Genomic DNA, 144,179 nt, shown 5'->3' on the forward strand with positions numbered 1-144,179 from the left:
GGATGCAAAACCTGCAGATATGGAGAAACAATGGTACTATATTGAATAGTAGTGGTGAGGGTGGGCACCATTGTCTTCCTCCTGATCTTACAGTAAAAGTTTTCAGATTTTCACCACTGAGTATGATGTTAGCTTTGGCTTATCATACATGACCTTTATTACGTTGAGGTACATTCTTTCTAAACCTAATTTGTTGAAAGATGTTATGATGAAAAAATATTTATGTCAAATGCTCTTTCTGCATTGAGGTGATCATAAAACTTTATCCTTCAATTCTATTCATGTGGTGTATCACATTTATTAATTTGTGTATATTGAGACACGTGTATCTTTGCACATCAGGGATAACTTTCATTTGTTCATGGTGTATAATCCTTTTAATGTATTATTGGAATCAATTTGCTAGTATTTTGTTGTGAATACGTGCATCTATGTTCATCAGGAATATTGGCCCACAATTTTCTTTCCTTGTAGTTTCCTTATCCAGCTTTGGTATCAGGATAACAGTAGTTCTGCACAATGAGTATGGAAATGTTTCTTACTTTTCAATTTTTTGGAAGAGTTTGAGAAGGATTGGTGTTAATTCTTCATTAAATGTTTGGTGGAATTCCCCAGTGGAGTCATCAGGTTTTGGTCTTTTCTTTGCTGGAAGGGGTTTTGATTACTGACACAATCTCTTTACTTGTTATATGGCTCTGTTCTGACTTTCTGTTTCTTCATGATTCAATCTTGGTAGTTTGTATATTCCCAGGAATTTATCAATTTCTTCTAGGTTATCCAATTTGTTGGCATATAATTGCTCACAGTTGTCTTATGCTCCTTTCTATTTTGCTGATATCAGTGATCATATTTATTCTTACACTTATAATTTTAAATCTTTTCTCTTTTTTCTTAGTCTCACTAAGGGCTTATCAATTTAGTTTATCTTTTCTAAACACTAACTCTTCATTTCATTGACATTTACTATTTTTCTACTCTCTATTATGCTTATCTGTGCTCTGTCATTTATCTCCTTTTTTTTCTGCTTTGTGCTTAATTTCTTTTTCTAGTCCTTGAGGTGTAGAGTCAGGTTATTTCTTTAAAAAGAATGCTATAACCTACTCTCTTAGAACTGCTTTTGCTCTATAAGGTCTGGTTATTTTGTTTCCCTCTTGTCTCAAGATATTTTTACATTTCAGTATTGAGTTCTTTTTTGACCCATTGGTTGTTCAGGAGTTATGTTGTTGAATTTCTACATACTTGCACGTTCTTCAGTTTTCCCCATTTTGGATTTCTAGTTTCATACCACTTGAGTCAAAAAAGATACTTGACATACTTTTAATATCTTCCTAAATTCATTAACACTTGCTTTGTGGCTTAACATGACCTACCCTGGAGACCGTCCTGTATGCACTTGAAAGGAATGTGTATTCTGCTACTAATGAATAGGAATGTTCTGCATATACTGTTAGGTCCAATTGGTCTATAGTGCTGTTCAAGTCTGCTATTTCCATGTTGATTTTCTGCCTGGATGATCTATCCATTAGTGAAAGGAGGGCATTAAAGTCTCCAACTATTATTGTATTGCTATTTCTTCATTAATTCTGTTACTATTTGCTTTATATATTTAGGTGTTCCAATGTTGGGTGTATATATATATTTACAATTCTAGTATCTTCCTGATGAATTGACCCCTTTACCATTATATAATAACCTTGTCTTTTGTGAAAGCTTTGGACTTAAAATCTATTTTATGTGATGTAAGTGTAGCCACTGTGCTCTCTTTTGAGTACCATTTGCATGGAATATCTTTTTCCATCCTGTCACTTTTAGTCTATGTGCATCCTTAATCTGAAGTCCCCTCTAGTCACCACATAGTTAGAGCTTGTTGTTCTTAATCCATTCAGTCACTCTTTTGATGGAAGAATTTAACGCATTTAAAGTAATTACTGATAGTTATGGATGTACTACAGCTATTTTGTTCATTGTTTTCACTGTTTTGTAGGTCCTTTTCCCTCTCTTCCTCTTTCTGTCTTCCTTTGTGATATAACAATGTCTTGTGGCAGTATACTGTGACTCCTTTCTCTTTATCTTTTGTGTATCTACTACAGGTTTTTTTTCTTTGTGGTTACCATGATGCTCATCTAAAATATCTTATAGTTACATAAGTCTATGTTAAGCTGAAAACAACTTAATTCTGATTACATACAAAAACTTTACACTTTTAAAATTTCTTCTCTCCCCATGTTTTGTTATTAATATCTTAATGTCGTTAGATAACATGTATCCATTAACACATTACTGTAGCTAGTTTAAGAAATATTTTTGTCTTTTAACTTTCATACTAGAGTTAAAAGCAATTTACATACCACCATTACAGTATTCTGAATTTGACTATGTTCTTACCTTTACATTAAGTTTAATACTTTAATATGTTTTCATGTTGTTAACTAGCATCTTTTATTTCAACTTGAAGAATTCCCATTAGAATTTTCTGTGAGACAGGTCTAGTGTGTCAAATTCCCACACCGCTTTTTTTCTGGGCAAGTTTTTGTCTCTTCTACATTTATGAAGAACAGCCTTGTTTGGTATAGGACTTTTGGTTGAGTTTCTTTGGCTAAATATATCATTCCACTCTCCTGGTTTGCAAGGTATCTGCTGATAGTTTTATGAAGGTTCTTTTGCATGTAATAAGTTACTTTTCTGTTGCTGCTTTAAAAGTTTGAGAACTTGAAACTTTTCAAGTTCAATGTTTCAGGGGAGATTTCTTTATACTTCATCTATGTGGGGTTCCTTGGGATTCCTAGATATGGATGTTCATTTCAGTCTCCAGATTTGGGAAGTTTTCTGTCTTTATGTCTTTAATAAGCTTTCTTCCTTTTTCTCTGTCTCTGCTTCTTCTAGAATTCCCATAATGCACATTTTTGTTTACTTGATGGCGTCTCAAAGGCCCATAAGGTTTCTTCACTTTTGTTTCCTCTAACAAGGCAATTTCAAAGGCTCTTTGAGCTTGTTGATTCTTTATTTTGCTTGATCAAGTATGCTCTTGAAGTTCTTTATGGAATTTGTCAGTGCAGTTACTGTCTTTTTGAGCTCTAAAGTTTAATTTTAAATATGCTTTCTCTCTAACTTCTCAATTTCTTCATGTAAATTTCCTGATTTTGGTTGGTTGTCTGTGCCCTCTTGTAGCTCATTGGGCTTGTTTTAGATAATTGTTTTGAATTCTTTCTCAGGCAGTTTTTAGATGGCCATTTCTTTATGGTCATTTACTGGTGCTTTTTGTTGTTGCTCTTTTGGTAGCATCCTGTTTCCCTGATTATTCATGATTCTTGCAGTCTGTGTTGGCATCTGCACATTAAAAAAAGTAGGCACCTCTTCCAGTCTTCATAGACTGGCTCTGGCAGAGAAAGTCCTTCACCAGTCTGCCAGTCCAGAGGTTAATGGTGGGCAATCTAGTGGGGTCCTTATGGGGGGCTGGCCTGATACCTGGGTCCTCAGGGGCCAGCCTGCCTCTGGAGTCTACTGGGGAAGACCCGGACCCTGAGCCACAGGGACTGGCCTGGAGCCTGGAACTGTGGATGCCTACCTGAAGTACATTTTAAAGTGTACATTTCAGTAGATTTTAGTATATTCAAAGTTATGAAATCATCACTACTAAGTTTAGAACACTGTTGTCACCACAAAAAGAAACCCCATATCAATTAGTACTGTGTAGCTATGTTTCTCCTTTGTAGGAAAGATGTGCGTAACTTTGCAGCAACTGTTAAGATCTAATGCTCAGTTCATCATGTTTTCCTTCCCTTGTCATGGTGACCTGTTATTCCAGAGATGGGGAACCATGGCCCCACATCCAGAAGTGGTGATGAAAATGCAGACAAGCCCTTGATGAACAAAGAGAAATACGTGGGGGAGTCCAAGAAATGAAGCTTTGTTAAGTTACTAAGATTTTGGCAGTGGTTTGCAGACACAGAATAATCTAGCCTAACATGACTAGTAAACACAGGATAAAAGTCTGTTTAATGAGACACTACTTAGGAGAAGCAAAAATTTTTTAAAAAAATGTTTAGAGTTGGTTATTTTAAAATGACTCAATACGAATCACCTTCTTGAAATGGGGGGAAAAGAGGCTGATTTTGAGTCAGATAATCATTAAAAAGAAGTTACTTCATTTGAGCTAAGAAAAAGACAGCCACTTATATTTATCAAAAAGATGTTCTAATATGAGTCTCTTCTAAATTTTGTTCTGCTGAGGAAAGCAGGATAGGTAGCACTGTTTGAAACAATTATACTTTAAAAAAAAAAAAAAATTTCTTCCTGGAATTCTGTTTGAAGTTTATTTGGTCTGTGGTATAAGATGAGGTCCTAGATTCACACCCTACACTAAACACTTTTCCTTTCGCCTATATTAAACAAAATCTTTCTTCTTAAATGAGTAATCAGAATATCCCAGGTCTCCATTTTTAATATCACATCACTGTTTAGTATGGTTGTGAAATAAAATATGTGAGATATTCTTTAATGATCTTAAGACAGACTGTATTCATTACCAATGCTACAGGCCTAGTTTAGGTTTTTATTATTCATCATCACTGCAAAGTCCTCTCAACTAATCTCCATGCCTTGTTTTCTCCTCTTCTAACCTATTCTTTACTAGTTGCCAGATTAAACTTCCAAAAACACAGTTCTGATTATGACACTTTCCTATACAAAGTTTTTGCTCTCAGAAAAGAAATAATTTAGCCAGGCATTTGTATTATTGCTAGAGCTACTGTAACAAAGTCCCACAAACTGGATGCCTGAAATAACAGAATTTTATTGTCTCACAGTTCTGGAGGCAAAAGCCTGAGATAAGGTATTGACAGGGTTGGTCTTCTGAGGAATGAGGAAAAATGTATTCAATGCCTCTCCCCTAATTTCTGGTGGTTTTCTGGCAATCTTTGCCATTTCTTGGCTTACAGAAGCATCATATTAAACTCTGCCTTTATCTTCACATGGCATTCTCCTTGAGTCTGTGTTCAAATTTCCGCCTTTTATCAGAACACCAGTAATACTGTATTAGAACCCACCCTATTGAAATATGATCTCATCTTAACTAACTACACCTGCAACAACCTCATTTCCAAATAAGATCACATTTTGAAGTCTTGGAGGTTAAGACTTCAACACAAGTTTTGGGAGGGACACATATCAATCCTTAATAGTATTAAAAGGTCTCCATAAGGCTTCCCACTTACCTTTTCAGCTTTATCCCTCATCTTGCTTCTTTACTTTATATCCGAGGAAGTGTAGACAACAAGAAGCCCTGCCCTTTTATGAACCATTAAAATACTTTTCCATTTCTGTGTATTACTTCTCCCCTAATTCTTTTGTATCCATTTACCAAATCCTAAACATTCTTCAAAGTCAAGCTTAAATGATCCTTCTTCCATAAGGATAAACACAAATTTCCTATGTAAAAACAACTTCTCTCTTTTTTGCCTCCCTAAGTACATTATCTACACCTGCCTTCTGCAATTTAGCATGCCTTAACTTGTGTTGTACATGGCTTACATAGTTTATTACTTACCAGACAGTAAGTCCTTTATAAGAATGAGGCACATATTTGACTCATCTTTTACTTCCCACAGTTCTTTTCACAGTGCTTTAGAATAAGTATTTATTGAACAATATTTATTCTATATTTATGAATATCATAGAAATTACAGTTTAAAATCTTGACACTGGTTATTTCATGTTTTTTGATTGCAGAAAAAAATTCTTAATGGACACTTTTTTTGTTGTTGTTGAGACAGGTCTTGCCTTGTCACCCAGGCTGGAGAAGAGTGGCATGAGCACGGCTCACTGCAGCCTCGACCTCCTGGGGTCAAGCAATGCTCCCACTTCAGCCTCCTGAGTAGCTGGGACCGCAGGCATGTGTCACCACACCCAGCTAATTTTTAAACATTTTTTGAAGAGATGGGGAATCCCTGTGTTGCCCAGGCTGGTCTCAAACTCCTGGGGTCAAGTGATCATCCCGCCTTGGCTTCCCAGAGTGCTGGAATTACAGGTGTGGGTCACCATGCCTGGCTGATGGTTTTATCTTTAATATATAGTATGAAAATAAACAAATGCTTCCCAACCAATACATAGTTTCAGACCCTAATCCTGACCCTATCAAACCAATTAGATAACTTGAAATTACCAATATCCTGTGAAAGCTCATTAAATAATCCTATATTTTTTCATACAATCTTGTTTTTAGAAGTTCTAATGAAACAGAAAGCAGCTTCATTTCACTCATTGTTACAGTTGATTCAATATTTATAAATTCCACTCAAGGTAGTTCAAACTTACTGTTTAAAAGGTAGAGAATTTTAGAAAATTTAAAACTGAGAAACGGTACCAAAACCATACAAAGGTTTGAGAGATTTGGGCTGGAATTTATTTCCTAAGAAGTAGGGGTGCTTTGCCTGTTCTCTTTTTAGAAGAAGAAGTGAATTCTATATATTACATGTTCCTTTGCCTTCATACATATGTATATTGATATTCAAATGTGGCACAATTTTAGATAATAACTATAAAATAAACCTTCAGAAATTAGTCATTAAGAATGTGTCAAGATACTTCTTCTATACAACCTTTTTTAATGAATATCATTAAGAATGTATACATTCTAAACAAGCACTTTAAATAAATTTTAGTATTTACTAACTTAAGTATTCAAGAACCTGGTTTGAAGAGTCCAACAGACTGAAAGTCTGCTTTTCAAGAGTACTATGATCGTCTATCAATGGAGAGATTTTCGTATTTCTATATTCTAATAGTTCACGATCCTTGCTTGATGTCAGTAATTCATTATCAACTATACCAATAGTTGCATCTTCCACCAGAATATTTGCTTGATATGCTCCAACCGGAATTTCAGGTAATCCAATGTAGTCATGATCTGCCACTACTGATCCTTGCAAGAGATAAAGACTTTCTGAAACAAGAAAAATCATACATTTGACTTTTAGAATTATAATTAAGCATATTTTTTAATTAAACAATTTTAAGTGAGGAATAAAATCCCAAGTAATAAAAATTAACTATCAAGATTAACTTCTAGGGAGTTCTACGGTCTACTAAATAAATATGAATGTCAAAGAAGAAAAAAAAAATGACCATATACATTTGACAGTTCATACATAAAAAATGCAGGAAAGGTCAAGGATTTTAAAACAGCCATTTTTCTATTCCCTCGACCTGTCTTTGGTAGATATGTATGTATGAGGAACACAGGATAGGAGTGAAAATTATGGTATAGATTAAAAATAAAATTATAAGGCTGTGCACAGTGCCTGACGCCTGTAATCTCAGCACTCCAAAGCCAAAGCCAGTGGATTGCTTAAACCCAGGAGTTCGAGATCAGCCTGGCCAACACGGCGGAAAAAAAAAAAACTCGTCTCTACAAAAAATACAAAAAAATTAGCAAGGTGTGGTTGAGGGTGTCTGTGGTCCTAGCTACTTAGGAGGCTGAGGTGGAAGGATCACTTGAGCCTGGGAGATTGAGGTTGCAGTGAGCCATGATGGTACCACTGCACTCCAGCATGGGTGACAGACTAAGACCCTATCTAAAAAAAAAAAAAAAAAAAAAAAAAAATTATAAAACTATTTTTGATAATGTTATCTTTAATATGCTTCTGTAAAGCATTTCTGGGTGAATTAATAGGGTCATAAAATTATTTTAACAAATATAATTATTAAATCCTTGCATTTACAAGTTGACATAATTTTCTAATTTTTATAAAACCCATATTGGAAAAATAATATCAAATTGTTACAGTATGAAGTTAAAAACAACATGCCAACTCAGTCTTATGTGACAATGTGTAAGAAAGTAGGTTGCAATGGAGTAGCGTAAAAAGCTTAGCTTATTTAAATCTAATTTGACACCAAAACTCTTAGGAACTTTTAAGGTCTACCTAAGCCATACTGAAGTGCTGACAGGGAGTCTTCCTTGTCAGTCTTTTATTGTACGTTGAGCAAATATATCATCACCATCAAGAAAAAAATGTTTAAAATGAATGTTAAACTGATGGCACATCTTCTATATACAGACTAATATGTATAAAAGGATTCCTCCCTATCTGATATTTCAATCCATTACTATAAGAAACTCTTTTACCAAAGCTGATTAACTTCCCGGACCCCTGCCTTCTCTTTCTAAATGTTCCCCCAAAACATCAGAATATAGATATAGATATATTTATCTTTATTTACTTATCATTCATTCATTCATTCATGGTCTTGCTCTGTCACCGAGGCTGGAGTGCAATGGCATGATCACAGCTCACTGCATCGTTGACCTTCTGGGCTCAAGTGATCCTCTCACCTCAGCCTCCCGAGTAGCTGAGACTATAGGCACATGGCGCCATGCCTGGCTAACTGTGTTGCCTAGGTTGGTCTCCTGAAGATGTTAATGGGTTAAGGAGCCCTCAAATTTTAAGATCAAAAAAGCGAAAGGAAGATTAAATGCCTGTTTAGATTAGAGACCAATGTCTCAGAACAGATGAATTTACTAGTATATTAAGTGTCTCAGAACAGATGAATTTGCCAGTATATTTTGAAAAATCAATCCAACTCTACTCATCCTCATAACATTATTACAAATAGCCCACTGAACCTATTTCAATCCCAGAGGTTCATGCATTTAACAACTTTCAATTTACAAACTTCAATAGATCACACAAAGCTATTCTCTCTACCAAAAGATGGCATAAGTGGGCTTGGGCTCGTATGGTCATTTATTCTGCCCATAATTCTGAAAGACAAAAAAAAAAAAAATCATGTGGCTGGGCAGTGGCTCATGCTTGTAATCCCAGCACTTTGGGAAGCCGATGTGGGCAGATCACTTGAGGTCAGGAGTTCGAGACCAACCTGGCTAACACGGCGAAACCCCGTCTCTACTAAAAATACAAAAACAGGCATGGTGGCATGTGCTTGTAATCCCAGTTACTTGAGAGGCTTAGGTGAATCGCTTCAACCCAGGAGGTGGAGATGGCAGTAAGGTGAGATTGCACCACTGCACTCCAGCCTAGGTGACAGAGCAAGACTCTTTCTCAACAACAACAAAACAACACATGAGATGTGTTATACCCAATAGCAGCAAGAGGGAAGAAAACATGATCAATAAAATCGAAACACTTTCAGAGTATGTTGCTAGAGGTTTAACATCAAAGTTTGCAACTACCCTACTGTTAATACTAGAAAAGGCTAAGAAGTAGTTTATAAGAGAACTTTAAAAGGTTAGGTAGGGTAAAAGTGTTGCTGATGAAATTTTCTACTAAGTCATGGAGAATTCCATAGGTTCAAGGCCTGTACACTCCTGCAAAGTTATCAGTGATGGCAGATACCATAGGCATTTAAGAAATGTCTAAAGACTCTTTCAGAGGATTAACTGGGAGGTTTTCTGTCTGTAAAAGTTTTTCCATACAGATGAAGTAGGACTATTTTAGAAAAATATGTCTAGTAAACATATGTCAATAGGGAAAAAATATGCCTAGATGTAAAGCTCTTAGAAATTATTTTAATTTGCTGAAATGGATTCAGAGACCTTGAACTTGAGTACCTCCTAGTTACACTGGTTAGAAACAAATGGACATTACCAACTTCACTTGATTTTAAGAGGAGAGCTTTTGTATGTAAGTAAAATAAGACACACACACACACACACTTTTTCTTGTAAAAAAATTAATCTTTAAAGTAACTTATTGTAATAAAACTGTAGAGAACAAGGACTACACTCAGCAAATTCTACATAAATCACTTTATACACAATAGAAAACTACTCTGAATATGTCAAAGGCCTGCTTGTTTAGAAAAAAAATTCTCATTCATTTGCAAGGTTAAATGTGTTTCAACTCCTACTATGGTCTAAATCTACTGGAGCTAAGAGAAATGCTCTTTAATTTCAATAAAGATAATCAGAAAAGAGACTCTTGGGGCCTTACATGTTGAACAAATAATATTTTGGATACTGGGTTATATAAAATATATTATTAAGGTTATTTTCACTTATTCCTGTACCTTTCAAAATGTGGCTACTAGAAAATTTTAAATTACATAGCTCTTGTATTATTATTAATCTATTGGACAGCACTAATCTAAAACAATCCTGAGTTAGGGATATAGAAAAGAATATGATTAAACTTTTTGCCCTCAAAACACAGAGGTGGGGAGTAAACAAACATATCACATTAAAGATCTTTTCCAGTCAGTTACATTACATAATACATTTCACTAAGTATTTTTTTCTCATTCTATTAATTATGATTATGACATCTGTTTGATGAAAGCATCATCACAGTTTTGACAAGACTGAGTAAATCTTTAGTTTCTTGGAAATTAACATATTTTCAAGATATTTCAGGAAGTGTTAATCAGCAGTTTTGATACTCATTTTTATTGTAAGGTTTTTTTTTTTTTTAAGAGAGGGGGCCTCAGCCAGGCGTGGTGGCTCATGCCTGTAATCCCAGCACTTTGGGAGGCCGAGGCAAGAGAATCACTTGAACCCAGGAGGCAGAGGTTGCAGTGAGCCAAGATCGCACCACTGCACTCCAGCCTGGGCAACAAGAGTTGAACTCCATCTCAAAAAAAAAAAAAAAAAGATGGAGTCTCGCTTTGTCACTCAGGCTGGAGTGCAGTGGTGGTGCAATCTTGGCTCACTGCAGCTCAATCTCCCAGGCTCAAGTGATCCTCTGCCTCAGCCCCCTAAGTAGCTAAGATTAAAGGTGCGTATCACCATGCCCAGCTAATTTTTGTATTTTTTTGTACGGACGGGGTTTTAGTATATTGCCCAGGCTGGTCTCAAACTCCTGAGCTCAGGCAATCCCACCTCGGCCTCTCAAAATGCTGGGGTTACAGGCATGAGCCACTGCGCCCAGCCTTAATGTTGTTTTAAGGAGTAAAAATAATAGATTAAAAAATCAATTTTTAAATTTCCCTAAGGAGAAAAATAAATAAAAATTACAGCTTCAAAAAAGTCTGATTTGGATTAATTTATTTCTTCAATCAGAAAAAAAAGATAAAGGTTTCAAACTACTTTTCTTATTTTAAAGAGAAGTGACTAAACTACTCCTATATATGGTCTGATAATCCTCAAACTATTAGAATGTGCTGCCATACTAGCATATCCTTTCTCAAGACAAAATAATAACTATAACTTGATACTACATCACTGTCATTATAATAACTAATACTGTCAATAGAGAACTGAATAACTGTTGGTTTAGAAATTATATAACTGGACTGGGCACAATGGCTCACACCTGTAATTCCAACACTCTGGGAGGTCTAGGTGGGAGGACTGCTTGAGCCCAGAAGTTTGAGGCCAACCTGGGCAACACAGTAAGATCCTGTCTCTATAAAAAATAAAAAAATCAGCCAGGCATGGTGATGCATACATGTATTCCAAGCTACTTGGTAGGCTGATGTGGGAAGATTGCTTAAGCCCAGGAAGTCAAGGCTGCAGTGAGCTATTATTGTGCAACTGCACTCCAGCACGGGCAACCATGTAAGAACCTGTCTCAAAAAAAAAAAAAAAAAAAAAAAGAGAGAAAGAAAGAAAAAATGATATTAACTAAGAGGCCAAAGAAAGGCTCTCTGCATAAACTATATTAATAATAACGTCAAGATCATGGACTTGATACTATAGAGACTGTGCTTTGCTTTGTTTCATGAATGCAGATCATAATTGTAGTAGGCAGTATAATAGACCCCTAAAGATGTCAACATACTACTCCTTGGATCCTGTGAATATATAACCTTACATGGCGAAGGAGAATTTAGGTAGCGATGGAATTAAGGTTGCTAATCAGATGACCTTAAAATAGGGTGATAATCCTGGACTTTTTGGGCAGGCCAAAGGTCAAGGGTCCTAAATACAGAAGAGGGAGGCAGAAGAGGAGATTGGAGTAAGGTGATGTAAGAAAAACTCAATCCACTATTGTTGGCTTTGAAGATAGAGGGACCACAAGCCAAGAAATGAAGGTAACCTCTAGAAGCTGGAAAAGACAAGAAAATGGATTCTTTTCTAGAGCGTCCAGATAGGAACACAACACTGCCAATACCTTGATTTTAGCCCAGTAAGATCTACGTTGAACTTCTAACCTTCAGAATTGTAAGATAATAAACGTGTGTTGTTTTAAAGCCATTAAATCTGTAGTAATTTGTTACGGCAACAAGAAGAAACTTATACAATAATGAAAATCATTTCACAAATGGGGCTTTCAACTGTGAAGGGAAATCAGGCTAAAATCTTGGGTGAGGCAGACCCAAATATATCACAAACAAAATAAATTCAAAACTATGCAAAATCTGTCAGATTAATTTTCCTTTCAAAGACGAGCATTATGATTACAAAAAGACACTACGGTATTTTAAGATTTCTTGTCCAAATAGTCTGACAAAGCACTTGGCAATGAACTACACAAAAAAAACAAACAGGCCTGCTTAAAATAGCAATGACAAATATTATATAACTAGTACTGAATGTGCTCACTCCACATTTAGTTCTAGATAAGAATGGATAAGAAGTTGGCAACAGAAGTATATCTACTTTAGACAGTCTTTAATACAGCTATGAAATTTCAAGCCTAGCAAAGAGCAGCAATGACAAATGTGGACAAATAAATTTATAGTTCTTTTGGCTATAGCATACCGAAACTTGTCAAATAAAAATTTCAATGATTATTCAAAATCATTTTGTTTGCTTTAATTCAGCTCAAGGACTCTTTAAAATCAATTTGTGAGGTCATTTTCAAGAAAATCATGGAAAAGATTTTCAAGAAAATATGTAATATAGAGGAAAAAGATGGCAGAAATCACACTTACTTTGAATTTCTACAAATGAGAAAAATGTAAAAAAAGAATCAAGTAGTAAGAACCAGATTCTAGGATGACCGGATCAGTACTTCCTTTGGTTAACAAAAACTAAAACAGATTCATTTATTAGTCTTAAGTTTCTTATGCATACACCAGTAGTCATATTGCAATATTACTTATCCTTATATTGCTGGAAGAAACTTGTGCAAAGAATTCAAGTATGAGGCAAATATTATACTGCCTCTGTTTAGAGACTGTTCTCAAACAGAGAAGATGAGTTCTGAAATACTGAGTTCTGAAATGTTCAGAAGAAGCACAATATTTGACTTCTTTTCTGAGAAACTCTTTTCTTAAAAACAAATTACAAAATGTTGATGGATCCTGGTTTAGCAAAATTTTAAATGTAAATTTTGTATTAAAGAAGGTTAACAAATTAGAAGTGAGCAAATCATGAATGTCAAATATTAAGGGGAAAATCATGCTAAAGACAGAACAACATGTACTTGTATAACCTTTTTTTCCCTACTTAACTTGCAGAAGAGAGAGATCATTAAAGGTAGCTCAGAACTGAGAAGAGGCACAAACAATGCAAGCTTTTATCTTCTAACAAAGAGACGAAAGCACTTGTGAGTTTTCAGGATTAGAACATAGTTTAAGATAAGTTTACTGACTAAACAACTAGGTCTGTCACAAGAAGGGAAGGTACTAAGAGGTTTTAACATGAGAGTTGTACCCCAGATTAGAAGCAGAGTTGAGCTATCATTACTAAGCAGCCCACAAGGGTTTTACATCTTAAGAAAAGGCATAGGGTAAGTGTAGGTTATTTGTTGTTGTTACTCTTTTTGTTATTAATATTTGCTAAAGCCTGTCATACAACTTGTTTATATTGTTATAAATATATTTTCCATTAAATGTTACTTATATCCAAATAACATTAATGCTTCATCTGGCCAAGTTACCCATTAACTCCCTCTCAGTTATCCACTTCAGAGAAGCTCTAGGAAGCAGATGCATTAGGACAAAATAAAAGCCTTGATAAAGCGGGGAACATAATCTAAAAGCCATGGCAAAAACATCACTTAACTAGGCTATGAAAGAAAGAGTTACAGAGAACAGGATATCTTGACTGTTCAGAACCAGTCAAATTTAGGGGCAAGTATAACTTGTTTACAGAGTGCTATCACCTCTTCTTACAGCACCTTATAGCATTCTGAGGATACCCCACTTCACACCCACACCTGGCCCCCAACCATGACCTAACTAACTACAAAGCAATATTAAAAATTAATGGCATTTTTAAAGTACCCAAATATTTATCTCACAACTGGATTCTGGACAGTATGTTTGCTTCTGGCATTAATGATCGTAGGTGCTGTTTTTCACACCAAAAAGAGGCACGAAGTGACTAACAGAATATTTGTGAGGCCAGGTGCAATGGCACATGCACACAATCCCAGCACTTTGGGAGGCCGAGGCAGGCAAATCACTTGAGGCCAGGAGTTAAAAACCAGCCTGGCCAACATAGTGAAACCTCATCTCTACCAAAAATACAAAAAATTAGCTGGGTATGGTGGCATGTGCCTATAATCCCAGCTACTCGGGAGGCTGACGCACGAGAATTGCTTGAACCCAGGAAGCAGAGGTTGCAGAGAGCTGAGATTACACGACCACACTCCAGCCTGGGGGACAGAGTGAGACTCTGTCTCAAAAAATAAAAAAAATTAAAAAAAAAAACATTGAGAAAGCAAAAATAGAGATGATGTTAAGCTGTTATCTTTCCTTCAGAAGAAAACAAGTTCAGTATCTCCCACATAAACTATGAAAAACATACTAGAAATAAAAAATAAAAATGCCTGGGCGCCCTGGTTCCTACCTGTAATCCAACCACTTCAGGAGGTCAAGGCGGGTGCATCACCTGAGATCAGGAGTTGAAGACCAGCCTGGCTAACATGGTGAAATACCGTTTCTACTAAAAATACAAAAAATTAGCCGGGCGTGGTGGCACGCATCTGTAATCCCGGCTACTCAGAGGCTGAGGCAGGAGAACTGCTTGAACCTGGGAAGCGGAGGGTGCAGTGAGCCGAGATCGCGCCACTGCACTCCTGCTTGGGCAAAAAGAGGGAAACGCCGTCTCAAAAAAAAAAAAAAAAAAAAAAAAAAAAAAAAATATCTCACAGGCCTGACAGTTCCAGAAGAGACACTGTAATAAAACAGACTACCTGGGATAGCTAACAAATTTTATGAAGAAGGGAAAAGAAAACATAACAAAAGAGGGGAGAAAGGTTTCTGTTATTTTTAACTTTTCTCCTTACCCAAAGCAATAAAAACGTAGAGAAGTGACAGATATTTACCTTGTTCACTGGATTCTCTTATGTAGGGCTTAAGGTGGGACATTTTGATAGGTCTTTTCAGTCTAACCCCAGTATTGTCTCTCAGGACAGCACATCCACTTTCTGTAATATAGTCTATGACACAAGGACCAACCCATTCAGATTGAAAACGACCATCCTTCCACCAATTTTTCCTTTGTCTTAAAACTTCATGACCCACTTTTAAATGAAATGGATTTAATTGTTTGGGTTTCTTTTTAACAATGATCTTGCTTTTATTTAGTTCATCCAAATTGTTGTTCTCCATCTACAAGTGTAAAAAGAAAAAGAAGAGATGGAAGAGCTATAATATCTTGAAGGTAAATGTAGACAATGAGAATATTACAATAAAATGGTTACTTGAGATGCTACTAAAAGGTAGGCATGAATTATATTTAATTCTTAAAACAACATTTCCAAGTCAGTATTATTAACCCCACTTTATATAGAAGGTAAACTAAGATAGGTTAAGGAATTTGCCAAAGTCAAACAACTCAAAAGCAGTTAAGACTAAAGATTTGAATCCGGCTCTACTTGATTCCAAAATCCATAGCTTTCTCATTATTGCCTCTCAGCATGTCATAGCTAGTAAACTATTTAATCAAGACAATAAAAATCTGATGGATAAAAAATTATGGCAAGTATGTATGCATGTCTGTGTACATGCACACATGTATATGCTGAAATTTAAAAAATAAATATAACTTTATAAAGTTTTAGATTACAGTTTTTCTATTGAATAGAATCACCTGGCCCAGTGAAGTTGTCTTATTCTCCATTATTTCATCAGCTTCTTTAATTGCATCTAGAATTTTGGCAAACATACTTGTATTATCACCATCCACATCATGAAGACTATCTGAAGTCTCAGGCATATAAGGATTTCGACTAAACATTTGAAAATATGGTGTATTTTTAGTAGGTTCCTATTTTAAAGAAAATAAATGTCAATTTTATAATAAAACATTTATCTGGCCAATAAATAGTCATAACTCAGAAGTACAGAATTATAAAAAGGCACGTACCAAGTGAGTTACATTGAAGGCAAATGAAACAGCTGATAGGTGATCATCCCAGTTGTTTGGGTGGTCAGCACAGTGTTTGGAGAGAAATGCTTTGATTGTGCTAGGTGTAGTTTCCATTGGACTAACAGTTCCAGAGGTGTGAGAAATTACAATCTGCTTTATGCCAAACAATCTGTACAGTTCAATATTGATCTGAAAAATATATAAAACAAAGCTGGCTTTTTAAAATTTGTGTTTTATTTTTCCACTGACTTAAAAAAAGCTTCAAAAGAATTAGAATCTTGCGTTTTATTTTTATTATTATTATTGTTATTATTTGAGATGGAGTCTCGCTCAGTTGCCCAGCCTGGAGTGCAGTGGCGCAATCTCAGCTCACTACAACCTCTGCCTCCCAGGTTCAAGCGATTCTTCTGCCTCAGCCTCCTAAGTAGCTGGGACTACAGGCACGCGCCACCACGCCCAGCTAATTTTCATTATTTTTAGTAGAGACGGGGTTTCACCATATTGGCCAGGCTAGTCTTGAACTCCTGACCTTGTGATCCACCTGCCTTGTCCTCCCAAAGTGCTGGGATTACAGGTGTGAGCCACCATGCCTGGCTGAATCTTGCTTTTTTGTTGACCATAACATTCTATATGAAAATATGTAAAATTTCATGTATAAAATAGTGGTTACCATTTATTGAGTCTTTACTACATGCTGATCATCACACTAGACACTTTACATTATTGTCATTAAACCTTACAACAAGTTTTTGAGGTATTATTAATTTCATTTTAAAGGTAAGATGCTGAAGCTTTGAGAGATTAAGTGCCTTGCCAAATACACACATACAACAAGGAAACAGGAGAACAGAACTTAACACTAACTTTGAGTTTAATTTTTTTCTTTTTTTGTGGGGGTAGGCAGTGGGAGACAGGGTCTTGCTCTGTTGCACAGGCTGGAGGGCAGCCTCCACCACCCAGACTCAAGCAATCCTCTCACCTCAGCCTGCCTAGCAGCTTGGACTACAGGCATGTGTCACCACGCCCAGCTAATTTTTAAATATTTTGTACAGATGGAGTTTCACCATGTTGCCCAGGCTGGTCTCAAACTCCTGGACTCAAGCAATCTACCCACCTCAGCCTTTCAAAGTTTTGAGGTTATAGGCATGAGCCACTGCATCCAGCCCTCAAGTAACTTTTTAATTCAGTAGACAGTGTCTCAAAAACAACCCACTAGGTCGTAAGTTAATGTTTAAAAAGCATGTAAAACAGTTATTGGCAATAATAAGCATTTTATAACTTTTAACTACTATTATTGGTGTTACCATATTATGTGTAGCGCTTAAAAGAAACCAAAATGAGTTTACAAAACTTGTAACAGTAAGCCTGTTAAATATAAAATAATATTTTTTTCCTACCTCACCCTTCAGACTTTTTTTCTTTATTATTTTTAGTTGAGTAAACCTTTGGCTCATAAATTTGTCTTTTAAAAAAAGAGTATTTCAGACCAGTAGTATCAGAATAACTAAATAAGCAAAGTTAATACAAGAGCGGAAAGCAACAAAAAGAAAACTACATGTCCCAAACCCCCTTGCAGGTAGGGGTGGTCACGTGACATAATTCTAGCCAAAAAGTTGTAAGTAAAAGTTGTTAGGCAAACTCAGCTGGTACTAGTTTTGTTTGCCCAATACTCTCTCCCTTCTTTCTGACTGAAATGTAGGCATTGTGGCATGTGCTCTGGCAGCCATATTGTGAATACAATAGGAGTGACTCTTAATCACTCCCAATTGGGTTAATAAATATAACACATATTATTATATTGGGATAGGGAAAGACAGTCTGTTACTCGGATTGAATACACTTCCTAGCTGATATACATACTAATTCAGGATGCCTATTTTTAATTCAAAAGTAATTAGAAACAAATCCCAGAGAATAGGTATCATTTGGGTCAGCTTCAATCTGAGTCTTGATCAATGGTTTTAAATGACCCTTGAAAAAGGCTTTACCTTCTTTGTTTCAAAAGGTTGCCTAGAAATGATCCAGGGAATCCATTTGTGAAATGGTATCTTGACATCCTTACCCTATCAGCCCCCCAACCATCAAACCAGATATTCCATCAGTTCTTACAATTCTAGTTTTCTGTAAGACATTTTAAAAAAATTAATTTTTCTACTGAATATGTTTATTTTCTTTCCTTCAGAGGTTTACAAAAAGTTCTTCGTGCATTTTATTGAAACAATTTAGCAAATACTCTAAGAAACATCTGTATTTTTATTTGACTATACAATAAACCTCCTACATTGTGTATTATGTTATAATCTTTAGCAGTGTTTTCTGTTTCAGTATTTGCTGACAAGAGTTCATTCTGTACTATCATCGTTATACTTTCTGTGTAATAGTGAAGCCATTTTAATCACAGCAAAAAGAACAAGTTTTCCCAATCATATGTCCCTTTTTTGTTTAAGCAATCTCATAAAATAGGCCTGCAAATATTTATTGTTACTTTTTTTTTTTTTTTTTTGAGACTGGGTCTCACTCTGTCACCTAGGCTAGAGTGCATGATCTTGGCTCACTGCAACTTCAACCTCCTGGGCTCAAGCGATCTTCCCATCTCAGCCTCCCGAGTAGCTGGACTACAAGTATGAGCCACCACTCCTGGCTAATTTTTGTATTTTTTGTAGAGATGGCATTTCCCCATATTGCTTAGGCTAGTCTCGAACTCCTAGGCTCAAGCAATCTGCCTGGTAAGATTACAACAAGCATGAGCCACCAAGCACAGCCTATTATTACTTTTTTTTTTTGTTTTTTTTTTTTTTTTTTGAGACAGGGTCTCACTGTTACCCAAACTGGAATGCAGTGGTACAATCATAGCTCACTACAGCCTTGACCTCCTGGGCTTAAGCAATCCTTACACCTTAGCCTCCTGAGTTGCTGGGACTATGGGTGTGCAACAACATGTCCAGCTAATTAATTTTTTTTTTTTTTTTTTTTGTAGAGATGGAGTCTTGCTATATTGCATGGGCTGGTCTTGAACCCATAGTCTCAAGTTATCCTCTCACTTCAGCCTCCCAAAAAGCTGAGGTATGAGCCACCACACTTGGCCCTATTGTTACCTTTAGTAAAATTTTCCAAGTCGTGGTTTGGTTACCAGATGACTTTAAACACGACTGGAAAACCTGCTAGCTAATCATAATGACTTCATATTATCATTAGCAAATACCCTGAAACATTATATGCACTTAGGGTAAGGCTCTTCATTAATAAAAGTGGAAGTGAACCAATATTTCAAAGAGTATTCTCAATAATTTTGAATTTTGATGGCTAATTTCCTATCAGATCTGATAACTGTAGTCTCCCTTTATCTTCAGAGAATATGTTCCAAGGCCCCTAGTGAATGTTTGATACTGCAGATAGTACCATACCCTATCTATACTATGTTTTCCCCTATACATATACACTTATGATGGAGATTAATTTATAAATTAGGCACAGTAAGAGATTAACAACTAAAAATAAAATAGGACGACTGACAATATGCCAACATCAATACTCCTGCACTTTGGGGCTATTCTTAAGTAAAATAAGGGTAACTTGGATACAAACACTACTAACCAGGACATTTGATCTGATAACCAAGATAGCTACAAGGTGAGTAATGATGGGGAGGGAGTAGACTATACAATGAGGATATGCTAGACAAAGGGATGATTCACATCCCATTTGGACAGAGCAGGACAGCATGAGATTTCATCACTATACGCAGAATGGTGTGCAATTAAAAAAAATATAAATAGTTTATTTCTGGAATTTTGTATTTAATATTTTTGGACTGCACTTGACTATAGGAACTGAAACCTCAGAAAGTAAAACTGCAGATAAATGAGGACTACTATAGTTAATATTTGTATTCATCTCATTGCTGTGTCTAACTAAGAGCTGGAAGTTATGTAGACGTGCCAGCATTATCATTTTCTTGTGGTTGATGGGTGTTTGCCTTTTAGTATTATCTGCTTTCACTGCAAAACTCTAAGCTCCCTGGCCATTTTGTGAGTAGTGTGGTGAATGCTAGATGATATCCATATTTTCATTCAACTGCTGAAAGCAAAAGTATGAGTGAGAAAACATGTGGATTCTCACTTTTCTTTCAGGATACCTTCATATAGTATGTGTGACATAGCTGTCTTGTTGATTGAGTCAGGATGCTATTATCAATCTGTATACATTATTAATAAAGCTTTATTTCTTATTTTTTGGATTTAAAAAATATAAGTAGAAGTTCCAATAGTCTTCCCCCAGACTGGATTGCCTTACGTACTACACTGCACAGACCACTGCTATGTCAATCAAGGCAGGCAAGACTACTTTGCCTTCATTTACAAAACGACCACATAAATCTCCTATTATTATGCAGCCAAATTTAATCTTTTTCCATTGAAGTTTATACCACTGTTCCTAGGTTTAGAATGCAACCTCCATTTCTAGAGATTAAAAGTCAAATATATTTTTTTCTGTTTCTACTTTAAAAATTAAAATTCTTTAATTTACCTGAAAATTCTTTTGGTATTAGATTCTAAAATCATATTACAGAAATAATTTTAAACAATTAGCAAATTTTTACCTGTTAATTAATTACATGTTCCTCCTCTACTAGACACATTTGTGACACTAGCTTTATCATTTAAAGCACTGTTACCAAACTTTGTGCTAAGTTACTCCTTAACATCTGTTGGACACCATGAAAACTACCAGTTTAAGGCAGTTCAGTTTCAACATTAGATCAGGTTACAATTCATTTGATGACATCACATCTTTACAGAACTGTTTTCTTCATCGAATGCTGTGATAAAAAGCAGTTACTATGTAAAAATCAGTGTGAAACAGGAAATGAGGGTGGCAGTGTACAATATGATTCCAAGGTCTGAGAAAGTAAGCAGTGGTCAACAGGTACACATTACCCATTAGCAAGTAATTACGGTTAAGAATGAAATGAAAGGGGTGGGTGTGGTGGCTCACACCAGTAATTCCAGCACTCTGGGAAGTCAAGGCAGGTGGATCGTGTGAGTTCAGGAGTTCGAAACCAGCCTGGGCAACATGGTGAAACCTGTCTCTAAAAGAAAAAAGGTACAAAAATTAGCTGGGAGGCTAAGGTGGCAGGATCACTTGAGTCTGGAAAGCGGAGGTTGCATTGAGCCAAGACAGTGCCACAGCACTCCAGGCTGGGTGACAGAATGAGACCCTGTCTCAAAAAAAAAGAATGAAACAAAAATATATTGTCTTTCAATTTATGAGTATTTTAAATTCCTACTAAGTGGTTACAACATAAATACTTATTAAGTTGTTTGGATGGACCTGTGAAGAAAAGAATTAACCTGACAGTTAACTTTAACATATTAACACAGCGGATCTGTGACTGCTATTCTTTGAAAGGCCTGCTTACAAGGTTGCACCTTGGCTAACGTCTAGGAGCTTAGGTTTTGGTTATAAGACCAAACACAATCTTTCCTTCTAAGAGTCTGAAATTTTTGTACATGCCAGGTAGAAGGTGCCTATGTGACCAGCCCCCAATAAAAACCCTAGGCACTGAGCCTCTAGTGAGCTTCCCTGTGTTGTCACAACTCTGCTAAAGGAATTAAACATGTCCTGTGTAACTCTATTGGGGAAGGAGATCTTAGAAACTTGTACCTGGTTCTCCCAATGTGTCTTTTCTCTTTGCTGAATAAATCTTAGCCATGAATATGACTATATGCTGAGTCCTCCTAGAGAATTATGAAAACTGGGAATAATCCTGGGGTGCCATGATATGTCCTATCTACTTAATAAATATAACTTTAGATATTTCTTTTGGACTGAGCCATCAAAGATGCTTTGAACCAAGTCTGGCTATCTCTGATTTTTCTTAAACATGTACCCTGTCAATTACAAAAAGTTTTAACATATGCCTTAAGTCTAGTACTTATTATATTTCTTATAAAAAGTTTTCATATATATTCTCCCCTGTTTATCCTTTCAGGTTAATTTTAACTGGGAAAAGGCCAGGACAAGGGAAAAAGTACCTTTCAATACTGAATAGTCTTATTCATGAACACAATGTATTTTTCCATTTATTTAAGTCTCCCTTTACCTGTCAATCACATTATTATTATTAATTATTATTATTATTATTTGAGACAAGGTCTTACTCTGTTGCCCAGGTTGAAGTGCAGTGACACAATCTCAGTTCATTGCAACCTCTGCCTCCCGGGCTCAAGTGATCTTCCTATCTCAGCCTCCCAAGTACCTGGGACCACAGGTGCATGCCACCACACCTGGCTAATTTTTTGTTTTTCTTTTTGAGATGGAGTCTCTCTGTCGCTCAGGCTGGAGTGCAATGGTGCGATCTCGGCTCACTGCAACCTCTACTTCCCGGGTTCAAGCGATTCTCTTGCCACAGCCTCCTGAGTAGCTGTGATTACAGGTTCCTACCACCATGCCCAGCTAATTTTTGTATTTTTTGTAGAGATAGGGTTTTGCCCTGTTGCCCAGGGTGGTCTTGAACTCCTGAGCTCAAGTGATCCACCCACCTCAGCCTCCTAAAGTGTTGGGATTATAGGTGTGAGCCACCAGGCCCAATCAATCACGGGTTTTTAATCTAGAAGTAGATAAAGATTATTTGGTCCAACCTCCTCATTTTAATTTGAGGATATCTGAAGATGGGTTTACAATAACCCACAGTAAGTATTAAAATCTTAATCTCCTAATTTCCAGTACAATTATCCTTGTAGTATTTAATATCATACCTCTATACCTATAGCAATTTATCTGAATTTATTAAGCACTCTGTAACATAATGCAGAGGGCACTGGTTCTGGACACTGAAAAGGAATAAGATATGCTCCCAGACCTAAGTAGTTTATTTGTCTTACCTGTTGAATGAATTCATCTCTTTGGTCCATTATTATTTTCTGAGGAGGTCCATATAAGAAAAATATATTGATAATAGCTTTAGAAACTTCTGATGCTGAAACATCACATAGAGGCAAAATCACAACCCATTTGGTGAACAAATCTGTCATGATTATAGCATATACATGACTTCTGTTGCTTGTATGAAAAGGTCCCATCAGATCAACAGTAACTAAACTCCATGGATTTTCCACCTTGAGAAGGTGCTGTTTCGGTGCTACAATAACTGTATTTTTTGCCACTTGGCAATGCTGACAAGCATATACCTACAAACAGGCACACAATAAAGAAAATACATACAAATGTTAACACTCTACACAATATAAAAGCAGTCTTATAAATCTGAATTTTAAAATCGTTAATAGGTACACTTCCTGTTTTGAAGAAGAAACTTCCGGACTGAGAATCACTGGATTAAACCTATTTAGAACAACAAACAAATAAAATAACAACAAACAACTGTAGTTGCCACTACAGCTGTCCCTCGAACAACATGGGTTTGGACTGAGAAGGTCAGCTTATACATGGCTTTTTTTTTTTAACTAAACACAAATAAAAAGTACAGTATTGGTAGGGAGGAATGAGAAACTCAAGGATGCAGAAAGCTGACTTCTTGTATATGCGAGTTTCACAGGATCGACTGAAAGACTTCAGTATGAGTAGATTTGGTTATATGAGTGTGGTGCTGGAACCAATCCCTTGCTTATACTAAAGGAAGACTATACGACTAAATGACCATCTTATTGGTTCTTATTCACATGAAACATAAATCTGGGTCACACTGAATACATATTTATTAAATACTTTAAAAGATCTTAAACAAGTTTCCTATAATTTAAAATCAGTGTGTAAGTTTACAATAATTTCTATATGCACAAAATGTTTCCTCCTAAAGTTATCACGTTAAGAAGTCTATTCATTAATCTATTCCAACCATATTTATTGAAATATAATTTCATTCATAAAATATGTATAGATGGAGAAATTTCTCTCAATCGTGAGAAAAGAATAAACATAAACAAAACCCATGCTGTCCTGCAGCTTTCATTTAAGTGAGGAGAGACAAGATTAACTGCTCAATTTATGGATGGGTGCCATTTCTCAATATATCTCTGGAATTCCACTCTAGAAACTACTTTCAAACTAGCTTCTGAAGAAAAATTAAAAAGCTGTTTAATCACCTTATAGTCACAGTTACTTTTGATCAGAATTTTCATTTTCCAATTTAAACTTATTTGTTGGATTTTATCACAAATAACTTCTGATTATTTCCAAAAATCATATTCATTCTGCAGTGATAACAATTCAACAAAGATTTAACTGAATGTTTGTAAAAAATGCATGGCAGGAAAAATATATAAATTATGAAGGTCTTTGGAATACCTGAACAGACCCATAAACTGATAACTCACAAATGATACTTAACTGTTGGTTTAATTCTTTATGCTTGAAATGCCAGTCTTTTTGATGCACTACTACAATTATTAAGGAGATTTCACAGATATACCAAGGAATTCCTACCATTTGGCATACAGTACACTGGAAAGAGTAGGATCAGTTGACTTCTAGTAAGAACCCCAAAATTCCTATAGGTGAATTTTCTATTAGGAGAAGTTGAAGGTCCCAATGGGTCATAAAGTTACAAAACTCAGACTTATTTCATGATTCTCAAAATTTGATTTTGGTTATATTTGGTTTTGGGTTTCTGTCATATATGACATTCTACCTCAAGATGGAACAAGCACAAAAGATGAGAGCACATACTAGGCCTGACTTACTATGAACATATTCTCCTCCTAAAAAAACCTTGTATGATTGCCATTGAAAAGGTAATGATTTAGTCAAATGAATTCCAGCTCCATTTAAATTCTGCCTACACAAAAAAATTCAATGATACAAATATGATTCTAAATAATCTCTTATCTAAATATGGCATTTGCAAGTGTTTAAATGATGCTTCTTTCCTTTTCAAATTATACTTAAGTTATTTAAAAAAACTGTGAAGGGAAATACAACTCCCTTTAAATGGTTTTTAAATAAAAATAACCATGCCAAAAATACTTAATGAGAGGTGATACCCAGAATAAACCTGGAGAAATAATAAATTGTAAATATCTATCAGAAAGACAGTATTCATAACATTCTAAATACATAAGCCATACCCACTGTTTGACATCATTGGTCACAGATGTCCAATAATAATTGGATTCTACCAGAGTGAGGGTCCTGGATATACCATGATGAGCTCCACTGTCATTTTCATGGCATTCTCTTAAGACTTTCTTCTTTTCCTCTTCTGAAACAATTACCAAACGATTTTGTTTTCTGTCTTTTCCAACATAAAACAGCTTTTTTTCTGGAATAAATGATACCAAAAAGATAGAATTATAATTTTTAGAGATGTATGTAGTTCTAAGAGAATCATAGCCTTCTGTTTAAACCATGAAGGTTTTTGTTTTGTTTTATAAAATCTTACTGCATTTAAAACAAAATATTTATTTGTAATGATGCTACCACACAAAGGTTCTTAGCTGTTACACTTACTTAGACACTTAGGAAGGGCGGTAGCTGCTATAATTTTGTACCTATCAATATAAACAGAGCCAGCTTGTTCACCAAAGCATGTAATAAGTACGGAAATACGAAATTATCTCTCTATGGGAGTACTTAAAGTAGGAAGATTTTGCAGGCACATCCTAAAAATGGAACAGATTAGCAAATAAATTACATATAGAGAAACACCTACCTGGAACAGAATTTTCTAAAATAATGTTTTATCATCACTGCGTTTTTGCAAGCAAACAGCTCTCTCCGCTTTTTCTATATCTGAGTAGAAGGTAGGGATGGTGAAGTGGGGAAGTGGAAAAAACTTTAATCCTCAAGACAATTCTGTTTCCTTAGGAGTACAACTGAGAAGAATCTTCAGCTCGGAAGTAACCAGGGGATGGAGCAAATCACCATCTACCTCTCTAGTGTGAATGGGCTAGCTATTCAAATTCCAAAATACACCATTCAGCTACTAATATGAGTAAGCAGATTGATGAGTGGAATATTCCTTACTTTTTAGAATTAGAAGATAAGCAATCTAAGAGCAGGAACCTTATCTATGTTATTCTTCAATATATCTCCAAGGCTTAGAATGTGACTGGCACATAGCAGAAACCCAGTTAACATTTGTTACATAAATTATCAAATATATGAATGAATGAATCCTCACTTCAGTTTAAGAGGTAATGGGTCTGTCTAATCTTAAGTATAAGGGAGTTATTGGTAGGGATATACACAGGGAGACGCAAGCAGGCATTTATTTATTATCTTACAGTTTTATTAACCTGCTTTGGGGTAAGCCTAAGAGACAAAATTACCATTTATAACACAAAATCCATTTAATTATCTGGTGACTACTTGTTGCTTATCTCATCCCAAATTTCTCTTCCCCTTTATATGCGGAAAAAGAGGGAAAAATTATCATGACCTTCCAAGATAAATATCCCACTGCCTTTCAAATATTTAGTCCATTCAGGAAGATCCAAGGGTCCTAAAATGAATGTGATCCTGAGAATATTTAATGGCAGTGGTGGGGTTGGGGGGACATGATCACAGAAATATAGTTAATTCCTTCCAGTTTTCATGTTAGTAAACAAACCAGTTAACTTTGTCAACATTTTCCTATTAAGCATCAAAAAAGTTCCTCATTGAAAGTGGCATCAGTGCTGGAAAGTGCACCGTTAGAGACCACGAAAGGGTAAAAGCAGAAGTCGTTAATTTAGAAAAATGTTTCGTTTTCTTTCATGGTATCATATTCTGTCTATAATTTAAACCACCCTTTTCATGCTTACTGGCCTTCAGTTAGCTGAGTGTAATTTTTATTTTGCTTTTGATTGAGTGGCATCATCAATTCAACTGGTAATTATTTAGCAACAACCAATTACTACAGAAGTTCTCAAATTTCCACAAAGAAGAATGTAGGGAACAATCAATAATCAAAATTTTGAACATGAATTTTACCTTTGAAGACAAATTTTTTTGCTGCTCTTCTTATACCACTTCGCTCACTTGGCAGTGTAGTTGGATGATATTCACCAGTTCGTTTGTAATATGCAATCTGTTTAAGATGAAGGTCACCATTTTTTCCACTACGGACCATTGTGAACCTAGGTAAAAGGTATTTAAAAAGGTAACTTAAATTTTAAGCTAACTGAATTGCTATTTAAGTTAAGACTTCTGTCATATTGCTATTTACATATGAACTGAGAATTCCCAGAATTTATTTGTGAGGGAGATAATTGCAGTACAGGAAAGGAACAGTGATGTATATGAACGAAAATACTCAAATGCTATTTTTGATATACCCCATGACAAATTATCTTGTCTCTTTCCACTTGATAAGAAATGCTGAAAATTTTCCACATACTGAGAAAAAAGGAAATGAACCAGTACACTTCAAAAAGGTTTACTTAAAATTTCATTTGCTATCAACTGAAATGTTACTTTCACGGGATGGTAACACAGGAAGATCCTGTCATGTGACATTTAAATAAATAAGTTATAAGAGAAGAAATACAGCTTTATATTATTTCTAAATATATTCATGGTTATTTCTTCTTCTTGCACCTCAGCCCTAAGGTGGTAACTATGTTTGCTGCTGCTAGTCTCCAGGTGCCATGCTGTTTACTTTGTTACTGTCTGTCTATAGAAAGAAGTTCCATTAAATTTTCTTTAAAATCCCACCAGAATGTCTTCTGTCTCCTGCTAGGATTCTGACACGTATCTTACAATTTTGAAATTACATTTAAAAAAAAGATGTTTACTGACCACTAGAGGATCTAGGGATGAGACTAAAAGAGTATTTACTGGAAAGAGAATGCTGGAACAAAGCAGAACAGACTGTGCCTATCGCCATGGCTTAAACAGCTTATCAATTCACTTCCCCTATAATACAGCTCTTTGCAAATGTAAATCCATCTTTCTGATCTATTTTTAACTTCCAGAGAGAGTCACAGCACATTTCTTAAACCTTAAGTTAACACAAAGTGTATGTCAATTTAAAAACAAAGGTTCTGAAATGTTAACACAGTCCCATCATGACCTAAAAAACAAGTTAATTATCTCTATAAAGTATTATAAGACAATTAGTTTGTTCTAAGTTTAATTCATTTCCAACTGATTATTAAATATATGATTTTTTTCATCTAATAGATGGCTGTACCCCAAACCAAACAAATGTAGCCTATCACAGTTTCTAAATCATCTCAAAGATAAATGGATGAGATTTAAGACTTTTTATACAAATAAAGTAAATAAGACAAGCCAACTGGCGTAAGGACGGACAGACACATCACTGTAATTGAACAAGGAGTCCAGAATTATATTCACACATGTAAAGTCAATACATTTACAACAAAGATACCAATACAATGAGGAAAGAGGTGGTCTTTTCAATAAATAATGCTAGACAACTAGATAACTGTACTAGGGGGAAAAATGAACCTTAACCACCTACCTCACATCTTACACAAAAATTAATTCCAGAAAAATCATAAACTTAAATGTGAAAGATAAATGACAATGATTCTGGAAGAAAACATAGGAAAAGATCTTTCAAATCTTAGGATAAGCAAAGATTTCTTAAATAAGACACAAAAAACACTATCCTTAAAAGAAAGAAAATTAACAATAGTGCTTTATCAAAATAAAAATGTGTACTCATCAAAGACACCATTAAGAAAGTGAAAACATAGGACACGCATTGGGAGAAGATACCTTTAATACATATATCTAACAAAGGAGTCAGACCCAGTGTATGTAAGGAACTTCTAAAAATCAAAAAGAAAAGGACAAAACCCAATTCAAAAAATGGGGGGAAATTTTTACACAGCACTTCATAAAAGAGAATATCCAATGGTCAATAAGCAAGTGAAAATATGCTCAGCATCGTTATTCCTCAGGGCAATGCAAATAAAACCACGATGACTAAGAACTACACACTACTGAACGGCTAAAATTAAAAACTAAAGACAACACCAAGTGTTGGTGCAGACAGGTAGCAACTGGAACTCTCATACATTGTGGGAGGAAAAAATGTTGCAGCCACTTTGGAAAACTGAGTTTCTTCTAAAGCTAAACACAAATTTACCCTAAAGGCTTGGCAATTCTAAGTTTATATTCCAGTGCAATGAGTCTATGACTATCAAAATCTGTGTACAAAAATGTTTATAAATATTTTATAGTCATAATAGCCACTACATGGAAACAGTAAAGGTATCAAGAAGTTTACCACGTATATACTCTGTTCTGGTCCTGTAGCCACTTCTATTGCTACCAAGTTTCACGTCGCTCTAGGTCAGTGCTTTTCAAACCATTTGTGGTGAAACACTAGTGGTATCCTACTGCCCTCCAATCTGCCACGTAAGACCTCTTGATACCTTTACTTTCCATGTCATCCTCACTATACTCTCTCCTCTGCCAGGATTCCATGGCAAACTTTTACTTCCTAATCAATTTTCAATTCATGAAGCGTTGTGTGATTTCAAGTTGGGAATATAGATCCCGTTTGTCTACCCATCCATTTGCCTGCCTGTCATTCTAGCTCTGCATTAATCATCCTCAACTCTCAAAAAAAAAAAAAAAAAAAGAAACCAAAATCATTTTTAGTTTGTGTCCTTTATTTTCATCTCTATACTACAGTGATACACATTCTTTCAAGTCTAAGGGACAGAAACCTGTTTAGATGAAATCAATATACAGACTATACATACTATAAAATTAATAATATACTATATATAACCTCCTGTTATAGTTTTCCCTTAATAGTTTTTGTAACTATTAATGTCCCAAATCATCTAAGCGATCTAAAAGAAAATCTAGAAATATCCCATTGCAGCCAGCTGGGAGCATGGTATCTTAGGAAGATGAGGTTTATAAAAGAAAGATAAAAATTGTGTATTTCCTCCCTTCTAGAGACCAGTAAAGATTGCAAAAACTCCTGAAGGGCCTTAAAAAGGGGAGAAGCTTTTTCAGGCCTGTAAAAGCCCACAGAAGGAAAAAAACAAACTCTCACACCTTAGAGGAAGTACAGGCCCCAAAACACAGAGGGATGTGGGTAACTGGAACTGGCAGAAAACAAACTAGCCATTGGAAAAAAAAAAAAAATGTGAGTCTGTGTAATACACAGTAGCTTCTGTATTTTGCTCTTATATTTAAAAACCTCTGGGGTTCCAAGTTCCTACCATCTCTTGTCTTCCTCCCCCTACCCATTTACCTCCTGGAGAGACCAGAAAATTTTCCTATCTAATGAAAGATGAAGTCTTCAATATATTAAGTCTATGCCATTACAACACTGTTGGTTTTTCTATTTATAACGAATATATAAAAACTCCTCAGAAAAGGTCTATTTACTGAAATTAACTTCTCTGCTTTGAAATCTTTAACTTTTGAATAACTGAAAATAGATTGAAATAGAGAAATTTGCTCTCCTCAGAGTAAACCTATAGTACACAGGGACAAGGAGAAAAGGAAACCACTACAAAAATCTTTGGAGACTGAGCTCTTTAAAGTTTTTGGTTTGTTTTTTTCTTATCAAACTAGTGGGAGAAGACTAACACATATCTATGTTAGGGAGAGGGACATAAAAATCACTGGGAGAAGACATAAAAACCATAAATTTCCTACAAATTTTCATATTTCACAAATGCTTTCACAAGTATATTATTTTCATTTTTATATGGGTGAGTTGTCTTGACTCGACAACAGAACTAAGACTTAAAGGCGTGGTTATTTGCCTGACATAGTCACCTTCAAACTTACTTAGACTATTCCTAGCATATTTTTATCTTCCAAATGATTTACTTGACAGAGTGGACACTATGAGACTGCCTCTGGGCATTATCTTCTACTTAGTGGCTAAGGTCTAGACTATTTAGCCTACCCTCTACAACCTGGCAGGACATAACACAGCTTCTTCTCTCACTAGTTTCCTTTGTATACCCATGGCCATATCCCCAACCATTCTCTATACCTTGGTTTACATCATTTCCCCCTAAATGGTATATCCTTCCACCTGATTAAGCCTTACCCATCTTTCGAAATCAAGCTCTAGCACCTCAATGAAGCAAACGTTCCATGATCTCTGAATCTAAAGTGATCTTGACCTCTCCTAATCTTCTTTGTGCCTACTGTAGAACTTCCAAGTTTTACCCTTTTTAATAGTTTTTTGCCTGTTCATCCATATAACCTTGAATTTGCTCATTCAGTTACTGAGCTCTAAAACCCTTATATATACTAGATGACACTAATGCAAAGTTAAATAAGATGAAATCCCTGTCCTCACAGAGCTTATGGTATGAGAGGAAAAGAGGAGTATATCAGCATTTATATAGTTTAGAGTGGTGTTATAACAGATGTATGCGAAGAGTACTATCAAAACAGATGTGCAGAGACACAGATCCACCTGGAGAAGGAGGAAAAGCATTGATTGTGGATGAGGTAGAACCTTGAACTTTATTCCATTGCTACTGCCTTACCTCACACTCACCTTCTATCTGACCTTGTGTCCTCTGTCTCTAATATAGTCCTTGTCCTCACTGCAGTCAGAGGTCAAACTAAAACACAAATCTTATCAAAATATTCACTTAACTCAAAATATGCCTTTTGCCATTCCTGATTGTCTTAGTCCACTTGGGAGGCTATAACAAATATACCATAAACTGGATGGCTTATCAACAGAAATTTCTTTCTCACAGTTCTGGAGGCTAGGAAGTACGAGATCAAGATGCCAGCAAATTTAGTGTCTACTAAGGGTTCACTTTCTTATGGGCAGCTGTCTTCTCACTGTAACTTCACATGAGGGAAGGGGGAAGGGGTTTCTCTCAGACTCTTTAAAAGATAGGCACTAATCCCATTAATGAGAGCTCTGACCCATGATCAAGTCACCTCTCCAAAGTTCTACCTCTTTTTTTTTTTCAGACAGAGTTGTGCTCTGTCGCCCAGACTGGAGTGCAGTGGCATGATCTCAGCTTACTGTAACCTCTGCCTCCCAGGCTCAAGCAAATTTCGTTCCACAGCCTCTCGAGTAGCTGGGACTATGGGCACATGCCACCATGTCCAGCTAATTTTTATATTTTTAGTAGAGATGGGGTTTCACTATGTTGGCCAGGCTGCTCTCGAACTCCTGACCTCAAGTGATCCACCCATCTCAGCCTCCCAAAGTGCTAGGATTACAGGTGTGAGCTACTGCGCCCAGCCCCAAAGTGCAGTCTCTTAATACCATCAACTTGGTGGTTAGGATTTCAACACATGAATTTTGGGAGAATACAACCATTAAGACCATGACACTAATGATATCTAAATACCTCTGCCATTATGCAAAGCTTTATAAGATATGGTTCTTTATCAGTCTCTCCACGTTTTTCTCTTGGCATTCTCAATTCAAAAAATAACCACAGTTCTTCAACTATCCCATGCAGTGTGTTCATATCTTTTCATTGATACTTTTGCCTGGAATGAACTTTATTGCTATTTCGCCAGCCCCTAATCATCTTTCAAAACTCTGGCTACGTGTCATTTCCTACAGAGTGTCTTCTAACCACTCCAACCTGGAATAACTTAACATTTTAAGAATGACTTGGAGTTACAAGATTAGATTTCTATTCTATAAAGTGTATTGTACACCAATATGGAATAGAGATTGGGGTAGAGACAGGAATATCTGTACCAGTCAGCTAGGAAACTACTGTACAATTAAAGCAAGAAATGAGGAAATTCTGAGCCAAAGCAGTGCCAGTATAGATGGATAGATACATTATATAATAACTGTGACCGACTAGATGTGTGGAGTAAATGCAAAGAAGAATCTGGGATCACTTCTGTCTGAAGCTCTGGCTTAGGGAGAAAGATGACAATATTAAGCAGGTTGTATTCTTCATGGATAAACTCGGCATGTAAAAAGTAGGTGAAGTTAAGGCAATGGAAGAAGGATCAGATGGAAAGTGTACAGAGTAGGAAGTGCAGTGGACATATCCTTATCCTTCAACATTAATGAGTTCACTCATCCATGAATCCTTTCTGATCACATCTCCAATCTCAGGGAGAATTGTGCACACTTTCCTTGGTACATTCACAGTAATATGTGTCAACATTTATCATAAAATCTGACACACTCTATTGAATATATTAGTTTATATGTCTCTCTCCCAAATATATTGTAAACCTTTAGGGACATGAGAATAGCCAGAGACATAGGAAAAAAGCAGGAAGAGGTTCTGGTAATAGAAGTTTGGCAAATACACTGTTCTTAGAAGTAGACAGAGAGGCTAAGTGATATAAGAACCATAATGTAGCTAGTGGTTTTGGCAACAGTACACAGTACAGTTACAGTATAGCAGGGCGGTTGGCAACCAGACTGAAATGACACAAGGAAAGAGTGGAAAGTCAGAAAGTGGATTTAGAAACTTGAGCTTAGCTATAAAGGCAAGGAGCTACAAGATAGTTGCTAGAGGCAGATGTAAGGTTCATTTGTTGATCTAAAAAACGTTACTGAGTAACTGCTATGTGCCAGTTACAACGTTGGAGACAGGATAATAAACAAGATGTAGATTCTCCTGACCTTCATTGAGTTTACATTCTAGTGGGGTTAAAATTTTTGACAGCCGTCTTATTAGCCACATCACCCACAACAGCCAAATGATGGAAGCAACTCAAGTGTCCATCAATGGCTGCGTGGATAAACAAAACATGGTGTATTTATTCACACACCTTTAAAAGGAAGGAGATTCTGACACACGTTACCATATGGATGAATCTTGAGGACGTTAAGCTAAGTGAAATGAATGAGTCACAAAAAGATAAATACTGTATGATTCCACCTATATGAGGTACTCAGAGTAGTCAAATACATACAGACAAAAAGAACAATGATGGTTGCATAGAACAGAGGGTGGGGAGGAGAGAATGGAAGAGTTATTGTTTAACTGGTCAAGAGTTTCAGTTATACAAAATGAAAAGACTTCTTGAGATGGATGGTGGTAATAGTTGTAAAACCATGTGAATGTACTTAATGCCACTGAACTGTATGTACACTTAAAAATGGTTAAGATGGTAAATTTCATGTTATGTGTGATTTACTACAATTACAACAATTTTTTTTTTAAAACAAGATTGTTTTGCTTTCAACAAAGGAATAACCCAAAAAGTTTAATGCTAGTGGACGGGCTTCTAGAAAGACCACTGAAAACAGAGGAAAAAAAATTATGGTATGACGTTCCTGAGATGGCAGCAGGGGATGATATCCAATTCACAAACAGGGATTCATCCGTGATCTCTTCCACTAAATATATTATAGTGAATATAATCGTGGAGCAAAATTATTTCTTTCTGAAATACCACTAAAAATGCCCATATAGGCTTCTGATTAGAATGCAGAAAGCTAGAGTAACTCCCCCTCTATCTCTGAGAAAAAGTGGGACAAGATGCCAATTTTCTCCAAATTGATCTATAGATTCAATGCAGTCCCAATCAGGAACCCTCAAGCTCTTTTGCAGAAACTGACAAGCTGATTCTAAAATTGATATGGAAAGCTAAAGGACTCAGAATAATTAAAACAACTTTGAGAAATGAATATAGTTGAAGAATTTCACATTATTTGGTTTCAGGACTTTCTATACTGCTATGGTAATGAAGACTGTGTTATAATGGCAAAATGACAGCCTTAAATCTATGGAACAGAATAGTGCCAGAAACAGCCGCTCAGTTATGGTAAACTGATTTTTAACAAAGGTGCCAAGGTAATTCAATGAAGAAAGGATAATCTTTTCAACAAATGCTGTAACAATTAAACATCCTTTGAAAAAAGGTGAACCTCAACTAATACCTCACATGTTATGTAAAAATTACTTCATGGTGGGTCACAGATCTAAACGTACAACTTAAAACTATACAACTTCTAGAAAACAACAACAAAAATTCTTTGTGAGCTTAGGTTGGGTAATGGCTTCCTAGATAGCAAAGAAAAAGCACCTATGCATAAAGAAAAAATTAAAATTTTTATTCTTTAAAGAACTGCCAAAAAAAGAGAAAACACTGGGATAAAATATTTGCAATACATATATATATGATAAATAACTTTTATCTAGAAGTTATAAAGAACTCTCAAAGCTTAACAAGAAAACAACCCAATTTAAAACCTAGAAATACAGACACTTCACCAGAGATATGGTTAGTAAATAAACACATGAAAAAATGCTCAACATCAATAGACAATGAAAAAATGTAAATTAAAACCACAATAAGACATGACTACACACTAACGACAACAAAAACAAAACAAAACCTAACAATACTAGGTACTACCAAGGATACTCTTGCTGGTGATAATAGAAAATGATGTAAACATGTTGGAAAACAGTTTGGCAATTTCTTATAAAATTAAACATCAATTTACCATATGGTCCAGCAATACCAATCTTAGATACTAACCCTAAGGAAAATATATACACCTAAAAACCTGTAAGTGAATGTTTCTAGAAGTTTTATTCCTAACAGCCAAAACCTGAAAACAAATGTTCATCAACTGGTGAATGGATAAACAAATTATAGTAGATCCACATACGGAATACTATTAAGCATTGATAAGGAACAAACTACAAATAGACCTAATAATATGAATAAATCTCAAAATCATTGTGCTAAGTGAAATAAGCCAGACACAAACGGCTATATATTATATATTTCTGTTTATATGACATGTGGAAAAGCCAAAAGTATAGGAAGAGAAAATAATTTTTAAAAATTAAAAATTTTAAAAACAATTGCCACCACATAAGAATGTTTTGGTCAAGGATGGACTGCCTACTGGTCTGATAAGATGATAGCGGAGCATATATAGAACCTGATATAGGGCATTTGATATTAGCACTGCAGATCAAGCAGGAGAAATCAATGATACCCAATAATGTGCAGGGACATTTTTTTTTATATGAAGAGATATATATATATATATATATATGCACACGCACACACACATCATCTAGGTTCATGTAGGTAGTCTGTATTCGTGCATTGCTGAAACTGCCTAACAAAGCATTTCTCAGAATTTATTCCCACTGCTAAGTGACTCACGACTACAGCTGCAAATAGTTATGCAGTATTTTACTATGATAATCCTCACAATACTCCATGGAGTTGGTATTAGTTTTATATCCATTTTACAGGTAAGAAAATGGGGGTCCAGAGATTGTCCAATTTACTAAAGGTAATAAAGTGAGTACACGCGCTGACATTTGTAACTTGGAGTCTCTTACTTCAAATTTTATGCTTTTCCCTGGTGCTATACCAATAAGTTAATTAACTTGTCATCCTTAGCTTTTATAATACTTGATTCAGGCCTCTGTTACACAAATTTTAAAGTGATTTTTGTAATCAATAAGTTTGATTATAAACGAGGAATGGAAATAGCTTATTAATTTTTTATGTTTACATTGTTTAACATCATGTTCAGAACACAGTGGACACTCAACTATTTGTGAATGAATAAAGAATTACTTGCATTTCCTGAAAGGAGAATTAAAAATTATAGCAAATATTCCAAAGGTAACTTATTTCACTTTTGAAAACATTATAGTTCACTTTCACGAACATGGCACTATAAGTAAACTGTGTCTAAGAAGGTATAGACTTAAGCCTTAATATCTATGTTTGGAAGAGGACATTTTTGCAATCATGAGGATGAAAATAATGGACTTAAAAGTCCTTTGTATATGGTAAAGTAATGTATAATTATTATCATATCTAAGTATTATCATCCATATCAGGCTGTTTAGAGTAACAGAGAAGCCTTTCTTTTCTCAAAATCTTCATCTACATGAAAAAATATTTTAAAATATCTTTCCTTTCATTAATTGTGTTAATGCTTTATAGCAATGTTTATAAAGCTTTAGTGCTAAGAAGAAAATCAGAAGACTCAGGAGTTGTATTCTTTTATAACGATATTACAGTCTAATGCAGTTCACAAACTGCTGGTTCTTGAGGTAGAGAGGCAGATGACAAAAGAAAAAGAAAATGCGTAAGAAAGAAAACTCAGTTCACAGAAAGCATAGCCCTTGAAGTAGTTTAAAGTTTTACTGCTAATAATTGGTATTCATACACAAAAGTAACATAAAAGAAACAGTTTCTGTTTTTGTTTTTTCAAAGCCCATACATACACTACTTGGTCCCTAGGAGCAATGTATTTGAAAAGTAGTTACTATGAGAAAATGGCTTGAAACTGTAATATTCGGGACAAATATAAATATCTTCTTATTAAGTGGTTTTAACTACATAAAGAAAGACTGTCCTGGTACTTCTTTGGATATGCTCATATTTTCAAGAATTTCTCTTAAAATCATTACTTACGTACTTAAACGTGTAGGAATAAGAAAAAATGAAAGTGGTTGATTACAACTTGTAGTTTTGCATGAGGAATGTCAGGGTCATATTTGGTTAAGCTTTACACACTTTGTCCCCTCCATAACATCAAATAAAATCAACTCATTGCTTAATTCCTTTGATAATTTTATGTTTGTGTTCAATACAGTAAGGCAGTTAGGTATTACGTCAAGATTAGGACTTAACTGTTTCACCAAGGGTTAAAAACAAAGCTACCAATTTAAGCCCCTAAAAGGTTAAAATACCCGCTAGTTCCATCTTAAAATCTACAATTTTCAATCAACACGTTAACTTGGATCGGAATTCTGACATTTGAATTATTCTATTTTAAGCTCCAAAAAATGGACACGCACAATTTCATGCAACGTCAAGGAGTTGTAAATTTAAATACACTTCTCTGTAATCTGGTTCACTTCAGAGTACAAATTCATTTAACAAAAAAAATGCCTTCATCGCCATATGCATTCACATGAAGCCACATGGGATAAACGCATTTCCACTTTAAAAAGTATCTACTTTGGTTCAGAAATGCCCATTTAAGAAAAACCTACACTGAGATAAAGTGGACATTTTTCTTTTAAAACTACGGGACAGGATTCCCTCTTGACCTCACGTTTCTCCCCGCCACTTATTTAAATTTGGGGCAAAATTTCTGATTAAATGACTGATCAAAGTAATGGGGAGAATTCTTCAATGCCGGCCAAAAGTGCTCGGAGTTTCAAACCCTGTGAGGGAGCATTTCCTAAGCTTTGGGCGACTTGTTAACGGAATCTTAAGGGCAAGGTCCAACCACACTTAGAATCAGCAGGAAAATGACCATTTGGTAAAACTCAATTACACCCAGTAGGCATCTCCCCAGGCCCGAAACGGCACTCGCCCTTTCTGCTCAGCTAGCGCGGGACATCGCAACGCCCAAGGCCCTCCCGTCTCAACGGCGCCTGCGCAAAATCTCCCCACAGAGTCAATTAAACCCTTCCTTAGGCCGGTCGAGGCTAATGGTTTTGAAATTACTGTCGGGTTACGCCTCACTTTAAAAAACAAGTAGGGATGACACAGCACACCAGAACGACCACTCACCGAGGTGGTCCTAAATTCAAACGACAGATTTAAGCTTCCTCTCGTGATTTATCTGGCGCTGCCGGAAGCGGAACTACCCAGGTCCTTTAGAGGCCAGTCCTTTTGGGAGCCTTGGAACCACGGTCAGAAAGGTTAGGACGGATCGTTTGGCTCTTGCCGGAAATCGTTCCGCCCGGTGAGGTTTCGGCGTGAGACGCGAGGAGGGCGGGGAAGAGGCGTGACGGAGATTTCTGAGGTGTAGTAGCCTGAGGTGCCCCTATGTGGCCCTATAGCTGTTACTGAAGGAAGTAGCCTACGTCCACGCCTACAACTGAAGTAACTTGACGAACACCTCACCCCTGCCTCCGGGATGAAAGTGGGTAACCTAGACCTGAATGGGCTTGACCATCTCACAACTGCTCGCGTGACGACCGCATTCGTGGCAGGTGAGGGCCCCAAAACTGGAGGAGAACCGGAGATGCGGAACCTGATCATGCCAGGGTTGAGGCGGCTGCTGGGCTTCTGCTTTGTCTCCTGTGCTCTGCAGAGCCTAAACACGCGCTCCACCGAGGGGCATGTGCTGCAGCGAATGACAGCCTGGGCGTGGAGTGACAGTAGAGCTTTGAGGGTCCTTTCGCGCCTTGATTTCTCCTCCTGCCCCTCCATGGCTTCCCTTTTTCATTTCTTGGGTTTGAGACCCCAGAAATTGAAGCTCAGCTAAAAGGGAACTGTCGAGCTTCTACCCCACGCTGTTCCTGGCTCCACCGAAGTGATTAGCTTCGAGTTATGGGACTGCTGTGGGTAGAGGTGGCTTTTTAAAAAATTTTCTTCCTTAGTCCTTATCCCTCTCTGTCAACCCCACACCCACTTTAACAGAACAAAAGCCTCGTGTGTTGCAGCCTTTCAGAGTAGGGACCGAGGCTGCAGGTCACTGCCGCACCTAATCATTTGGAGGGCGTTGCAGCCTTCCGCGCCCTGAAGGAGAAAGGGCCAGTGTGGTGATCCCGGGATCTCATTCACGAGGTTCTTGACCTCTTCCTGGGAGTTTGCGACTCCTGGAGTCCTTTGGGTAGTAGGTGTCTTGCTGGAAGGCTTAACTATGGAAGTGGGAAGCGTAGCTGACCTTAGCACATAAAATCCTCGCTCTACACTGGGACAGGATTTTGTTTTGCTATTGTGAATTATTTAATGAAATAGCTGATTTTTTTTGTCTTAGATAGATAAAATAATGATAGTTGCCATTAACTGAGTCTTATGTGTGCCGAGTGCTTTACATATTTTGTCATTCGTTCCTCTCAACAATTCCAGGAGATATGTTAGATTATCACCACCATTTTACAGAGTTAGAAATTGAGGAGCAGTCAAGCAACTTGCCCTAGTAAACAGTTGTAAGTAAACGTTTCAATCTGTGTTAAAAACCAGATCTGTCTGCCTTCAAAATCTGTATTCTATTGTCCCGTTCTGTTCTTCCTTGATTTCAATTTCTTCACTAACATTTTCAGTGTCGGAAAGTATTCATTCATTTAAAAAAAATTGGTGTACCTACTTATATGTCTGACAAAAGTTAGACATGATCTCTGTCTTTATATAGCATTGTGATGCAGAATTAAGTAGTACAGAACTCAGAATGCTGTACTTACTGCAGCACAGGTTTATTTAAAGCAAATGACTAAACTTACGTGCAGAAAATTTTAAAATTTTAAATTCATATAACTTTCAGAGTAGTTGTTGTGAGAGTATTAAACTGAACAATTGGTAGAACATTTGTTGATTACCCAAATAAGTGCTATGAACCAAGTTAAGTAGCGGGAATATATAGATTAGGTCCTCATTCTCTAGGAGCCCCCATACAACCACAATATAGACAGTGTTATGGACTATTAATTTTCTCATGTGGAAAAGGAATTGTGTTTATATAGGAAGATGTTCTTATTTTTAGGAGATGCATACAAAAGTACTTAGAGTTGGAGTGTGTTGATATCTAGTACCTTCAAATGGTACAGCAAGTGTATGTGTGTGTGTATAAATAGCAAACATGGCAAAATGTTGGCAATCGTTAAGTATAATGGTGGGCATATGGATGATTAATAAACTGTTCTTTCAACTTTTGTGAATATTTGTAATTTTTCATAATAAAAAGTTGGGGAGGAAAAAACCCAACTCTGATGGAAACAGATAAGTGAAAAGATAGATCCAAAAGCTGCGGAACATAGAAGATGGGAGAGGGTTTTTACGTATCTTTAGGGCCTATCAAAGGTGTGATAGTTCTCAGGAAAACCTTCATTGAAGACCTTCCAGTTGGTTTTTGAATGCGGCATAGGAACTTTCAAGGAGAGCAGTGAATTCCAGGCAGAAGGAAATGCAGGTTCAGCAAAAAGGTATTAAATGAACATTTGAAGAAGGAAAAAAAAAAATCAACATGAAGGTTGTGTGGAACTTGGAATGGGCTTTTTTTGTGTAATCTTATAAATGAACCAGATTGCCTTTGCCAGCCTGCAGAAGCTTATTTATTCCCTATTACATGGATGTACTATTAGTGCCCTGGAAAGGAGACACAATTTATAACAGTGTTTCCATTGGAAAATGCTTTTGGAATTTCAGGAAAACTGGTTATGTGTTTGCGTTCAGGCTGAGCTGCAGGAGCAGGAGCTCTCATTTCCTCTGATTTTGAGAGCAGAGATTTACTAGTTTATAGTTGGGCTCCTGAGGGAACCCATGGAAAGGGCTACAATGATGGCTTGGAAATATTAAGTTCAGGTAAGGGGGATCTGAATACTAGGTGGGACTGATGGATGATCCAGGGTGTTATTTTGAGGATCAGGTAGCTCTGACTGTGACCAGTAAAAGTATGAAAGAGAAGAATGATTATCCCAGGCAGTAGTGTTCATGATAGTCTCAAGCGGTGTGGTAAGACTAGAAAAGATGTAGAGGTCTCCAACAACAACAGTGGCAAAGAGGAATTTCTGTGACTCATTAGACAAGAGGTAAGTAGATACATTCTAAATTGAGTTATTTATATTTGTTCCTTGCCAATTAAATTTGTTAGAAAACTGTCATAACAACATTTAACAAGATATTAAACAACTAACATTTACTGAGTGCTTAATATGTGCTATTTGCTGTGGCATCTGTATTGTAATTTCATTGTCAAAACAATATATGAAATTTAGAATCCCATTTTACAGATGATGACTAGAGAGGTTCAATAACTTGACTAAGGACACGGAGCTGAGCAACTTTCAGAAAAAGTTTTCAAATCCAGTTTTGAGTCTAGAGCAATTGTTCTTATAGTGTGATTCCAAGATGAGCAACATCGGCATCACCTTGGAACTTTTGGAAAGGCAAAATATTGGGCCCCACCCCCAGAGTTTTGAGTTTGGTGTTTTAACAAGTCCCTACAGGTGATTCCATTGCATTCTAATGTTTGAGAACTACTGCATTGAGTGTGGACATTTTTAGTAGCATAACACTCATTTCAGATTCTTTTAGATTTATATGTTAGAGTCAGTAGGGAGTTTGGTTTATAGGAGTGTTTATGGAAACTATGGTTTATTGTTTAATATACGCCAAGCACTTATGCTATCTCACTTAGTCTTTACAGGGTTACAGATGTTACTATTCTTCCTTTTTTATAGACTAATAGCAACTAGCGTAAGTCACTAGCTACGAAGTGACAGATTAAAACAGATGTACCTGACTCCAGAACATTCCCCTTCCACTATCGAAATATTTGAGCTCTTTTTAGATGGAAAGAGTAAAAAACTTAAAAGAAACCAAGAGATATTTGCCATTTGATAGAAAACAGAACTGAGATCAACTTATCCACCAACATCAAGTTTTACAGCAACTGGAAACTTTCTGTTTTTTTTGTTTTTTTTTTTTTTCAGTAGACATTTTTTACATGTTAAATAATGCAGAGGAATAGAACAAAAGGCATTGATTTATAAAGTAAATTATTTCTACTTTTATTTTTAAATTGCAAATTATTTTAAATGTAACACTGTAATTTAAAGATGGTTAAAGTGAAGGCTAACTGGGTAAATTGATTTTAATGTCTACTGGGGAGTCACCAGTTATACTGGAATTAGATCTTTAGGAATAGAACTTTTGGAGTTATGCTTTTAATTCTACCTAGCATATTGTTTGACTTTTAAGAATATTTGATCAATTAATTTCTTTTACTACCAGTAATCAAATGAAGCATTTGTTACGTAGTTTCATCTTGGTATATAATTAATTTTAATATGACCAGGAAACAAGTACATGTAAACAACTATGGTAAGGAATATTTTGAGATGATACTGCTCTTATATGATAGTTCTTATTTATTTTATTTATTTATTTATTTATTTGAGACAGAGTCTTTCTCTGTTATTCAAGCTGGAGTATAGTGGCACAGTCATAGCTCACTGGAGCTTCAAACTGTTGGGCTCAAGCGATCCTCCCACCTCAACCTCCCAAGTAGCTAGGATTACAGGTGCAAGCTATGATAGTTCTTTAACTGATACTCATGGATGCCTGGTTATGTGGAAGAGTTTGAATGTCAGTGAATCACATAAAATTGCTTGCAGAATTTAGTGCACATGTACTTTCTTTTTTTCTGAGGAGAAGATCCATAGATTTTATTAGATTTGTTAAAGAGTTTTCGACTTCTACACGTTTAAGAGCTGCTATTTAATGAAATCTTGTTCTGATTCTAATATTTTTTTGTTCATTTATATATGAGACCAGAATATAGAATTTTTATGTTCCCTAAAATACCTGTTTACAGACAGCTTTACAAATTGACTTAATGTAATTTCAGATTAATATTTGTTAGTGGTTTTTAAAGCTGCATTCCATTTGTCTGTTCTTTTCCATTGCATTCAGATATTTCGTAACTATATGCTAACAGATTTAGCTTTAATATAATTTTGTTATAATTTGAGTAATTTTCTCTTAATTGATTTAGATATTTTGGGATGAAGAATTTAATGTGTAGTCTTTTTGTTAATTCATATGTTTGTCAAGTTGCTAAGATGTATACTACTGAGGATCAGTTTTAGTTTCTTAATTTTTCGTTTTTATTAGTTATAAGTAATTTTCTTATGGGAGAAATTGTATTTTCATTTTAACAATATACATCAAGTTATTGGTGCTGATTTTACAAGAGTCATTAAAAATTATTTTTTACAGGAATGTTTTTGGAGTGCACCTCCCAAAATTAGTTTTTTCATTGCATTTTAGGTAAGAAGATTGCTGTATCAACTCAAGAAAGCAATAGCCTCACTGTCTTTGTATTTTGAATTGCAACAACTTTGATATCAACAATGAAGCAATGATATCTAAGAACAAAAGAGTATTTGCCAACAGTCATCAAAATATCAAGTGATTGTATAAGCAGAAACAAGCTGTCGCAGACCTGTGTGTTAGCTAATATATGGAGAATGCTTTCTTCTGATGCTATTTACTTAGAGGCAGTTCTAATATAAATCATTTCAATTATATCTACATCAAATAAAATAAAAATGAGTGAAGCCCCCAGATTCTTTGTTGGACCAGAAGATACAGAAATAAATCCTGGAAATTATCGACATTTCTTCCACCATGCAGATGAAGACGATGAGGAGGAAGATGATTCTGTAAGTTGTTTGTTTTTTCTTTGGTGAGAGAAGACCGATACAGTATAGGCTTTTTACTAATCACTGTTAATGTGAATTAATCTTAAGACTCTTTTTGTTGGAAAATTTTTAAACTGAAAAAGTATATTTTGCTTCATGACTGATGTTGTTGAATCTATGATGAATCAATAAATACAGTTATGGGTCAAACCTTTATGTTGTTTAATGATGCCTATTTTAGTTTCTTTCAGTGATACGCATAGTGTAACTCAGTGTTAGGTAAAAAAAAAAAAAAAGTGGCAAAGAGAAACAGTAATCTGGGCCATAAATCCAAAAGCTTTCTTGTATGTAGAAATACATAGCAAATAATTGATGATAAGTAGAAGGAAATAATTTTAAAGGTCGTTTAAAGGAGAAGGATTACTTAACTAGATTCATTAAGCTTATGTTACCAATGTGAGTTCTGGTTGAACTGAAGATACTCATATTTATTAACTTCAGAAGTCTGAAAACTGAGTGGCTAACAGGGTAGGCTACCTAAAGTATCTATGTGTTTGTGTGTGTGTCTAAAGCTTGTTCTCTTTCTGATATAATGTTCTATCCATACTGGATCTTAGAAATGATATACATTTATTATGCTCATTTTGCTATAGTTACATTAGACCAATATTTTTCTTACTCATCATTTAATTTTTTAAGTAGAGACTACTTTACTGTGAATACTGATTTAAAATACCTACAGTACGTGTTTGTTTTTCATATATTTCTAATTGGAAAGAGAATTTAGTTTTAGGAGAAAAACCTGTTCTATTTTGCAAAAATAGTAAAACCAAAAATAGTGATTAGATGACTCTTTAAGCCCTTTTTTATAATAACGATCTTTCACAGTGGAGTTACACATATTTGAAATGCAAATTCTACTGTTAGCTCATTTCAAACCTTCAATGCAGAGCACCTTTGCTACCTCCTGCCCCTGAAAAACTAGATTTTCAGGCAGGCTTCTCTTACCAGCTCAAACTTTTTTTCATCTGAAGTTTTATCTAGAAGTCCTATAAGTAAAACATGAAAGCAGAGCATCTCTGGCTCACTTAAACTAGAAAGCACTATTGACTCAGCCTCTACTGCCTTTATCCCCTTTTTCTAGAGTTCTTCTGAATATGGTGTGAACACCACTGGCAGATCAAAGCCAGTCTTCTTACATGTGAAAGCTTTTATGTCTCATCTATATCTACATCCATACCTCTTTCTCATTCTTTCTACCTTCTATGTTTTAGTAACATCAACATTTTTATTTCCACATATTTATTGTCATACCATGCATCTTTGCTATTGTGTGTACTCTTTCACCTTTCTGAAATGACCTTATTTTGGAATACCTTGTGAATTATTTTTCATTCTTCCAAACCCTCCTCAGATTTCACATCATTCACTCTTTCCACTCTCCTTGCTTTTTTTTTCATCACAGATTGGAATACTTCTTCCTCATTACTGTGTCTTTACATTGGTGTATATACAGTTGTCCCTCAATATCCATGAGGGATTGGTTCTAGAACTCCCTGTGGATACCAAAATCTGCCGATGCTGAAGCTCTTTTTATAAAATTGTGTGATATTTACATGTAAGCCGCATCTACCCATATGTTTTAAATCATCTCTAAATTACTTTAATACAATATAAATATGTAAAAATAGTTGTTATACTGTATCGCTTAGGGAATAATGATAAGAAATATCATCTGTATATGTTCGGTACAGATGCTTTTTCCCCCACAAATATCTTCAATACATGATTAATTGAATCCATGGATGTGAAACCCATAGATATGGAGGGCCAACTGTACTTCTATTCCATGTATCACAATGTTTTTTATTATTACTGTGTTCCCTGTTAGACTCAAAGTACTTTGAGTACAGGTACGTCTGTATATCTAATCTTCAGCACATCGTATGGTGCACTATTATCACTTTACAGAAGCTTGATTTAGTTTATTTGATCTATAGCTTTATATTTATAAAATGATTTATTCCAGATCATTCTTCTGTTTTTAAGATTTCTCTCCCGTTTTTAGACTTCAAAGATGTGAATATAGTTTTTTTAGACATTCAACCTAACAAAATACCTCAGATCAGTTTAAAAAATTATCTTCATGATTTTAAGGTTTTACCTAACAGAGAACCTCTGTTATTGTGTCTTAAGAATGTAAGTTTAGTTATACATTTTAAACTTGAATGGTTCCTATTCATCTTAGCCATTGAGCAGATATTCATTAAATAGATTTGTAATACATAAGACTTAATATATTAGCATTTAAAAAAATTGTAAAGCAATGTGAAATGTTAGGTTAGAGTACATTTTTTGCTGGGGAAATCTACCTTAGGAACATTATAATGAACTGTATCAAAACTTTTGATCAGGAAAGCATTGAATAAGGTCTTATATAAAAATGGATGGTCAGAGGGATAAATACAGAAGATTCCAGGAAGGTTAGCATTTATAATCTATTTGATTTACCAGTCAACTGTAGTACAATTTTAACTCTACATTTCATGAGTTTGAGGAGACCATACAGAAATATTGTTCTAGGCATAAAAAAAGAATAATTTAGGCTGGGCGTGGTAGCTCATGCCTGTAATCTCAGCACTTTGGGAGGCCGAGGCAGGCGGATCACAAGGTCAGGAGATCGAGACCATCCTGGCTAACACGATGAAACCCCATATCTACTAAAAATATGAAAAAAAAATTAGCCAGGTGTGGTGGTGCACACGTGTAGTCCCAGCTACTCGGGAGACTGAGGCAGGCGAATTACTTGAACCTGGGAGGCGGAGGTTGCAGTGAGCTGATATCACGCCACTGTACTCCAGCCTGGGTGACAGAGCGAGACTTCGTCTCAAAAAAAAAAAAAAAGAAATTAATTAATTCTGATGTTATCCAATTTTATTTTTAGATATATTAAGAAAAAGCCCAGTAAAGCACTTTCGAGCCTAGATTATAATGTTGTGTGAAATATATAAAGTATCATGGAAGAAAGAAGAATTGAAATGAGAAACTGAAGACAGCTTTTGTATATTTGATAAAACTCTCAAGCACTTAAATGCAAAGATCACCAAATGAATCTTGAGTAATTTTATAAATCTAGGAGCTACTCATAAATTAGTTTCTATATCCTGCTTTTTAAGTTTTAGACTGACTCGTGGCCTTCGAGCTGTTACGAGGATGCCAGAGATCAGTAACCCCAATAAATAGGAGTATTGACTATGAAGACAGGAGGGGCAAAGAGACTTGACATCTCTGTTGGCAGTGTGGCTTTCTTTAAAATTTTCTTCCAGGTTGTCATTGGTGACCAACTAATATTCAAGTGCAAACTACAATAATAGTTTAATACTGTATAGCTTTGTAGTCAGGACTATGTCTTATTTTAGGCAAGAGAATTCTTTATCTTTCTACATAGAGTAGATGGGTTTTGACTGTTACTATACTTTACTGGTATGAGGAGGATAAATAAATGCTAGAGGTAGTTAAAGAGGGGGTACTTTTTTAGTTTTAAATTTCATTGAAAATAGCAACAATATTTGTTCTGAAAGTGTTTTTGTTTTTAAATTTTTTTCCAGAACTTTGTAGAAAACTGTTTTTTAAGTGTTTATTATAACAATGATATAATTTTTTAAAATTCCTTTGTTTGTTAATATGTCCCTTTTATTGATTGATCACATGCCTTATCTACTTTTGGAAAACAAATGAAGATAGCTGTACTTTGGAGTTCATGTAAAGTTAACCCGATTTTTTGTTTCATTTTTGTTTTAGCCACCAGAAAGGCAGATTGTGGTTGGAATATGTTCCATGGCAAAGAAATCCAAATCCAAACCAATGAAGGAAATTCTTGAACGGATCTCCTTATTTAAATATATCACAGTAGTAGTATTTGAAGAGGAGGTTATTTTGAATGAACCAGTGGAAAACTGGCCTTTATGTGATTGTCTTATTTCTTTCCATTCTAAAGGTATTAAGGGGAGTGGGGGAGAAACTCCTTTATCTTCTCTGAGTATAAAACTAATACATATTAATTGTAGACTATGAGATAAAACAAAAATAAACTTTAAGACACTTTCATGGACAGGTGATATTAACATTTTGATGTATTTCTTTCCAGTGTATGTCTTCTCTGTGTATTTTCTTTTAATTTAATGTCATAGTGTATGTGTAATTTTATATTTAACCTTTTTCACTGTTATATCAAGAAGTTTTTTCCCCCACCATATCATTCTTAGATAATGTGGTTTTTAATAGTAGCATAGTATATCATTGTGTGGATATACCATAACATATTTAAATTTATCTAATATCCTAATATTTGGACAGTTTCCAGTTTTCACTATTAAAAATAAGGTTGTGTGAGCTCTTGTTTGCATCTGTAAGTTTCTTAGGACAAGTTCTTGAATTATTGAATACTTTAAGTCCCTTTCTATGCTGTATAGAACAAGATCTATCATTTTTCATATACATATTCATACTTCATTTTTAAGAACTTAATAATTTGAGATTTTTAGATATTCCTTGCTATATTTTATTAATCAAACTGAAATATCAATTCAGCTTAAGTATTATGTCATTGTAAAGTCCACTAATCAAATTATTGCTGAGGGTACATCTGAAAATTCATAGCCTAAGAATCTGTGAATTAAGTGAATTTCCCACTAAGAACTATTAATTGAAAAGATGTGCTCTCGGTTGTAAATGTATTCATATTTAATCATCTCTTGTTACCAAAATATGTTGTCCTGAGCTATGTTAAAGTCTTACTTCAGGAGGAAGAAGATGGAGCATGGTTGTGCTACCATAGCCTAAATTGATGTTCATTATTTCATAGAGAAGTCAAGACACTGATCTTTAAAGACTCAGGCTGCTTATTTTAGAGAACTTTGAAATTTCTTCCTCCTTGAGAGTAAAGCATTCTTCCCTTACCCTCACATGGTTCTTCCTATTAATGCCATATTTGCCTGTAAAAACTAGGTGCTATAGCTAATGTCATATTCCACATACCATCTCTTGGTACGGAAAAAGTTTCTCTTTAACAAAAACAAAAGCAGGAAACGGTGTAGGTGTTTTCTATTTGCTAAATTCTGTAAGGAGGCTTCAAATCATAGACATCGAGACATCTTTACAAGCAATGAATTCTGAGAGTCTTTACAAAACTTGCAGGATTTGTAATTTGTGGCTAAGTGATTCTTGATATAAAGTATCTGTATTCAAATTTCAAAAACTAAGAGGAGTTTAGGAATAAATCTGGTTTAACTGGCCACAGCTTTTTGTTTTGTTTTATTTTCAGCATGTTTTAATACTTTTTCTCTTTATCCTGGTAGTGCTGTAAAATATAGTCTCTTCACAGGTATACTTAGTATTATATAGTTGAATACTAAAGTTATGTATGCTTGCTGATTTTTATCCTTTTCCATAGATATTTATTAAAATATTGCCTCTTAAGGAATAATAACAATAACATTTATTGAGCACTTACTATGTCAGGTACTGTGCTTAGTGCCTTATATCCACACTATTATTAATTCCTCAAAACTCTACTAGGTAAGACTGGTATAATACCCTTTTATGCTGGTACCAGAGGCTTAGAGACGTTAAATAAATTTGCCCAAGGTCACATAGCTAGTGAAAGATGGAACCCGGATTTGAATGCTGGTTTATGTCTTTAACTGTTACAGTATACAACTAATGATGTGTATTGATGGATAAAATTGGAGACTTTTTGTCAATTTTTTTTTCCCCCTGGAGACAGGGTCTTGCTCTGTCAACCAGGCTGGGGTACAGTGGTAAAGTCATAGCTCCCTGTAACCTCAAACTCTTCGGCTCAAGTGATCCTCCCACCTCAGCCTCCTGAATAGATAGAACTACAGGTTGCACCACTACCCTCAGCTGATTCTTTTGAATTTTTTGTAGAGATGGGATCTTGCTATGTTGCCCAGGCTGGTGTTGAATTCCTGGCCTCAAGCACTCCTCCCAACTCGGCCTCCCAAAGTACTGGGAGAGGCAAGAGCCACTGTACCTGGCATTAGTGCCAATATAGAGAATAAAATATAATCATAAGATTTTTTTAGATTTTGGGAGAGGGGAGCTGTTCTTAACTATATCTACTATTTGATTTGTTTTCATTGTAATTAGTACTTTTACCAGTCTAGAAGTTTTAGGGAGTTAATTTCTAATATTTTAATGTTGACTGAGCAATAGCATGATTCTGCTCATATATTTTGAGCATATATGTCATATATGAATTAATTTTTGCTTGTATAGCTTTTTTTTTTTTTTTTTTTTTTTTTTTGAGACAGAGCCTTGCTCTGTTGCCCAGGCTGGAGTACAAGGGCGCAATCTCCACTCACCGCAACCTCCGTCTCCTGGGTTCGAGTGATTCTCCTGCTTCAGCCTCCCAAGTATCTGGGATTACAGGTGCACGCCACCACACCTGGCTAATTTTTTGTAATTTTAGTAGAGACGGGGTTTCACCATGTTGGCCAGGCTGGTCTCAAACTCCTGACCTCAGGTGATCCACCTGCCTTGGCCTCCCAAAGTGCTGGGATTACAGGCGTGCACCACCACTCCTGGCCCACTGTTTTTAAAGGTACATAAGTTCTTTGGTTATCGGCTAATTTATGTGTGTAGGCATCAAAATATCTAAGAGAAAAGAAGAGATGTTGAATATATTTTTTAAAAATTACCAGGTGATTCTGATACACCCATGCTATTTATATATAGATTTCTCTTTGTGTATGAGGTGAATTTTACCTTATTTCAGGTGACTGACTAGTCGGACCTTGACTCACATGTCAGTGCTCCAAATTTGGTTATATAACCACTGGTTTGCTGTGCCTTAACAATCAAATTAGGAAAAAATAAGATTTAATATATAAGTTAAATCAAGGTTTATGTATATATTATTCCATACCTTTTATAGAAGGCAGTTATGTGTTAATGAAATTAATCTTTTATGGGAAGTGGCATCAATTCAAATTAATAAAGTATAGATGCTTATCTTGAGATTATACAGAATATGTTAATAATATGTATTCTTAGGATTTCCACTGGACAAAGCGGTTGCCTATGCAAAACTCAGGAATCCATTTGTAATCAATGACTTGAATATGCAGTATCTCATACAAGATAGGTGAGTGGTGAAGTTGGCTGAATTAAGGGAAGGAAAATTAACATTAATTTAGTACCTACTCTATGCTGACATGGCATCAGGTGGTTTTGCATTATTAATTCATTGTACTTTCAAAATACTCAGAAAGAGTTGTTTATTACCTAATTTTACAGATGAGGAATCTTGATAATTAGGAAGATTGATTAATCTAACCAAAGTCACAAGTAGTTCCCCAAGTAGTAGGACAGACTTCACCGAGATTGTTTAACAATTTCCAGAGCCTACTAAACCATTGAAAGTTATGAGCACTTTTTCTGTCATGGGACTGATGATGAAATTAGGACTTTACTCATTATAACTAGATTTTTTAAATGGTAAAGTATACCTATTTTGAAAAATATTATACTATATATTTTAGCATTCATTGAACAGGTAAAAAGCATGGATTTCTAATACATTATAAAATATGAGTATATTTATGTATTTCATTCAATCGATGTTTCACTCCTATAGCCATTATAATCTCACCAGCATTCTATTTTCTAGTGTTACCATTACAATATGAGATTATATATACGAAAATGCTTTGTAAATATGAGACCCTATGGTTTTTTCACTCTGCTATTTTTTTCTGTTCTTCCAGAGAGTAACAATTATTAATATCTAAAATTTAAAACATTTTCTCTAGATTTACATATTAATTCATATATATGTATTTATATATATATACAGCTATAGCTATAGAAATGTATGTTTTAAAAGGTTTGAACAGTAAAAGCATACTGAAAGCCATTTAATCTTGTCACTATATCATATTTTTTCTATAGAAAGCAATACATACACACAATCACATTTTACCAAATTAGAATCACTTTTCTCTAGTATACTGTGAACATTTCTCCATGTCATTAAATGCTATTTGAGCATAAAGTTTTTAATGCTTAGGTAATGTTCTATCATTGTGATATATCAACTTTATTCAGCCATTTTTAAAATACATTTACGTTCTCAGTTTTAATAATTAGTATCCTAATAAGCTAGAAAAGAATTGTGCATAAATTTTTGTTCTTATTGCTGAATATTTCCTCAGAATACCTTTTTTAAATATTTGAAATGACATTTGTTTATTTAAAAAATAAAAAGGGTTGACATATATACCCTTTTTATTTGTAGAACAGTAATAATGTCTTTTAAGAAAACTACAATAATATATTCATTGTAAAATGGAGCAATAAAACAATAAGGATGTTTTCCTTTTTCTTCAGGAGAGAAGTATATAGTATTCTTCAAGCTGAAGGTATTTTACTTCCTCGTTATGCAATTTTGAACCGTGACCCAAATAATCCCAAAGGTAAGAGTAAGAGATTTTAGGTTAGCTTTCTTTGCCACTTGACAAACTTTTGGGCCACATTCTTACAATAATTAACTGGAAGGAATTTAAAGAATTCATAGTGTTCTATTCCATTTTTAAAAAATAATCTAGGCCAGGCGCGGTGGTTCATGCCTGTAATCCCAGCACTTTGGGAGGCCGAGGCGGGAGGATCACGAGGTCAGTAGATCGAGGCCATCCTGGCTAACACAGTGAAACCCCGTCTCTACTGAAAATACAAAAAAATTAGCCGGGCGTGGTGGTGGGCGCCTGTGGTCCCAGCTACTTGGGAGGCTGAGGCAGGAGAATGGCGTGAACCCGGGAGGCAGAGCTTGCGGTGAGCCTAGATTGTGCCACTGCGCTCCAGCCTGAGCGGCAGAGCGAGACTCCGTCTCAAAAAAAAAAAAAAATCTAAACAGCCAAACATATTCAATTAAAAGGTGACACTGAGTTAAAAGGCTAACTAATAATTTAGGAATTATTTATCCTTCTCTTCTTTGGCCTACCTTTGACATCTCTCTAAGAACCATGGGTTAGAATTTTGAAATTACATACGAGTGAATTTTTATTGATTAAGGGTGAACAAGTGATTTATCTATGACTATTGAATTAAGTATTAGAAACTTCATGCTACAATGCCAAAAACTAATTACTGGCCAAGAATTTGGAAATACAGTTGGCCCTGGAACAGCATGGGTTTGAACTCTGCCAGTCTGCTTATTCATGGAATAAACATGAATTGAAAATACTGGATTCGTGGGTTCCCACATATACTGATAGCCGACTTTTCATTTACATGGATTCTGCAGAGCCAACTTTGGGACTTGAGTATGTGAAGATTTTGGTATATGAGGGGGTTCCTGGAACCAGTCACCGCTTATAACAAGGGACAACAGTACTTCTATTTTAAAGCACTGTTTGCTCCTTTTTTTCTGGTTATCTAAAACATAGCATGGAAGCTATACCTAACTTAGTCAGAAGGCAAGATATATGTTTGTCTTAAGAGTTAACATTCTGTTCACACTTACTATTGTGGGGAATTTTGATGAATTTATCATACCTTAAACCATCTTTTATTAAAAACTAGAGGGGGGCGCAGAACAAGATGTCCGAATATACCCTCCAGTGATTGTCCCACTCCCCACAGGAGCACCAAATTATAAACTAGCAATGCAAGAAAGCACCTTCGTAAGAACCGAAAAATTAGTCTACCATGGTGGTGCCTCTGTGAACATGTCGGCAAGAGTTGTAGCATTCCTGGGCTTAGGGCGCCGCCTAGTGCTAATATAGCTGCAGTGACCTCAGACTTCGATCGTAACACTTATGTCTTTTTTGAATATGTGGAAAGCTTTCTCAAGAAGGATGGGCACAAAGAAGCCCAAACGGTGAAGACTGAAATAAATATCTAACTTGTAAATACCGAGACATCAGTGAATGTCTACAAGCATCAAGAACATCCAGAAAAATGTGACCTCACCAAACAAACTAAATAAGGTACCAGTTACCAATCCTGGAGTGATGTAGATATGTGACCTTTCAGACAGAGAATTCAAAATAGCTGTCTTGAGGAAGCTCAAGAACTGCAAGGTAACATGGAGAGTGAATCAGAATTGTATCATGAGAAATTAACAAAGAGATTGAAATAATTCAAAACCATCAACCCAAAATTCTGGAACTGAAAAATTCAGTTGACAAACTGAAATATACATCAAAGCCTCTCAACAGCAAAGTGGATCAAGTAGAAGAATTAGTGAGCTTGAAGACCGGCTATGTGAAAATACATAGCCAGAGGAGAAAGAGAGGAAAAGAATGAAACACACCTAAGGACTAAAGAGACCTGACAGAGGAGTCTGAACAAACTTCTCAGGTAGCACTTTTCATCTTTTTGGCCCACTCCTTTCTTCATTTTTCTTTGACAACTTTGGGACCTATGTAGTTAATAAGAGGAAGGGAAAATGTTTATATGTATATATATATCTTTTTTTTTTTTTTTTTTTTTTGAGATGGAGTCTCGCTCTGTAGCCCAGGCTAGAGGGACAAATCCAATAATTAGTGCTCTTAAAGAAAACATAGAGAGATCATGGTAGAAAGTTTATTGAAAGAAACAATAACAACTTTCCAAACCTAAAGAAAGATATGAATATCCATAGGTCATAGAAGAATATGAATATTTAACTCAAATAAGACATATATTAATCAAACTCTGAAAGGTCAAGGATAAACAAAGATCCTTAAAACACCCAGAGAATAGATGTATATAACATTTAAAGAAGCTCTGATACAGCTGGCAGCTGACATCTAAGCAGAAAGCTTATAGGCTAGGAGAGAGTGTGATGGCATTCAAAGTATTGAAGGAAAAAAAAAAAACTTCGAACCTAGAATATTCTATTCAGCAAAATTATCCTTCAAACATGAAGACATAATAGATTTTACTAAACAAAAGCTGAGGGATTCATGAATTACCAATATCCTGGAATTTCTTATCCTTATAGGATAGGATAAGAAAAAGATCTTACAGGGTCTCTAAGGAAATGTTTTACAGGAAATGCTAAAAAGAGTTCATCAATCTGATAGAAAAATACATTAACAATTAGAAATCATCTGGGCCAGGCGCAGTGGCTCACGCCTGTCCCAGCACTTTGGGAGGCTGAGGCTGGTGGATCACGAGGTCAGGAGATTGAGACCATCCTGGCTAACATGGTGAGACCCTGTCTCTACTAAAAATACAAAAAAAATTAGCCGGGCTTGGTGGCGGGCGCCTGTAGTCCCAGCTACTCAGGAGGTTGAGGCAGGAGAATGGCGTGAACCCAGGAGGCGGAGCTTGCAGTGAGCCAAGATCGTGCCACTGCACTCCAGCCTGGGTGACTGAGAAAGACTCCATCTCAAAAAAAAAAAAAAAAATTCAAGAAATCATCTTAATGTGTAAAACTCATTGGTAATAGTAAGTGCACAGATAAGTACATAATATTCTAACACTGTCATTGTGGTGTACAAACCTCTTATATATTTCATAGGAAGACTAAAAGGCAAACCTGTCAGAAATAATAACTACAACAACTTCTTACAAGTATAGAAACATAAAAATAGAGACAACAAAAAGCCAAAACATGGATGGGCGAAATGGAGTTAAAATGTAGAGTTTTTAAAATTTTCTCTTTCCTTTTCTTTTCTTTGTAATCAGAGTTGTCATCAATTTAAAATAATTGCTAATAAAATGTTATTTGTAAGCCTTATGGTAATCACAAAACAAAAACCTATAACAGATACACAAAAAATAAAAAGAAATTAAAACATACTACCGGAGAGAATTACATACATATATATGTATTTGAGACAGGGTCTTGCTCTTCACCCATGTTGGAGTGAAGTGACATAATGGCATTTCACCCATGTTGGAGTGAAGTGGCGTGATCACTTTTCACTATAGCCTCAACTCCCTGGTGATTCTCCCACTTCAGCTTCCTGAGTAGCTGGGACTACAAGCACAAGCCACCATGTCCAAGTAATTATTTTTTGTAGGGACAGGGTCTCACTGTGTAGCCCACGCTGGTTTCAAAACTCCTTGGCTTATGTGGTCCTCCTGTCTCAGACTCCCGAAGTGCTGGGGGCCATCATGCCCAGGCAGAAAATCACTTTCCCATAAAGGAATACAGGAAGGAAGGAAGGGAGGACAAAAAAATAAAAACCTCAGAAAACAAATACCAAAATAGCAGAAGCAAGTCTTTACCTATCAATAATAGCATGAATGTAAATGGGCTAAATTCTTGCATCAAAAGACATAGAGTTGCAAAATAGATTAAAAAATAAGACCCAACTCTATACTGTCTACATATGATCATTTCAGTTGATGGAGAAAAAGCATTTGATAAAATTAAACATCCTTTCGTGATAAAATCTCTCAAAACACTGGGTATGGAATGAACTTACCTTTATATGATAAAAGGCCTATATGACCAACCCACAGCTAACATCATACTGAACAGGGAAAAGGTAAAAATATTTCCTCTAAGACTTGGAACAAGACAAAGATGTCTACTTTCATCTCTTTTATTCAACTTAGTACTGGAAATTATAGCCAGAGAAATTAGGGAAGAGAAGGAAATAAAGGGCATCCAAATTGAAAAGAAAGGAGTTAAATTATCCTTGTTTATAGATGATATGATGTTATAGTTAGAAAATCCTAGAGTCTCTACCATAAAACTATTAGAACAAGTTCAGTAAAGTTGCAGGATACAATATCAAGTTACAAAATTCCATAGCATTTCTATATGCGAACAGCAATAGAAAAAGAAACCAAAAAAAAAGTAATCCCATTTACAATAGCTACAAATAAAGTAAATACCTAGGAATTCACTTAAAGAAATGAAAGATCTCTTCTACAATGAAAACCATAAAATGCTGATGAAAGAAATTGAAGAGAACACACCAAAAAATGGAAAATACTCCATTTTCATAGATTGAAAGAATTGCCATACTACCCAAAGCTGTCTACAGATTCAATGCAGTCAGAATACTAAAGACATTCTTCACAGAAATAGAAAAAAAAATACTAAAATTTATATGGAACCACAAAAGACTCAGAATAGTCAAAGCCAGCCTGAGCAAAAACAACAAAACTGGAGGAATCACAATATTTGACTTTTAAGTTACACTACAAAGCTATAGTAACCAAAACAGGATGGTACTGGCATCGAAACATAGACCAAAGGAACAGAATACAGAATCCAGAAAAAAGTACACACATTTGCAATTAACTCATTTTCGACAAAGTTGACCAGAATGTCCACTGGGGAAGGGACAGTCTCTTCAGTAAGTAGTGTTGGGAAAACTTGATATCTATATGCAGGATCAAATTAGGCCCCTATCTTTCTCTATATACATAATCAAAATGGGTTAAATACTTAAATCTAAGACCTGAAAATATGCAACTACTAGAAGAAAACATTGTAGAAACACTCCAGGATATTGGTCTGGGCAAATGTTTCTTGAGTAAGACCTCAGAAACCCAGGCAACCAAAGCAAAAATGTGCTAATGGGATCACATCAACATGAAAAGCTTCTGCACAGCAAAGGAAGTAATACAGTGAAGAGACAGTCCACAGAATGGGAGAAAATATTTGTAAACTACCCATTTGACAAGGGACTAGTAACCAGAATATATAAGACGCTCAAACAGCTCTATAGGAAAAAAACAATCTAATTAAAATATGGGCAAAGATTTGAACAGATTTTTCTCGAAGGAAGACATACAAATGACCAATAGGTATATGAAAATATGCTCAACGTCACCAATCATCAGAGAAATGCACATCAAATCTATAATGAAATATCAACTCATCCCAGTTAAAATGGCTTTTATCAAGAAGACAAGCAATAAGAAATGTTTGTGAGGATGTGGAGAAAGGGAATACTGTTGGTGGGAATATAAATTAGTAAAGCCACTATTGAGAACAGAATGGAGGTTCCTCAAAAAACTAAAAATAGAGCTACCATATGATCTTGCAATCTCACTGCTGAGTATATGTCCAAAAAAAGAGGAAATCAGTATATTGAAGAGATATTTGCACTCATGTGTATTGCAGCATCACTTGGAATGGCCAGTATAGAAACAACCTAAGTGTCCATTAATGGATAAAGAAAATGTGGTACCTATAGACAATGGTATACTATTCAGCCATAAAAAGAATGAAATCCTGCCATTTGCAACAACATGGATGAAACTGGAAGTCTTATGTTAAGTAAAATAAGCCAGGCAAGAAAGAAATATTGCATGTTTTCACGTGTGGGAGCTTTAAAAAAAAAAAGATGAACTCTTAGAGCTTGAGCATAGAATAATTGTTACTGGAAGGAAGGGTTGCAAGGATGACGGGGATAAAGTGAGGATGGTTAGTGAGTATAAAAATGCAGTTATATAGAATGAATAAGATCCAGTATTTGGTAGCATAATAGGGTGACTGTTGTTCACAATAATTTATTTTATATTTTGAAATAACTAAGAGTGAAATTAGAATGTTCCTAACACAAAGAAATCAGAATTTCATATGGACCGCGTAAATATATACAACTACTATGTACCCATGATGGTTAAAAATAACATTTAAAAAAGAGATAAAGTAATCATCGTCTGAAGCAGGAAACTTTTCTTGTCTAGAGGTAAAAATTTAACTTTCTAATTGAATTGCTGGCTTACTTTGCATATGAGTTACTTTCTAACTTAAATAACTTCATGTTTTACGATATCTGTGATACAAATAATCTCACACAGTTTTCAGAAGATGGTGACATTCTTGAGTTACTTCTCAGTCTTGATATAATAATTTCACGTCTAACTTTGAATTCTGTGGTGTGGTAGTGTGAAATGGTAAGTCTGTAAAATTTTGAAGAACTATAGCTTTTAATGCCATATATATCATAAACGTTGACATATGTTATTTATATAAACATGTATGATTAAAATCAAGTGAGTACATTATCCAAATTTACTTTTCTTTTATGGTCTTTTAGTAAAAAAAGTCCTCGATAATAATGTGGTGTCCTGATAATATAATAAGAATATGTGATATTTCTTGCAATCATGTTTGTTTTATAGAATGTAATCTGATTGAAGGGGAAGATCATGTAGAAGTAAATGGGGAAGTTTTTCAAAAGCCATTTGTAGAAAAGCCAGTCAGTGCAGAAGATCACAATGTTTACATTTATTACCCAACTTCTGCTGGTGGTGGAAGTCAAAGACTCTTTAGAAAGGTAAAACCTTTGTAACTTTTGTATGAATACTCTTCTTTAGACATTGTTGTGTAAGTGTTATTAAAAGCAATCAAGCATTTAATTATGGTTAAATATTGAACTCTTGAAAATGTATCATTTAGAGGTAAATTTATAAAACTGATATACTTTGTTAGAAAGGCATGGCATCATTTTAGTTATTTAATGTTGTTAAGCAGAATTTCTGCCTGCAGAATGCCAGGAAGGATACTTGACTTTTCTTTTCCCTCCCATTTTGTATATCTGTCAAACTAGAAATTCACTTAAGCTGTAGCAGTATTTTAGAATAATGGCCCAGAAAAATAACAGCTCATAGAAAAAGTAACACTGATAACTTTACATACCTGAAAGTACACTTAATTATACTCATAATAAAATAAATGCAAATCAAATCTAGATATAATGACATTGTATTACTTTTTGGATTGACAAAGATAAAAAATATTGAACTAGTTGAGAAATAAGCACAAGGGCAAACATTGTTGGCAGAAATACAAAGTAGTGTAGCCTCTTAACAACATAATTTAGCAATGTATCAGAATGTAAAATGCATATACATGTATAAAAATTGATGAAAATTCAAATTAAGAACACAATGAGATACCATTTTAACATCCATTAAAGTAGCAGGTATTAAGAAGCCTAACAGTAACAAGTGTAAACAAGGATGTAGAACAGTGAAAACTTACACATTGCTGATGAGACCCTACATTGTTAAAATAGTTGATAAAGATTTTTCATTATCTTCACAAGTTGAATATAGGCACATTCTATCACCGAGCAGTTCCACTTTTATTATATACCTTAGGAACACTCATACAAGTTTGCTGTTGCGACACATAAGAACGTTGAAAGCAACGTTGTAATCACTAAAGCTTGGAAAACAACCTAAACATACGTTGATAGGAGAATGGATAAATTCTGGTGTATTTATACAGTGGAAAATTCTAGAGTAGTAAAATTGAACAAGCTTACATGCAGCAACCTGGATGAATCTTAGGAATATAACTCTTACTGTTCATTGTATTTCTATACTCTTTAATATGTAAGTTATGGTAACAATAGAGACTACTATAGTGCCAAGTATGTAGTAAGTTTTGTTAATTATTTGTGGATTAAAAATGTATTTGAAAATGTCTAAGATGGAAATAGGTGGTTAATAAACTGTTTGTCATTTTATCATAAAAATGAGGGAAATAATTTGCTTTTTTATATCGATGGACATCTTTTGTTTTCAGATTGGCAGTAGAAGTAGTGTTTATTCTCCAGAAAGCAATGTACGAAAAACAGGCTCATATATATATGAAGAGTTTATGCCCACAGATGGTACTGATGTTAAGGTAGGATTGATTAAAATAGATTTTAGTTTTATATTTCAAGTTTACCAATGATATCAGAAAAAGAAGTTAATCTTTCACTCTATCTAACCTTTATTCAGGATCTCTTTCTTTTTGATTAGGGATTCCTCATGTTTTGTACCATCAACATCTTTAGCAGTCTGAAGCCTATGGACTCTTTTTTAAGAGTAGTGTTTTTAAATGCTTTAAACATGTAAGATTATGATGGAGACAAATTTTATTAAAATATAATAAAATATTTAAAAACCAACTTTGTGTTACACATAATAAGTCTTTAAAGGGGCATTAAATAATAAGATACCAGGGATAAAAGTCTAATAACCATCACAGTTTCCAAGCAGTGATTAGTGTAAGTGAGGTTTTGAGATATGTGACAACTGTGATGTGATATAAAACGTGTCTGTCATTTTAGTTGGTGACAAATAAGGTCTTAATTGCTTTACCTTCAGCCATTCTTTCTCTAACCGGAATGTTTTCTAAAGTATAAATCTGAGTATGAATCCTTAAAAGCTCTCTAGTGGATCCATATTGACCACAGGATAATAACCAGATTCATAATCCTGCCATACAAGATATTTCAGTGTCCTCTGTTTGTCTTATAAACCTCATTTCTTACAGTATAAACTACATCAGATAACTTGCCAATACCTGAATACATCATGCTGTTCATGCCTCTTTCTTTTACTTTTCTTCTCTTATCTGCACTCAGATTCATACCCTCACCCTTTTAAAGATTTTCTTTTGGGATTTTTTTTTTCCCTATAATAGTTATTTGCATCTCTCATTTGTTAAACTAAAACAATTTGAAGACAGCAATCACATTGTATACATCCTAGTATTCCCTCATAATACTCAGTATAATAGTTCTCTATAGAGAATGAAACTTCACTCTACCAATTTTGCCATATAATGATTACTTACAACCTTTCCCAATGAACTGAAAATTTGGGCATGTAAAATAAAAAGATGTGTCTAATAGCCTGGATTCAGAACTAGTTTTTAGTTATTGATTTTCACTGGATTTGTTGTCTGCTGGTTACACACACACACACACACACACACACACGTATTTATACATTTATTTAACATTTTTGAAAGGTTTATACAGTGGGTCCAGATTATGCCCATGCTGAAGCTCGAAAATCTCCAGCACTTGATGGCAAGGTGGAACGAGACAGTGAAGGAAAAGAAGTAAGATATCCTGTTATTCTCAATGCACGAGAGAAATTAATTGCTTGGAAAGTCTGCCTTGCTTTTAAGGTAAGATGTTATACAAATCTATAGATCCTTATAAAAGTAAATTCTAATTTTCTTTTTTGACTAAGACATTATTGGTGCTTATAATTGGAGAAGTAAACTGAGAAAGTAATTAATACATCTGAATGGTTCATGTATTTTTCAAGGGATTCTTGTAGTGCCAGTATATTCTTTTGCATTATATAAAAGAAAACCTGGTCAGTTTATTCAGAAATTAAAATTATAGAAATGACTCAACTAATCAGTGTTTTAGGGTTATTGTCTAGTGTACTTTTTGAAACTGGCTTTAAGTGTTACTTTCATATAATTGGTAAGTTTTTTTGTTAAATGAAAACAGTTCTCAGTGGTCTAGCCCTGGCGATTGATTCTTTGGCCTAATATATGATAAAAGATGTTCATGAAAACAATATAAAAACATATCTTTCTGTTTTTTGTTTTTGTTTTTGTTTTTGTTTTCTTTTTGAGACAGGAGTCTTGCTGTCGCCCCGGCTGGAGTGCAGTGGCACGACCGGGTTCAAACTATTCTCCTGCTTCAGCCTCCAGAGTAGCTGGGATTATAGGCACCCACCACCACACCCGTAATTTTTGTATTTTCAGTAGAGAGGGGGTTTCGCCATGTTGGCCAGGCTAATCTCAAACTCCTGACCTCGTGATCCGCCCACCTCGGCTTCCCAAAGTGCTGGAATTACAGGTGTGAGCCACTGCACCCAGCCAAAAACATTTCTTAAAAAAAACTTTTTGACTTTTGACATTTGACTAATTCTCTCAATCTATATTGTTAGGTTTCTTCCTAACTACTATATAGTAAAGATTTAAATAGAAATAGTACAACCTTCATTTAATGAAGGATAAAAATTTTACCTTTTTGAAATCTTGCCTTGGATCTATAACTTAAAGGCTAGTATATATTACTGGCTATTAAACAATAAAGAATTACTTTGTGCCTTAATAATTTGAAGTGTCTTTCATGGAAGGAATGTTAGCCTGTAAATAAGTTTTAATAGCTTTATAGAAATCCTTTTATTATGCCAGGATTCTGAAAGCTGTGACAAAAAAATCACATTCTACTAATACCTGATGACTGAACATCAAATGTTAGATCAGAAAGTTCTTAGAGCCTGAGTGGCAAATTCATGCCTTTTGGCCATTTTCTTCTCCCAAATAAAGTAAGTTTATTACAGGTGTTCACGAATATGTGGTATTGGGGGTTTAAAAGATCACAAGATTTTGACTGGGTGTGGTGCCTCACACCCGTAATCCCAGCACTTTGGGGTTGCTGAAGTAGGTGGATTACTTGAGGCCAGGAACCCCAGACTCACCTGGCTAACATAGCAAAACCCTGTCCCTACTAAAAAATACAAAAATTAGCCTGGTGTGGTGGCACACGCCTGTAGTCCTAGCTACTCGGGTGGCTGAGGCACAAGAATTCCTTGAACCTGGGAAGTGGAGGTTGCAGTGAGCCAAGATTGTGCCACTGCACTCCAGCCTGGGTGACAGAGTGACACTACCTCTCAAAACCAAACAAAACAGATCACAGGATTTCCTCTGGAATATGTCCTCAAAACTGTTCTCCATATCCGCCCTCCCTCTTTTTTTTTTTGATTAACATGATGTAATTTCTGCTAGTGCCAAGTTTTTTGTTTTTTGTTTTTTTCAGATCCTTTAACAATTTTGCTTTTGTTTTTAAATTAGATGTTAATTGAAGAACTTTGTGATAGAATATATTATTTTGGGGCCTCTCTAGCCGCTTATGCATTATTGTTCTACATCTACTTTATGATAAAAGACTTAAATAATCATATAGCCTCTATAATGTATTTTCAGAGTACTCAAGTTACAAATAAATAATTTCTTTCATTTCTTATTGTGAAATAAACCAATATATAGTAATATACTTTTAAGCATTTATAAAATTTGATATGTTCTGATAAGACTAGAAAACTGTAAATCTTAATAATTTAAATTAAACCTTAAAGTTTATAACTTATTTTAAATAGCAAACAGTTTGTGGCTTTGATTTGTTACGGGCCAATGGACAGTCCTATGTCTGTGATGTCAATGGCTTCAGTTTTGTGAAAAATTCCATGAAGTATTATGATGACTGTGCAAAAATACTTGGGTAAGAATTTTTAAAATTTTCTTTTTACCTTCATATACTAGTTTTTCAGAAACCAAATAACTGTTAACATTAAATGGTCAGGTTTTTTTAAGCCTTCTAGAGTAAAGATCAGTGTTCATAAAATGATACCCCCGAAGACTATGCCAGATCCTGAATTATACTTTGGCTTATCAAAGACAGATTAATTTATGATCAGTATAGATGAAAACCTTTAACTTCATACGTTTACAAATACTATAACATGCTGATTATTAGTCAAAAGTTTATTTGTTAGAATACATTATTCCTCAAATTTTTGCCATGTAACTACAGTGGAAAAGGTTTTCTTCCACTTAATGGACAAAATTAACATTCATGAAATAAATAAACAGAGTAAAATAGAAATATTTAGAATTCATGACTCTTTTGCATGACAATTCGTTCTACAAGCATATGTTACTTGATGATATTTTCATAAGATTGTCAAGTGAATGTAAAAAAAATATTGTAGGTAGAAATGCCGTTTTTATATTCTTCAACCTGTTTTCTTTATACTTTGATTCAGAAGACTAGCAAGGCAATAACTATTTTTAAGACATTTCCAGGTATATATGACAAATCCATAGGAAACTTACATTAAAAAATGCTCAATAATTGGAGCCAGCTTTTTTACTGGTTAAGTATCCCTTATCCACAATGCTTGGGACCAGAAGTGTTTTGGATTTCAGATTTTCAGATTAAGAACATTTAACCCATAGTATGTTTCAAAGATTTACAAACTTACCCTTAAAGTGATGTTAGGGAGAATTTACTAAATTTTAGCATAAATAAATGCTAAATTTAAACAAAACCAAAAAGTAAACATTTTTCCATTTTTAACCTTATTGGTATAGTAGTGATTTGTTAAGATGAACAAAATATTTATAGTAGCATTTTAGGTGTTCAATAAACTGATAAGAACTTATCAGTAGCCACACAGAAGAGACAATCTTGAATTTCAGAATGTATGTAATTAGATATGATGTAACTGTAGTGATTTCTTTGAATCCAATGCTGATTGATATTTTAAAACTAAAGCAAATAATCTCAAATTTGTGAAATCCCATTGATGTGTCTAATACATCAATTTAGAACTGCTGATTTTTATTTTTTCTTGATCAGAATTTGATTCTGTGGGTTATTTTTTATGTGATGTAATCACTAGATATTTTAAGTCTTACGATTCTCTCTCATTATCATTAAGTACCCAGTTTTGTCTTAAAATGTACTAATTTTAAGTATTTCCTTTTTTGTCTTGAAGAAATATTGTAATGCGAGAACTGGCTCCACAATTTCATATTCCGTGGTCAATACCCTTAGAAGCTGAAGATATCCCAATTGTACCAACTACATCTGGAACTATGTAAGTCTGAATTGTTTTCATTTAGAAATTGAGTTCCCCTTGTCATCTGTGCTATTAGGATAAAAATTAAATTTCCGAATGATGATTAGACACTTTACTGTGTATGATTTCATATGATTCAGCTTAAAGATAAAGTAGTAGATTATACGTATTTATAAGGGTCCACTAATTGTTACAAGTAAACTACTGAAACATGCCTGGATAATTATAGAATTGTTTAATCAAGCCATAAAAATAAAAAAGGTACCAATAGGTATGTTACTTAAAGGTTCACAGTGGTCTTACAACTTTTGCTCTCTCAAGTCATATCTTGCATAATTATACCAGTATTGCGAAAATGTTTCATAACATTCTATTACCGAAAATTATTCCTTTAAATTCATGTCAGTTGACTGAATGCTTTTTTTCCCACAACTTAGATATTTATATTAACATGTTAAATATCCTGAGATGTACTGATGATAGGGGGAACAAATTTTATTTTTAATCAGCATTTTTCACAGTGATTTAACACAAAAGTGTTAAATAAAATTTTTTCAGGTAACTCAGCTGATATCCTGCAGGGTTATGTTCTGCAGTTCACACTTCAGCAAACACTAGATTATACCTCTTAATTCTAGCATGCTTCTAAGATGATTTTATCTTCCAGTAATTTGAGTTTTAAATACTTGTTCTCCTTACATGGGCAAAACTTAGCAAATATATACATATAGCAACCATCATGTAAAGTTTTATTTTGATTTAATGAAGTCTCAGTCTGTAATGATCTAATGCTACAGAGCAGATATTTAATAAAGCTCAGAAATTGTAGTCCGTCTACTTTTATCCCAGAGTTAAGGTAGCCATTTCTAGAGAAGAAAAGGTTATATTCTGTTATATAGCTTAATATCACCCCCCTCCCCCAGCTTCTTAAGTTCATTTTGAATTTGATTTCATAAAGGTAAAACTAGATAGTTGTAAGTATTATTCTTCATGGGAAAGATCTTGAAATGGTAAAAGATGGCTCTAAATAAATGATTAAATGTTCATATTAATCTGAATTATACAACACAAATCTTTTAGAGAATTAAGAACATACATATTTTTTCATTTTAGGATGGAACTTAGATGTGTCATAGCTGTTATACGTCATGGGGATCGAACACCAAAACAAAAAATGAAAATGGAAGTGAGGCATCAAAAGTATGTTTTAAGATGAATAATTTAACATGCACGATATAATTTTAAGATTTCTGATAAGTGATCAACTCTTTTGATTAATACATCATATAGAAAAACTTTTATCTACCCTCTCTTGGCCATTTATATTTAAACCAGTGGATGCATACAAAATCTATTTAAAATATGTTCATTAGCATCTAAAATTATTGTGGCAATATTCATAAATATCATCAGTCTGCCCTGGCTTTCATTTATTGTCATAAAAGTGTTCTATTTAATCTTTGCTTATCACTGTCTTGTATTGCACTCTGAGAGTGAATAATCCCTCAGCCTTTTAGAAGAAAATTCGTAGAATGAAAGTTTCTGTTATTTCTATCCAGTGTTTGATTTGGAGATGATAAAATTTGAAAACCCTGAACCATTAAGTATGTGTTGACACAAGTAATTTTCAATGTGTATGCAATGACTTCAGAAAGTATATAATATTATGAATTATAATTGTATGTTTGGTTTCCATGAAAAAACTTTGAAAAGTAGTATGGTGATTACTAGTTTGGTATCATTTAGGAAAGTACTAAGTTTTATCAGTCAAAGTTGAGCAGCAACATGTATAGTGAAAGAGGAAACACAGTACTTGAAATCCTTAGATCCCAAGTTCTAGTCCCATAGCTTATCATTTATTATTTGTTAGTTTAAACATATATTGGTAATGTTAATTATTGCAAGTGACTAACAGTGTTCTTTTTTTATAAGATTTTTTGATCTTTTTGAAAAATGTGATGGATATAAATCAGGGAAATTAAAACTCAAAAAACCAAAACAGTTACAGGCAAGTGTATTTGCTTTCTTGTTTAGTTTTAAATTTTTTAATGGTAAAATTACATAAAAATTCAATTTTCTGTTAATTTATTTTATAGGAAGTGCTAGATATTGCACGACAGCTTCTTATGGAGCTGGGACAAAATAATGATTCTGAAATTGAAGAAAACAAGCCAAAACTTGAACAACTTAAGACTGTATTAGAGATGTGAGTATCTTTTTGAAACCCTTAATCGCGATACTACATATAGCTCTTCTTTTTTATGTATGTGATTTTCCATTTTAATTACTTTCACAGTCTGATCTTTTTACTCTTTGTTACTATAGTTGAAACGTGAAGGAAAATCTAATGTGAAAAAAATAGATTGTTGTATTGAAGGTTTTAGCTCTGGTTTTCATTTAGGTGAGAAGATTAAATAAGGACATCAGATTTGTGTCTTCTGTGAAATACTGCTTAGAATCAAGGCCACATTGCTAACTTGACCATAGATTCATTGCAGTTTAAATATAAAAAATTTGAGCTTTGCCTTAATCAAGTAAAATGGATACCCATCAATATTCCTGTTATAGCTTTATATTTTTAACCTCTTATAATCTTATTTCCTTTATTTCTTAAAACACATACATCTGTGTTTTTACATATTTCTGTACTTTATCTCTTCAGAGTTGTCTTTTTTTTTTTTTTTTTTTGAGACAGGGTCTTATTCTGTCACCCAGGCTGGAGTCAGTGGTATGATCTCAGCTCACTGCAACCTCCCCCTCCCAGGTTCAAGCGATTCTCGTGCCTCAGCCTCCCAAGTATCTGGGACCACAGGTGCACGCCACCATGCCTGGCTAAGTTTTGTATTGTTAGTGGAGACAGTTTCACCATGTTGGCCGGGCTGGTATTGAACTCCTGACCTCAAGTGATCCGCTCACCTCGGCCTCCCAAAGTGCTGGGATTACAGGCTTGAGCCATGGCACCCATGCCTGTAATGTTTAGAAAAACATTTTTGTTTTTAATGTGGTTAGAATGATTATATATGGTGCAATTTTTTTTTTTTTTTTTTTTTTTGGCTAGAATATTTTGAAGAATTAAACAGGCGATTACAGATAAAAGGGAGCATGAATATGTGAGATTTAGTTTTTCCCTACATTGTCTATTCTGCTTATCATTTTATTTTTCAGGTATGGTCATTTTTCTGGAATAAATCGTAAGGTTCAGTTGACCTATCTCCCTCATGGTTGTCCTAAAACATCTAGTGAAGAGGAGGGTATGTCATTCTTAATGCTTATACAGTAGTTTTATTTATATGTAGTAACTTGTTATTCACTGTTGATTACTTTTGGACCATCTTTTGCTTCGTAGTTTAGGACTGGCATGGTGAGGAAAAATAAAGTGGAATTATCTTAGCTGTGCTTCCTTTAAATAAAGGATACATTTTTACATCACCTATTCTTTAAATAAAGGATAGATTTTATTATTTTGAAAACTGCATAGGACTTCCTTTTAACTGTGAGATTGTTTCAGAAAACGTATTTATTTATAACTGTTATTTAATGGGCCCCTTACATCACCTTTTGATAGCAGAGGGCAGAGTATCTAAGAAGAAAGCCCAAGAAGTACAAAAAGACTTTGAAAAAATATACAATTAACCTGTTTTTAAAATAAATGGATATTTTCTTCCATCCAGTAAACCAGAATAAGTGTTTAAACAAGTTTGGTCTCCTAAGAGCAGTTAGTATCCACATTTATAAATACATTTACCTTACAAAAGAAAAGGGTAGGGATTGAGGAAGTCATTTCATAGAGAAATGCAGATGGCCAATAAAATAATAATGATAGTAATAAGAATCTGTCTTGCCTATCATATTGGCAAAGTACTTTCTTCATTTCTGTTTTAAACTGGTAATAAAATGTGCTGATGAGAATTCATTGAGACAGGATTTCAGTCTATAGTAGAAGTATAAATTGGCACAGTTTTTTGAAATGTAATTTGGCAATATATCAAAAACTTCAAAAGATGTTCTTATGCTTTGACTTGAATTCTGCTTATCAGAATCTAACCCAAAGAAGTAATCAGATGTTCAGGGAAAGATTGATCTATAGGGATATTCATAGTGGTATTGCTTATAGTAGCAAAAATTAAAGTAATGATTATCTTAAATGCAGACACAAATTTATAATAATCTTTATATATATATATTTTAACATTTGATATATTGCTCTTATCACATTTTGTGGTTAATAGTAATACAGGTTAATTTTCTATATCTTAGTATTTATCATCAAAAACATTCTGTAAACAAATAATTTAAAAAGTTAGGTAACTAACTTTCCTTCCGTAAATTAATATTGATCTATATGACAAAGCTCACAGAACTGCTAACTAGCTGCAGGTGAAGGGGTGATTTCCTCTCACCTTTTAAAGAATCATTATTGGCCGGGCGCGGTGGCTCAAGCCTGTAATCCCAGCACTTTGGGAGGCCGAGACGGGCGGATCACGAGGTCAGGAGATCGAGACCATCCTGGCTAACACAGTGAAACGCCGTCTCTACTAAAAAAAAAAAAAATACAAAAAAAAAGGAAAAAAAAAACTAGCTGGGCGAGGTGGCGGGCGCCTGTAGTCCCAGCTACTCCGGAGGCTGAGGCAGGAGAATGGCGTAAACCCGGGAGGCGGAGCTTGCAGTGAGCTGAGGTCCGGCCACTGCACTCCAGCTCGGGCGACAGAGCGAGACTCCGTCTCAAAAAAAAAAAAAAAAAAGAATCATTATTAAGTTCTTTTAGTGCTTATAATGCTTATTCTTGAATTACTTTTTTTCAGAACCCAACACAGATCTTAATATCATGAAAAGGAGTAGGTCAAAATTAAGTACAGAAACTCATTAACTTATAGTATTTTCTTTGTCCAAGAAAATACTTTGATGTGTAACATGCAGAGATTCCACAAGTTCAAATTTAAAAAGCTGCTCTTGATTACCATTTGTTTGCATAAAATTTATTAGATTGTATGAAATTTATTAGATTGCATAAAATTTAAATTAGAATAAATGTTAGGCTCTGTCATCTCACATCTTCCTAAAAATGATGCAAATCACTGATTTCCAATCTTAAAAACGTGTATCTGGCCGGGCGCAGTGGCTCACGCCTTAATCCCAGCACTTTAGGAGGCCGAGGTGGGTGGATCACTTGAGGTCGAGACCAGCCTGGCCAACATGCTGAAAACCCCGTCTCTACTAAAAAGACAAAAATTAGCCAGTCGCCTATAGTCCCAGTTACTCAGGAAGGTGAGGCAGGAGAATTGCTCAAACCTGAGAGGCGGAGGTTGCGGTGAGCCGAGATCTTGCCACTGCACTCCAGCCTGGGCGACCAAGCGAGACTCCGCCTCAAAAAAAAAAAAAAAAAAAACACCAAAAGTATATATATCTTCTTCACTTCAACTAATGTATTTTCTTTTATGGGACAGCACTGAAAAGGGTGCTTGATAGCAAGGCACATAAAACCTGGATTCTGGCATCAAGGAGCTGTCAATCCAGCAGACATAGCACAACTAAATTAAGTACACTGAAGAAATTACTATGAAAACAGGCAAGGGAGAAACGTTACATCCCTGAAGAAAATTGGGAGCCATTTTTCTAAAGTATGAGAGAGATTTTCAAATTTCAGTAAGATTTAAACAGGAATAGCAAGGGAGTATTCCTTACCGAAGCACTGCCTGCAAACAGCATTAAGGGACATACATGCAACAACATTTAAGGAAGAAAATATCCTACATATGGGCCATATTTCACCACAGAAGAGAGCACAGACAAAAAATTAATCTTAAGTCTGTTTAAAAAAAACCTTAACATTTGTTTTATTCATTCATATGTGTCATAGACAGCCGAAGAGAAGAACCATCTTTACTTCTGGTTCTAAAATGGGGAGGTGAATTAACTCCTGCAGGCAGGGTCCAGGCTGAAGAACTTGGAAGAGCTTTCAGGTGTATGTATCCTGGAGGTCAAGGTAAATCTTAGAGTTTTCTTTAATTTGACTAATTTCATAAATTGTATTTTGAAATCCTCATTTTTGATGTTATTAAATATTTATAGAAATACAATAAAATGAAAATATAGCTGAAGTGATTTGAGGATTTATTTTCAGGAGATTATGCAGGATTTCCTGGTTGTGGTTTACTTAGATTACATAGCACCTACAGACATGACCTCAAAATATATGCCTCTGATGAAGGACGAGTCCAGATGACTGCAGCTGCTTTTGCAAAGGTACAAATAATTTTTTTTTTTTAGAATTACTAGAGTTTTTAATCTAATACTGCATCTTAAAACATTTTTGGCTGTGTGCAGTGGCTTACACCTGTAATCCTAGCACTTTGGGAAGCTGAGGTGGTCAGATCACTCGAGCCCAGGAGTTTGAGACCAGCCTGGGCAACATGACAAAACCCTGTCTCTACAAAAAAATTGAAGAAAAAAAAATGAGTCAGATGTAGTGGTTCACACCTGTAATCCCAGCAGCTCAGGAGGCTGAGGTGGGAGGGACCACCTGAGCCCAGGAGGTCAAGGCTACAATGAGCCAAAATCACGCCACTGCACTCTACCCCAGGCAACAGTGTGAGACCCTTGTCTCAAAAAAAAAAAAAAAAAAAAATTTTAACTAAGGAATCTTTAAAAATTCTGTATTTGGAACTTTCAAGTAAAACCCTAAAATGACAATAATCAATTGTCATATTAATAAAGTTTATTTACTGTAAACTTACTTTATACCTTATGAAAATCAATATGTAACAAATATTATTTTACATATTAATTTTTTAAATTCGTGTTTTCTTTATTTAATATGCTTAGGGGCTTTTAGCTTTGGAAGGAGAGCTTACGCCCATTCTTGTTCAAATGGTGAAAAGTGCAAATATGAACGGTCTTTTGGATAGTGATAGTGACTCTTTGAGCAGTTGTCAGCAACGTGTGAAGGCAAGGCTTCATGAAATACTTCAGAAAGACAGAGATTTTACTGCTGAAGATTATGAAAAGGTGGGTCTTAGCAAACTCTTTTATATTGTGAAATATTACACACACACACAGAAAAGTGATAACTGCATAAAACATAAATGTAGAGCTTATTGTATTATAAAGCAATTACACATGTTATCATCCTCCAAGTAAAGAAATAGAACATTGGAACAACTTTGGCTTCTGTATGCCCCTTCCCAATCGCAACCCATTCCCTACCTCCTCAAAAAAACTACTGTCCTGACTTTTTATATTCTTTTCATATCCAGAATACTTACTTGGATAATGAGTATAGTCTCTAACCAGTGTAGTCTCATTTTTGGCTTTTTTCTAACTTTAAATCTATTGATTTTAATTGACAAATTAAAATTATATATGTTTATAACACAACATGTTTTAAAGTATATATGCATTGTGAAATGGCTAACTCGAGCTAATTTATGTATTACCTCATATCCTTATTTTTTTGTGACGAGAACATTTGAAATCTACTCTCAGCAATTTTCAAGGATAAAATACATTGCTATTACTATAATCACAATGTTGTACAATAGAGCTCCTGAACTTATTCCTTTTATCTAACTGAACTTGTGTATCGCTTGACCAACATCTTCCCAACCCCTTCCTTTTCCAGCCTCTGGTAGCCATCATTTTACTCTGCTTCTGAGTTTAACTTTTTTAGATTCTACATATAAGTGAGATTACACATATTTGTCATTCTGTGCCTGGCTTATTTCACTTAACATAATGTCTTCTAGATTCATCCATGTTGTTGCTAATGATAGGATTGCCTTCTTTTTAAGGCTAGATGATGATATTTCATTGTGTATATATACTACACTTCCTTTATTCGTTCATCTGTTATTGGACAGGTTGATTCCAGATCTTATCTATTGTGAACAGTACTACAATAAACATAGGAATCCAAATATCTCCTTGACATATGATTCCATTTCCTTTAGTTATATACCTAGCATTGGGATTGTTGGATCATATGGTAATTCTGTCTTCAGTTTTTTGAGCAGTGTTCATACTGTTTTCTATAGTGGCTCTACAATATTAATTTACTTTGGCTATTTTTTAAGGTTCATATAATAGAACATGTTCTATTTTATATTTGACTTCTTTTATTTAATATTTTATTTGTGAAATTCAACCATAGTAAGTAATGGTCATAGTTAGTTAATAATCATTGCTGTGTTTGTTGTATTACATTTCAGGGTTGGCAGAACTTTTCTGTAAGACACCAGATAGTAAATATTTTATTAAAAAAAATTAGACTTTGCAGTCCAAATATGGTCTGTGTTGCTTTTTTTTTTTTTTAACTGCCTTTTAAGCATGTAAAAACCATTCTTAGCCCATGGCCTGTGTGACAGGCCACATTTGACCTGCAGGCTATAGTTTGTTGACCCATGTACTATTTTATGAACATATTACAATTTATATATGCTTTATATTATTGTTAGAGTTTTGGACTCTTAGGATTAAAGTTGCCATGAATACCCTTGTATGCCACCTGTGCAATGAGCATACATTTCTCTTGGGTATATTGTAGGAGTGGAATTATTGTGACCATGGTATGCTTATTTACAATGTTAGTAGGTGATGTCAAACTGTTTTCTAGTGCCATTGAGCTAATTTACAGTCCCACCAGAGGTCCATGATAGTTGTCATTGCTCCACATATTCTCCATTCTTGGGATTCTCAGATGATTCCATTTTGGCCATTCTGGTGGATATACCTAGAATTCACTTTATTGTGGCTTCAGTGTCTGTTGACCATTTAAATATCCTCTTGAATGAGGACAAGTCTCTTGTCTTTTTTCTATGAATTGTCTATGTTTTTCTTCTTGAATGGCAGAAGTTCTTTATTCTGGATATGAGCTCTTTGTTATATGTATATAACACCACCTACTCTGAGCCTTCATGTTGTCATGATTCTTTTCTTTTCTTTCTTTTTTTTTTTTTTTCTGTTTTTTGTTTTAGAGAAAGGGTCTTGCTTCATGACCCAGGCTGGAGTGCAGTGGTATGATCATAGCTCACTGTGGCCTAAAACCCCTGGGCTCAGGCGATCCTCCTGCTTCAGCGTCCTGAGTAGCTGAGATTACAGGTGCATGCCACCATGCTCAGCTAACTTTTTAAATTTTTTAGAGACTGGGTCTCACTGTATTGCCAAGGCTAGTCTCGAACTCTTGGCCTCAAGTGATCCTCCTGCCTTGACATCCCAAGGCTTTGGAATTACAGGCATGAGCCACCAAGCCCAGCCAGTAATATCTTTTGTTAAGCAGAAGTTCTAGTTTTTCATGATTTCCAAGTTCATTTTTTTCCCCTTATGGTCAATGCATTTTAATACATTGTCAGGATATCTTTTTCTGACTAGAGGCCATAAGGGGTATATATATATATTCATTCTATAAATTTACTGTTTTGCTCTTCACATTTATCAGCAATCCAGATAAAATTGACTTTTATGTGTGCTATCAACTAAGAATATCAAGGTTGATATTTCCCCTAACTATATGTACATCTGGGTGTCCCAGCAGAACATACTGAAAAGACTGTTCTTTCCCACTACTCAGAAGTACCGTCTTTATTATATATGTGTAATCGGTTTCTAGACCCTGTATTCTGTTTGTTGATCCTTGTGCCAATGAATAATATCTCCCAACATGCAAATGGATCCTTCTTCAAGTGTTTCTTGGCCTTTTTTTTTTTTGCATTTTCATGTAAATTTTAAAACAAGCTGGTCAAAAATACTGTTGGGATTTTTTATTTAGGTTACATTATATCTGTAGTTTGTGCAAATTTACATTTTTTTCTCTAGTCTTTTAATCTGTGAATGTGTAGCTCATTTATTTAGATATTCTTTAATATCTTTCAATAATGTTTTATAATTTACTTCACAGGGTTCTTGTGCATCTTCGTTAGATTTAGGCTGAGGTGATTGATATTATGCAATTATAAATGGCCCCTCTTTAAAAGTTTTATTCTGTGTTGTTGGTGTATAGAAATATAATTAGTTTTAAAATATTGAGATTATAGGCATCAACCTTGTTGAACTCATTAGTTCTAATAATTTATCTAGATTTGTTTGATTCTTTAACAGCACATCCATATGTTTTTTGCTTTTCCAATCTTTGTTTTTTAAAAATTATTTTTCTTGCTTTCCATAGCTAGGACCCTCAAAACAATATTAAGTAAAAGTAGCATTTCTAGTAACACTGGACATTAAATATGAAGTTTTCTGTAGATATTGTATATAGCTGCCCTTCTTCAAAATAAGGAGATTTCATTGTTTCTATTTGGCTAATAGATTATAAAAACTTACTGAACTTTGTCATATTTTCTTTCATCTATTACATCATACAGTTTTTTGAATGTGAAACTAACTTGAGTTCTAGAATATCCTCAACTTTTCCATGTATGATCTTTTTCATTCATATCACTGATTTTAGTTTGCTGATATTTTTGGTTAGGAATTTTGATCTATCTTCATGAGTCAGATTGGCCTTTACTTTTTTATTTTTGTTGTGTCTTTTATTTCAATGTCAGGGTTATGCTAGTCTTGTAAAATTAGTTAGGAAATACTTCCTATTTGAGGGGAATAGTATATGTACAAATATTTCATTAAATTTTTGGTAAACTTTACTGGTAAATAGTATGGTAATTCCTGTGGGTGTTTTCTTTGTGGGAAAGTTTCTAATTATGGATTTCAGAATAGTTTAGTACTTCTCAGTTATGTTTATGTCAGTATTAAATTGCATTTTTTAGAAGTTTGTTCATAATTTCCTCTTTAATTTCTTTGTAATTTGTGTAGGATCTATAGAGATGTCCCTTTTTCTTTCATAACATTATACTTTTTTCCTTTTTTTCTTGATCAGTTTCACCATGGTTGATTAGTTTATTAGTCCTTTCAAAGAACCATTGTTTAGATTTGTTAGGTCTCTGAATTATATGCTTATTTTCCATTTGATTAATTCTCATTGCTTAATATTTTATTTCTTCTACCTCTCTAGTTTTATTTTGCTATTTTTCTGATTCTCAAAATTAATAACACCAGGTGAATACTTACTAAGTTATTAGTGGTCTGTCTTTTACAAAATATACACCCTAGGCCATAAATTTTCCTTTATGCACTCTTTTGACTGGAGTCATTTATTATATTCGTAAATATAAATATTTCCAACAGAGAAACAGCCTTAAATTCTAGACTCACTTTCTGGATCACTGACCTTTGAGTTTGCTTCCATAATTCTTTACCATCTTGTTATTTCACAGATTTCTTAAAACATAAGTATAGAAATTCTTTGCCCAGAATTTTTACTTACCTTCAGTGGATATATTGGTCCAAGCTACCTAGTTTATTATAACCAGAGGTAGAATTGCACTTTATATTTTTTTATATTTGTAGAAACTTACTTAATGTGATTAAATAACTTGCCAAGCTAAATGTCAAAACTGGAATGTGAAACTATATTTTTATTGATGGCTTTTATTAAATTCAAAAAAGAGAAATCATTACAAAGGCATAATAGGATAGTGGTTGAGAGCACCAGTCTGTAGCCAGACTACCTGCATTTGAGTCCTACTCCTTCACATCCTAGTGGTTTGATCTTAAGCAAGTAGCTTAACCTCAGGTAAGTAACTCATCTGGGAAAAGAAAATAATAGATGCCTAGAGTTATTACATGTAAATATTTGTCAAGTGGTCAGAACTGTATTCACACATGTTAAGAGAGTCAGCAGATTGTCATCAAATTCCATTAAGTTAGAGTATTTCTGCTAAATTTTCTTTAATGATAATGACAGCTAAGGTTTAATATTTTTTAACATGAATTGAGTCTTTTACTTCCTCCCTGATCTTACTACTATACAGTTCACCCTTAGACAATATTGGGGTTAGAAGTGCCAGTTCCCCTCACAGTAAAAAAAATTAGTGTTTAACTTTTGACTCTGCAAAAACTTAACTACCAAGTTAAGCCTACCTCTGACTAGAAGCCTTAGCAATAATGTGAACAATGAACATATATGAAGGGTCTTCAAAAGTTAATGGAAAATGCTCATTATGCAAAAACTATACACAAATTTCAACTTTTTTTTTATAGTAAAATAAACTCGTATTAACTTGTTATAAAATGTCTGAACAGGATTTAGTTTGAGGCACTAACAAGAGTAAGACATCAGTTTGAAGAGAGCCCCTGTGAGGGCAACATGAATTCTGCTAGAATTGAAACAAGAACAAACAGCAAATTTATGGCAAAGCTTAAGCAAAAAAAAATGGTGAAATCATTGATACTTTACAAAAAGTTTATAGGAACAGTTTCCCAAAGAAATCAGCAGTATACAAATGGATAACTCGTTTTAAGATGGGACAAGATGATGTCGAAGATGAAGCCCTCAACGGCAGACCATCTACATCAATTTTGCAAGGAAAAAATTAATCTTGTTCATGCCCTAATTGAAGAAGACCAATAATTAACAGCAGAAACAATAGCCAGTACCATAGACATCTCAGTTGATTCAACTTACACAATTCTGACTGAAAAATTAAAGTTGCGCAAACTTTCTGCTTAATTTAGAGTACCAGAACCATTGTGCTCAGATCAGCTAGAGATAGTAGCAGAGCTTTCAATGGAAATTTTAAACAATTAGGATGAAGATCCCAAAGCATTTCTTTGAAGAATTGTAACAGAAGATGAAACTGGTTTTACCAGGATGACCCTGAAGACAAAACGCAATCAAAGCAGTGGCTACCAAGAGGTAGAATTGGTCCAGTCAAAGCAGAAACAGACTGGTCAAGACAGAGGTCATGGCAGTAGTTTTTTGGGACTCTCAAGGCATTTTGCTTCTTGACTTTCTGGAGGGCTGAAAAGCAATAACATCTGCTTATTATGAGATTGTTTTGAGAGAGTTAGCCAAAGCATTAGCAGAAAACACCCACAAAATCTTCACTACAGAGTCCTCCATCGTGACAATGATCCTGCTTATTCCTCTCAGAAAAGGGCAGTTTTGCAAGAGTTTCAGTGGGAGATCGTTAGGAATCTACCTTGTGGTCCTGATATGGCTCCTTCTGACTTCTGTTTGTTTTCTAATCTTAAAAAAAATATTTAAGGGGCACTCATTTTTCTTCAGTTAATGTAAAAAGTCTGCATTGACATGGATAAATTCCCAGGATCCTCAGTTTTTTTAGGAATAGACTAAATGGCTGGTATCATTGCTTACAAAAGTGTCTTGACCCTGACAGACCTTGTGTTGAGAAATAAAGTTTTTTACTTTTATCTTTTAATTCAATTTTTTTCACATACTTTTTGGAAGTTCCCCAATATTTTGTATATGTATTCCATTCTCTAGTCCTACAATAGAGTGAACTAGAGAAAAGAAAATGTTAAGAAAATTCTAAAGTGAGCTAGAGGAAAGAAAATGTTATTAAGAAAATTATAGGGAAGAGAAAATATATTTACTATTCCTTAAGGGGAAGTACATCATCTTAGAGGTCTTCATCTTTATTTTCACACTGAGTAGGCTGAGAAGAAGGAGGAAGAGGAGGGATTAGTCATGCTGTCTTAAGGGTGGAAGAAGTGAAGGAGGTGGAAGGGGAGGCAGGAGAAACAGTACATTTTGGTGTAACTTTTAGGGAAAAACCCTGCATATATGTATGTGGTCCTTTGCAGTTCAAACCTGTGGTGTTCAAGGGTCAACTGTATTTTGTGGTCATTTTAATTTCTGCTATGGAATTATTCTCCAGCTACTGGAAAATTTTGTATATGTATATTGTTTTCTTAGACAATTAGGCATAACCACATATAAAATACATACTTTACTCATTTGTAGCTTACTCCATCTGGAAGCATTTCTCTTATCAAATCAATGCATTTAATTAAAAATCCTGTGAAGACCTGTGATAAAGTTTATTCCTTAATTCAGAGTTTGACTTCTCAAATCAGACATCGAATGGAAGATCCCAAATCATCAGGTAAATATGTTTTTCTTAGAGCATAGAACAAATAAAAGTTACTATTCAATTAAGTGTTTTAAAATATGATGCACCAATCTTATTTTAAGAAATAAGCCTTTCTTGAGAGCTATGTGTAGTATGAGTTAATATATATCAAGCAAAAAAGAATGGCTAAGTTATAGTGGTTTTTATCTATGACAGCATGAAAGATAAAATATTATCATTTGATTATCTTATTATGCAGCATTGCCATATAGTTAAGCAGTGAGTAGACAGGGTAATAAGAAGGAGCAAGCAATAGGAAAGTGATCTAGGCTCTGGCCCCAAAGCTTAGTTGGTTAGTAACTTAGACAACTTTGGCATCTTGGGTTTTTTTCTGTCAGAAAATGGATCAGTTGGACTATTTTTAATGTCTAAGGTTCCTCTGCTAAAGATAGTCTACCTATTCACTTAGTTATGTGAATCTAATAAGAGTAACAGTATTGAAAATTAAAAATATATGAGTTTGAAAATTAAAAATATATGAGCTTAAAAGAGCTTTGTTAAAATTGTTGCCCTTTTTCTTCTTCTTGTTATTAAAGTCTATAATATATGGAAAAAGTCTTTTATAAGCCTAGTTCCTAGCCCTTCAAGTCTAAAAAATACATGGTTGCTAGTAGTCTATGCCTATAGTAACTTCCTAACTTCATACCGTTGTATTTTTGACACTTTAAAAAGTTTCTAATTATTAACATATTAATATATATTCTAAATCAGATTTTTAAGTTGTGTAAACTAAAAATGTTCTGTTGTTTTAGATATTCAGCTTTACCATAGTGAAACATTGGAGCTTATGCTACGTAGATGGTCCAAGTTAGAGAAAGACTTTAAAACAAAGAATGGAAGATACGATATTAGTAAAATCCCTGACATATATGACTGTATAAAATATGATGTCCAGCATAATGGTTCCTTGAAATTAGAAAACACAATGGAATTATATAGGCTTTCGAAGGCATTAGCAGATATTGTTATCCCTCAGGTAAGTCATTCTTAAGAATCAATTTTCTTACAATATTAAATAAATACATACTTTTAAAATGTCTGTTGGTGGAAAAAAATGTAGTTGGTTTTCATGTCCTTGGAAAACCAGTAACTTTAAACAGGAAATTAGCTAATTATGAATTTATATTTTAAGCTTTTTATGGTTATATTGATCACATTATTTGATTTTCTAATAGTTTGATTACAGTGACATTTTTTAGTAGACTATATTTATTAGAGCAGTTTTATGTTCATAGCAAAATCAAACTGAAGGTACAAAGATTTCCCATATGCCCCCTGCCTCCATACATAGCGCATCCTCCCCCACATTATGATTATCCTCCACAAGAATGGTGCATTTTTTATAACTGATGAACCTACAATGACACATCACCCAGAGTCCATAGTCCATTAGGGTTCACTCTTGGTGTTGTACATATGGGTTTGGGCAAATTTATTGTGACATGTTTCTATCATCATAGTAGTATACAGAGTATTTTCAGTGCCATAAGAATGTAGTAATTTTTTTTTAATTTAAGAATTGATACTCTTAGTAATAATATGTGAACAAGCTAAAGAATGGAAAATAATAATTCCATATGGAATAAATAAATAAATTAAGTATTTATTGAACACCTGTTCTGCATCTGCCATCTATATATGGAAATATTTGGGGAGTAAGACATAAAGATAGTTGCGGCCTTATATGAAATTTTTTGCAAATCTTTTTATGCAAAAGTATTTTGTAAATAATGTTTAGAGGTCAAGATATATATAGTTGTTCTTTTGGGGGACGTGGGTCTTTTCATTATAGGAGAATAAAAATAAAGGTGTAATAAGAATTCAAATAACTAAAATGCAATTAAACAGAATTGGATTGATAATAAAGGGGTAAGTGACAAAATATATTGAGATCAGGAATGTGTTAGAAGAATAAAGTTCCAGATGCCATTTTTGGACCTTTTTTCAATTCAGTAGAAGATTATTTGGATATTGTAAATAGGAGGTTGGAGTAGATCAGATATTCCAACTGTGGACTACGTAAAGTTTGACAGCAGGAAAATGTTAAATATATCAAAAAGATAAAGATTGTGAAACAAGTTCAAAAAGCCTAACTTATGAATACCCATGTATAACAATGGTTAAAATAACTGTCCCTTTCCTAATATACATAGACAGTACAGGAAAACCTATAGATTTTGAAAAACTGAGAATTCAGACAGTTGTACAACTTACCTATAGGTATTTGTGTACATGTTAACAATTAGCTTGTTTCTTCAACATGAAAAGAACTATATATTTGTTTGATCAGATATATAGTGTAGACAATTTTAGGTATATTGTATGAACCTGTGATTTTAAAAATTATTTTTAAAAGAGGATGAAAATATCTCAGACTTTACGAATATGTCTTTAGGTCTTACTTTAGGAAACATTTACTTAGGAAACAGGACTCATTCCCTCACAATTTCTTTCATTTACCAAATGAAAAAGGTAAGTTTTATTCTGTAAAAGACAAGTTTTATTTTGCATAATAAAATGTTTCAGGTTTGTAAGTATGCTTTTTAATGATTACCTGTGAATACGAGACTTTAAGATATTTATGGTGGCTATAAGCACTTTTCAAGGTGGGCTTTCAGTATATCTAAATTTATCACCTACTCAGAGGCTAAATAAATACACAATGCTTTGTCTAATGTTTAGCATAACCATGTCTGTGCCATTGCATTGCTTATTTAATCTCACCCCTCTACTGTTTCCATTATATATATTAAATATTTTACAACTGGGAATGAAAAATTAGTCTCTAAGAGTTGAGCCCAAAAGAAAACTCAAGTGTTAATGGTATTGTAGATGGTCATTTCTCCTCCTTACATGGTGTATGTATTTCAGGTGTATTGTTTATATAGTTGAAGACATTTCTCACCATGTCTGTGTAACTTAAATAGTTATAATAATTTTTTTTAAATACCAGAAGAAGCACCAAAGATTAGTATGTCACGAAGGAGTTGAGTCATCATTTGTATCTATCAAAGTAATTCTTCGCTCAGCTGTTCTCAGTCTGTTACGGTAATTCTCTTTGGTGCAATTAGGTTAGATTTTCATGACGGTCTGAGAATTTATTTGAAGACAACTCTAAAATTATTTTTCTTGGAAAAGTTATTTTTGAAATCGTTTGACTCTTCAGATAAAATTATGCCCAAGTTTACATAAATCAGTTCTATTTTTGGTAAATTCATACTTTTAAAACAAGAAGGTCTTTTTATATGCTTCCCTGGTGTCCTGACATTGTTTTATAAATTGAGGAGAGGACAACTTTGGGTTTATCTCCGTAACTTTTTCGTATGACAATCTTTATTGTTAACAGAAACTTTGGGTTATTTTTATTTTCAGATCGTTGAATCAGTTCAATAAATATTACCTTGCTTTGTTACTTTAGACCTCGTAAATACAAAAACTGTGGACAGAAGGCAGGTATTTTCAATCACCAAAAAAAAAACTAGCAATTATAAACATATTTGCAAGAATTTATAATGAAAATGTGGTTTGTAGGAAAAAAATAAAATTTCACGTACATAGTTCTCAAGCAAATAATATTTCAAGCTTCAAGATTTGACTCAGTCAAATAATACAAAGTTTTAACTTGTTTGGAATAATTTAATGCAGACTAACAGGGTATGACTATGAAAGAGAAATGTATATACATATATTCTGGTGTACTTCAAAATGATACTATGCCTTAAAAAATCAGTTTCTACTCTTACATTGATTGTTTAATTTTTACGTCTATGCTATGTGAATTCTGTAATTCCAATCATATCTAGGCTTACATGATGTGTATGGTCTGTTTTAGTTATTTTAACAGTTAAACTAGTTTTGATAGGTGTTTATGCTACAATAGAATCAAATTTTCACTTTTTAACCAGGCTTAATCCTCAGAAAATTGGGGCCCTGGTTTAAAAATGATGCTTTATAACTCTGATGGTATGGTGGTAAATAAAAACATTTAGAGACCACATTTGATATTAAAATTCTCTTAATTGAGATGACACATATTAATTGAAGTTTAAAGATGTTTTCTTTGGTTATCTGTAGATTATGAAATGCAGACAGTTCTTTATAGTAGCATTTCCCAAAGATAGTTCAATGACATTCTCAATGAAATCATTATAGAAAGCCTTCAAGTCGCTTTAGCTGGTATTTTAATCAGTTCTATTTGTGGCACAGATATTGTAACTACATATAAGAATTTGCATATCTAAAAATTATTTGGTCCTAGTTGATAGAGGCAGATGAGCAAAATATGTCACTGTTTTGAAGAGAGAGATTTCTTGATTATAAAAGTAATATATCTTTGTAATAAAACTAGAAAATACAAATAGAGCAAAAAAATTACTACAACATTACCAAAAAAAGAAAAACATATCAATGTTTTGGAATATTTTTAAAGGCCTCTTTCCTTAAATTCATTTACATATAATTTTTTCCATAAATGCATATATATAGAAAATACATTCTTTATGAAAACTGAATCAGAAAAAGCATACTATTTTACAACCTAATTTTTTCCTTCATTTAGCATAAAGAACTTCTTTCCATGCCAATAAAGCTAATATGCATTATTATTCCCGATGGCTGAGTGGTGTGAATGTAAGAATAATTTATTTAATCAACTTGTATTTGGAAATCTAGACTTTTGAAATCTGTTTCACTCTCTTTACACGTCTTTCCATTCACTCAAGACCATTTCTGTAGCTCCAGAAATCTTTAATCAGTTTTTACCCAGACCAGCAGTGTGTGAAAATCCGTTTCCTCACACCTTGCTAATAACAAATTTTAAAAAAAGTACTTCCCTGATGATTTTGTAATTCCAACATTTTTCTTTCATTTACACGTAAATACACAGTTGCATATTCACTATATAGTCACCTACATTGGCAAGATTATTGAACCACCTTAGCTTTAGTTTAAGGTAAATCACCCCCAGGAAGTTGTTTTCATAGGTCTTTCATCTGTAATCAGTCAGCATTTTCTTTATTAGGCAGTTTTGAGATCTATTGTCTATACTGATGTTATTCCATGTGAATCTTTCTGGAGGTATCTGGTAGCAGAAAATAGCCTTTAAGTTGAGATATCCTAAAATGAACTTGGAGAGAGAAGGTATGTGTGTTTCTTCCCTCTTCCCTTTTCTCCCTCTCTTCCATTCTACCCCTACTTTTCTGCCTTCTTCCTTTCTCCTCTTCTACTGCTTTGAACTATAATTTTCATTGCAATTACTCAAAATTGCCATGTTTTCTGGACACTTCACATTGTGTTAATTCCTTACAAATCCAATTAACCCATAATAATTATGTCATTAAATTTGATAATTTCATGGAATCTTTGCTCACTACCAGTTAAAACTTTAAAAATATTTGCCAAAGGCTTTTGAAGAACGTGTTAGTCTTTTAAATCTTTGACATTTGGAAAAACAGAAATCTCAAGGTTTAATTTTTTTCATATATTTATTACATATTGTGCTTTAGTGTTTGTGTCCTTAATCCACCTTTCTTTTAGGGTTGTTTTTACATTTAAAACCTCTGATTTACTGAATACTAGTCATAAAAATTACATTCACCCATTCATTCTCCTCCTTCAGAAATTACTGGCTTTTGTTCAGTTCCACCACAAAATCCTTCCAATTATACTTAATAGTTTGAAAATCATACATTTGCAGTTGCAAAAAATGCAAACTTGGAGTTATCCAACGTTCAAAAAAGGCTTGATAAAATATTTGTCTCTCACTAGACTAATTTAGGAGTGTATTTTTTTAGAGTACTTTGTCATTATATCCTTTTTCTAATGTCAAGTATTTTTTGCTCAGGAATATGGTATAACTAAAGCTGAAAAACTGGAGATTGCCAAAGGCTACTGTACTCCTCTGGTTAGAAAAATTCGCTCAGACCTTCAGAGGACACAAGATGATGACACTGTAAATAAACTTCATCCTGTGTAAGAAACTGTACTGGTTATTTAAATCTCTAGGCATCTATTTCTGCATACTTCAAATTTAAATTACACTTTGATGATCCTATGAAGTCAGAAGTGTGTCACTGGCATACTGTGAAAATACTATTACCTAGATATTTGTATTAACTTCCAACCAAAGTTATTTTTGGCTCCAATTTAGAGAAAACTAAGGTAAGTGGGGAAAAGGGAATATAGGTCATCCTTCACATGGGATCATCAATGTGTACCCCATTTAGCAGCATTAATGTCTGTGATCATCTTTAGGTCTATAACCTCTATCATTGCTACTAAAAGAGATAAAATAACCTATTTACAGTGTACTTGACTAATATTAAGTCTATTCTTTGACTACTCTCAGAGGTCCTAGTTAGTTATAGTTGTGTCATGTTAGAAGAATATGTACTAACATAAATCCTCTATTGCGGTTGGAAGAATAATAGATTTTTATAATCTTTTACTTCTAGTGAAATTAAATTTAATTTTGGAAAATAATTTCAATATTTAGCGAGTTTTTGATTATGTGGTTATGTTTGAACACTGTCTGCTTTTAATTTTAGGTATTCTAGAGGTGTTCTTTCTCCTGAACGTCATGTTCGTACTAGATTATATTTTACTAGTGAAAGTCATGTACATTCTTTGCTGTCTATTCTTCGCTATGGTGCCTTATGCAATGTAAGTAGAATAAGTTACATCAGTCTAACAAATATATTTAATTTTGTAATTAAATCACTGACTGCTATTTTTACTGTGAAATTTTAGTATTTCATCCTTAAGTGTTACTACTTAATGTCGTCTTTCAGGGGACTACTATATACCAAGCATTTTGCTAGATGTTAGGGATAAAGATGTTCTCTTCAGAGAAGATACATTCAAGCAAACAATAATATAAATTATTTTAGGTGATTTTATAGACTGATGGCAGTAAAGAGAAGCCTGATGAATTTGAGTCATTTAGGGGTCAGAATTGATGGGACTTGGTGTTTGGTTAGACGTTGTGCCACTTACCTACTATTACGTACTATCTACTGTTATCTACTATTATGTAATGACATACCAAGACTTAGTGGCTTAAAACAACGGCAGTCATTTCATTTTTATCTCATACAGTTCAGAATGTTGACTAGGATCAGTTATGAAGTTTCACTTAGAGTCTCATGAGGTTGTGGTCAGACAGTGGCTGGGTCTCAATCTCAAGGGTTTTCTCTCATGTTTGGTGCTTCATGTTGGCTGTCTGCTGGGACCTCAGCTGCGGTTATCAACCAGAACGCCTACATCTGGCCTCTTCATGTGGCCTGCTTCCTCAAAATGTTGCACCTGAGTTCCAGGAGTGAGCTTCCTATGAGAGCAAGGTGCAAGTGCATGGCATTTTTATGACCTAACTTCTAAAACCATAGCATCACTTCTGCTGAGCTCTCTTGGTTGAGGCAATCACAGAGGTTCATCCAGGTTCAGAAGGAGAGGAAACAACCCACAGCACTAGATGGGCTGAGTGTCTCTGTCATATTGTACGAAGACTATGTAGAATTGAATGCGTATGTCGGCCATCTTTGGAAAACACAAAATCTGCTACGGTGATACCCATTTGCCACAGTAATTCATATTCTTCCTGCACACAAAACTCACTTAACTTCTCCCTCAGTGCCACCCACTCCATTCAGTGCCATGCTGTAATAGGGTAATACTACTTGAAGTCCAGAATCTCATCTAACTCAGTCATCTCTAAACTAGCCAAAAGATAAGAATGTTTCTTTATTTTTCTGTGCATATGAATATATGCACGTCTGTATAGAAAGTGATCTATAAAAGAAAATTCAATTTTGTTTTCTTATGTACTTTTAAAAGAAGGGCAGTGAAATATGTAATGATAATTTGGTATATATCTGTTTCCTAATCAATCTTATTACTGGTCCTTGAGAGTAATTATTATCATAGTTATCCTAAGGCTGTTTCAAAGTTCTATTCCAATTAAAATTCCAAACCCATATGTTATTTCTTCTGGTTTTTTGTTTCTTCTTTGTCCCACTAAAGAATAGCAAAGTGACATCCTTGCATAAGTATGTGGATTAGTGGGGAAAAAAAATGACCCTTAATTAGCAAGGCAAAAGCTTGTATAAACAGTAGTGTTGATGGAATTGTTTGTGAGGAGGAGAGATACATCTCTTACATGGTCCTTTTTGACATATATAGAGGGTATAAAGAACATGAATAATATAGGAACTGATAGAAAGCCTGTGGTTGGAGAATAGCAGTAAGTATTGGATAAAATGACAGCAGATGTGGTTGAAGAGCCAGTGCCTTGTATTCTAAGTGGATTGGGAAGCCATTGAAAGGTTTTAAGCAGGGAAGCGGGTGACTTTGGTTGTTGTGTGGACAGTAGATAGGTGAAAGTGGGTATGAGGAAACCAGTTAGGAAATTAGTACAGTGGTCCAAAAAGATGTCATTTAGACTAGGGTGGTGGCTGTGGATCTAGAGTTTGTTGGGCATATATTGAATTCAGGCTGCTTTTCTAAAACAAAAACTGAACAACTTCATTATTTTAAAAATCAGTGCTTCCAGGGGGAAAAATAATTACATGTATTTACTAAGGTGAAAATTGAAGTCTATACCAAAATGTTTTGTTTTCATTATCCCAACTCTTATTATCCTTATAAGAATCTGTAAGTAATATAATTAAAATCTTACTCCGTGTATTACCAGTTGTAATTTTTAATTATTCAGAATGGACTGGGTAAAATCTTTCTGTAGAATTATTTGTAAAGTTTGTTAAGGAACTAAGATTATAAACAAGATTTCAGGAATATGTGTAATGGGGCCTTAATTTAAAAAAACATTTTTGTGTCTTCTTACATATTAATTATGTTCTGGAAGTTACTACTAAATATTGCTTAATTTTATCTATTTATTAGAGAAGACCTAGCAAAATCTATAACTGCAACACTGAGTTAGACATTAGATGGTGTTCTTAATACTGGAGTATCACAAAATCACAAGATCAATGATCTCTTCACCTAATGAAAATTTTCAGTATTTAAACTCATCATTTGTGCTAACTTTACATTTAGTGAAGCTCAGTAATGCTAATTTATGTTTTCCCTTATCAATTTTGAAAAAAATACATCTTTTCACATATTACCTCCTAAACTTGCACACATGCATGTGCACACACACATACACATGGAATGTGTAACGTCTAAAATAGAAATAAAATACATGCTGAATTTTAAAAAACATACAGTCAATGTGTGGTCTTATAATTTGCTTTTAAAACAAGATACATTCTGTACTAAAGTTCTTAATATTGTATACTCTTAGTGTATACAAAAAGGAAATGTGCTTTTATATATTTGTAATGTAATTACATAGTATACAGCAAAGGAAATTTATCTGTGATGTACATATAATTTAAGTAGATCCTGTTAATTGTTGACTATAGACTTTGAGTAGTTTTGCCTTTTCAGATGTAATTTTCTACTTTGAATGCTTGTAGTACATGTTCTCTAAGATCCTTTTCAGTTCTGATGCTCTATGATTACATGTTTAAAGACCAATGATTCTCAGAATGAAGATGGAGGAATGGTGAAGGAGATGGTAAGATCAATAGAATTTGCATATGCCTCCTTCTGCTGATTTTTGAATATCACTTCAGTGTAATAGGGATATTTATTGATAGGCTTATATCGCATACATGAACTATATATGATGGTGGGAAAAAATAGCATTCCTGTTATAGGATAGTATTCTGTGGTTATGAAACATGATACTATACTAGGTACTTTGGAACTGAACAAAGTTAAAAACTGTCTCTTACCCTCAGAATTCAGTAGTGTTTGTCATATTTCAAGAAATTCTTTATTTTTCATTTTGTATAAGCAGTTTAAAAAAGGTTACTACTAGAACTTCTAATATAAGTTGAATATCTCTTATCTGAAATGCTTGAGACCAGAAGTTTTTTGGAATTTAGAATTGTTTTTGGATTTTGGAATATTTGCACTGGTTTAGCATGCTTAATTTGAAAACCCAAAATTCTCCAATGAGTATTTCCTTCAAGTGTCATGTCAGTGCTCAAAAAGTTTTGAATTTTGGAGCGTTTTGGATTTTGAATTTTCAAGTTAGGGACACTCAGACTTGTAGAGAGTTTAGACATATTTTACCAAAACAAGCTTAAATAAGTTAGTAAGATTTTTAAATGTAGTGGAATTATTTTTAAAAATTGTGCATATAGTAAGTATTCACTTTATGTGGTATCACTAGGATTAAACAAGCTACCATAGTGACAATAAAGTGACTTTCAAGTAACAGTTTGAGAAAATGCTTACCACATGTATCTTTTGTTCAGGAATCAAAGGATGAACAGTGGAAAAGAGCTATGGATTATTTAAATGTTGTCAATGAGCTCAACTACATGACTCAGATTGTTATCATGCTTTATGAGGATCCTAATAAGGTAAACAGAGCTCTTGATTTGTGTTTTACCAGACATAAATAAAGAGCTTAAAGTTTCTCATTTTGAAAATGTTCTTTCATATTTCTTAGGATCTTTCCTCAGAGGAACGCTTTCATGTTGAATTACACTTTAGTCCAGGAGCCAAAGGTTGTGAAGAAGACAAAAATTTACCATCTGGCTACGGATATAGACCAGCTTCCAGAGAGGTAACGAAGGTGGAACTCTCAGTGCTTAGTTACTGTGGTTCTAGATTTTCATGAGGTTTCTATAAGAGATTTTTATAATGTACTATAAATAATTCTTATTTCAACTACTAAGTAGGAAAATGGCTTAAATTTTTTAAAGTGTGATTTGTATAGACAACACTTTTATGCATATTGGAATACTTAGGAATTTTATATTTTGTTTAGATTGTTTGAATTTTAAGGCCGTGTTTAGAATGGATAACCTTAAACCTTTAATTCACTGAAATTGACTTTTTTGGACATGGTACATGTGATGTGCAGTCCAGTTTTGTTGTCTTTGCTCTATGAATAACTAAGCCCCAGTATCATAGATTCAAGAGTTCATCTTTTTTCTGCTGCCTATAGTACTACACATGATACTGCAGACATGTATTGTACGTGTATTTTGATTGGTTGGTTTCTGAACTTTTAGTCTTACTTGATTACTCTGTTTGTTTCTCTCTCTACCAGTACCACAGTCTTAATTATTATAGCTTTATAATAAATATTGATATTGAGTACAGAATTCCTCCAGCCTTGTTGTTCTTAAAGATTATATTGAATATTTCATGCATTTTCATATAAATTTTATAATCATTTTATAATATCCTGAAAAGACTCTTTGAGATTTTGGTTGAGATTACCATTACTCTGCAGATCAATTTGGAAAAAAAATGATACTTTTTCAGTATTGGGTCTTCTAGTCTAAGGACTTGGTATATTTCTGAATTTATTTAACTATATATTTTTTGATAAAATCATGATTTTTTTCATTAAACATAATAGCAAAAACCACAATTACTTTTGCACCAAATAATTGTCTTATACCATCTTTGTCAGATTAATTCCTAGTTCCTTTATAGTTTTTTATGCTATCATAAATTTATTTATGATAAATTTAAATTTCTTTTATGATTTATTTAAATTTCATTTTTTGTTGTCATATTAAATTTTAACTCAGTTTTGTATAAAAATTTTATAAGTAGCAAATGTATAACTTAATATATACTGTTATTCATTCTAATAATTTACCCTTAGAGTCATTTGGATTTTTTATGTATATGATCATAACATCATCTATGAATGATGAATAGATTTAGTGATAGTGGACATTCTTATCTTTGAGTGTTTTATTATTAACTGTAATGATCCCTTCAAGTTTTAGATATCCCTTATTTGATTTAAAAAGTACCTTTTTATTCTCTGTAACCCTTAATTTGATGAGGGTTTTTATGTACTCAGCTTATTTTCTTTTGGCCAATATTATGTTTAGGAGATTCAGCAGTGTAGTTGCATTTAGTTTTAGTTTGTCCATTCTTACTGCTTTGAAATATGTGTTTTACTGTATTACTGTGGCCTAATATATGCATTGTCTTTTTTTTTTTTTTTTTCTGACACAGAGTCTGGCTGTCTCCCAGGCTGGAGTGCAGTGGCACGATCTCCGGTCACTGCAAGCTCCGCCTCCTGGGTTCACGCCATTCTTCTGCCTCAGCCTCCCGAGTTGCTGGGACTACAGGCACAGCACGCCCGGCTAATTTTTTGTATTTTTAGTGGAAATGGGGTTTCACTGTGTTAGCCAGGATGGTCTCGATCTCCTGACCTCGTGATCTGCCCACCTCAGCCTCCCAAAGTGCTGGGATTACAGGCGTGAGCCACCGCTCCCGGCCTGGCACACGGTATACACTTAGTAAATGCTCAATGAGTCATTGAATGATAGTTACTTTTAATGCAGTTATCACATTTATTAGAAATATTTGGAATATATTTAAATAGTCTAAAATTTATAAATACAAATGCTGTTTAGTTCGTGCTTAGGATGATGAGACTCCTATATAACAAAGCTCATCTCTATTATTTCTTTCTGTCATTTATTATTATTGTTTGTTTATTCTTGCACTTGATGAAATGTAATTAAACACTTTGTCTTATGTGGTTTTTTTAATTGCCATTTTACTGTTTAATTTCTCCATAGAGTGTATGTATTTTTGAACTCAGAGACTCTGCCTTTTCCCTCATAGTACACAGCATAATACTCAGCTGTTAGAAGAGTTCAGTTAATGTTCATTCATCTGAGTAAACAAACTTGTATATGTATTTCAAGTACCTCTACCAGTGGTAGTTGAATCTGTTCATCAGAAGATATTTCTTAAATCTGAATAGAAGTGTTTTATATTCTTTGCTCACAGAATGAAGGCAGGAGACCTTTTAAAACTGATAATGATGATGAACCACATACTTCTAAAAGAGATGAGGTTGATCGAGCTGTGATATTGTTTAAACCAATGGTATCAGAGCCAATTCATATACACAGGAAGTCTCCACTTCCAAGATCTAGGAAGATGGCTACAAATGATGTAAGTATATGTATCAGAACACATTTTTCATAAAATAAACTAACTATATTTTAATAAAGCAGAAAAGAAAATACAGCTTTAATTGTGGAGCTTGAGAAACCAGCAAATTTTTAAATGTTATTTAATCTATTTTTAAAATAAATTACAAAAAACATAGAGGCAGTTCAACAATAGATTAGTTTTAGAATGTTGAGCTTTACATATAGTTTTCATAAAAAAGAATGAAAATATAAAATAAGCTGTTTCTAGGAACTTGAAAAATGAATGCTTTTTTTTGTCTTGTTATATTAGGAATATTTACATTAGGTTAATCTTCAATAAAGACATTTTTTTTAAAGCCTGATTTAATGGATCAAGAATAATTTTAGTTAAAAGTAGAGAGCAGGCCGGGCACAGTGGCTTACGCCTGTAATCCCAGCACTTTGTGAGGCCGAAGCAGGTGGATCACGAGGTCAGGAGATTGAGACCATCCTGGCTAACATGGTGAAACGCTGTCTCCACTAAATATACAAAAACTTAGCCTGGTGTGGTGGCGGCACCTGTAGTACCAGCTGCTCGGGAGGCTGAGGCAGGAGAATGATGTGAACCCAGGAGGTGGAGCTTGCAGTGAGCCGAGATCACGCCACTGCACTCCAGCCTGAGCAACAGAGCAAGACTCCAAGACTCCATCTCAAAAAAAAAAAAAAAAGTAGACAGCATTTGCTGGAGATGCTTTAGCAATAACTGATTCAAGTGATACTATAGGTAAAGAAATGAAATTCCAAATTGTTTGCCTAATTGCAAAGTCTATGTAGGAATTTGAATATTTGATAATATAATTGAAAATTTTACCTTTATATTAAGATCTATAAATAGGCTAAAATAATTATTATGCTCTCATAGGAAAACATTTAAATAATTAATAAAGTAACATTTAAGAGGAAAGTTGAACAGTTAGAATGAAGCTTGTTAAATAAAGCTTTAGCACTTGTATACATTTTTAATACTTTAAATAAGTTGTATTTGAGGTTATCTCTATTTTCCGCAGGATGATTCTCCCAACACTGATTGAGGTCAGTGCTTATAACTGTTTTCTAAATGCTCTAGTAAAAGTGTAAAGGAAGAGGGGCCTGGCATAGTGGCTCGTACCTGTAAACTCAGCACTACGGGAGGCCGAGGTGGCTGGATCACCTGAGGTCAGGAGTTCGAGAGCAGCCTGACCAACATGGTGAAACCCTGTCTCTACTAAAAATATAAAAATTAGCTGGGCGTGGTGGTGTGGGCCTGTAATCCCAACTATTCGGGAGGCTGAGACAGAAGAACCATTTGAACCTGTGAGGTGGAGGTTGCAGTGAGCCGAGATTGCCCCTGACTGCACTGCAGCCAGAGCGAGACTCTGTCTCAAAAAATAAATAAACAAACAAACATACATATATACACATATATATACATACATATATATATGTATGTGTAAAGGAAGAAATTAAGATATAACCATCAACTTTTAGAAAAAAAAATTATTTAAATATGCCAAGTCTGAAGAATTAGGTATAACATTTTTTAGCATTTGATAGGTGAGAATAAAAACAACAAAAAGAATTGTGCTCATTTCTACAGCCCCAAATTATGCAAATATATGTGTTTCATGATTCTCAAAGTTCAAAAGTATATGTGCTCCAGTTTGACAATTTTGTATAGGCAAAAATCTGTCCATAAAGTAGATCCTTATAACTTTATAATGGAAATTATATAGTCATTAAGGTTCCCTTGAATGTGATATTTTAATTACAAAAGAAGACGGTTATAAAGGAGGGTGTTTAACAATTATAGAATTTGGAATTATTTGTACTATTATAACTTAATGGAAAAAATGAAAAATCTGGGATTATGTTCAAGTATCCTTAGTTTCAGAAAATTTGGGACATAAGCTATGTTAATTAATATAACCTATACTACTATTTGTGTGAGTGCAGTGATTTTGATGTGTTATTGAATAAGCAATCTATAGTTAATCAAATTATTCAGAATTTCACCATTAAAGCCTCTCCTCTGCCCTCCAAAAAGCCTATATAACACTGAATACAGCAAAATGTATTGTAAATCTTCATTTTGCAACTTATCTATATTTATAAAACCTCTGACAAAAGCACTGTCCTCGTTAATCTTTAAAACGCAAAACACATTTATAAACCTTTTTCTCATAAATACTTAGTTGATTTCAAGAGATTATTTCTATGCCATGCTAAACTTTTACTTCCATAAGGTAAATTACTCAAGTAAAATCTTGAAGACTTTTTCCAGCGTCCATCATCTCCATGGATATCAGAAGTTTGTACTTCCAAAAGACACACAGAGAAAAAGACTGTTCTCTTCATTTTGTGCAAGTAGATTTTACTCTGTCCTCACTCTCTGAAACCTGAACATGCAAACATGTATAATGAGAATGTTTGCTGCATGTTTTGCCTACTAAATCTGTAAATAATCTCTGGAGGGGGCAAATAGATAGCTTGAAAGTATAAACAGGTGCAATTTGAGTCCATCTTATGATCTCTGAACTTTTTAAATATGTCAGGCAGACAGATTTAGTTTTCTAAGTTATGTATGTTGAAATCCCTTTGACCCTTTGCACAATTCTTTAGTGCCTTGGGTTGAAAAATTCACCCAAAATAGGACAAAATCTTTGAATATCTAAAATTAAGCAGAAAACCTTTATATTTTAAAAGTTGCTAAAAAAGAAACTTACTAAAATATTTCCAGTTTTAACAGGGAAGGGACAATTATGAAGCAGTATAAGTATTTTATGTCTTTTAATGTAATAAAATATTTCCATAATTGTTATCACATGCAATTAGATTTATTAGTCATTCCTATCAAATTCTCAAATAGTGAAATATTTGGCTCCCAAATTGCTGTTTAATAGTTTTTTTAAAAAATTAATAAGCAAATACAAACAAACTGTATTTTTTTTTCTTTCTGATCATTTGGCTCTGTTGTATCTAACTTTGCATGCTCTGCTTTTTTTTTTTTTTTTTTTTTTTTTTGCCCCCTTTCTCACTTCCAGGAAGAGAGCCCCCTGAGTGTGTCTAGCCCAGAGGGTACTGGTACCTGGCTGCATTATACCAGTGGTGTGGGTACTGGGCGTCGAAGACGCAGATCAGGGGAACAAATCACTTCTTCCCCTGTCTCCCCCAAATCATTGGCTTTCACATCCAGTATTTTTGGCTCATGGCAACAGGTTTTTAAACTTTACTTCATTAAACATTTTTCCTCCCTGCATTCAGAGCAACAAACAGCTGTCTTTGAGGACATCTAATCCCTTGTATTTCACATCAGAGTAAATCCTTCGGTTTTTTAGTTTTGAGTTCATTTAAAAATACTTATGATATCTGCCAATATTCGAGGGAAAGAAATCACTTCCATGGCATGTGTTTAGTATTTTTACTGAGAAGGTTCCAAATATCCAGGATTTTAAAAACAATCAATAAATGTTATTCTCCTGGAATTTTACCTTGTTAACAAAATTATTTAAAAATGAAAGAAATCTTTCTTTTTGACTTGTCTTTTAAAACTTTCAGAAACAAATTATGTAATTTGATTGTAAGAAAATGTATTAAGATTTTCTTCCATATTTGAAAAAATTAGATTCAATTTGGAATTTGCTGAGAATGTAAACATTTTTGAAAATACCAGAATTTATGTGGCCCAGTTTTAATTAGCAGAATATATCAAATATTGATAATTTTCTTCCTCATTCTATTATTTGGAAGTATCTAATTTAAGGAATACATATAGTCTGTTTTTCTTTGGACTGTATAATATTTTAATGTTCTCTTTAAGAGGGAACAATTGCATATGTGCCCATCAACAATATGTGTCAAAATAAAATGACTTCAGAAGGACTTTCCGTGATGACATTTGGAAGCTTAAAATATACATGATTTCTATTATGTTGGAAGGTCTACTGTCACACATGAGGTTTCTGATAATTTCAGCAATTTCCTTTTGGAAATATAATGCATTTGATTATAGGAAAAGGGATTATGGTATCCATTAAGGCTGTGAATATTTAAAGGTTACTCTGATAAAGCCCATGCATGGATCAATAATTGTATGGTGATCTCAAGAGTCTCTGTCTGCCCTTTCTTTTGTTTGTAGTTGTTTTTTCCCCCTTCAAATACAGGAGCTGTTTAAGAGTGGGCATTTGGCTTCTTTTAACAGTGAAATTATATCAATCTCTTAATTGCTTCTTTTCATCTGTCTTGTTTCATACATGATGTTTCATTCTGAATGCCTGCTTCGCACCACTTCATTGCAAGGACCTCATGAAATGGACTCCCTTCAAAAGGGGATCTTGCATGATCTTTCATGTTTTATGTATTTCTACTAATATTTATCATACAGCTTATTAACCTTTGTCTGTCTGGAACAGGCTGCATATGAAGTGTGGACTTCTTAATTTATTTTACTGTTTTACTTCATTTACTTTGGATTCCTTATGCAGGTTGTATCTGAAAATGCTAATTACCTGCGAACACCGAGAACTCTTGTGGAACAGAAGCAGAATCCTACTGTAGGTATGTGGTGTAAAGGAAATTGTGTTCCATACCCTTCTTAAACTCACTATTGTGCACACATGTAAAACTCTTTGGTGAAAGCATGACCAAATGCTATGCTGTAGTTTTTATTTGATGTGTACTAATTCAGAAATGTTGAGTTGTATAGCTCAAAATATAGTTTTGATAAAATGAAGAAGAGATAGCATTCAGTTTTGTTGCATAACCCTTTTGAATGCCTGCAGTGATAACCACTTAGTTAACTTGCCAATGCTAGTTTTTAATCTTGTACTCTGTAAGTTAATTTATGAAGGAAATGTCATTTTCCCAGTTGATAAAGATGAAAAGATGCTATTGCATGCAGAAAGGAACTTTCCATTTTTCTGACTAAAAATATTTTTAAAGTATGGAATACTTCAAACCATATATGAATATATTAATTTTCCTTTGAGCAGCTCATAAGGAAAACCAAAACTAATGCACAGTGGCACTCTCAGTCTTTATTAACCTATAGAACATAATTGGTTCTTTGCTAACACTCAAAGCAACATTGGAAAAGACCTTTCTAAAGTCATTTGGTTTAAAGCTCATGGTTGATAAACTATGAGATAGTGGCATATTATTTTCTGTAAATAGTTGTCCTGATAGGTTTAATAAAGGCATAAACAGATCTCATTGTAAGTTTATGTATGTACTGTGATCTCTGTACTAAGTGTATGAACTGTGTTGATGCCTACATACTTGAGGATCTCTCTTTAGTTAATTTCATATAGCTTGTAATGATAGTTTTTAATATTCCCACAGTATATTTATAGAAATTTATATATTACTTCTTCTTATTGATGTATCATAGTATATTTGATAGAAATTTATTTAATCCTTCCCCAGTGATAAAAGTGTTATTTGGATGTAAAAACTTTTGCTACAAATTGAGCATCAGTTTATACTGACTGTTTTATTTGCTAGTAATGTTTTTCATTGGGGGTCTTATTAATTAAGATATTAAGTCATTTGTTAAGTAAAGTGATTTAGGCCTTGAATGACTGAAAAGAACCTGGTCTTCTCACAAATAAATAAATTTTGATATACTTTATTTCATAAGAAAGAGTAGTAATTCTTAATTCAGGGGCATCAGGAAAGATTTGTCGTTTATAAATATACATTAAAAATACTGATTTTATATGACTTAATTTGTGCTAGGAGAGGTTTTTGGGGTTTTTTTGTTTTTTTTTTTTTAAATATGGCTTGCCCTTGGGAATTGATTAACAGAGTTCTTTCTTGTCCTAAGTTATTTTTATGGCAGTGTTTTTAATACTTTAGGATGTATATGTCTAATTATTGTATGGACATTTTTTTTTTCTCAAAGATAACATTTTGTCCAATGTTAAATTACCCCATTTGTACCTATGATAAATGATAGTGGTGTTTAGAAGTATTGTATTAAAACTGACATCATTAGGAAATTACAAGAATATTGTGAGCCTGTTCAAGGCACTTCCAAAAGTTGCCTTATATGTGGTAAGAGCCATGTTAATTGCATGCTGCATGAATTCCCAATGTGAATGGAAGAACACCCGTTGTGTATGTATTTTCTCTAACTCCCATCAGGGTCTCACTGTGCGGGCCTGTTTAGCACCTCGGTGCTCGGGGGTTCTTCAAGCGCACCTAACCTACAGGATTATGCTCGTACTCATCGTAAAAAGCTGACCTCTTCTGGCTGCATAGATGGTATGTGCACACATGCACACACAGATTCATATCTACACCCAAGCACACACCCATGAGCAGTATTTCTCAAAGGCAAATCTAAGGCCACTGACTGATTCGAGTGAAATCCTGTCATCTTTTGCCTAAATGACTATCAGTGCTCTCTGTTACCTACAACTTGGATCCATGTTTCATCAGACAGTTAATTGTAGTTAGGTTTAGAGTACTTGTACAATAAGTTTGTTGAAATGGAAAATAGTATTGTGTGTATTCTTCTTTTAGATAATTTATAATCTATATTATAAAGAACAAGTGTTTCTTTGATCTTTTAAACTTTTATTTATTGTTAACACTTATTTTACTTATTGAGCTAATTAAAGTGAGTGGAATGTTTATAAGTAGAGGACAATATTATATTGGCAATATTTTTATAAAAATAAACACAGGATGAGAATATTTTAGGATCCCTAGCTGAAGGAGATCCTCTTAATGTTGTTAATATACCTTAAGTTTTAATATTCAGAATTTTTTGAGGCTCATGGAAGCGTGTCCCTTTTGTTAAGAGTAGTGGTTCTAGCTCTTTCAGGATCATCTTTATTTAAAACAGTTTCTCATTTATCAACACATTTATTTTAGACAGTAAAACATGGATTTACCAGAATTGCCAGCTCATCTTGCTTTTCTTTCTTTTGTATATTTCATTTGACACTTTTCCTCTGTCATCAAGCTAGTTAACTTCTTTTAACCAATATTTGCCTTATTACCTTCTGTCATTGTCCCTTCTGCATGCCACCTTTCTAACCTCATATATTTGTTTTTCCCTTCTTTCTTTTAAGTGTTCTTCTTTTTGTAGCTGTTACGAATTTCAGGTACCTGTTTTTCTCTTTCTTAGACGCCACACGCGGTTCTGCTGTTAAAAGGTTTTCTATCTCATTTGCTCGACACCCAACCAATGGTACGTTTTGCTTTTATTTTAAAAGATACTCCCCTGCTTCATCCCTTTTTTATTTTTATTTTATTTCAAAATGTGGGGTATACAGTATCATTCATTTCTTCATCCTTATTATCAATTGGCATACAATTCCAACTTGTTATTCACCCAAATTATTGATACTGTCTAGCTCCCTTTTCAGCTGTAATTTATATAGTAATTTAACATTACTCATCAAACTTTTAAATGACCACAATGATGATGAGTTTTAATGCTAAATTAACACCTGAAAATTTCTTCTAATTTCTCAGATGATCAGTCTACACAAATTTTTAAATTTCAATTAGTATTCTTTAATTTTTCTTAATTCTCAATAACTTTTTTCTTCCTAATTTTCTGATCATATGGTTGTTTTATTGAGATAGTTAAACAAATATACAGAGTCACCCATGTCAAATAGCCAAATAAGATGTGTCTTTGAAAAATTCTTGGGCAGCTGGTGATGCATATTTCTCTGTATAACATCGTCTGTTCCTGGCTATTTTCCTAAAGCAAAACCCTATTTGGTCTGGAGCACTCTGAAAACTTTGTCCAGCATTCACTTTATTCTTGTGTAGCAATGTGGTTTGCTATTATCAAGCAACCAATTCCTTTTAGTACCGCTGCTTTTCTTAAAATTTAGAGGGCTCCTAATAAGAGGAAGATTAAGTTAAGATCTAGAAACCCAATTCTGTTAAATTCCATTTTTCAGGCTGAATAGGAAAGTTTTTCATGACCATTATTTGTAAAAGGAATTATTGCAGCATTATAACATCTAACGTAGACCTTGATATTGTGGAGCAAGAGGGAATATTTACTGATCATTTTACAATAATTCAGGATCAAAGAATTTAAAAGAAAACTTACAGATTTTTGCTTGTTTTACACATGGAATGAAGATACTTTTATCCCTGGAACTCTTTTTCTTTTTAACTGCAAGTAAGTCTTTCAAAAACTCAAGTCAGATCTTTCAGAAACTTTTATGAAGCTAAAGGATTCAACACAAGTTTATGGTCATTCTCCCCGTTCTGGATCCTTTAACAACACGTCTAAATAACATTGCACTAATAATTCTTGAAGGTGGAATAAGAAGATCTCATCCTCAACAAATAAAAATTTAGCCTTAAAGCTTAATGTACTTTCCCTTCATTGTAGCTGTTTAAATGCTACTTTTTGAAGAAAGTGATTCTTATTTGACACAGCTGCAGCTTCTAAAGAACCCGCATGCCTAAGAACCTCTTAGAAGAAACACAGAAGTCACAAGAAAAACAGAAGCCACAAAAATTCTAAGAAGAGACATTGCAGGTTTAAGACCATAGTTTTTGTACTGAATGCTATGTGTTTAAAACCAGTATTCGAGGTATTATTATCTAGGAGAATCTGTGTTTAACTGAAGGTTTTAAAAATTAAAAATATTTCTGTTAATTTTAATAGAAAATAGAGTAATTTTATATTCCTTTGGTTTAGGCTCTTTTTAAAAAAATGTGGATTTTCCGCACATATAAATGCATATGAGGTGCATTCCTTTCAATTCTACAAATATTTATTTTGAGTTTTAAGGTTTCCTTTTTTCCTTTTTTAATACTGTGTTGTCTTATCTATCTTACGAATTGTCATTTGACTCTTCCTTTTACTTTTTATTTCCCCTAACTTTCATGTTATTTCCATCTTTAACACATATCATGGACTTACCCCTCCCTTCATCTTTAGTTCAAGGAACATGGTGAAACAAGTACCTTCTGACAGTGCTTTACCTTATTTTCTGGGCCTCTGTGCAGAACACCTACACCTCTATAGGTGCTGGTCCGTTTCCTCTGTGGAATTTCTAGGCTCCAGTGGTATGTTTTTATAGCTTCTAAACATGTCAGCAGGGTGGCTTTTTAAATTGCTGCGCTAACCCTTTCATTGTGCATCAAAGGAAAAGTTTACTAAAGATAAGTGGAAAAAAATGTAGTCTAGAGGAACTTAATTATATTGTCATTTGCCTGTTATAAAATCTAGCAGGCAAATGAAATAAAATAATTGCTATAAAAGATATATAAACCTTGTGAGGAAAGAAGAAAAGATCTCATCGTTAAGTTTAGTGTAATGCAAAGAAAGGGTTTGCGCTCATTTGCATGAATCTTGTACTTCTAAAAAATGTAACAGTTGTGCAAGCCTAATTTCTTTAGTGCTTAATTTAGGTGCTTTAGCTGCTGTTATGGTATAGTTTTGTTTTTGTTTTTGTTTTCAAAGTATGTGTAATGTTCTGTCATGCTTTGGTTTGTACCTGAAAATCAGACATACCAGTTTTGCAAGTCCTTTGGTTATCTTCCTAGGAAGATTAGATTCTCTTTTAACCAAAGTTTCCTTATTCTAACTGAGAATTAGGCAGTTCTTGAGTCAATATTTCCTTCAATATTTAAATAAATCAAACATCAGTCAATTTAAAAATGAGCACACACCTATTGAAGCAAAGAGTCTTGCAGTCTGAGGTTAATTTTTACTTTTAATGATATTTGACTTGATAGAAAATTTTATTTGAGTATTGTAGGTATTTAACTGGGGGAAATTTGTTTGGATTTTTAGAAGAGTAGATGCAGAAAGACTCGTTATTTTTAACAGTATATGAAAGCAATTTTAAAAGCCATTCAGTTGAATAAAGTTTAAATAAACAGGCAATTTTCTTTTTTTTAAAAAGTGAATAACCTATATCCTATTTGTTTGAAAACATAAACTGTGTATTTAAGTGCTTTTGTTTCAGTGATGGTATTAATACATATTTGCATGGTTGTTTCATGAAATTTTTGTATTTCTGTGCCATTGTTAAAAATAGGATCGTATTTGTATTTTGTATTGCTTTTAACTTGACCTAACTTTACACAGCCAGTGATTCCTAGTAATATAATTATGTGTTAATACAGTAAAGGTAGGTGAAATATGTTTTGGAATTTTTATTCCAGCATGAATGAATGAATGTTGTTTTGGGCTTATACTAGAGAGTGTCATTGGTCTTGGCACGCCTGGAAAAGTATCTAAAAAAATTATTCACAAGTAATTATATAATTTTTCAACAAGAACTTACTGTTAGCATCCTGGCATCAGGGATACATCATGTGGCATCAGCTTATTCACCCACTGAATAGACCTGACTTCAAAAAATAAAAACTGAAAACTTGTATTTCTTTGTTTTTTTTTCCCTAGGTTTTTAAAGTATTATTCTTAGATTTTACCAATATAGAATGAAATTGTGTGCATGCTATACTACATGATTACATTTAAAAAGAAATCTTTGTCACATCTTGTTCCAGCTCCATATTGCATAGCATCTGGTGTCATGACTTCAGAGATATTGTGTGTTTGCATGTGATAGATTGAAAAGACCTAAACTGTCCAGTTCTAAGCAGTAGTCTTCCTTTTTAATTACTGATTTTTAAAATATCCATCTTTTATTTTTTGTTTTTGGTTTTTTTCTCTTCTAGGCTTTGAATTGTATTCCATGGTGCCATCTATTTGTCCTCTAGAAACTCTTCATAATGCCCTATCTTTAAAGCAAGTGGATGAATTTCTTGCTTCTATTGCTTCTCCATCATCTGATGTTCCACGGAAGACCCCTGAAATTTGTAGGAAATTTTTCTTTCATTGTTATTATTTAGTTGCTGGGCAACTACATACTATCCGAATATAACAGAAATTATGAAAACATAAAAGCAGGTAGTGGTAATGAGTAGAAGTTTAGGGGACAAAGGAGTATAAAGGGACATTATTAGGAATTCTTTGGTGTAATGTGAACTGTAGCTCTTTTTTTTACTCTCTGCCAAATTCTTTTTTTCTTACCAAAAAAAAAAAAAAAAAAAAGCAGTAGAAGTCAACAAAATATAGGGTTGTGGTCTTTTGTTAAAACTATGTTTGCTAGAAATCTCACATTCCTATTGTATATAATTTTATAGCAAAGTTTTTTAAAACTGCAAAATAACAGTCCGCATTAACCCATTCATACACACTCATCTCCTGACTACCTTTGGTAAGTAGAAAGAGCTTTTAACTAAAGACAGCAAATTAGGACAACAGTTTTTCAAATTGTGTATCTCAGAAAACATTCTGAAGAGATTAATTTGTGTGTTTGAAGGAAAGATGTTCGTGGTTAAATAAGTTTTAGAAACTATGTTATATCCCGCCTCCTGTTGGAGAGGTATAGCTGTATTAGCATATAAAAGGCTGACGTTCTTCTGTAAAGAAGGCTGTATAACCCAGATTTTCCAAAACTTATTTTTTAGAAAACACTTTTTTGGTAACACATTAAATATCATGTGGCACTATTCTGAGGGACATCATTTTGGGAAATGCTCAGGGCTTCCTTTTTAGGTGTGAGAAGTCAGCTGCCAGTTGTCGTTTTCAGCTCTGTAGGATTCCTCAGTACTTTGGAAATTCCAGTTTGGAAAGCATTAGTTTTGGGAGAGAGTGCTTTTTGCTTAGAGCTAAGAATCTTACTATTCTAGTCATATCTTAGAAAGTGACAAACTTTCTTTGTATATCATTCCTCTTTTATTGAGTGCTGTAAATAAATTTTGCTCAAGAATAAAATGAGATATTAGAGCTCTCGGAATGAATGCCACTTTTATGTCTGACCGTCACTCTCTTCTCTTTCCTGGGCCACCACATTGTATAATTCTAGAGAGCTCTATTCTCTTTATATTCTGTCTAAATGATACCCCCTGCATTTATACAAAGTAGTGACCTTTCCCTTTTCTTCCGTTTTTGGTAGTAGAGGCCAGCTTTCAATCATTAACAGTAATAGAGATGTATATTGGTGAGTGTTCTAAAGTATTTCACTTTAGGGATGGTTTTAGGAAGTAGGTCTTAATTTAAAATTTTGCATATATATGTGTCCGATTCTTAGAACTGATAATACTCCAAATGAAATAACTTCTCCAAGTGGTAAAGGTCAGAGTCAGGAAAATGAAGGTGGTCATCTCCTTTTATATTTTCTATAACCTGATAGAATGGACAATGCTGTTACCTCAGAATACAGTAGAGAACCTGAATAAATTCTGGTTTACCCCTTCACCCTTAATGATGTTTCATTGCTTCCCTGGGGAAAGGATTTGAAATCTTAAAATAGAGATTAAAGAATTATTCTAATTAGTAAATAAGAATTTAGGGGTAGATATCAATACTATTTAGATTTTAGAAGACTTGCAGTGAATGATTTGAAGGTAATAAAAATAGTAAGGAGGTGTTTGTTATGAAAGGAGAATTTTAGTAGAATATTTACAAAAAGATAACATTTTAAGGTTTGTTTTGTGATACTTTTGATGGATTCATTTTTGTGGTTAGTGAATTCAATTCATCAGAGTATATTACTGAAGGATATTAATGAAGCAAAGGATATTAGATTCTTGTTCCGGTTGTGCTAATTTCTAATTAGCTCTTCTGTATATCATGGATACAAATTGTACCTCAGTCCCTCTAGCTCTCTTAAAATTTCATGCAATTAGTTACTAACAGAACTAAATGAGAAAGTAAATGTACTTAATGTGGCTCATAGAATTGGATAAACCTTAGAGATAATCTAGTTCATTGGTCTTCAAACTGTATTCCCAAGAGCCTGTGGAAATTTCATGAGGAAGAGAAAGATGCTGAATAGTTAGGACTTGTGTCTTTCATGGCTGCTTCAACCAGAGTATCTGCTTTGGCCTATTTAATTTAAGATTTCACTTAAGGCCGGGCGCGGTGGCTCAAGCCTGTAATCCCAGCACTTTGGGAGGCCGAGACGGGCGGATCACGAGGTCAGGAGATCGAGACCATCCTGGCTAACACGGTGAAACCCCGTCTCTACTAAAAAAATACAAAAAACTAGCCGGGCGAGGTGGCAGGCGCCTGTAGTCCCAGCTACTCGGGAGGCTGAGGCAGGAGAATGGCGTGAACCCGGGAGGCGGAGCTTGCAGTGAGCTGAGATCCGGCCACTGCACTCCAGCCTGGGCGACAGAGCAAGACTCCGTCTCAAAAAAAAAAAAAAAAAAGATTTCACTTAAGAACAGCTTTACCATTTAAAGAAAAAAATCACAGAAAGATACAGTTAAGGAAATCAATGAGTTAGTGGTCAAGCAAGACTAAAACCCAGGTCTTCTAAAGCCTCTATTTTTCTCATTATTTTTGAATAGCAAAGAAAATAGGGTGCCAGTTATGATGAAAGTATTTGAATCTTGCATTTTATAGAGTAACTATAGGAATAATATTTATTAAATCATAGGATATTTATATTATTTGCAATTAGTTCTCTGAGTTATCAAGCTGTAACTTGATATATATATATATCATCATATACATAGAATTATATTCATTTTGTGGTGTTTATATCAAGGGAAAAGGAACTGTTAATCATTCTCTGTCCTTCCAAGTTTTTTTTCTCACCTAAGGCAAAGTAAATAAATATTAATACTAAAAGATAGCTTACAATGGGGAAGGGACAATATCAGGTTGGAGAAAAAGGAGTAGGTATATTAATTAGGATAAGTTAGTGATGGAAGTTCATAGAGTAGGGTAAAAATATGCAAACAGGAAAGGGCTAAGTAAATTTATGTTGTTTTATGATATTTTAAGGACTTTTTATCACTTAGATTATTTTCATTAGTAACTACTTTGAGCTCTCTCAGTTAAATGTATAAACATTCTTTGTAGGTGTCAACCAGCAAAGGCACATTTGCCATAACTAGCCCACATCTTGATTTTCAAAGGCACGCTGCATCTCCCTTTGTTTAGGGAATCTACAAGCTCATGCCGGTAGTGGATAAATAAATGAGTCAATATATTGGATACATTCCCAACTGCAGAATTGTCTGTTTCTCCCTTTAATTTGGCAGATTTTTGCTTTGTGTGTTTTGGAGCTCTGTTATATAATGCATATTTGATTATTGGTTCTTCCTAATATCCCCTACTTTGGCCTGTCCTTGCCTAGAGGATTCCATACTTAAGAATTATCCCTACTTCTCCTTTTCACACCTTTCAATTTCTCTGTCTTAGTTAGAAAGAGAACCGGAAAAACCCAACTTTAAAATTCATTCCCTCTTATTTAGTTAAATTTCAACTGGCTAATATAGGAAAATAGTGTCTTTTATTACTTATAACTTAATTAGTTTATTCCTAAATATGGTAGTTTAGTATACCATTATATTTGTAGATGAAACATCCCCAAATCTATAATTATTATTTTTTCTTAGAGAAAAACAGTTCAAGACTCTGTCTCTTTATTCCCCCCGCCCCCGAGACAGAGTTTTGCTCTGTCGCCCAGGCTGGAGTGCAGTGGCACAATTATGGCACACTACAGCCTCAACCTTCCAGGCTCAAGCAGTCCTTCTGCCTCAGCCTCCCGAGTAGCTGGAACCACAGACCCAGCTAATTTTTAAATTTTCGATAGAAATGAGGCCTCCCTGTGTTGCCCAGGCTGGTCTTGAACTCCTGGGGTCAAGCGATCTTCCTGCCTTGGCCTAACTAAATTGTAAGTAATAAATAAATCAAATTATTTTTCTATATTAGCCAGTTGAAATTTATCCTTCCAGTCCCTGGCCAGGCATGGTGGTTTATGCCTGTAATTCTAGCATGAACTACCACACCTGGTGAGGGGATTACTGACTCTGTTACCATTCAAGAAAACTATGCCATTAGCTCTTTTCCATGCCTTAAAAACCTCAGTTTCTGTCAGGAAAGGATAAAGTCTGTTGCTCTCTTCTTGGCATTCCTTTGGTGCATACTATTTAAATGCTTATTATTTACAATATAAACAAAACATCGATTTGTCTAAGGCCATAAGAGAACTATCTTTTTATTTAAAAAGATGATTTTGCTGAATTTACCTTGCAAAGCTTACCTTGACCATTTTCTTCTGTTATTATGAATATTTGTAGGTTCACTAAATTATAAGAAATTTTCTGTGATGTTAAGATATAATTGGCAGGAAATTATTAAATTAACGTTTGTTTATTTTTTTCAGCCTCTACAGCTTTACGTTCCAGTCCAATAATGAGAAAAAAAGTATCTTTAAATACGTATACACCTGCAAAGATCCTCCCAACACCACCAGCTACCTTAAAGAGTACTAAAGCAAGCAGCAAACCAGGTTAGGGGTGTGTGTGTTGAGTTTGTGGATTTGCCCCAGAAATAAGAGGAATAGTAACTTGCTTTTTAAATGTTAAATTTGTTTTTAATTAGGATCTTTACACTTCCCTAGAACGTAATGATCCTAAGGGTTAAAAATCTATTATTGTAGTCTATTGATATATATGTGTTTTTTGTCTGTTGTCTTCCTCTCTCCCCACATCTGTTCACAAAATATATTTCACAATCACACTTTTCCCCAAACTAATTTATGGACTGTCTTCTTTTGCCTTTCTTTTGAGTTTAAGGCATCATCTTATATGAAAATTTCTATGGGCCAGGCATAGTGGTATACACCTGTAATCCCAGCTACTCAGGAAGTGCAGGTATAAGGGTTACTTGAGCCCAGGAGTTCAAGTCCAACCTAGGCAACATAGCAAGACCCTGTCTCAAGTATTAAAAAAAGAAAGAAAAAAATTGTTTTCTCTTTACTGAGAATATTTGCATCTCTCCATTCTCAGTCTGATTATGTGACTACCAAAATTAACTATCTTTTATTAGCATTTTTCTACTTTAGCTTCATGGCACATTTAATATTTTTGGCCTTTCCTGAAATGCTGTCTTACCCTATTACTCTATTGTGATATTCTATCCATTTATCTTATTCATCTACTTTTCTTGTTTGATGATCCTTCTTCTTTCTTCTTTCTTATCCCAGACAAGAACATGATACTCTATTCATTTTTCTTACCCTATATATTTTTTCCTCAGAGAATTTCATATACCTCCAAAGCTTTGACAACGGCCTCATTGCAGATGTCTTCATTCTTTTCTTCTTAGTGCTCTCAAATGTTCTTTTGATTAAGAGTTTATGCTTAACAGTCAGAGAAACCTAAATTAAAATCTCAGTTCTGCTACTTATTAGCTGTGTGACTCTGGACAAGTTACTTAACCTCTCTGATCTTTAGTCTCATAGTCATAAAATCAGGGTAATACTACCTTCTTCATAAAATTGTCAGAAATAATTGCAATATTATATATAAAGTACTTGGCACACATAGTAAACACTCACTAAATGGTAACTGCTATTAATTGTTATATTGTATCCAAACTGCTCTCTTTACTTCTCCCCAAATAAATTCCCTTAGCATTCATGCCTTTTTTTTTCTATTAAAATGTTATCCCTTTTACCTCACATCCTTCAAGACTCAATCCGACCTCTTCCACTGATAATGTATTTTTATGATTATCAAAACATGAACTTCAATAATGCTCTGTGCTACTGATTTGATCTAGTATACCTGATTACTATCAGATTACCAGGACTTGTAAGTCAGGGGCAGTATCTTAAACCACAAATATTATAGATTTGAACCTTGCACATTCCAACTAATAAGTATGTGAAACAACAGACAATTGAGTAAGTATCTTAAATATAAGTTGTGATGCATCCCATATACCACAAAAAGCTAACATTTGTATAGTTACTTATATTATAAGCTTTTTTCTATTCTCATAGTTTTTACTATAAATGTTAGAGGTCAATACCATTCTTATGTCCATTACAGATGAAAAAAGTAACAGAGATAGTAACTTAATCTCAGCTTACATAGCTAGTGGTCAGTAGACCTAGGATTTGAATGCATTTTGACTCAGTACATTGTTCTTTAGACACATAATAAATGCATTAGTTCATATACATTTTTAAGTAATAAAGTACAAATGGTGTTATATTTGACATTTCAAATGTTAAGTCAACCTTGCATTCCTAGGATGAACCCTACTCAGTCATGATATATTATATATATGAAGGTCTATAAAATTCTCGGAGGAAAAAAACATAGGGTAAGACAAATGAACAGAGTAGCATGTAACTGTATGGGATAAGAAAGTGGGAAAAAGAAGGATCATCAACAGGAAAAGTAAATCAGAGAAACGGAAAGAATATCATGATAGAATAATATCTTGGAAGTCAGGGTAAGAGAGCATTTCAGGAAGGATCAACAATACAATCAAATGTGTCACGAAGTTAAGATAGAAAAATGCTGACAAAAAATAGTTGAATTTGATTTTGAAGAAATTTGCATTTGCATTTGTAAAAGATAGGATATTAGTCTGTAGTATTTTTGTTTCTGTTTTTGTAATGCCTTTTTCCAGGTTTTGGTATCAGAGTAATGCTAGCTTCATAAAATAATTTGGAAGTGCTTTCTATTTTCTGAAAGAGTTTTTATAATATTTTTATTTCTTCCTTGAATGTTTGGTAGAATTAATTTTATTTCAATTAATTTTGATAGAATTTATCTTTCCTTTTTGTGATACTTTTGGTAGTTGTATTTTTTTTTAGGAATTTGTTCATTTTATGTAAGTTGTCAAATTTGTTGCTCTTTTATTATCTTTTTAATGAATGTGGTAATAACTTTCATGATACTGGTAATTTGTGTTCTTTTTTTGTGATCATTCTCACTAGGGATTTATCAAGTGTGTTGGCTTTTTCAAAGAACCAACTTTTGGCTCTTTGTTTTTCTGTTGGTTTTATGTTTAAAACACAATTTTTTGTTTGTTTGGTTTTTTTCAACAGAGTCTCCCTCTGTTGCCCCAGCTGGTGTGCAATGGTGTGATCTCTGCTCACTGCAACCTCCACTTCCCGGGTTCAAGCAATTCTGCCTCGGCCTCCCAAGTAGCTGGGATTACGGGTGACCGCCACCACGCCTGGCTAATTTTTTTATGTTATTAGTAGAGATGGGGTTTCACCATGTTGGCCAGGCTGGTCTCGAACTCCTGACCTCAGGTGATTCACCCGCCTCAGCCTCCCAAAGTGCTGGGATTACAGGTGTGAGCCACGGCACCCGGCCTTAAAACACAATTTTTTTTTAAATTATTTTAAATTATTTTAATTATTTAAAAAATTATTTTCTACGTTCTACTTTCTTTCGGTTTACTTTTATCCTCTATTTCTAGTTTCTTAGGTCATTGATTGTTATCTATTTCAAACATTTAAAACTTTGTTTCCCTCTAAGCATTTTAGTTGCGTCTCACAAATGTTATATTGTATTTTCATTATCATTCAGTTAGAAATACTTTCTAGTTTATGTGTGATTTCTTCTTTGATCCATTGCATATTTAGAATTATATTGGTTAAATTCCAAATATTGAGGGGTTTTTTATTGTTTTTAATCAATTTCTTATTCAGTTCCATTGCAGTTATAAAAACATACGCCATGTCATTTCAGTCTTTTAAATGTAGGACTTATTTTATGGCTTAACATCTGGAATATTTTGAATATAATATGTGTACTAAAAAAAACCCAAATGTTTGTCTTATAGTTCATTGATCCTAATGGACACTATTTTATCACTGTGCCTGAGGTCAAGGTTGTTGATAATGTTCAGATAGTGAGTCTTTACTATTTGGTTTTTCTTTGGCAGAGAGGTGGTCAAGGAAGGGATTGGTTGTTCTATCAATTGTACAGAGAGCAATTACACTCACAACTGCCGAATTGTCTGTTTCTCCCTTTCATTTGGCAGATTTTTGCTTTGTGTGTTTTGGAGCTCTGTTATATAATTAAATGCATATTTGATTATGGGATCTTCCTAATATATTGACTCATTTATTATCATGACTTTTTTTCTCTTTAATTTCCATTAATGTTTTGTTTTTAAGGTTTGTTTTATCTGATGTGATATAGGTCATCAAACTTTCTTATGCAAGGCATTCTAACAATATCTGCCTTATACTTGCAGTTTACAGTTCATTAACATTTAATGTAATTATTGATCTGTTGAGGTTAGTCTACTACTTTATGTTTTCTGTTTATTCCTTTTGATGATTATACCTTTATTCTTTCCTACTCTACCTTATTTTGTACTAATTCAATATTTTTAAGAATTTTATTTAACTTTTTCTATGGACTTTTGCTATATCTTTTTGCATTTTTGTTGTTGTTGTTGTTGCTCTAAATATGTATTCCTAATTTTTCACCATCTACTTAGGGTTAATTTTGCACCACTGAAAGTAAAATATAGAAACCTTGCCACTGTATAGATTCATTTACCTTACCCTCTTCCCATTCTTTATACATAGTTATCCTTATGTGTTACTTCCACATATATTATAAACACTGTAATACAATGTTATGATATTTGCTTTAAGCAGTCATATGTATTTTAAAGAAACTTAGAGGAGAAAGAGGTTCTATATTTATCCATATATTTGCCACATTTTTTGCTCTTTATTCCTTCCTTGAAGTCTGTGTTTCCATCTGGTTTCATTTGCCTTCAGCCTGAAGCTTTTTAGCATTTCTTAATCTGCAGGTCTGTTGGCAACAAATTCTATTCATTTTATTGTGTCTGAAAAATGGCTTTATTTTGCCTTCATTTTTGCAGTGTAGTTTTTGCCAAATAGAGAATTCTGGGTAGAAAATTTTTTATTTCAGCACTTTAATGATATTCTACTGTCTTCTGGTTCCCATTGTTTCTGATAAGAAGACTTAGTTAATTTGAATTACTGTTTGCATAAATGCAATGGGTTGTTTTTCTGTGCTTGCTTTCAGTGTTTTCTCTTTATCTTTGATTTTCTGCAGGTTGACTATGGCATATTTATGTCTATATTTTTTTTCTTTTTTGGTAATACTCCAAAAAAGATGTTGATTTGGTTGATTTGGTTGATGTTTACTTTTACTTACTTTTCATTCTGTTGTTAAACTCATCTAGTTTTTATTTCAGACCTTTTATTTCAGGTATTTATTCTTTTAGATGTTCTGTTTGATTCTTTTAAATAGTTTTTTTGCAGGGATTTTTCTCTTTTTATTCATTATAAACTTATGTATCTTTGTCCTAGAGCATAGTTAGAATTGTTGCTTTAAAATTCTTGTCTGTTAATCTGACTCATCTCCAAAGAGATCTGTATCAATTTATGCATTCTCAGCAAGAAAGATCTTTTTCTGTTTCTTAGTATATTAATTTTGGATTATATTGTAGACATTGTGAATGGTATGTTATAGAAACTCTGGATTTTGTTATTTCTGTTATATTCCTCCAAAAAAAAATATTGTTTTGTTTGTTTTTAAACAAAGAGTTAGCCTTAGCTGAGCTCAGATTGTAAAACATGGTGTTCCATGTAGTGGCTGGCAAAAATTTCAGTTCATTTTGCTTTAGCTGGGCTCCTTGGACTTTACTCTGCTCATGCCATACATTTGACCATCATTTACAAATAGAATTGTGGGCTCATCCTTTCTGAGATTTTCCACCTTACTTTCTAGTAGCTGTGGTTGCCGCAATACTTGTCTTTTGCTTCTTATGTTGGACTTGTAGCCATTGTACATGGTGCGTATTAGGGCCTATCCTCAGGCTAAAAAGAAGGGGAATCTTATCCCATATTGTTCCCTTTTTCCAAGTACTGATTCTTCTCTAGTAACGGCCTGCTCTTGTTCACTATTTAGTGTCTTCAGGTAGTTCTTCCTCATATTTAGTACAGAGTGTATATTTGTTATCTGTGGGAAGATTGGTCTGATAGGAGCTTACCCATACATTTATTCATCCATATTAGAAATGTAGTAAAGTAATGCCACCTAGAATGGTTTTTTATTTTATTTATTTATTAATTATTATCATTTTTTTCTTTTGAGACAACGTCTTGTTTTCTTACCCAAGCTGGACTACAGTGTTGCAATCATAGCTCACTGCAGCCTCAACCTCCCAGGCTCAAGCAATCTTCTTACCTTGGCCTCCTGAGTAGCTGAGACTCTAAGTGTGTGCCACCACACCCAGCTAATTTTTAAAGTTTTTTGTAGAGAAGGGGGTCTCACTATGTTGCCAGGGCTGGTCTTGAACTTCTGGGCTCAAGCGATCCTCCCACATTGGCCCTCCAAAGTGTTGGGATTATAGGTATGAATCACCCTGCCTGGCCTAGAGTAGTTTTTTGATAATTCATTAAGACTTCATGTTGGTTTAGATATGGAAGGATGATTCCTAAGTTAAGAGTGCTTCTAGTTTTCTTACCTTCTAGCTTTTTAGAGTGGGATAAGATAGAAGATACAGGAGGAAATAGATGCTTGTAGGGAAAATGATGAGTTCAGTTTATGCACATGGTTTGTCTTTCTTGTCAGATATCTTTAAAGAAAGTTTCAATTGGCAGTTGTATATACATGTCTTGAGCTAAAGGAAAAGGCCCAGGCCAAAAGTATAAATTTAAAAGTCATTAGCACAATGAATGGTAGTTAAAAATTATAAAAATATATTCATTTCCTAGGAAGAATGTAGAGTAAAATGAGAAATTAATTTTATGAACACAGTCCATTGTCATTACCTTTCTATATTTGTGTTGAATTCTGAAAAGTAAAAGGTTAAAAATGCTATATTAAATTTTTACATTTCATTTACATCACAGTTATAACAAGAATTGTTTTGTCAATCAGCAGTATTATTTGAACTTGGATTGTTTGTGTAAATTTAAGCAATAGTTTTTTGTTTTTGTTTTTGTTTTGTGCAGCTGCAAGTGGACCTTCTAGTGCAGTTGTTCCTAATACCTCATCTCGGAAAAAGAGTATAACTAGCAAAACAGAAACGCATGAACACAAAAAAAAACACTGGGAAAAAGAAATGAAATCTTAGCAGAAGCTGGAACTTTTTATACTTGTAAAAATAGTATGTTCTTATGTTTCTCCTTATGCATTTATGTGTTCACTTAAAAATGTTTTTAAATCTAAGGGTTTCTTTGTTTATATTCAGGTAAGGAACTTTTGTCATGATCTGGAAATGTTTAAAACAATGTTTGTAGGCATTCTGTGAGTGGCAAAACTTATAGTGATAAAAATTGATTGTTGTTAATATGATGTTTACCATGTGCACATAGTAATGAAAAGGAACATAAAAGCCCAGCAGGCTCGTACCAAAGTCACACCAGTAATGCTATGTACTGCAGAGTCTGATTAGATGGCCTTTGTGCACACTTTTATATTCATGGGATTGCATCTTAGCTGTAAAAACTTCTAGGTTGAAATTTGATAGCCAGGGTTACATGCTGGGGACTTTTAAAGTATCTTTCCAGAGAGATTTCATTAACCGTTTAGATTAGAATATCTTTCCCAATTGTTACAGTGACATATATGCTGCAATATTTAACAACTGGAGTATTAGCCACATGGGCTAATTTTCAATCTGTGTTTTGAATTTTTTTTATTATATGTTATTTAAAATATTACATATGCAGCTGGGAGAACTACACCTTTGTGCACATAGATTTATATATTAATTTGTAGAAAATATTTTCTTTATATATTTCCTTACCATACAAGGTGCCTTGTTCATCAGGAAAACTTTTGTTTCATATGTTGACAAGAAAGGCACCTTTAGAGTTTCTTTTTAAGTATAGTTGACAAATGTATAAATGTTACATTTATTTTCAGAGTTCTTTTTAGATCTAAAGAAGTCAGTTCAAAAATGGAAATCAACAATGTTAGGAGAAATCTGAATTCTGTTAAGTTAGTACATATTATGTATAGCATCTGTTTTTAACCATTTCCATTCTTATCCCTAGTGTATCAGTTGATCACACTAAGAAAGCTTAAAGATTGAGCATTTGAAATAAATGCTGTTTATAAATGATTAGATTTTTGAAGGGATATTGAAATCATTGTGCTGTGATTTCATCTATGATATGAAAAATAAATTTATTATCCTTGGTGCTTTTCCCCCCAACCAATGCACAAATAATTGTGAACCACTTCAAATGACTTAAACTGGTAATCCAAATGGGATAATCTGATAAGAATTTCATGCATTGCTAGTTAAATAACTTAAATTGCTAAAGCTTTAGCTTGAAACTTACGTTTAGAAAAACTGTAGATTTCCCATGGTATGAATATAACTATCGTAATTCTTCAAAAGAGATTCTTCTCACCTTAGTCATATATGAATTAACTTATAGGAAATAAGCATACTATATGTTAGCTGTTTTAAAAGGTACCAGATGTAAGAGTTATAAATATATACAATTAAAGAAGTTCATGTACTTCACATGAATGTAAATGTGTTATATGGAGACATGTCTTGTAAACAGTTGAATGTATGTAAATTTTCTGTTTGTGAAAATGTAGTTAATGTACTCACTGTGGAGGTAATAAGGAAATGACTTTTTTTTTTAAGTGGAACCTAATTAAAATATTTCCAGAATCAAAGGACTTAAATGGTAAATTTTTTAAATTTTCTTATCTCTTTTTAGTTTTCAAAGTAGAAAAAATCAGGAATTTTTTTATTAACTACTACTTACATATTAAATGAAATTTATTATTGGCTATATACATAGCAATATATTACTTTCCAAACTAGAAAGTACAGTACAACTCACTTTTTCTATTGTTATGCAAGAACTGTTACTTTACTATAGTCACCAGCTCAGTAGTATTGCTCTGTAGACTAGAGAGTCTGTTTGTAAAAATCTTAGAATCATTTTCCAAAACAAATAAAAAGTCTACTATATCAGAGCAAAATATTATAGTTATCACTATTTAGTGGCAGTTTGACTGAAGCATCTGTTTCTCACTTGATTCTGTCCTGAGAAGATGTGAGATTTTTGGTTTTAAATACTAGAAGATATTTCTTCTTATAGCCCAGTCCTGCATCCCAAAGAGGTGAACTACCCCAGCATGAAGAATTGTTTATTCACCCTGAGATATTAATCTTCATAATATATTATTCAGTTCCTTCACCCTTAAAAGCCATATAATAAGCTCAGACCTAACTTAGCCCTTAAAGTCTAGTGCTGGCAGATTCTGCTGCCCTAGTTTAAATGAGTTACATAGTCCATTCTCAAATACTAGCAAATTTGTGGGGGGTGTTACAGCAATTTTTGGTGAAGAAGAAAAGTGTGCTGAACACCTTATGTCAATGATAGACAAGATATAGAGGCTGAAGGGAATACAGTAAAGTAACAAAAACATGTGGCAGTGTACTTAGTGTAAACATAGAGCACAAAGGCAATAGATGGCAATTATGAGAGAAAAGTTAAAAGTTCTTCAAGAAATATCCACTTAAAACTCACTAGCCAAGGAAAAATTTTCTGTTTTCATCCGGACTTCTTTTTGGGTTCTGTTGATTCTGTCTGACCTAAATATCCACTGTTAACTAGTTCCATGCCAGTTTGAACCAAGATTTCACATTTTTGTTTTGTATTCATACTTTGGTAGAAATTTATCAGTCTTTGTGTGTTTATAAGAGTTTCCTTTACACATAGTGTACAGTGTTTATTAACTTTACATCATTTTATCCTTGCCTTACTATCTGGACACTGTAGACTGCCTATATTCTTATTTAGCTGGGGTTGGGATCTCTTCTGTTTAGCCCCTCTCTAATTCTCTTTTCCTGTGTCAGGCGATATCAAAACAACAGAATTCTTGCCATTGGGAACATTTTTCTTTTTTAGACAAGTTCTCATTCTGTCACCCAGGCTGGAGTGCAGTGGCACAGTCTTAATTCACTACAGCCTTGAACTCCTGGGCTCAAGAAATCTTTCTGCTTCAGCCTTCTAAGTAGCTGGTACTATAGGTGCGTGCCACCACAACCAGCTCATGGGACCAATTTTTACACTCCTTCTGAAGGAGTCATTTGTGATACGAGTCCAAGTACAAACAGGTTTCCCTCTGTACATAATCATAGGTACCAAAATATTACTGTGTAAAGTGTTGTTTATATAGGTCAATTTTTGTGGAAGATCTAATTTCTATTTTCAGAGAACAGAGCACAGTAAAAAATCTATTTAGTATTGTGTACTATATAATTTATATGAATTATAGCTCCTTAACTATTGCTGAGTTTTTTTTTTTTTTTTAATATTTTAAGTTCTAGGGTACATGTGCACAACGTGCAGTCTTGTTACATAGGTATACATGTGCCATGTTAGTTTGCTGCTCCCATCAACTCATCATTTACATTAGGTATTTCTCCTAATGGTGTCCCTCCCCCACCTCCCCCACCCACCAACAGGCCCCAGTGTGTGATGTTCCCCACCCTGTGTTCAAGTGTTCTCATTGTTCAATTCCCTCCTATGAGTGAGAACATGCAGTGTTTGGTTTTCTGCCCTTGTGATAGTTTGCTGAGAATGATGGTTTCCAGCTTCATCCATGTCCCTGCAAAGGACATGAACTCATCCTTTTTTATGGCTGCATAGTATTCCATGGTGTATATGTGCCACATTTTCTTAATCCAATCTATCATTGATGGGCATTTGGGTTGGTTCCAAGTCTTTGCTATTGTGAATAATGCCGCAATAAACATACGTGTGTGTGTGTGTCATTATAATAGCATAATTTATAGTCCTTTGGGTATATAACCAGTAATGGGATTGCTGGGTCAAATGGTACTTCTAGTTCTAGATCCTTGAGGAATTGCCACACTGTCTTCTACAATGGTTGAACTAATTTACACTCACACCAACAGAAGCATTCCTATTTCTCCAAATCCTCTCCAGCATCTGTTGTTTCCTGACTTTGTCAATGATCGCCATTCTAACTGGCGTGAGATGGTATCCCATTGAGATTTTTATAAACTGCTTTTCTTTTGGTTCATATGCTTTGTCATGGATTGTGAGAAAAACATATCTTTTCGCTTAAGGATCACTGTCAATTTCTCCTTTTATTATCAATGGTTTTTACTTTACTTTTTATATAGTATGTGATTATGTTTTCTGATGCATATAAATTCATGACTGCTAGATTTTCATTATGGGTTTTGCCTTATTATTATTAACATGTCCTTTTTGTCCACTGGATACTTTTTGTTCTATAAATTGTCAGATATTAAGATTATGACCTATGCTTTATTTTGGCTTGCATTTGCCTGATATTCATCTTTTTATTTTTTGGTATTTGTGTCACTTTGTTTTAGGTTATTTAATATAGTATATAGTGGGTTTTGCTTTGTGATTCAATTTTAAGATCCGTTTTACTTGATAGATTAGTGTAGTCTGTTTTATGTAATATATCTTTGCTTTTAGATTATGCATTTTTTTATGGCTTTAAAATTTTTTTGTCTTTGTGTAACAATACTTTCCACTGCAAGCAGGAAAATTCCAATGGAAACTGGTTTAAATCCTAAGAAAATTTATTATTACACATTTCTGAAGGTCCAAAGGTGGAGTTGGCTTCAGCCACAGTTATATTAGCCATATTGTCATCAAAAGCCCAAGTGACCTCCCTGTCATCTCTGGCATAGTATAAACTGTATCCCAAAGTTGTTTTCTCTTGTGTTAACAAGATTGCTATCGGTTTCAGTGAGGACTACGTATTTTTTTGTTCATGTCCAACACAATAAAAATTGAGGGAAGTTCTCTCCCAATCCTGGAATATTAATATGAAGCGATCTACTTCAGTGGGATTGAGCCAACTTATTTGATCATCTGCTCACCCCTAGATAAATAGCATTCTCCAGGAGATTCCCATGACCTTACTGACCCTAGAGCAGATGATGGAATCAGTTTTCCCGAAAAGCCTCAGCACCGTTGACATTTTGGACCATATAATTCTACATCATAGGAAGCTGTTCTATACATAGCAGGATGTCTGGTAGGATCTCTGTGCCTAGCTGTGAAGAGTTGAGAGTCAGTTAAGGTAATGAGCTGAAATTAAAATAATAATCACATCTTTATTCACTTACTATGATAAAATTATAAGCAAGAGACCAAAAAGGAAAGTAGTGCCAGCTCATTGTTGTTCCATTTTTACCCGTACCGTGGACTAGCACTGGACATGGGTCAATCAGATGACATGCAGTGCAGGCAGAGGAAATTGTTTCAATGCTAAGGAGCAACGAACAAAAGGTTCCTGCCATCTTATGAATCTTGAGGACTGCAGAAAGGGAGCAGGGAAGGGCTAGGAGTAGAAAAGAACTGAGTTAGAGTGGAGATGAGTGTCTCAGTCAAGGCCCACCAATAGGGAGGTCTCTGTAGAGGCACCTGAAAAGTGTCTCAACCAAGGCCCCCTGATAAGGAAGACTCAGTATGGAGGTACCTGGTCTAGGAATGCAGCTAGGTTTATAGACATGGCCAGCTCAGGGGGACCTAAGCACCAGGTACAACTCCCTCCAGAGACTGGCTGTGGTTTAAATCTCATGTGGGAAGGGCACCTTTCCCCTATGAAGTCTGTCAAGCAAAGCCTTTGTAATTGCTTATGGTCAGGCCTGAAAGATCACAGATCAGACTTTGGCCTGGAACATATCTCCTTGCCCTAAATGCCAGCAGCATCCCCTCCTAACTGTGGCAGTCAAAAATGTCTCCAGACAGTACTAAATGTCCTTTGTGAGAGAAGAATTGGCCCTAGTTAAGAACCACTGCCCTAAAGCACGTGATTCTGTGGAAAAGAAGGATATATGACCAAAATCATCTTCGATAATGAAGGCATGGATAATGGACACATAATCAGCAATGTACACTGTACACTACACTTGCATTATATTATTCACGTTTGCTGTAGTTCGCTTGTTCTGCTAGTGGTTTTTTCCTTCACTATAATTTTGAATTATATTTTAAAGTATATATAGATGTGTGTGTGTGTGTGTATATACTTTAAAAGTATATATATATAAAGTATATATATAGTATATATATAAAGAGTGTGTGTGTGTGTGTATATATATATATATCTCCAATTAGTGTATTTTTTCCTCTACTGCACAGTTTTAGTTGATTATTTTTTCCTTTTCATTTCTTTTCTGAACTTTGTTAGCTTATGTTGCATTTCCTTTGGTTGTTTTGCTATGTTGTTTCTGATCAACTACATTTCTTTATGAACTCTATTTCCTTAAGTTCTTTGAGTTATGACATATATTTGGTGACATATTTCATGTGCTCAGTTGATTCATTCTTTCCTGTTGAGTGGTTTTATCTGCTAATTGTTTCTGCTTGTTCTGTTTCTCCTTTTCTTGAAGTGTTTGTGCATGAACACTGTGCAGATTTATTTTCAAGTATTACTTATCTTTATATGAGGTAAGTTTCTTTCTGGCTCATCTATTTGATACAATTTCTTTTTTTTTGTTTGTTTGCTTTTGTTTTGTTTTTGTTTTTGTTTTAATGCAATTTCATATGGTAGGTAGGTTGGCTTTTCTTTTTTTTTTTTTTTTTTTTTGAGACAGAGTTTCACTCTTGTTGCCTAAGCTGGAGTGCAGTGGCATGATCTCAGCTCACTGCAACCTCCACCTTCCGGTTTAAAGCGATTCTTCTCCCTCAGCCTCCCGAGTAGCTGGGATTACAGGTGCCCACTACTACGCCTGGCTAATGTTTGCATTTTTAGTAGAGACGGGGTTTCACCATGTTGGCCAGACTGGTCTTGAACTCCTGACCTCATGATCTGCCCGCCTCAGCCTCCCAAAGTGCTGGGATTACAGGCATGAGCCATCGTGCCTGGCCGTAGGTTGGCATTTTAAGCTCACACAATGCTGCCAAGGTGACAGCGACTCTCCTTATGATAGGATTGTGGGTCTGAGAGAGCTGTTGTAGCCTTTTACTCTCTCCAGTCAACAAAGATTGGCAACTACAGGGTTACTACCTTTGGAGTTTCTTTTCTCCTGTCTGCCACATTTACAGACTACTGCTTGTTAATGTGACATGTATGTATTTTCTTCTTTGGCTTTGCCCCTCCTGCCACTGTACCAGACAGAATCAAGGAAATCCCCTACTACTGACACTCATCCCATTTCCATTGTTTTAGAGAAGGAACTAGTTGTTGTTGTTGTTGTTTCCGTGTCTCAGATTATGTCATCTATTTTGGAGTATTTTGGTCTAATGACTTTGGCTGCAATATGGAGCTATCTGACTTTTAGTGCACCTGGCAGCTCTATCTCCTATTGTGGGGTTGAGGTTAAAGTGTCTTCTAGTTCTGTTGAAGATAGTTTATGTTTCTTTTCATATTTGATGATAATTTTTTAAATTAAGACCTGGTTTCTCCTTCATTTGCAAACTGGATATCACTACTAATATTCTTTGACAAGAAGGAAGAGGAGGAGGAAGAAGAACAAAAGAAGCCTGCCTCTCTCTAGACTGCCCATCTCAATTATGTTTTAAAAATGAAGTTAATATCTGCCCTGCCTACAGTAGTGTTGTCAGAATCAAATGAAATAATATTTGGTAAACTATAAAATGAAGACTGAATTTGAAGGACTATTTGTTTTCTTTTGTTGTAATAGAGTTGTATATAGTCCAGATGTCAACCAGGCCTCTTCAGCATTTTTATAGTCAAAGATGTTCGAGATAACTCCTAATGCTCTTTTATGGCTGCTCCTGTTGCCAGGGAAACAGCCTGCCTAGTAACAATCTAACAGGCACCCCCCACCAACCAAAAAAATAAAGGTTATTGTAGCATCTTCCCCTTTTAAAAATCTTTAAAATAAGAGAATTCAGTTCTTCCCAAAGCAGTGTTTAAAAAAATAAATAAAGTATTTAAACAAAATCAAGGATACCCTCCCACCCATCTATCTTACATTGTGTGGTATGAGTGGCACCATTTTGTGACCCAGGTAGGATAGTGGATGTACAGTTTAGATACCCATTTTAAAGCAGTTAGAAAGATGTAACTTGACAAGGAAAGCAGTCTCTTTTGTCATTCTACATGTAGTGCTTCAGGAGTACTTGATATATGGAAGGATTTTTTTTTTTTTTTTAAGAAAAAATGAATATGCCTTCGGAAAGTATTTTGCTGCTTTTAAGAGCCATAGATTTGTCTTAAGTTAATAAATGCTGAATAGAAAGCTTGATGATAAAGGTGGGTGGGTGGGTGGATGGATGAATGAAGGAAAAATGAGGAGAAAAGAGAAAGCAGAGGAGGGGTGAGACAGAGAACAAAAGAACACAGGCTCTACTGTTATCAAAAAGCAGCCCCACCAATGTGTGGGGAATAAATTGGAAGTCAGATCATTAAGACTTTTTTTCATGCCACATAGAAATGCTGATTTGTCCTATAATGTCTGTACTCAAAAGTCATGACAATAAAATGAGACCTGGGAGTCCCAAGTGTTACTAACTACCACAATTTTGTATAACTGATTCTTCACTGGTCATCCAGAAGTCTTTTTGAAAGTCCCATTGCCACCCCTGCCTCCTCAGTGAAATAGATGTAAAACCCACAAAGAGAGAATCAATGAGCCACACTCATATTGGAAGCAAATAGAGTTGACTTCACCAGTGGAAAATGCAATTTCTTTTCAAAGTGAAAACTGATCGATTCACAACTCAAGGAAAGCATGGAGTAATTTCAGAACTCCAGTAAGAAGTGATAAATGTCTAGTTTGGAATCATGTGGCTGAAAATCTTACCATATGCTTTCCACAGGCTGGGCAAGAGGATAGAGCATTGAATAGATGCTTTAATTCCATTTTTGACAATGAAGCTTATGCTTGTGAAAATATTTATATTTAACCGTGAGGTTATGATGATTTTTCTCTACACTTTTTGAGAAGCCTCTTCAGAAAAGAGCAAAGTAGTCTGCGCTAATGGATAGAATAAGGAGTTGGGAAAAAGGAGACCTGGGTATTAATCTCAGCTCTACCACTACATATCTGTGAGACCCTAAAATCTTTACCATTCCCTCTACTATTCCTAGCTCCCTTTTCTTTCACAGTCAACAAGTGTTTTTTGAACAATTATTTAGGTAAATAACATACCTTAAAAGTTAGTACTGATTCCCATTATCACACTCTGTTGTTCCCCAGATGCTCTTTTGAGGAATTTACTTGGTTAATACAGTTAATATTATGATACTTATAATAATAATTTTGAGAATTATCAGCATGAGACAATTTATTTGCATAATAGCTTTTTGTTATTATCCAGAATACATTTAGTTCTGGATTTTGTTTGATATTGTGAATGCAAACTTTTTTTGTATTAGCCTAAATAAAATGAAACGCAGTTATAGAAATATTTCTGCTGCTAGAAAAAAATTACATACAGCCAGTATACATATTTAGAGGTTCTGTAGTCTTCTAGACTGTAAAGGTAGATGGCCATGAGGGGAAATCTGAGTGTATAGGATGTGTTTCGTGTTCCCACTGTATATGCGTTATTACCCTTGTCTGAGTGGTTGTTTAAACTGTCATCTGTAAAACTAATCTGTAAAATGAGATCTGGGTTCTGACCTATCTCTTACAGTCCATAATGTTGTGATTCTAAGAATATTTCATTCCTTATTGCTTTCTCCCCTCTATTCTGACCAATGCTGTAACCACAAATAAAAACATTACTTGCCCTATGAGAAAGAATAGACCTTATACTCATTTTAACAGTTTATTATAACTCATTTTGACCACTTCCCCCTCAAAAAAAAATGTCCCTAGAAAACTAGTGTGACCACAGGGATCAGATGACCTCATGTTACTGGGTGAAACCAGGAAGCTACCATATACATAGAAAAGTTGGTTGCCAAGTATGGTGTGGGAATTTGGGAGGAATTTATCTGCTCAAAAACTCTCACTTACTTACTAGATCTAGTGTTTGAAATGTTAGCCTTGGAGATTCTCCCTTAAAAATATCATTGAGAAAGCAAGGAGAATTCCCAGGTAAACGTATAGGTAGCCCCTTCTAAAATACAAATGCCCTTTGAAGGCTGGCTTTATTAATCTGGCCATTAACCCCCTAGCTAATCGTATGCACTTCTCACAGTGACCTGAAAACAGACACTCCTTCTCTAAATGTGTGCTGAATGTCAGTTGTAAACCAGTTACTACACTAAGCCCTGATGATACGAATATGAAAAATCCTGTTTCCAGGGAATTTACTTTCTAATGAGGAACCAAAGTGCTCAAAAGCAGTCATAAAGTTCACGGCAAAATAACCCACCTAATTAACTGTTCCATTACAAACACTTGGAAATCTAGATAAAATATTTATTTTGGAAATATATGTTACAGGTGAAAAAGCAAGAATTAAAACTAGTTATCTGAATGTAAAAGGAATCAACAGCTAAATCAAGCTTGAAGTCTTCCTGTCCAAGGGATATGAAAGGTACCTTAACCTTTGGTTTTGGCTTTGGTTTTAGTTTTGTTTGTTTGGTCAACATGAATTACAGCTAGGGGAAGAGATAAACAGGGGTTTAGGTTGTAGACTATATGCATGAGAGATTGCTGGAAGTGGGCTCCATCCACAAAGGAGGGAACGGGAAAGGGTCTGTCCTGACTGAACCACAAATATAAAATCTCATGCCCTCTCATTATGTTGATAAGCCCCATAGGTCCATAAAAGAAATAAAATGCCAAAACATACCATGAAGACACTTTCACAATCCAGGACACACACATGACTCCCACAATAGAAAACCACACTGAAGACAAATCTCACAATTTAAAACAAGCTGTAAACTACAGGAAACAGTTGGCATTCTAGGAGAGTGCTTGCCTGAGGAACTAGATGGTGGTATGTTATTCTGGCATATAGGGAACAGAATAAGACATGGGGGTAGGAAGAGGTTTTTAAAAGCAAAGTTAGGCATTCAATGATGACTTCATACGTGTGCCTGGGCTGGCCTTGAATGGGAGGTTTTAATTTAGGGAACTTAAAGGATTTCATAATATTGGAGTATAAATGGCTGGAAATGAGGATGCTATTTAATAGACTCTCTTAGATTTTTCATAAAATGCTAATAGAATCCCACAGGAAGTGTGTATTCTAAAATGTTATTGTATATGTTATAAAAGCTTTGTGAAATAAAGTGATGTTAAGCTAATATTGTAAAGTTAAAAATGTTTTCAGTCATCTGTAATCTCATTTCCCAAGTAAAACTGTTTTCATTTTTCCATTATCCCTTTTAGTTATTTATTTCCATTACCCGTAGGCATGTTAATGTAGTTGCAATCATTGTATCATAAAACATTTGTCTTTCCTAAATTCTTTATATGGACAATATTTCCCATGTTACAAAGTATTTATAATGTTCATAAATATCATTTTAAAATTTTGGCATTTTTCTAAAAATTTTAAAAATTTTTATTAGAGTAATATATACATATAATCTAGAAGGTCAAATGTAATTTACCTATATAACAAACTTGCATTTGTACACCTGAACCCAAAATAAAAGTTAAAAAAAAAGGAAAGAAACTTCGAGCTGAAAAAGTGGCTGCTATAATGACATGAAATGGTAGCTTCAAAATTTTGGTGCTGGTAGTGGTGGGTCACATAATTTATTCCTTAATGGGAAAGAGTTGTTTATCTTCTAACAATGGGAAGCTTGAGAATTAAGTGACGTACCAAAATACGTCAAAAGTGCTTTGGTTCCTTGCCTGTTTTTTTCCCTTGACCTATACCCACACCTACCTCAAGTCCAATTTTCTAAAAGGATCTCCTTTTAACAATACTAACTTTTTCTTCAGATATTTGCTGCCATATTTCTATATAATAATGTTATACATCTATATTTTGATTTACCGATTTTAGATATTATTTATTGACTTATTGTTTTGGTAAGTAAGAAATTAACCTTCTAAACTCTTCATCTTTTTCCTTCAATAATTTAATATTGTTAAGTCATTAATCAATGCTTATAGTATTAATGACTATGTAAATATTGTTATTGCTGAGCCAAGTAGTATATTATGATCACTTCTTGTGCCATATTTGTTTCTGCTTGGAATTTTATTTTGTTTTCATTGTGTGCATATTTCAGATTCTTTAGAGTCTTCAATGAATATGTAAAGTAGAGCTCAATATTATTTTCAACATTATAGATAACCAGTTACATTTTTTTTCTCCCTGAATATTTCCTCCTGTTGCTTGTTAATAGAAGTTGGGCCCAAAAAAGTAGGAAAAAACAATGGTAGATTCTCAGAAATCAATCAATGTCATATTACTATTCTTAAGAGTTGTATGGTCCTACACAGAACCACTGAAAAAAATTAAAATGAATGAAGGATTCATAAAATTCAGTTTCTAATGTTAGGCAGGGAGACATTTATATTTTTAAAAGGACCAAAAAATTCAAAATCCAGTAAGGCATATAGCCAATTAGATAGAGGTGGCAAACTTGAAGATTTCTATGAGTAGGCAGAAGAATTAGATGATGTATATTTTGAATCTAAGGCATTCATGCTACACAACAACCTCCTTTTTTGGGTCATAGAATGCTTAACATAGCAACTATAAACAATGCTCTCAGTAAGAACATGAATCCAGTCCCTGCTCAGGCCAAAGCAATTGCAACAAAAACAAAAACTGACAAATGGGACCTAATTAAACTAAAGAGCTTCTGTACAGCAAAAGAAACTATCAATAGATTAAACAGACAACCTACAAAGTGGGAGAAAATGTTTGCAAACTATGCATCTGACAAAGGTGTAATATCCAGAATCTATAAGGAACTTAAATAAGCAAAAAATAACCCCATTAAAAAGTGGGCAAAGGACATGAACACTTTCCAAAGAAGACATACATGTGGCCAACAAGCATATAAAGAAATGTTAAACATTACTAATCAGAGAAATGCAAATTAAAACCAAAACAAGATACCATCTCACACCAGTCAGAATAGCTGTTATTAAAAAGTAAAAAAATAACATGCTGGCAGGGTTGCAGAGAAAAGACAACACTTATGCACTGTTGGTGGGAATGTAAATTAGTTCAACCATTGTGGAAGGCAGTTTGGCAATTTCTCAAAGAACTTAAAACAGAACTACCATTCTACCCAGCAATCCCATTACTGGGTATATACCCAGAGGAATATAAATCATTCTACCATAAAAACACATGCATGCGTGTGTTCATTGCAGCACTATTCACAATAGAAAAGACATGGAATCAACTTAACTGTCCATCAACGGTAGACTGGATAAAGAAAATATAGTACATATACACCATGGGATACCACCAAGCCCAAAAAAGAATGAGATGATATGCTCTGTATTAATAGCAACATGGATGCAGCTGAAGGCCATTATCCTAAGCAAACTAACACAGAAACAGAAAACCAAACACCACATGTTCTCACTTGGAAGTAGGAGCTGAACATTGAGTCCACACAGACACAAAGAATAGACACTAGGGCCTACGTAAAGGTGGAGAGAGTGAGGAGAGTGAGGATTGAAAGTTTACCTATGCTTATTACCTGGGTGATAAAATAATCTCTACATCAAACTCCCATAACATGTAATTTACCTATATAACAAACTTGCATTTGTACACCCTGAGCCTAAAATACAAGTTTAAAAAAAAAAAAAGAAAAGAAACTTTGAGCTGAAAAGGTTGCTGCTATAATGGCATGAAATGGTAGCTTCAAAATTTTGGTAGTGCTGGTGGTGGGTAACATAATTTATTCCTTAGTGGGAAAGAGTTGTTTATCTTCTAACAGTGGGAAGCTTGAGAATTAAATAGAGCAATATTTAAGGGAATCAAGCTAAAGTAACAATATTTCTTGCATTGAAGAGTTACTGCATTTTTGTATTTTTATGTAACATTTATTTATTTATTTATTATTTTCGAGTAAGAGTCTTGCTGTCTCACCCAGGCTGGCACGATCTTGGCTCACTGCAACCTCCACCTCCCGGGTTCAAGTGATTCTCCTGCCTCAGCCTCCCAAGTAGCTGGGACTACAGGCACATGCCACTGTGCCCAGCTAATATTTTTGGTTATATTTTTAGTAGGGACAGGGTTTCACCATGTTGGCCAGGCTAGTCTTGAGCTCCTGACCTCAAGTGATCTGCTCACCTCGGCCTCCCAAAGGGTTGGGATTACAGGTGTAAGCCACTGCATCTCGCCTAATTATAATATTTTTAAAAATTTAGCCAACTGTAGCTAACAGATCAGCCTTGCAATTCCAATTTTAAGACATGTAATTGATTTAATTTGATTTAAAATTCAAATCAAATTTATTTTAGCGTTATAAGAATTCCATGAGCACCTAGGAATGATGCAGTTTAAAGTGCTTAAACGGGTATCATGAACTCATCAAGAAAATGGGACTGAACACCAATCAAGAGATCCTTCAAAAAGCTACTAAAATTTGCTGGATTTACAAATAGAAAATGTTATCTTTAAGTTGACCTTAAATGCTCACAGAGTTTGAATTTGTAACTTTAGTAAATTAAACATTTTAAAAGATAGACTACTCTCTAATCTTTTTTGTGTCCCTAAACTGCCCTTGAGGCCATTTAAAAAACATTTAACAGTCACCTCCCTTCTGCTCCAGTTTGGGCCAAATGCTCTCTAAGTTGCTTCACCTAATTTCCTGTCTTACTTCATGTGTTTTTTAGATTCTCTGCCCATACCTTCCTCTGAATTACATGGCCACAGAGTCACAGTGTTTTTCCAAGAAGGAGGAAGGGTAAGCCTAGAAACCACTGATGTCCCTTACACAGCCTTTCATTCAAGCTCCATCCCACCCTTGCTTCCCACAGTTACCGTATGCCCCAAGCCTTTAGGCATTTCTTGGAAGGGTCAGTTTGCTGTTTCTTTGGTGTCCCTGTCTGCCGTGTCTTTGGTTGCAGTTGCCTCTGCTCTTTACATTCATTATCACAATGTGGTGAGCTTTCTACTTTCCAAAAATTTGTTGACATCCCTCATGTGATATTATTTTTATTCACATTCTCTTTATAGCTTATTCTTAATATTTTTTTTTCCTGGTTTATAGTGGTTTGGAAGGAAGTATAGATAAACTGCACAAGTTCAACCTTCGTTTAATGGGAAATCTTATTTTTTTTATAATGTGTATAATAGTCCATTAAGTGATGTACTGTAATTTGTTTAAATGTCCCTTATTGTAGAGCACTTGAATTCCTTCCTTCCCTCCCCTCCCCCACACCCCACTGTTTGTTTTCTTCTGATACATTGTTTCATCTCAGTATATCACAAGAGGTAGAATTATGAGGTGAAAAGCTATAAAAGGATACAGTGTAGAATAGTAGAAAGAGTGTGGGCTTTGAAGATACTACAATTCAACTCCTAGTTATGCTAATTGCTAACTACATGATAACCAATTAATTTTTTTTAAAATCTACCTGAGTCTCAATACTCAAATTCTAAGTTAAGAGACAATATTTATTCTCAAAAATATTCTGCAAAGTAAATTAAGTAAAATTAAAGGAAATAAATAAAATTTAAAATAGCTGTAAATATGGCTTAAAATAATAAAAAGGAAAGTAGACACCATGATGTCAACATCCTGTTCTGTAACTTCCTTAACAAACTTATAATTCCACATTTACCATTTCTACCCTTGAAAAGTCTCAAGATTTGTAAAACTGCTATGTATCAAATTACCTCTAAGTTTTCTCAAATGGCATACACCCCAAGCTCTCCAGGCTAAGCATCTGAAAGTTGAACAGTGCTTTTTGCATCTAACTAGAGCTTAACAATTGGTATTATAATAAAAATGAGTTATCTCACTAACAGTCTTTTGTAATCCATATATAAAGTTATTTTACCTTTCTGGAATCTTGCCAGCTTTTAACTATGACATTGAACTAGTATGAATGTGAAGATAGTTTCATTGACTCATTGTTCTACTTGTATTACTAAAAAGCTAATTGCCAAAACTGCACAGAATATACTCCTAGCTTTGTTTCTGTTTTCAGTTGAAAGAGACTAATTTGTAACAAAATCTGTTTGGATTGAAACATGACAAACTTTTGATTCCTGATTTATTATTAGTTTTTAAATACATGGTAAGTTCTAGCGACCTGATTCATTTTTATCACACTAAAAATGAGCCATTAAATATTTTGTTGAGTGTACATCTCACCCTCCATGACAACTTCATGAGAAACAAATGTAGAAGCAAAATCATAGAATAGATGAGGGTAGTCATTAGTACATCAGGAAGGAACATAAAGTTATGTAATTGCATTTTCAGAACTTTATTCATTTTACCAGAAATACAACACACAATTTAAAAATGCTGTCCAGGTGCAGTAGTTCACCCCTGTAATTCCAGCACTTTGGGAGGCTGAGATGGGAGGATCACTTGATGTCAGGAGTTCAAGACCAGCCTGGCCAACATGGTGAAACCCTGTCTCTACTAAAAATACAAAGCGTAGCCAGGTGTGGTGGCAGGCACCTGTAATCCTAGCCACTTGGGAGGCTGAGACAGGAGAAGTGCTTGAACCTGGGAGGCAGAGGTTGCAGTCAGCCGAGATCATGCCACTGCACTCCAAACTTGGCGACAGAGTGAGACTTCGTCTCTAAAGTAAATAAATTAATGTTAAAACAGTCGAGTAAATCAACTGCTGGCCCTTTATTTGTATGGAGACATTGTTTTTAGCTGCAACACAAATTGTTTTGCTGAGTTCTACAAAAAGCCGTGGGAAGTTAGCAAAGTATGTATTACTGTTCTTACTTGACAGATAAGAGTCAGCACCCAGAGAGGAAACACGGTAAGTCAGTGACAAAACTAGAAAAAGAATTCAACTTGCCCAACCTCTATACATTTCTCTCTCAGATTTATTACTTTATGTTTAACTTTCAAACCTTGCTACATGGCTATAGTTCTTAGGGATTTTTGTAGTTCATGATACAAATAACTGAAGATGTATTTTCCAAATTAGCAGCAGTATTTAGTTAGTACACAAAAATTCAAGTAACCTGACTGGATACCAAGAGTCTTCGTTCAAGAAATACAGTTCATTTTTGTTTTTTATTTAATCAGCTTACATCTTAACTCTTTCTTTTCTTTCTTTTTTTTTTTTTTTTTTTGGAATTATACTTAAGTTTCTGGGAGGCTGAGGTGGGTGGATCACGAGGTCAGGAGATCGAAACCATCCTGGCTAACACTGTGAAACCCCATCCCTACCAAAAAATACAAAACATCAGCCAGGTGTGGTGGCGGGTGCCTGTAGTCCCAGCTAGTCGGGAGGCTGAGGCAGGATAATGGCGTGAACACAGGGGGCGGAGCTTGCAGTGAGCCGAGATGGCACCACTGCGCTCCAGCCTGGGTGACAGAGTGAGACTCAGTATTTAAAAAAAAAAAAATTAAGTTCTAGGATACATGCGCAGAACATGTAGGTTTGTTACATAGGTATACATGTGCCATGGTGGTTTGCTGCACCCATCAAACCATCACCTACATTAGGTATTTTTCCTAATGCTATCCCTCCCCTAGCCCCCAACCTCCCAAGAGTACCTGGTGTGTGGTGTTCCCCTCCCTGTGTCCATGTGTTCTCATTATTCAACTCCCACTTATGAGTGAGAAAATGCAGTGTTTGGTTTTCTGTTCTTGTGTTAGTTTGCTGAGAATGATGGTTTCCAGCTTCATCCATGTCCCTGCAAAGGACAGGAACTCATCCTGTTTTTATGGCTGCATAGTATTCCATGGTGTATACGTGCCACATTTTCTTTATCCAGTCTATCATTGATGGGCATTTAGGTTGGCTCCAAGCCTTTGCTATTGTGAATAGTGCTGCAATAAACATATGTGTCCATGTGTGTTTTTAGACACATCTTTGTTTAGTAGAATAATTTATATTCCTTTGGGTGTATACCCAGTAATGGTATTGCTGGGTCAAATGGTATTTCTGGTTCTAGATCCTTGAGGAATCACCACAGTGTCTTCCACAATGGTTGAACTAATTTACACTCCCACCAACAGTGTAAAAGAATTCCTATTTCTCCACATTCTCTCCAGTATCTGTTGTTTCCTAACTTTCTAATGATGGCCATTCTAACTGGTGTGAGATGGTGTATCATTGTGGTTTTGATTTGCATTTCTCTAATGACCAGTGATGATGAGCTTTTTTTCATGTTTGTTGGCTGCATAAATGTCTTCTTTTGAGAACTGTCTGTTCATATCCTTTGCCCACTTTTTGATGGGGTCGTTTTTTTTCTTGTAAATTTAAGTTCCTTGTAGATTCTGGATATAACCCTTTGTCAGATGAATAGATTGCAAAAATTTTCTCCCATTCTGTAGGTTGCTGTTCACTCTGATGATAGTTTCTATTGCTGTGCAGAAGCTCTTTAATTTAATTAGATCCCATTTGTCAATTTTGGCTTTTGTTGCCATTGCTTTTGGTGTTTTAGTCATGAAGTCTTTGCCCATCCCTATGTCCTGTATGGTATTGCCTACGTTTTCTTTTAGGGTTTTTATGGTTTTAGGTCTTACATTTAAATCTTTAATCCATCTTGAGTTAATTTTTGTATAAGGTGTAAGGAAGCGGTCCAGTTTCAGTTTTGTGCGTATGGCTAGCCAGTTAACTCTTTAGATGTAGTGTGGTAATGGGAAAAGAACCGAATGAGAATCTGGGTATCTTGTCTGTCTTATCCCTTTTCTCTACTGGTACATAACCCTGGGCAAATCACTTACCCAGGCTGGAGTGCAGTGGCACGATCTCGGCTCACTGCAAGCTCCACCTCCCAGGTTGACACCATTCTCCTACCTCAGCGTCCCGAGTAGCTGGGACTACAGGCACCCGCCACCACACCCGGCTAATTTTTTTTTTTTTTTTTTGTATTTTTTTTTTAGTAGAGATGGGGTTTCACCGTGTTAGCCAGGATGGTCTCGATCTCCTGACCTCGTGATCCGCCCAACCTCGGCCTCCCAAAGTGCTGGGATTACAGACGTGAGCCACTGTGCCCAACCCACTTACCCTCCTTTAACCTTAGTTGCCTCCTTGGTAAAACTGGGAATAACATCTGCTTTTCATGCTTTGCCAGGTGTGTGTGTGTATGTGTGTGTGTGTGTGTGTGTGTGTGTGAGATAAGCAACAATAAGATAATATATGAGAGAGTGCTTGGCAAATTGCAAAGCACATCACAAAGGTAAAATACAATTATTTCCTCAATACTGTGGAACAGGTGAAAGGATACCACTTAGGCTAATTCAAGGAAGAAAGTGAAAGGCCATTTATGAAATTTCAAACTTAGCTGCTGTTATCATTTATTTGCTCCAATAATACAAGTTGACTATTAGTAAAAATTGCCACTATGAAAGCAACTCAAGGGTGGCAGTTTACAATAGGCTAGGTGTCTCTTTCTGATGTACAAAGTTACATCAGTTATAGCAAGGTGAAATTTCAAGGTTTAAGGATGAGAGTAGAGTGCAAACCGTAGGATTAAATCCAAGTTCACTATTATTTAGTAGTTTACAAGTAGTTGAGTTGTTTTCAGACTTTCTGTCTGGCTGCTGGGTTTTCAAATTTTCTTACCAAAGGAAGTCAGTTTTTGGAAAGAGAAATAATTTGGCAAATGTGTGTGGGGGAGTTGTGGTGCTGGGCAGGTGGGCATGTATATTTAGGCACTCATGCAAGCAAGAACTAAATGTTTAGAGGAAAACTGAATTGTTCAAAATTGTTTTGGACTTTTCATCACAAGCAGTTACTCAAGGAAGATTAATGGAGCCAAGAATACAATGTACTACCAATATGAAATAATTATCTAAAAGACTTGACTGAAATGTGCTGTAATAGAGATTCTTGGATTTTTTCTGTTTCATTCTAGTGGGGAGGAGGTGAGCAGAATCTGTCGAATTAATATGCATCTATATGAGGGATTATATTTGAGGTTGTCCAAATGTCCTAGTGCTTTTGTTGCACTAAAGAAGATGTAAATGACACTTATCCATTTCTACCCATTCTGGTCAGCTCTTGATATTCCTTTACTATATAGTTCTGAAATAAAGAATTTGGATGAATAAAAATAGGTGAATAAACGAACAGAAAAGAGGGAGAAAACAGAAAGAGAATTGATTTGTCAGAAAATTACCATAGAAAATAATTATTCTTTCCATTTGCAAGATAATTTATTTTCAAATACATTTAAAGACTCTCTAGTATATCATTGGTTTGCATGTGGCCCTTTAAGAAAATATGCCTCTATATGGGATATTGGCCAAGTGGTTGAGTGATGATGTTGAGAAGTCCCTTAATCATAAAGCAGGTTTTTCAAATGATCTTTCTGCAGCAGAATACCCCAGTGCTGTGCTGCTTACTGAGAAGAAAAGTAGACTTAACTTGTTCAGTTTTCTTATAACCATTGTTTATGGTTAAACTGACTTGAGAAATAAATGTGTATCAAACACATATTTTTGATAGTGGATTGCACTGTATGTCTCAAAGTTTAGAAATGGTTCTTACTTTTACAGCATTTATAGTGTATCATGTCCTTTAACTTAGAACTAAAGAACAAAGGCATATATTCTCTGTTATTTTAAGACTACTTTCTGGCTCTAATTTTTGCTAAATTCACACCTGAAATACTGCTTGCCCACAGGTAGTGTTGGTAGCACCCAGGCCTTTTGAATGGTTGATAATAAGCTATTCTTTTAGAAAGTTATTAATGTAGGTCCTCTTGGTGTTAGTAGCAATTACTGGGGGGAAAAAGTTGAGTGATCAATGGAATCAAGGAATAAGCCTAGATTTAACAAAGTTAAAATGCTTCATTAATACAGGAGTCCTCACAGCCTTAAAAAATGATGTCTGTGATTCTTTTAATGGCAAATTTAATGGGCAATATTTTCCTCCACCAACAAATTATTTGACCATGAAATCCTTTTTTCATGAAGGTATCTCTTGGGAAAGAAAGTTAATTTAGAAATTGATATTAGCATGGACATTAAGAAAGCCTTTAAAATAGGTTGACTCTGCATTAGAATCAGACATGGTTCCAATCTGGGCTCTGCTAGTTATTAGCTATGTGCCTGGACAGGTTGCAAACACCCTTCTGAGCCTCAATTTCCTCAGCTGTAAAATGAGAACAGGAATACTTCAGATTATGTTTTGAAGATTAGAAGAAAGTGAGAAATGGCCATGTAAATTGCAAGGTATTTTAACTTTAAAGATATAAACTATTATGAAAATAATTGGTATAGCATTAAAAGTTGATCTCACTAAGAATGTTTGCCCTACTCATTTTTTTCAAATATGCTTTGACATTACATAATGATCTGTAGTAATCATGTTTCCTGATGTTGTAAAGGGGAGTTGTTGTATTTGAAAACTTTCAAATACAGAAATATTAATTTTAGGAGAAATAACTGTAACATAATAAGGCAAATGGCTCTCCCCTGCCCCTCCCAGTCTGTAACACACTTTCCTCCTTTGCCTCCGCTGACCTTCAGACTCCTGCACAGACTGCGTGCAGCCCCCTCCAAGCCCTGCAATCCCTGAGCTGGAGATGCCCCTTGAGTGGGTCCAAGTCACAGGGGTGGGGGGCCTACGCGCCAGGAGGAAGCCACGGGTCTGTGGCCTGCGTGGAGGAGGTACCCAACAAGGCTAGTGGAGAATGAGCGCCCCAGATGGCAGATTGGAGGCTTTCAGAGTGCTTCCTCCTCTTGGAATTAGCAAAATAGTGCATAAAGATCAATTCTGTAAGCTTTGATTGAGGAAGGAAAGCGGCAGTTCACTGGAATAGCAAAGGATATCCCAGACCCTGTGGAGAAGGTGGGTAAGCAGTCCCCACGACGGCGTTCTGCTGATAATGTGTGAAGCCCTAGTATGTGAGAGGAACAGCCAATCTCCCCCTGCGTTTCACCTTTCCGCTAGTAATCTGCGCAGCCCAGGCAAGTGACAGCACCCTGTTTGCCAAGCCCGGGAGCTAGCTTGGGGAGAGGCTGAGATACTGAGAGGGAAAGACACTGGGAAAAGCTGCAGGCATTTTTCCAGACCTGGGACTGAGAGGAGGACATTTTTTTTGTTTTGTTTTGTTTAAGACGGAGTTTTGCTCTTGTTGTCCAGGCTGGAGTGCAATGACGCGATCTCAGCTCACTGCAACCTCCGCCTCCCTGGTTCAAGCGATCCTGTCGCCTCAGCCTACCCAGTAGCTGGGATTACAGGCGCCCGCCACCACGCCCAGCTAATTATTGTATTTTTAGTAGAGACGGGGTTTCACCATGCTGGCCAGGCTAGTCTCAAACTCCTAACCTTAGGTGATCCGCCTGCCTTGGCCTCCCAAAGTGCTGGGATTACAGGCGTGAGCCATCGCCTCGGGCCTAGGACATCTTTTTAAATCTGGGCTCATACAAAGTCAGTCATTGTTTGGTAACCTGACAATGGTAGCCATGGCAGGCCTTTTAGTCTTGGGCCAGAGATTGGAGCATTTGCTTTGGAACGAGGAAAATGTCCCCATAGCCAGAAATGAGCAGTGAGTTTGGAGAGTGCCCTAGCAGTAGGTGCTGAAACTGGGCTCTCTCTCATCCCAAGACTGGAGTGGGAGGAGAATTGCAGAAGCCTACTGCGTTTCTCCTGAGCAGCATGACTTGCAGCCAGAGACAGCTTTGCAACCTGGAGCAGGTCTGTGTGGGTCATTGATGGGTGCCTCAGACTGCTTCCTTGGTCAACTGAGGGAAAGTGCTTCACCAGGTGCAAGGAGTAGAAGGGAGGTGGACCCCACTCACCTAGAGATCTAACCCTCCATATGAACTGCCACTAAGGAAAGAGGGAGTGCGGTCTGCCAAAGTCCCCTTGGGGTCAAAGGAATTATAAGTGCTGTGACAGCCACTAAAGAGCACAACACCAAAGCCTGGGAACAGACTTGGAGATGGGGGTCATCTCTCACCCCCAGACAGCCTCCCCAGTGTACTTTGTTGGACACAGCAGGGCCTCTTCCTGCTGGGGCCCAGGGAGTGTAGGGTGAAAGAGGTGCCTCTCAGGCTTTTCCAGGGGCTCCACTCCCGCTGAAGACTAGCGGAATGGGGAAGAGGTGGGGAGGGCATTTGTGCTTTTCTGTTGCCTCCACCCCTGCCGAAGGCTAGCATAAGCAGAGTAGGAGCCTCTTGCCAGCTCATCTCTTACTCTTAAGCACCATCTACTGGACTGCAGCCTAAATTACACCATCAAATAAGAATACATTACTACACCAAGCAAGTCTGAGAAACCCACCATATGAAGCTATCTGCAACCAAGGAACTCTTCAGAGCCCTGGTCCCATAACAGCATCCAGAAACAAAGCTAATCGATCTGTTGAAACAAGTTAATACGGCCGGAGAAGGACTCCATACTTCTACAGTTTAGTCCTTGTGGATGAACTGTAATCTAACTTAATAGGTAGACAAGATTGACAACCTAACTTAGCAGTATGCACCTATAACAATAGCTGAGTCTTGGCCAATCCCAGCAGCCATACTTCAACCACTCATACACCGCCAAGTGTTTAAACTGTGTTCAATTAAGGCAAATGCCAATCAATCCAGTTATTTCTGTAACTCACGTCCAATTTCTATATGTCACTTTCCTTTCCTTGTCTATAAATTTGTTCTGCCCATGAGGCATCCCTGGAGTCTCACTGAATCTGCTGTCTTTCTGGAGGCTGCCAAATTCGTGAATCAGTTTTTGTTTGTTTGTTTGTTTTTTCTTGCTCAGTTAAACTCTGCTAAATTTAATTTGTCTGAAGTTTTAACAGATCATACACAACATCCACTACAGTCATAACCTCAAGGCAAAAAAGGAATAAAATATCAAAAAGCTCCATCTAAATTATAGACAATTCAAAAAAAGAAGTGTCAGCTCCCTCAGATGAAAAGGAACCTGCATAAGAACTCCAGAAGTACAAAAAAACAGAGTGTTTCATCACCTTCAAAGATCACACTAGCTCCCTAGCAATGGGTCCTAACATTAAATGTCTGCAGTGACAGAAAAATAATTCAGAATATTGATGACAAAAAAACTAAAAGAGATACAAGAGAAAGTTGAAATTCAACACAAGGAAAATAGAAAAAAGATGCAGGATTTGGAAGATAACACAGCTGTATTACAAAACAACCAAACAGAACTTCTGTAATTGAAAAATTTACTACAAGATTTTTCAAAATACAGTTTGAAGCCTTAACAACAGGCTAGACCAAGCAGAAGAATTTAAGAGCTCAAAGACTGCTCCTTCAAATCAACTCAGACAAAAATAACAGAATTTAAAACAAAGCCTTCAAGAAATATGGGATTATGTAAAGTGGTAAAATCTATGACTTTTTGGGATTCCTGTGAGCGAAGAAGAGAAAGTAAGCAATCTAGAAAACGTATTTGAGGACATAATTCATGAAAATGTCCCCAGTCTTGCTAGACAAGTCAAGATGCAGATACAGGAAATCCAGAGAACTCCATGAACTACTATATAAAATGACCATCTCCAAGGTACATAGTCATCAGACTATCCAAGGTCAATGCAAAAGAAAAAGTCTTAAAAGCAGGTAGAGAAAAGCACTATATCAGGCTATGATAGGAAACCCATCAGACTAACAGGGGACTTCTCAGCAGAAACCTTACAAGGCTGAAAAGATTGAGGGCCCATTTTTAGCATTCTTAAAGAAAAGAAATGCCAGGCAAGAATTTCATATCCCACCAAACTAAACTTCATAAGTGAAGGAGAAATAAACTATTTTCCAGACAAGCAATTGCTAAGGGAATTCACCACCAGACCAGCCCTACAAGAGATGCTTAAGGGAGTACTAAACATGAAAACAAAAGAACAATACACTACCACAAAAGCATGCATAAACAGCCCATGGATCCTATAAAGCAACTACACAATTGATACTACAAAGCAAGTAGCTAACAATACGATGACAGGAACAAATCCCCACATATTAGTATTAACGTTGAATGTAAACAGCCTAAATGAGCCACTGAAAAGAAATAGAGTGGCAAATTGGATTAAAAAACAAGACCCAGCCAAACACAGTGGCTCATGCCTATAATCCCAGGACTTTGGGAGGCCAAGGCAGGAGGATTGACTGAGCTCAGGAGATTGAAATCAGCATGGGCAACATAGCAAGACCCTGTCTCTATTTTGAAAAACAAACCAAAAACAAACAAACAAACAAAAACCAGACCCATCATTCTGCTGTTTTCAAAAGACCCATATCACCATAGTACACATACGAACGCACATAGACTCACAGTAAAGGGGTGGCGAAAGATCTGTCATCAGATGGAAAAAAAGATCAGGGGTCACTATTCTTGTATCAGATTAAACAGACTTTTTAAACCAACAACAGTAGAAAAAGGACTAGGGCATTACATAATGAAGAAGGGTTCAATTCAACAAGAAGATTTATCCTACACACACCCAAGATTGGAGCACTCAGATTTCTAAAACTATTATTTCTAGACCTAGGAAAAGATTTAAACGGCCACATAATAATAGTGGGGAACTTCAACACTGCACTGACAGCGTTAGACAGATCATCAAGGCAGAAAACTAACAAATTCTGAACTTAAACTCAGCAGTTGACTAATTGAACCTAATCGACATCAACAGAATACTCCACCCATAAACCACAGAATATACTTTTTTCTCATGTGCACATAGAAAATGCTCTAAGATGGACCACATACTTTGTCATAAAGCAAATCTTAGTAAATTCAAAAATGATTGAAAGCATACTAAGCATTTCAGACTACAGCATAGTAAAAATGAAAATCAACACCAAAAGAAACTCTCAAAACATGGAAACTAAACAACTTGCTCCTGAATGACTTTTGGGTAAATATGAAAATAAGGCAGAAATAAACATTTTTTGAAACAAATGAAAATAGACATACAACATACCAAAACCTGAGATATAGCAAAAGCAGTGTTAAGAGGAAAGTGTATAGCATTAAAAACCTACATCAAGGAGACAGAAAGATCTCAAATTAACAACCTCACATTGTACCTATAGGAACTGGAAAATCAAATAGAAACGAATCCCAAAGCCAATAGTAGAAATAACTAAAATCAGAGCAGAACTAAATGAAATTGAGTCCTTCAAAGAAACATACAAAGGATCAACAAAATGAAAAGTTTGTACTTTGAAAGGATAAATAAGATTGATAGACTCCTAGTTAGATTAACAAAGAAAAACAGAGAGATCCAAATAAGCACTGTCGGAAATAACAAAGGTGATATGACAACTGAGCCTACAGAAATATAAAAGATCCTCAGAGACTATTAGGGACACATCTATGAGCACAAACTAGAAAATCTAAAGGAAATGGATAAGTTCTTGGAAACACACATCCAAGATTGAATCAGGTTGAAATTGAAACCCTAGACAAATCAATAATGAGTTCCAAAATTAAATCAGTGATAAAAATACACTAACCAAAAAGTTCTGGAATCCCAGATAGATTCATAATCAATTTTTACCACATGTATAAAGAAGAGCTAGTACCAATCATACTAAAACTATTCTGAAAAATTGAGGAGGAGGGATTCCTCCCTGACTCATTCTATGAAACCGGTATCATCCTCATACCAAAATCTGGCAAAGACAAAATGCAAAACGAAAACTACATACCAATATGTCTCATGAACTTAGATGCAAAAATCCTTAACAAAATATGAGCAAACTGCATCCAGCAGCATATCAAAAAGTTAATTCGCCACAAGTAGACTTTATTCCTGGGATGCAGGGTTGGTCCAATATACACAAACCAGCAAGTGTGATTCCACACAAAAACAGAATATTAAAACAAAAACTATATGATCACCTCAACAGATACAGAAAAGCATTCAATAAAATGTAACATTCCTTCACTATTAAAACCCTCAAATTGCTAGACATTAAAGGAACATACCTCAAAATAACAAGAGCCATCTGTGACAAACACACAGCCAACATCATACTGCACAGGCAAAAGCTAGAAGCATCTCCTCTAAGAACTAAAACAGCACAAGGATGTTCACTCTCACCACTCCTATTCAACGTATCACTGGAAGACCTAGTCAAAGAAATTAGGCAAGAGAAAAAGTCATCCAAATAGGAAAAGAGGAAGTTAAATTATTGATCTTAACTGACAATGTGGTTCCATACCTAGAAAACCCTAAAGACTCTGCCAAAAGGCCCCTAGATCTGATATATGACTTCAGTAAAGTTTCAGGACACAAAATTGACATACAAAAATCAGTAGCATTTCTATGCACTGTATTTGTTTCTATACATTCATGCTGAGAGGCAAATCAAGACCAGAACCTCATTTACAATAGCCACAAAAGAATAAATACCCAGGATTACATCTAACAAAGGAGATGAAAGATCTTTACAAGGAAAACTACAAAACACTGCTGAAAGAAATCACAGATGACACAAAGAGATGGAAAAACATTCCATGCTCATGGATTGGAAGAATCAATACCATTAAAATGTCCAGACTGCTCAAAGCAATCTATAGATTCAATGCTATTCCTCTCAAATTACCAATGTCATTTTTTGCAGAATTAGAAAAAAACTATTCTTAAATTTATATGGAACCAAAAAAGGGCCTGAATAGCCAAACCAAACATAGGCAAAAACAATAAAGCTAGAGGCATCACATTACTCAACTTCAAACTATACTATAAGGTTACATCAACCAAAACAGTAGACACACAGACAAATGGAACAGTATAGAAACTCCAGAAATAAAGCCACACACCTACAACCAACTGATCTTGGATAAAGTTGAAAAAAATAAGCAATAAGGGAAAAGACTCCCTACTCAATAAATTTTGCTGGGCTGGCTGGCTAGCCACATGCAGAAGAATGAAACTGTGCCCTTACCTTTTACCATGTATAAAAACTAACTCAAGATGAATTAAAGATTTAAATGTAAGACCTATTTGTTCTGTTTGTATATAGATATATATACTTATAAATATATATATTTAAAACATATATACACACACACACACACAAAACAAACAACCTATGGAATGGGAGAATATTTAAGACTTCTTTGCTGTTTACATATAAATATAAATGGAATGGGAGAAAATATTTGTAAATGATGCATCTGTCAAAGGTCTAATATTTGGAATCTATAAAGAACTTAAATAAGCCAGTGAAAAACAAATAAACCCCATTTAAATATAAGCAAAGTACATGAACAGACACTTCTCAAAAGACAATTATTAAAAAGTCAAAAAATAACAGATGTTGACAAGACTGTGGAGAAGAGGGAACACTTATATACTGTTGGTTAGAATGTAAATTAGTTCAGCCCCCAAGGAGAGCAATTTGGAGTTTTCTCACAGAACTAAAAATAGAACTACCATTAAACCCAGCAATCCCATTAACAAGTTTAATACCCAAAGGAAAATAAATTGTTCTACAAAAAAGCCCGTCTGCATTCATGTGTTTATCACAACACTATTCACAATAGCAAAAACATGGAATCAACATGTCGGTGCCATCAACAGTAGCTTAAAGAAAATGTAGTACATGTACACCATGGAATACTACACAGCCATAAAAAGAATGAAATAATATTCTTTGCAGCAACACAGATGCAGCTGGAGGCCATTATCCTAAGCAAATTAACAGAAATAGAAAACCCAAACTTGCATGTTCTCATAAGTGGGAGCTAAACATCGAGTATATACAAACCTAAACATGGGAAGAATAGACACTGGGACTCCCAAAAGAGGGGAGGTAGTGAGGTGGGTAAGGGCTGAAAATTTTTCTACTGGATAGTATGTTCACTATCTGGGTAATGGGATCAATAAAATCCCAAACCTCAGCATCATGCTATATACCCTTGTAACAAACCTGCACATGTACCCCAATAATCACAAATAAAAATTTGAAACCAAAAAGAAATGGAAATTAAACATTAAAAAGTAGATGTTTCCAGTTGGCTCATTATTTTACAATATATCACATGTGAATTCTTGCATATTGCTTGTTGAATTAGAGATGATAAATATTAAAAAGTAGGCTTCATTATAGTTGGTGAAATACCTGATTTTTTTCTCACTTGGATTAGTAGTAAAATACTAAGAAATGAAGAAGACAATTATGTGAGTAAATAGTATGATAGTTTTGAGTTTCACGTCTGTATTAGTCCGTTCTCACACTGCTATGAAGAAATACCCGAGACTGGGTAATTTATAAAGGGAAGAGGTTTAATTGACTCACAGTTCCTCATTGCTGGGGAGGCCTCAGAAAACTTACAATCGTGGCAGAAGGTAAAGGAGAGGCAGGCACCTTCTTCACAGGGTGGCAGACTGGAATGAGTGCATGCAGGTAAAATGCCAGATGCTTATAAATCCATCAGATCTTGTAAGAACTCACTCACTGTCACAAGAACAGCATGGGGAAACCACCCCCATGATCCAATTACCTCCACCTGGTCCTGCCCTTGACATGTGGGGATTCTGGGAATTACAATTCGAGGTGAGATTTGGGTGGGGACACGGAGCCAAATCATACTACCCTCCTTCCAGCATTAGCTGGATGGCTAATGGACCTGTTTATAACCCCATAAAATCAGATAAGCAGGTTGTCGAAGAGCATCTTAATCTATTTTGTGCCACTATAACACAATAACTGAGACTAGGTACTTTATTATGAACAGAAATTTATTATCTCACAGTTCTAGAGGTTGGGAAGTTCAGATGTAGGTGTTAGGAGGTTAAGACTTGGTCTTTCTGCTTCCAATATAGTGCATTGAATGTTGCATCCTCCAGAAAGGAGG

General features: G+C 34.7%; 2 protein-coding genes across 13 annotated transcripts; one reads left to right on the top strand and one right to left on the bottom strand.

The window, feature by feature from the left end:
* Positions 1–4,775: 4,775 nt before the first annotated feature.
* On the bottom strand, positions 4,776–38,713 carry GIN1 (gypsy retrotransposon integrase 1). 2 transcript variants are annotated; one of them, XM_025387750.1, is made up of 8 exons: positions 38,639–38,713; positions 27,152–27,297; positions 25,306–25,499; positions 23,104–23,409; positions 16,217–16,408; positions 15,941–16,117; positions 15,174–15,459; positions 6,580–6,940 (listed from the first exon to the last, which is right to left on the bottom strand). In XM_025387750.1, the coding sequence occupies exons 2-8, from the start codon at positions 27,288–27,290 to the stop codon at positions 6,666–6,668; spliced, it is 1,569 nt and encodes a 522-aa protein (XP_025243535.1). In that variant the 5' UTR covers positions 27,291–27,297; positions 38,639–38,713; the 3' UTR covers positions 6,580–6,665. The 2 variants fall into 2 exon arrangements, with proteins under 2 accessions (XP_025243536.1, XP_025243535.1); XM_025387751.1 differs by lacking the exon at positions 25,306–25,499 and having other exon boundaries at positions 4,776–6,940.
* A 61-nt stretch (positions 38,714–38,774) lies between these two features.
* On the top strand, positions 38,775–116,039 carry PPIP5K2 (diphosphoinositol pentakisphosphate kinase 2). Of its 11 annotated transcripts, XM_025387752.1 has the most exons (33): positions 38,775–39,063; positions 43,844–44,238; positions 48,019–48,214; positions 51,292–51,382; positions 52,627–52,712; positions 59,320–59,474; positions 60,731–60,832; positions 61,949–62,110; positions 64,105–64,226; positions 65,506–65,607; positions 66,703–66,789; positions 67,522–67,597; positions 67,686–67,795; positions 68,755–68,840; positions 71,447–71,572; positions 71,711–71,832; positions 72,412–72,594; positions 79,403–79,544; positions 80,324–80,547; positions 85,414–85,541; positions 86,117–86,231; positions 89,104–89,148; positions 89,897–90,004; positions 90,094–90,210; positions 92,415–92,582; positions 95,623–95,796; positions 97,063–97,135; positions 98,723–98,842; positions 99,714–99,776; positions 101,570–101,629; positions 103,253–103,393; positions 107,761–107,886; positions 114,352–116,039. In XM_025387752.1, exons 2-33 carry the CDS (start codon positions 44,125–44,127, stop codon positions 114,471–114,473), a joined length of 3,846 nt encoding a protein of 1,281 aa, XP_025243537.1. In that variant the 5' UTR covers positions 38,775–39,063; positions 43,844–44,124; the 3' UTR covers positions 114,474–116,039. The 11 variants fall into 11 exon arrangements, with proteins under 11 accessions (XP_025243537.1, XP_025243542.1, XP_025243538.1 ...); XM_025387757.1 differs by lacking the exons at positions 95,623–95,796; positions 101,570–101,629 and having other exon boundaries at positions 38,823–39,063; XM_025387753.1 differs by lacking the exons at positions 89,104–89,148; positions 101,570–101,629 and having other exon boundaries at positions 38,823–39,063.
* Positions 116,040–144,179: the final 28,140 nt, after the last annotated feature.

This window comes from Theropithecus gelada, chromosome 6 (genome assembly GCF_003255815.1).
Source record: "Theropithecus gelada isolate Dixy chromosome 6, Tgel_1.0, whole genome shotgun sequence".
NCBI lineage: Eukaryota > Metazoa > Chordata > Mammalia > Primates > Cercopithecidae > Theropithecus > Theropithecus gelada.

Bases quoted from the DNA above. Each gene is read 5' to 3' on its own strand.
- GIN1 (XM_025387750.1), bottom strand. From the start codon at position 27,290: ATGGTCCGTAGTGGAAAAAATGGTGACCTTCATCTTAAACAGATTGCA. The intron at 25,500-27,151 runs GTAAAATTCATG...CATTTATTCCAG, and splicing joins AAAAAAATTTGTCTTCAAAG to AAAAAAAGCTGTTTTATGTT. The intron at 6,941-15,173 runs GTAAATATCTGT...TTCTTGTTTCAG, and splicing joins AAGAGAATCCAGTGAACAAG to AAAGTCTTTATCTCTTGCAA.
- PPIP5K2 (XM_025387752.1), top strand. From the start codon at position 44,125: ATGAGTGAAGCCCCCAGATTCTTTGTTGGACCAGAAGATACAGAAATA. The intron at 59,475-60,730 runs GTAAAACCTTTG...TTTTGTTTTCAG, and splicing joins GTCAAAGACTCTTTAGAAAG to ATTGGCAGTAGAAGTAGTGT. The intron at 86,232-89,103 runs GTAAGTAGAATA...ACATGTTTAAAG, and splicing joins GCTATGGTGCCTTATGCAAT to ACCAATGATTCTCAGAATGA.